This window comes from Rhipicephalus sanguineus, chromosome 2 (assembly GCF_013339695.2).
Source record: "Rhipicephalus sanguineus isolate Rsan-2018 chromosome 2, BIME_Rsan_1.4, whole genome shotgun sequence".
Lineage (NCBI taxonomy): Eukaryota > Metazoa > Arthropoda > Arachnida > Ixodida > Ixodidae > Rhipicephalus > Rhipicephalus sanguineus.
The window spans coordinates 104244322-104388500 of record NC_051177.1 but is presented as its reverse complement, the minus strand read 5'-3'; the positions used below and the strand labels follow the sequence as shown (position 1 = coordinate 104388500).

The following is a 144179-nucleotide window of genomic DNA, read 5'->3' as shown; positions in this document are numbered from 1 at the left end:
GGCAATATACGAGGAGGTATCGAAAAGCTTTAATTATCGTCCTGAAATAAAGGACATACGATAGGCAATCGCACTGGTCGAAGTTGTTTATTCTCCACGTAGTCCCCCTGCAGAATCACACGTTTTGCCAGCATTTCTTCGCCTCTTTCAAGCCCTCTTTGTAGAAGTCCTCCACTTTGCTCGAAAATCTCTGTTCCACTTCAAAAATGACATCCTCTCTGTCGTCAAATCTCCAACCATGAAGTGGCTTTTGCCTCCTCGGGAAGGAGGACGAAGAACCGTGTGACATGATGAGCTTTCACCACCATAGACAGATTTAATTTCGCCGTGGATTTGGTGTAGGTCGTTTCCCTTCAAATGGAGGAGGAACTTTATGACACTTCGAGCTTCAGTTTTGTTCATCATGCAGGTTGAAGAAAACTATTTTAGACAAAAATTTGATATTTCCACAACTATGCATGGCAATGACACTAATTACGCGGAAAAAGTTTCATTTATATATTTCCATGTCTTTTTTTTATTATAATTAAAACTTGGATACCCCATCGCATGTACCCTACACTCTAAACGTGGTAACCGATAAATGTGATTTTGTGCACCGATAGTAAGGGTTACCAAGCTTAGAATGCGTGCACTCAAAAGTAATGTAACATTTACTTTATAGGTGCACAAAATCACATTTATCCGTTACCACATTTATAGCGTACATTAGTATCCACTGCCCCATGTTTGCTGTGATGGGCGCTACGAATAACACCGGAACTGACGATAATTACCACGTTGTTATAGTCGTCAGTGCTATACGCGCAAAATTTGGCAATCATCGTTAAATTATTTCTTCCACTTTTGCGCATAAACGACGCGTTATCTTCTTTCGTTATTCAATTTTTCTGGTTTTGCTTTTGGTTGCAACTGCCATCTTCTAGCAGTGCAATAATTCATAAGATGTTTTACAAATCCACAGATCCTTGAACATTTTTTTTTCAGTACCCACGACGCTTCGTGAACATGAAATACCGCAATATTGTTTCTTACAAAATAAAATCTTTCAAATTTTAATTTATGTTTTATATTTTAGCGAGACATGCCGCTTAGTGTATGTAGCGCTGTAAATCGCGTTTTTTTCGCGCTGTGACTTTACATAAAGGGCTCAGAAATTACACACCGTAAGTACGGCGGCCTAATCGTTCCTGCAAACGTCCACTTTCTCCTTTCAGTTATCGGAGGTTCCGAAGTAACTTTGTAATAGCAATTTTGAGTACGTTGCTCGTTTTGCAGGCATTATAAAGACAGGAAAAAAAGAAATGTCTGAATGTAATCAGAAGTACAAGGACATATGTCCATAGATTTTACGTTTTTCCTCTCGGAAGGTACAAGTTCATTCTCATTTCCTCTGAGCGTTTTGCTCTCTTTAAGTTTCTCATCTTTTCTTCCTACTGTGCAAGGCAGTCAAGCTGAAGTTTCTGCGTTTATAACAACCTTGAATTTCCTCGTTTTTGTTTTCTCCATTCTAGACGGTTAAGTTTTACGATTTCCGCTGACCAAGGTAGTTTAAACTTACGGCGCCGTATTTTACATTAGCCCAATGTGAAAGTACATATACCAGAAGCGCAGCTTTCTTCGCCATCTACTTCGGGGGAACCACCAACGGCCCTGTTTTAGAAGCGGAGGCCTAATGTATATTAAAAAAATCGTAGACTTGCGGCACGCGAGCAGCCCCGTGTTTTGTAATTTGCCGCGACATTTGCGCGCGAAGCTGATTTTAGTAGCAAGAAACCACTCAGCCCAGCGGAAGAGAAGGTTCTGCCTTGTTCCTTTATTTTATTCTTAGCAGTTTCTTAGAACTAACGTTTAAACTCAGTGAATGTGTCGAACTAGCCAGGGAACCAACACTAGGGAATATAACCATTTACTCTGGTTTAGTTCGGTTTTGTTCAAACTGGCTTGCTGGGGAGAGGTTGAAGTTTATAGTCACCGCGGCTACTTCATTTTTATAAGTTCTGCAGCGCAACAAATATGCTTACCAAGAAACAAAAATATTGCCACGTGCGTGCTATGAGAAAGACGAAGACGACAGCGCAAAGGCTCATACGCGTTATACAGGAGCCAGAAAGAAAAAAGAAGAAGAACTCGCTGGCGCGCGGTAATAAAAAGACCGACCTGCTGTTCTTCTCTCGATCTTGGCGTTACGACCTCTCTCTTGACGTCGCGACACTGGTGGAGGGGCTGGATCCTGCAACCTGATGCAGGAAAGCCTTATTCGGACACGTACCCCCAGTCCGGAGACTCAGCCTCTCGTCACCACTCCAGTACACCGATTACGCCGGCGCCTCCTAGGCCTGGGTCCGGAGTTCTCGACTGTTCCTCCTCTTCCCAGCATGGCCACTCCTACAACATCAGCGGATCTCCTTCCTTCCCAGGTGACTCTTGAGCATCCTCACGTGCCTGAAATCTTCCGTGGGGAAGCGTATGAGGATGTCGAGGACTGGCTCGAACAGTTCGAATAGGTCGCTGTGGTGAATCGCTGGAGCGAACAACAGAAGCTTGGCGTTGCCTATTTCGCGATGAAAAATAGCGCTCGCACATGGTACGAGAACCGGGAGCCTCCTTTCCAAACTTGGGCCAATTTCCGCCACAAGCTCCTCGAAACATTCCAGAGCTCGGATCGGCGGGATCACGCGCAGCAGCTGATTGAAGCCCGCGTGCAAAAACCCATCAGAACCTTTGCCATGTTCGCAGAGGACATGACTCGTCTGTTTCGCCGAGCTGACCCCAACATGCCCGAGTCGAAGAAGGTGCGTCATCTGATGCGGGGTGTCAAGGAACCGCTGTTCGCGGGCCTCGTACGAAATCCACCGACAACAGTTGTGGAGATAGGTTTGCACTAGGCTTACCTACGAGCGCGACCGTGTAGGGACGCGACGTTCTCCACTGCGGCTGCGTGCGAAGACGCTGCGGCTGGGTTCGTCGTTTTCTCCGACACGGCGCAGAAACCACGCACGAGGCAGGTAACAACAACAACGGGTTTATTAACCCAAGATGCAGCACAGTGCGACACTCACGGGCTTGCAGGCCGTATAGGGAACTCCGCAAGACCGAGCAAGTACGCTTGCCTACGGCGCGACGACTCATGCACGAGGGCCGAAGTCGAACGCGCGAACGAGAAGCCGCCTGCTCAGCAGCGCGTCAGCCTCTCGTCAAGGCCTGAGAGCATCTCTCGAGGGCAAGCCCGCGCCAGACAGAAGCGAGCTCAAGGGGGAAGGGGGTTGTCACTGGCGGCCAATGAGGACAGGCGTTGCGCAGTGACGTAAGCTAGCTTGGTGGCGTGAGCATGTGAGCATGTCGAGGCATGCCCGGACGCGTGCCCGCGCGCCGGGAGGCCGACGCATGGCTCACACCAGACAAAGAGGCCTGGCGCTGCCGCCATGGTCGCCATACTGCCAATTAACGGCGGTCCCCGGCGCTCGAGCCGCGCGGGGCCCATACACGCGCTAGCTGGGGAATGAGGCGCCAAAAGGGAGGGCGCGCTCGATTCCCACACAGTCGACTAATTTATAAAGGAGGCGACTGTTATTGAGCGGGCACTGCAGCAACGATGCCGCCACTTTGAGCGCCTGCCCAACCACATGCCAATCAGTGCTGCGGCTCAGAACGCTGCCGTTGGCGACTCTTCCTTGCGACAAATAATCAGGGAGATACTGCGTGAGGAACTTCGGGCCCTCGGCGTGGCTTGTACCGAGCCGCCAGTTGCTTCTGTCGCTGAAATCGTGCGCCAGGAGTTGCGGCAAGCCTTTACGTCGCCCGCGCGATGTCCTGAGCCGCGTCCGTTCAGCTATGCTGATGTGGTCCGTCGTCCTCCACCTTCACCTGAGGCAGCGCCCTTCCAGCCACCGCCCGCTCTCGTGCCTTGGTGGCAACGGGATTCTGCGAGACGACCACCAGTTCGCAGAACCGACTTGTGGCGCACGGCTGACCGTCGACCCCTTTGCTTCCACTGCGGGGAACCAGGCCACATTTCCCGCTACTATGTCATCAAGATGCTGGGTTTGGCAACTTTTCACGTCCAGCTTCTTTTCGCTTTGAAGACCGTCGCGCCCACGATGGTGACCGCTTGTCGACCAGCCAAGTACCTTCACCAAGTCGTCGTTGGCAATCTCCGTCACCTGTACGTCACACTTCCCCGAACCGCCAGAGCTACGCTGACGTTACCAGAGGCCGTTCCCCGAGCCCGCGCCGGGTAAACTAACTGCTGCGACCTCCGGGGGCAAGGTTGCCAATCGCCGAGACGCCGAAAAGTCCCCCCCCTACCGCCGCAAGAAGACGATATGACGACGACGACGAATACTAATGCCGACGACGTCGTACGGGCCGATCTCAGTGTTCTCATAGACGGACACCACGTGACAGCACTGGTCGACACAGGCGCTCACTTCTCGATTATGCGGCAAGAGCTCGGCAACCGCCTTCAGAAGGTCAAGACGCCGTGGACAGTGCCGCACATAAGAAGTGCTGGTGGTCAGCTAATGACTCCAACGGGTAAATGCACCGCTCGGCTCGTAATCGGCGATTCCAGCTTCGTCGTCACTTTTGTCCTTCTACCAGAATGTTGTAAGGAGCTCATTTTGGGTATGGATTTTCTGCGAGAGTACGACGCTGTCACCAACATTCCGGACCGTATTGTGATGTTTTCCGTACATCCGTATGTCGACACCACCACGACCACCGCTGACGATCGACACGAGCGTTTGCGAGTAGCCGACGATGTGTCGCTCCCGCCGAGATCCTGCTGCCTTGTGTCTGTGTCATGTGAGCGGCTGCGTCATAAGGATGTGATAGCGGAGCAAATAGCTACGCTGTTGCTTACGCAAGGTGTTTCCGTCGCGAGAGGCGTTCTGGCACTAGCTGGTGGGAAGGCAGACGTGTGCCTCACCAACTTCAGCAACGAGCGCCGTCACATCCAAAAGGGTACCGCGATTGCCTACTACGACGACATTGACCAAACGAGGGATTGTTTTGCTTTGCAACCTCACGACGTGACCACGCCTGCCTCGACACCTTTGTCTGTCGACGTCAGCTCTACTCTGTCACCCTCTGATAGCCAGCGCCTACTGGAACTGATACACTAGTTCGAAGATTGTTTTTCGTGTACATCAAAGGTCAGGCAAACACCATTGACCAAGCACCGAATCGTTGTTGAAGATAACACGAGACTGATCCGACAAAATCCCTACCGTGTGGCTCCGAAAGAACGCGAGGAGATTCAAAAGCAAGTAGAGAAGATGCTCCATGATGACGTCATACAGCGTTCAAAAATTCCTTGGGCATCCCCCGTGGTATTGGTTAAAAAGAAAGAAGGCAGCTTGCGCTTCTGTATAGATTACCGCAAGTTAAACCAAGTCACTAAGAAAGACGTCTACCCACTGCCACGCATAGACGATTCTCTGGATAGACTGCGGCATGCACGCTATTTCTCATCAATGGACCTACGAAGGGGCTTTTGGCAGATAGAGGTCGACGAGCGCGATCGTGAGAAAACTGGCTTCGTGACGCCCGACGGTCTTTATGAATTTAAAGTCCTTCCATTCGGGTTATGCTCAGCGCCAGCCACTTTTCAGCGTTTGATGGACACCGTGCTATCAGGCCTGAAATGGCAAACATGCTTGGTATATCTAGACGACGTTATTGTCTTCTCAGCTACATTTGAAAAACATCTAGGCCGGTTATTCACAGTTCTCCAAGCTATACGTTCCGCTGGCCTGACGTTAAAACCAGAAAAATGTCATTTTGGCTTCAGTGAGCTTTCCTTCCTCGGCCACGTCGTAAGCCACGAGGGTGTTCGACCTGACCCAGCCAAAATAGACGCTGTTGCAAACTTTTCTGCACCACACGACAAAAAAGCAGTGAGGCGCTTCTTAGGACTGTGCCTATTACCGACGATTCATCGCGGACTTTTCGTCTATTGGGGCACCTTTGACACGACTCACACGAGAGGATGTTCCCTTTTTGGGGCGAAAAGGAACAAATGGCATTTACCGACTTACGTCAACGCCTCCAAACACCTCCAGTTCTTGCGCACTTTGACCAGGAAGCGCCAACAGCACTTCACACCGACGCCAGCAATGTAGGCCTGGGCGCCGTACTGGTACAGTGGCAAGACGGCACTGAAAAAGTGATAGCCTATGCCAGCAGAGCTCTCTCTCTCGCACCGAGGAGAACTACTCGACTGCCGAGAAGGAATGTCTCGCTGTGGTGTGGGCAGTTATCAAATTTCGTCCATATTTGTACGGCCGCTCATTCAAGGTCGTCAGCGATCACCACTCGCTCTACTGGCTCACTAACCTGAAAGACCCATCTGGCTGTTTGGCGCGCTGGAGCCTTCGGCTTCAAGAATTTGATATGAGCATTACTTATAAATCCGGAAAGAGGCATATTGACGCCGACTGCCTCTCGCGCTCACCCGTCGAGCCTGCCGCTATTGATGACGAATCCATGGACGCCGCATTCTTGGGAGTCGTCAACACGGCCACTATTAAATGCGAAGCATTTCTTAGCGAACCTCTGGCACTTTGAGCGTTTCTATCTACGTATCTATCTATCTCTCTATCTATCTATCTATCTGTCTAGCCGCCTACGTCTGGGTGCTCTCATATTCGCCTCCTTAACTTGGTGTAGGCCAAAATTTGCATGGGATGGTAAGAGAATTTGACGAATATGACTGTCTGGTCAATACATTGATAACGTGAAAATCCTGTCGCGTACGTCGTCAAACTCTTTCCACTGGACACGTGTGGCACATACCCGTTTACCACAGGCCGCGGTTTACGGGTATGCGCCACAGGTGATTGACAGTTTATATCTACCCAGGAACGGCGAGAACAGACATTGGCAGCTTAAATGCGAGAGCGTTAAGAAAAACCAACATCGGCAGCGTTGACCGGACGAATGGAAAGAATGAAAATTAGGATCCCAGCAGGAATCGAACCCAAGCATTCTGCGTGGCAGTCAGGTATTCTGCCACAGAGCCACGCCAGGTCTATAAGTTTGGAAAAACAGCCTACGCAGGCGTAATATCAATGCAACGCGTCAATTGTGGTAGTGGTGCTTGCTATCTAATTTTACAGAAAATCAATAAACAATACGTGATACTCCTACGATGTGTACTCCTACGATACAGGCATCATATCAAATTAAAGTCTGTGGTTCCAGTGTTGGCTCCGCTTTTGTAGCAGTCTAATATACATTACATTTGTATTCCTGTGATTCCGCAAGCTATATTGAAGCATTGCTCAACCCCGGACGAATACATGAATGAAAGTTACGTATGATATCCACATCACCACACCGTAAAGTGCACTTAGTCCGCCAGAACGACGCAGTGTTCTCTTCATTTCTTACGAGGCTGGGCGATGGCCTCATGCTAACCGAGGATGATGCCAGATTGATTGACAGCCGCTTTGTAGACTAGGCTACGTAGGCCACATACGCCCAGGTAGTGTACGAATACGACAAGCGCCATCCACTGATGTTGGTCTACGTAGCACTATCCTGGCCTACAAGCCTCGGCGGCCTATACCTAACCTACGCGAAGGGTGACTTCGGGTTCCGAGATGTCGCCGGCTCTATCTACAGACAATTTGTCGACAAAATGACCGACGCATCCATGAATTCCAACAGCTGTACTATACCTCATACTTCACTACACGTGGACCCCTCGTCACCGCGATTACGACCGGATCCTATAACAGGCCATGACCAGCTGCTGGCGCTCGCTGATCACGGAGATGATGACGTTGTTTAAGAACTGTCAAGAAATTGTTCCACACATGCATACGGGCTCGTGAAACGTGCGTGCGTTATCCATCATAAGGGACAAGTATAAGCACTACATATCAGCTTACCGCTTTTGGTGTTGGTAATACCCACTTTGCCGTTGGCAGTGTTACCGAATCGTAAACAGCTGGTTATATAACACATATGCAGCTGTTGAACATATATATGTACGTATGAAATTTATACAGATCTATAGCGTCATTTTGTAACTTGTCGCTCAGTAAAAAAAAAATACGCCACAGTCACCTTCCCGCCGTACGCTTCGCATAACACCGACTCCCACGGTACATGGGATCTGCCGAATTTTTTCACAAGAGCAGCGCGGCGACCTAGAGCTGCTTCCGCTCATCGATTTCTTGGAAGGACGACGTAAAGACGTACCGCGAATTTTTGCCAGAGGACTGCCATCTTTTTGTTTACGGAACGACGTTCTCTACAAGACGAACTTTTCTCCAACCGGCAGCGCGTACTTGCTTGTCGTGCCTTCATCACTGCGAAAAGAAATTTTAGAAGCCTGCCATGACGAGGCCACTTCCGGTCACCTAGGCTACACCCGAACGTTGTCCCGACTGCGACGAAAGTACTACTGGCCCAAACTACCTGCTGCTGTAAAACATCACGTCCAGACTTGTGCTGACTGCCAAAGACGCAAAGCGCCCCCCGGTAAACCAGCGGGCCTATTACATTCTGTAGAAGTACCAGCACGGCCATTCGCCCAAATTGGAATGGATTTCCTGGGCCCATTCCCAACTTCTACTGTAGGGAATCGATGGATCATTGTCGCCACTGATTACCTCTCTCGCTACGCGGAGACTAAAGCTATACAGAGGGGCACAGCAGCAGAAGCGGCTCACTTCTTCATCGAAAACGTCGTCCTGCGGCACGGCGCCCCAACAGTGGTCATCACAGACAGAGGAACTGCGTTCACGGCGGAACTTTTGGAGTGGGTTCTCAGGCTTAGTGGTACAGCTCATCGGAGAACAAACGCGTACCACCCCCAAACAGACGGACTAACGGAGCGCCTTAATAAGACCCTCGCAGACATGCTCTGCATGTACATCGACACGGAACATAAACCCTGGGACGAAATCTTGTCTTACGTGACCTTCGCCTATAATACCGCTCGACAGGAAACTACTGGAATGACACCGTTCAGTTTAATCCATGGTTGCGAAGTCACGACAACGTTGGACGCTATGCTGCCGCACGAGGGTGACGACATTGATATCGACGCCGAAGAATTTACTCAGCGCGCCGAGGAAGCCAGACAGCTTGGCCGCATACGCATTTGTCATCAGCAGCATAAAGATGCGAAACGGTACGACCTGCGACACAAATTCGTTACCTACACACCAGGCGACAAGGTATGGGTCTGGATCCCAATACGTCGACGCGGACTTTCTGAAAAACTGCTGAGACGATACTTAATTTGATCCATACAGAGTCATCCGACGCTTGAACGACGTCAACTACGAAGTCGTTCCCGACAGTGATTGCGGTTCCAGTCGCCGGAAGCATTCACCCGAAGTCGTGCACGTCATGCGGATGAAACCGTACCTGTCCAGCTAACTCTGATTGGGTTCCAGTGCATATGTGCGCGCTTTTCTAAGTAGAGCGCCTAGGCTGCGCATCGGGACGATGCCTCTTTCGGAGGGAGGCAAATGCCACGTGCGTGCTATGAGAAAGACGAAGACGACAGCGCAAAGGCTCATACGCGTTATACAGGAGCCAGAAAGAAGAAAGAAGCAGAACTCGCTGGCGCGCGATATTAAAAAGAACGACTTGCTGTTCTTCTCTCGATCTTGGCGTTACTCAACGACAACGCTTCGCGAAAAGTAGGTTGATTTGATCAAAGCAAGATACACGACGGGAGGTTAACGAGGCATATGAGCGAAAAAGTCTATTGCGAAACAAAAGCTTCGGTAGGCTTCTGTAAATCAATTCACATCAATTCAAGGGAGACATCTGTTGACAATGGTATAGTTGGTTATACCCTCTCTCGCTTACATAAAATAGGAAACGAAAGTGTATCCGAGTTCGACCTTTGCAGAAATAGAAACTGTTAAAAAAGTGGCCAAATGTGTCTTGTCGTCCTTTCGAAATCGAAGAATCCACCAGTAAGTAATTGCATTTACAGCACGAAAACCTAGAGGTTGACCGCAGAAGATGAAACGGTGAGATTGAGGAAACACTTTTAATGGCTACAATGCCATATTTCTATAAAATAATAAACGTTCGCGCTGTTACTTTCATGAACACTACTTTAAGCGCGATTTAACAGGTGGACAAGTGTTTTAAAGCGGAAAAAGATAATGAAGAAAGCAAAAGACGTAAGCTTGAAGCATGGGGCAATATAAAGCGTTCATAGTTACTGTGCTCTTTTCTGTGTTCGGCAGCTTTTCTGAGCTCGTAGCTGTCTTTTGCTAGCGATAACTTCCCGGTATATATGTTAGATGCTTTTATAAATAAATAAATAAATAAATAAATAAATAAATAAATAAATAAATAAATTAAAATTTCTGTGCTTTTTCACATAGGAATCGTAAAGATTTTAGGAAGTCCAGTGAAGTCAACGTTCCAGTTCTTACACCCTTCGCCTGAGTATAGGTTGAATACGTCAATAGGTGAGTGCTATAATAGGAAAGTTCAGCGAACTTTACAGCTCCAACTGAACCTTTGAAACTCTTGCGTTGTAGTTTCATTCTGCACAAAGTGCTCGGTGGTCTCGAATTTCGACGCCCACGCGGATGCAAGTCCTTGATACCAGAAGTTGTAAAATGCGCTTGGCATGGAACTGAAAGAGCGATAAAAAAAACTTCTCATTTTCTTTCATTTTCCACTTGCCGGGCTACCTTTTTCAAAGAACTTTATGATGGCTGGGGCTCGCCTGATTGCCCGACAACAGTGTAAACAACGCAAACTTTGACGCTCACCGGTCGCAACGAAGTGCGCAAGCAGAGAATGCCAGTTTCTACAAAAAAGGTGAGGTAGCCCCAACGGGAACGGTGATTTTTTACAGTCAGCGCTAACTCAATTTCGTGTTCTGCAGTTTTTCTTTTTTTCATTTCGCGTTTTTTTTCTCTCTCAGAGGTTCCGACTCAAACATTATTTGCTTGTTCGTTTTTCTTTTCTTCATCCATTCATCACATTTGTAGAAGCCCTCAAAGCAATGTTTATGATGGGCCACATAAGAGAAAACGTACACGATATGCGCAAGCCAAAAAGAAAATAAAAAGAAGGACCTGCTATGTGTATAGGAAACAGGTTCTGATGAACTTCGTACGGTCAGCTGCTGCTCTGTGACATTGGAAAAAAAAAAAAGAGTGCCTTCAAGAAATGCGTTTGTTGTTTGTTGGTTCCTAGCTGCTTGCCGATGCGTGCTGTACCGGCTATATATAAGGCATCAGCATCGATGTTGTGTGGAATGGTATTTGGTCGTCCGCTTAGCTATAGCGATATGAAACGTACATATATACTTTGACAAAGGCTGGTCCTCGAGCCGGAACGTTAGAAAATGTACTGTGCAGAACCGACGTACAGTGGGGATGTAAAGAAACGCAGACATGCGACGTCTACATCCTCTGCTATTTCGCATTCATTTCCAAGTGGTTGTGGCCTCGATGGTGATAAAGAAAACCACTAAAGTCATTCATTATACGATAAACAGCCGTCTAGCATCGTTTTCTTGCCCCCAAGGTCAGACGGTGATAAAAACAGCACGCTGCGCTGTTCTCCTTTATTCGTATCCTTCCTGTTCGTCGTGCTGTTATTTTTTCTTTCATTATACTGCCGGGGCCAGCGTGATTTCTCTTGCACGATCACACACACACACACATGCACGCACGCACACACATATATATAAATAAAATTGCATGGCATATCTCGTGTTTCTGCGTGTATACATATATATATATATATATATATATATATATATATATATATATATATATATATATATTACATATTTTACAATTTTTATTTTTGGTCCTACCCGTGCTGCGTCGGTGTTTGTTCTATTCTGTACCAACAGGCTTGCTTTGGAGACCTTGAGGTTTACATCACCTCGGCTACTCCCTTTCTATAACTTGTGCCTTTTTTCTCTCTAAGCCCAACCACAAAACTTGAAATTATGCACGTCCGTCAGGCTCCTTGCAAGCACTCGAAGCTATAGCTACAGAAACTACGAAGAGGAAAATATTGAAAGCCCTACTGGGTTACCTCAGTGGAAGAAAAAAAAGGACGAAAAAAAATTCACGATATTAACAACCGTGAAATTCTCTTTTTACTGCAATCGCAAAAAACTTCAGCTTCGCCTTCAGAAGTATAGAACGCGATAGCGTCATTGGTTCCCGTGCGCATCGCCTTCTCAACTGCTAGCCTGGCTTCGGCTCTCGGTGCATGCCGCAACCGTGTCGCAAGGAAACGAACGACCGTGCGCGTAACATTGGCCGTTTCAAAGTATCTTAGAATGCCTACTGCAAGTACAGTTGTTAAGCGCGCACTAAGCCATAATTCTTCCTTTTGCGCATCAGCAAAGGTGCCACTACGCGTCCGTAAGGCAACACGCGAACCTACGCAGCTGCTCACTGTGTTGAAGATTTTGCTGATCACGATCATTAAATATTTCTGAGCGCTGTGTAATGGTTCGGCCTGTAAAACACCCGCTCGTTGCGCAATTCAAATGTTTTGTGGCATGGCGCGATTCGACGCTTCTGCCAAGTCATATTACATGCGTTAAGGCGACTTCTCTCACTGCATGACATTCCTGCAGTGTTTTAGGGGCGAAACTCCTTAAGGCGGCACCCGTTCGTCCCTCGTAGTCGTAGTAGTGCGTAACCAGTCGTAACGCTAGTACCAGATCTTGACCTCCAAGGTGGTGCCGGTTGGAGATTTTTCCTGTGCGTTGTTGAACAATAAAAAATTCGCAGCGTGCGCGTTAACTAAAAGCCGAATTCTTCTGTCTCTCATTGCCCATTAGCACCCATTGGCATGTTCCAGTAGGAAACGTTAGTAGAAGTAGAAGTGTAAGTGTTAGCTAAAAGCCGAGTTCTTCTGTCCCTCATTCCTATTAGCAGCCATTGTTTACCTCCAAGGTAGTGCCTGGTGAGATTTCTCCTGTGCGTGACTAAACAATAAAAATTTTGTTCAAAACGCCGTTGATTGATGAAATAAACCAACGAAAGACGCCAGATGTTTTCTAAAAGCAAAACGAAAGAACGCCAGATGTTTCTAAAGCAAAACGAAAAGAAACCAGCTGCTTACCGAAAGACGCCAGATGTTTTCTAAAGCAATGGTTTTCTAAACAATGAAAATTCACAGCGTACATGTAAAATTAAAGTGAGCTGCAAGTCGTCATAACTCATCGCACCTTTAGTATAAACGCGCCCGATCTCACGTCGGTGATGATGTACTGGGCAGAATTCACGGAAGATTCACGGTTTACCGATGAACCTCCGCAGCTTCGCCCACTCATCATCATTCACTCCGTGGATATACTGTGATTTTTTTTTTTTTGAAGCAGTTTCAAGCGATGAAGTGGCTTTGTGGTGGAATACATCCTGGCCACACAGAAGGCCTGGGCACGATTCTCACTCGAACCGAACATTTTTTATAATTTATTTTACTTGCATCTTTCTCGATTTTTCGCTCACAGGCAACGCTGATTCTTCTCTCACAACCAACAACACCGGCACCGACGCCGACAATGGAACTTCTACGAAACGAGCTGTTTAATGCTGTCGAGTTAAAATAGTATTTGCTGTGTCCATACTTTCCTTGGCAGTGGCGTATAGTCATTATGTCATCAGTGTCATCGTCACTGTAAAGTAATGACGAACGTGTGGTCAAAGCGACACGCCCATATTCAGTTTCCTCCTTGTCATGTAGTAACAAACCTTTACAGAGCGCCATTACTGGGTGATCGAACACGCGCTACTCTGTGCACCGTTTACGTGAAAGGTACGCTCTCGAGCACCTACATCATCGTGCAGCCTCGGCACTGGGCCGTGTGTGCGGGGTTTCCTCTACAACACAGACTCTATCAGTGGCCGCCTCTGTGCACGTGTAGTTTAAATACAGCACTGTGCCATACCTTAACGGCTTCCTATGACCTTGAACTTTATAATGTTGCAGCGTGAAGACGTACACAGGAAAGCACATGAGGTCAGAGTTAAGATGTATTAATCACAGATAGTAAACAAGCAAACAAGTTATGCGGGGTTTAGTGTATTTTCTTGCAATCCGTGATGCAGCGTACTGCATTTACTACTTGTGTCGTGACAAGGAATCTGTTTTTCGATGGAGGTGAAAACGTTTGGGGCCCGTGTACTTATATTTAGGCGCACGTTAAAGAACCCCACGTGGTCGAAATTTCTGGAGCCCTCCGCTACGGCATCTCATAATAATATCGTGGTTTTGGGACGTTAAACACCAGATATTATTATTAAGGAACCTCTGTTAATCAAAGACGCATGTGTAAGAAGTACCGCCAGTGAGGAACATAATAATAATTGCTGGAGTTTTACGTGCCTAAACCACGGTAATATTCTGAGGCACGCCATGAGTGAAGGGTTTCGGAAATTTCGATCACCTGGGGCCATGTCCAGGAATTCGGGACATCGACAACTAGCGCCATCTGTTGTGTTGGCTGCTGAGTGGCAGCGTCACTCAACATTTATGCCACAGTGCGAGAAGTTTTGCATTATTCCCATTAATTTCCTGGGTTCTAGAGCCACTTTTATGTGCTATGTGAAACTCCATAGGAGATAATTTAAAAAATTATATAAAAACAATGCGCTCTCAACTGCTTAAATCACTCAAGTGACCCAATCTGGATGATTCAATATTCATACCTGTGAAGTTTGGCGGATGTCGGAGAAGTTTCTGAGGTTCGACGGGAACTTTTGTCTAAGGTGCATTGCAGCGAAACCACCTGACAGGGGTGCATACGCTTCATAGTGTTTACGGTTGCCCTAAAACAGGTGAAAATGTCAGTGTTTTTATATAAGCTTGCTTTTCTTGAAGCTGCTAAAGATATGGAGGGTATGAATACTGTGTAGGTCTTAAGTTGATAATTAGCAATGAGAAATCAAAGGTTAATTAGAGCAGATCGTCAAAAATGAGGATAGCACCTCGTAAATTAAAGTAAGTAAGAGTTGACAAGATATATTGATGCGGATACGAATTTTGCTCCACTGGGTGTAAGTAATCAAAGGTACTAATGAATTTAACAATGCACTTAAAACTTATTGGTGAAAGCGGTTTGTATAGAAGGACATGTATATTATATATATATATATTTAGATATAATATTGCAAAGCACGCCATTAATATTAGATGGCTGTCGCATGCAAGTAACTAGCAGTACATACTGTTGTAGTTAATTAGTAATCAAAGGTATAAGAGATATGGTAATTGTACTCTGTCATTATTAATACTTACACTTTGAGGGAAATAGAAAAGGGGTAAATAAGAATCAACTAATCGGAGGATTGCGTTGTAATGTATCACATGGAAGTGGAGACGAAGAGGATCAAAGGTATAAGAATCTTAGGTTGGTAATTAGTGATTAGGGGTCTTTTAGCTTAGTTACTATGGAACATAACAGAGTTGACAATGACCCCCAAGAATTCACACTGACTGAGATTTACTCAGCAACATTATGCATATTTGCACCCTGACCATATAAGTCATCACTTGTAATGAATTCACCAATTCTAAGGTTATAATAGAAATCTTTCAGTATCGAAGGATATGTACATGATATATATAGGGTATTCAATGTATGAAATTACCATCCGTGATAGATAGTAACATGCAATTATCATTAGTCATAGTTATCGATAATTAGTAATCGGGGATAATTTTGGGGAAAATCTATGGAACCTAGCAATTAAAGGTATCAAATAAAATATATGTCAGAGATGACGATTATAGTTTAATAGTTATCGTTGTAGGCAGTTGCCAAGTGTGGGTATATGGTCAATAAATTAATAGGACGATAACATTGTAATGCATCAAATGAAAGCATATAGGAAGAGGATGAATACATTTAGAATGTTTGCTAATTGGCATTTAGGGCTCTGCAGTGTAATTAATATAAATATTTTTTTTTACAGCAGAGTTATGCCCACGCTTTGTACTACTCGCGATGTAGACAAAACACAATCATCATTATGCCGGCGCACTCAGCATATCTGTGCCTAGTTAAGCCATGTTAATCATAGCCAATTGTAATTAAGCACGGTGAAAACTTGAAATTAAGCACGGTTGAGCACGGTGAAAACCAGCCAAGTGCCGACCAGCTCTGCTCTAGCCCAGGTTTGCGCGACTTAGTGCAAGCTGCGCAGATGTATTAAATTAGGTCAGCTAAGCAGAATTCACGGGAAGAATATCTTACTAATGTTGATCTACAAATAATGTTGATCTACAGTGCATTACTAATGAATGATGAAATGAATTCAGCATATGTTCAATTTAGGGGTGAAAGCTGTCAGTGTAGGACATCAGTAAAATAGATAGGTAGTATCTAATGTATGCAGGTATAGATCTCTGTCTATGCAGTTATAGTACAATGGGGGTAGTAGAATATCATTCATTATTAGCAGTAATAAATATCATTAATTCGTAATAAATTATAATTATTCGTTTAATATAGATACCATCTATCACCGACAAGTGTCAGGAAAAACGTTTACGAGAGATGACGATTTAAAGAAGTACTGCGTTGGAAAACGGCGCGAAAATTGGACGAAGGCTAAGGAAAAAACAACACAAGCGCTCGCACATTGATGAGTTATGCAAAACACTGGGGGAAAGAGAGCCTGATGTAAGAGAAACAAATTGCAGAAAGGTGTCTTCAAGGGCAGTTGCTACATGTTACTGCACTGAAAACCACGCCATATCAGCACGAAGGCTAACGAACAAAGTTACAGTGGTTCTATTGTTTGTTCCTTAGCCTTCGCCCCGTTTTTGCCCTGTATGCAACGCAGTAACATGTACCAACTGACCCTTCAAGACACCTTTCTGCAATTTAAAGAAGTAATTAAATCTACTGATAGTGCTCGATCGTTGACGCAACGACCAGTTTGTCCGATGTAAACCTTGCCACAAGTGAGTGAGATTTCGTACACGACGCGGAAAAAAGCACGTCCGGCCCTACGTCACATGCGCCGTAGGCTTCGTGAACGAAATCCCACTCACTTGTGGAAAGGTGTATATCGGACAAACTGGTCGTTGCGTCAACGATAGAGCACGGGAACACAAGCGCTCTGTTAAGAATAATTTGACTTTTCATCTGCCTATGCATTGTAGGACCTGTGCCTGTGAGCTAGTGCTGTCTAGCATTCGAATTCTGGGCAGAAGTGGGAATGCGCTGGCGAGAGAACTAATGGAGGCTTTCACATTAAAAAGAAAGACCGTGAATGTATCAGTGACACTTCTGTTGTTCTGCGCAGTAAGGAAAGACTGTTCTTAGACACTTGGTTATAATGCGAATATGTTTTGGTATTCCGGTCCTGATTAGCATGTCGACTGTCATGTGCATTGCGCCTGCGCGCGCCACTCGGCTGTGTATATATGTAGGAAGACGTTTCTGAATAAAGCTTAGTTGCGAGTAGCGCCTGTCCTGTACATCAGTGTTCCTTCTTAGTCCTTGTCAATTTTCGCGCTAGCCAATTTCGAAGATTAGTATCCACTCAGCTCCAGAACCCCGCGTCGTGGTTTCTGTAGAGCATGTTCCTTTGTCTTTCTTGGTTGATGCTGGTGCTTCAGCATCTTTACTTAGTACCGAAAATTTCTACAATAATTTTCCTGGGATTCACTTGGCGAAGTCCAACTTTGGTCTTCAGAATTATCCTCGGCAGGTCATTCCCAACTGCGGACAGATCGTTGCTAACATTTCTTACGATGACACCAACGCTCCGGTCTTGTTCAACGTCACTCCGCGTGGTCCATCCCTTCTTGGCCGTGATGCAATTCGTGCTGTGGGCATCAACATCTGCGGTGCCACGATGTCCTGCTTTCCCTCGGGAACCGTTGCGACTTTGCCCGCAACTGCAGCAGTGACTCTTTGTTCTCCTTCCGAGCCGGCTGCTACTTCCCCTGCAGTTCCTTCTCCTGTGTATGCTCCGGCTGCACCTTCTCTGTGTCTACAGCTTCCTACAGCGTCTGCGTCTCCTACGTGTGCTCCGCCCGCGCGTGTGCTTCCATCGACGCTGCCAGTTTCGCCCCTGTGTGGTGAATCTGTGTCTCCGACGGATGCCACTGCCGTGTGCCCGGCCAGTGCTTCCTTTGTGCGTCCGACTGTTCCGCCTCCGCGAGTGCCTCCCTGTACCAGCAAAACTTTTCTTCAAGGGGGGGGAGGCCTTCCCAGCTCGTCGAACTGGATCAAGGATGGAACATCGGCCTGCAGAACAGTCTACAAATTCGCCCGAGGAGGCAAAGCCATCACCGCCTCTCATCATTCTGAGCGTCTCGACACAGAGTCCACCTAGTTCTTCAAAAAAGCGCCGCCTCAGAAGCAAGCGAAAAAAGACGAGCCGTGCTGGGGACTCTGTTGCATAACATGTGCTGCATTCTATAAGGTGTGATTAGTGTGGAGTGTTTTGTGTAACATTCTGTGTAATATTCTGTGTACCGCATTCAAGGCCTATTGGCTAAGTATCGGCACTTAGCAAAATTGGCTAAGTGCCGATACTTACAAATATCTAGGTGTTCAGACAGATAACAATTTAACATGGAATAGTCATAGCAGTTATGTGATTAACAATGCTAACCGCACTCTCGGCTTCTTGCACCGTAACTTTTCATTAGCACCTGTTTCATTAAAACTTCTTTATAAAACACTAGTCAGATCTAAACTCGAGTACGCCTCATCAATCTGGGATCCTCATTCTTGTTTACTTCTTAATGCACTAGAAGCCATCCAAAATCGCTCAGCTCGTTTCATTGCCGCTAATTACTCTCGTACTGCTAGTATCTCATCAATTAAAACTTCTCTAGACCTTCCCACCCTTTCTAACAGGAGGAAGCAGGCCGCCTATGTCTCTTCCACAAAATTTTTTTCATGAATCCTGAAATAAAACGCACATTGTTCTGGCCACCTTCTTACGTTTCATCTCGCATCAACCATAACTTCAAAGTCCATGTGCCATTCTGCCATACCAACATGTACTTCTACCCCTACGTGCCGAAGACTTCATCCGAATGGAACCACCTTCCTGCCTCCATCGCCAGCAACCCTGATCATGCGTCATTCAAGACTGCCATCTATAACTTGTAACCACTCCTCTCTGTAACGCCGCAACTGGCATTGAGAGTATTTAAATAAATAAATAAATATTGGTATGTCTTCAATCTTTGAACTTATTAGTTAAACTTTCTTTCGAGGAGGGGATGATGTGGTGTTGTGTTCTGGCGGTTTCGGTTTCGAAATGCCATGTGGGATGCCAGGGGGCGCCGCTCTGGTAACTGGTTCTTTATTCTATGCTCTGGTATCCATTTCATATTCAACAGGCGTGACGTGTAAATAAAGTCAGTGTGTGTTGAGTACTCTTTGAGTGCGGACGTTTGTTTCTTCTCTTCGGTGCTTCGCGCCAACTCGCGTATTCGGGGCTGGTAGCGTCCCCGCCGGCCGCGTACTTCGCCAGGACCACCAGCCTACAACACAGCAGACACGCCGTAGTGGAGTGCTCCGGAAATCTTGACCATCCGGTGTTCTTTAACGTGCGCTAATATCGCACAGCACACGGCCCCGCCACGGTGGTCTAGTGGTTATGGCGCTCGACTGCTGACCCGAAGGTCGCGGGATCGAATCCCGGCTGCGGCGGCTGCATTTTTGTTGGGGTCGAAAATGTTTGAGGCCCGTGTACTTAGATTTAGGTGCACGTTAAAGAACCCCAGGTGGTCGAAATTTCCGGAGCCCTCCACTACGGCGTCTCTCATAATCATATCGTGGTTTTGGGACGTTAAACCCCAGATACACTACACACTCGCACAGCCACGAGCCCCTAGCATTTCGCATTCATCGAAATGCGACCGCCGCGGCCAGGATCGAACTCGCGACCTTCCGGTCTGCAGCCGAGCACCACAATTCCTGCTCCACCGAGGCGGACAAGGCCTGCGTTGACAGCAATGTTTACCTCCTGGCAGCACGGTAACAGGGCTGTTCAATGCCTTGCAACTGTTATAATAGTGGGTATACCCCACTATTGTGGGGTGTACCCGCTATTGTAAGAGTTGCACACAAACTAGCGATGTGTATGTGTGCTCTTTTCGTTTTCTTTTCCCTCTCGGCGCGCTTTTTCACGCTGAACAGTGAACTGAGTGAATTGACCAAAAAAAAAGAAAGATATTCGTGGAAGGTTGCTCAGCTTGCCTTTAACAACTTTCAGTGTAATCCACTATTTGAGAAACATCGCCTCGTGAGGTGCTACGTTGTCTATCGGTAAAGAAACGCACGACACGGAGAATAAAAATAAAACGGCTTTTAGGGAACCTTCCAGGTCCCTTGCTCACATAAGCAAAATATTTGAGCTCGTAATGAAAATATTAAATCGGTCCTGACGAGAGACTTTTTAACGAACATTACCATGTAAAAATAGAAACAAGCTATTTTGTCTAGAATAAAACTGGCCGCAAGAACCGGGTTTCAAGCCGCGACCTCCTGCAATTCTACAGACCAGCATAATATAATAATAATAATAACTGTTGGGGTTTAGCGTCCCAAAACCCCGATATGATTACGAGAGACGCCGTAGTGGAGGGCTCCGGAAATTTCGACCACCTGGGGTTCTTTAACATACACCTAAATCTAAGTACACGGGCCTCTAGCGTTTTCGTCTCCATCGAAAATATGGCCGCCGCGGCCGCTATTCGATCCCGCGACCTGCGGGTCAGCAGTCGAGCACTTTATTTACTATACCACCCTGAAGGGTTGCACATCATCATAGGCAGTCAAACAAGAAGGCGGGTTTCACGATACTCCATATCAGTCTAATCTGTTTCATCCCTCTTTCACCAACACTTAGCGGAGAGGAAAACGCGGCCTGGGTAGCATGTCATGAGCATAATGAAGGCGATGCTTTCCGACGTCTTCAGTTATGTTATTTAAAAACTAAAAAGCGCTTTTGAAACTAATGTGACTTTATTAAAATGATTCTTTTTTAAGAAGACCATGGAACAATATTGTGCTTGCAAAGGTATTGTTGCTTTACCTCTGCTGGTAATTGAGCTTTAAAGAAAAATGTCTGTGGGCAGCGAATATAACAGGGCAAGACGTCTTGTAAAAGCGCAATATATTGAATTCATAAATTGAGGCCAACTGAAATTAGGGACGGCAAGCCTCTGTGTACACATTTTGAAACCCGGGATCGTCATCACCGCCTCCCAAGCTTGTAATATTTTCTGGAAGTGAGCTTTTTTCACACTACAAAACCAGCAGCGCTAAAGGACGTTCTTGCTTTAGAACTTTTAAGAAACCCGTGGGAGCCAACAGCAACATAAACGGACGAAATATATTGAAGAGGCATGGGATGAGAAGAAGGGCAGTACGCTCTTTCGAGAGTTCATCGTTATCAGGCACAGCCAAGCGACTTGTATATGCCCCATATCATTGCAACAGAACTACTGAGTCACGGTCGAGCAGACCAAGCCGTTCGTTGCACGCGCTGCGGTTATCACTCGTCGGTTTGGGTTCGCGCTCGCTGGTTGTAGCGGATATTCGCGTCGTGCTTTTTTTATATATTATGGTTTTCTCGATTCGCGCTACTACGGCAAGCGTCATCGCGCGAATATTGAACCTTGAAAGTCCGTACGCCACGTGGTGCGAAAGAAGATGAACTGAAAGCGATGTCCCGAATTCCTGGGTTTGAGTCTTTAACGTACACCTAAGTACACGGGCCTCCAGAACTTCGCGTCCAACGAAATGCGACCGCTGCGGCCGGGATTGGTCCCGCAATAAGGAACACAAGGTGGTGGTAATTTATCCTTGAACCTTGCGCATGGTACGGGCGTTGCATATACCTCTAAGATACAGAAACATTGCAAGGGCGCATCTTTCAGCGACTATCAATGTATCTCGTTTCTTCGGCAAATGCGCCTGAGTACGCTGCGTGAAGAAGGCTCCAGTATCTGTACCAGTACGGCGGCTTTTTTCATGCCGTCGGTACCTCATCATGCCCAAGAACTCTGCATTCTTTTGCTGTACGCCCTGATATTCAATGATGCTCTCAGAACCACCGCACGTAAATGCCCACAAAAATATAATAATAACTAAATAAAGACCACTGTCCTCCAAAGCGCCTTATCGTATAAGTTTTCTTGGTGTGGTTTTGATGCTCCTGAAAGACCATGGCCAACTTCCGGCGCGGTTCTATTCTGCCGCTTCCGTTCATTTTGTTGCCGACGTGGACGGAAGCGTGCGCATGGTGGACTCTATGTTCTTTTCGCTTTTGTTTCCTGCCTTTAGCGGAAAACTTTGGTCGAACGCTTTAACAACCGCGTAACGCCTTATAAACAAAACCGCAACATCGCGCATTCACCGACCAATGATAAAGGTTTCGATCTATGAGCTCACCGGAAGAAAGGCACAGCGGAAAGTCGAAAAGCAACGTGTTGATTTTTATTTTGTGCATTGTCCCTTGAAGATACAGAAAAAGATTTCCGTGGTTGGGAATTACCAGGCTAACTCGACAAAGAGAGAGAGGAAGCAGCAAGGAAGGGTGGGGAGGTTAACCTGACGAGTGTCCGGTTTGCTACCCTGCACTGGGTAAGGGATAAAGGGGCGAAAAGAGAGCTAGAAGAGAGAGATTAGCAGAATCACATACACACTTGCGGTATAGTATATGAAGACTACAGGCGGTCGCAAAGACCTGCCGTCATTAAGTACTTCAGTAACGCCTTCATTCCATCGAGGCACATGTTATATGGTTCAAGAATCTTGGTTGTAGAAAATGGCCTCGAGTCCAGTTGGTTGAGAAACATCCGGAGTGGGTATTGCTCGGTGTCGTAGCGAGCGCAGCTGCACAGGAGTAGTTCATTTATCTCTTCGGTTCGTCAGGAGCCGCTTGTATAGAGGGCTGCGGAATTCCGATGCGAAACGAGTAGGCCTTCGTAAATGCAACACCCATCGAAAGGCGGCATGATAACGTCGCATCGGAGCGGGTAATTCGCGACGGTTGTTGCCGCTTCAAAGATGGATCAAGTTCATGTCGATGACACTTTTGGTCGCCAGGAGGTGACCGAAAATTGAGGGTAAGATTCCGCGCCAGCAAATAAAGTTGTCTTGCCACATCCGACCTTCATAAAGGGATTGGAACAGGACAAACTACAGCATAAATTTAGGTAACGATGTTCACACACACTCGCATAGAAATTATTGGTAGAACATAATGCTCGTGATGTATTTTTATGCTTTTGTAAGAATGAATGAAATCTCACGTAGGCAGATAAAAGTGCTGCCATGTTAAAAATCACAGCATATCCACGGGGTGAATGATGATGAGTGGGGCGAAGCTACGGAGGGAATCATCTGTAAACCGTGAAACTCTTCCGTGAAATGCGCCCAGTACATAATATAAAGAGTGTGAAACATCGTGTATATATTAAACATCAAACTTTTATTGTACTGTTGGTTTACGTGGTCCCTTCATTATCACTTGTCATCGGTGAAATGCAAGGAAGAAGTCCGCTCCCGAGCGAAAGAGCGCCAAGAGCGACCGCATTCCCCGCTCGCCCTGTGCGAATTAAAGGCAAGGCTAGAGGGAAGACAGGACGCGCGTTCCACGACGCGAGGTCGGTAGCATGCCCAACGAAAGCCAACGGAACGCGATCGTGCAAGTCCTCCGGCTTCGCATCGCCTCATGGTTCCATTTAGCGTCCCAAAACCAAATATATTGCTCAAGGTGTGCCTTGCGTTTTTCGTAGAAATAATTTCTTTATCATGTACATTAAGACGGAAAGTTGAAAGCTCACTAGAGTGTATCGCCCGCAAAGTATGTCTTTTAGTGTGATTTAACTCTCGTACGGCAGGGTCCTCGCGCCGTTGCCGGTCCACCTCGCCCGTTGACGATCGGGAGAGGTGGCTACATACAACTACTACTACTACTACACTTTAAGAAAAACATCTGGCGTTCTTTCGTTCTGCTTTTACAAAACATCTGACGTCTTTCGTTGGTTTATTTCATCAATCAACGGCGTTTTGAACAAAATTTTTATTGTTTAATCACGCACAGGAGAAATCTCACCAGGCACTACCTTGGAGGTAAACAATGGCTGCTAATGGGAATGAGAGACAGAAGAAGTCGGCTTTTAGCTAACACTTACACTTCTACTTCTACTAACGTTTCCTACTTGAACATGCCAATGGCTGCTAATGGGGAATGAGAGACAGAAGAATTCGGCTTTTAGTTAACGCGCACGCTGCGAATTTTTTATTGTTCAACAACGCACAGGAGAAATCTCCCACCGGCACCACCTTGGAGGTCAAAGCGTAAGACTTGTTACGCACTACTACGACGACTACGAGGGACGAACGGGTGCCGCCTTAAGGAGCTTCGCCCCTAAAAGAAACAAGAGGAAATGCTTTAATTAAAAAAAAAAAAAAAGAACTCACAGGGTCCTTTATGCATCCGCCTCAGTCGACACGGAGACGAAAGCCACCTTCTTCTTCTTTTTCTTCTAAGTCGATGTATTGAACCCCCCGCAGCCACCTCCGAAAGCTTTGTGCAACTAATGTGGTTTTGCAATACGTCCGGGATCGGAGGCATGGTAAGCTTTCTTCACCTCAAATTGTTTTTCATTGCCTCCAGGATCGGCCCACCTTTGACCAAGCAAAGATGTCGTGTGTTGACTTCAGCACGTTATGTAACGTCACAGTGACGTCATGATGACGTCACGAATTTTGGCACTTTGTGACGTCATGATGACCTCACACACTGACGTCGTCACGTGATGATGATTTTTTTATCACTCGTGTTGGCGCCACCGACGGGGGTCGCCGACGCGGGGCGCCTGTCAGTTCTCACGTTTAATGGGGCATCTAAGGCTTTCGCGTCAAAAATTATCAAATGGGGACCCTTTTAGTGGTAGCCTAAAAAACTACAGCAATGGGCAGTTTCAGTTTTATTTTTCGTTCAGGTATACTTTATTACCAGTATAAGCTTATGTTACCCTGTAAAACATTTACGCTGACATCGCGGAACATTACTTGCAGTGATAATAAAGCGCCATTGTCGTTAAGCCTAGCCTGAGCGGCATCGCCCCACGAGAAGAAGTGTGTGCCCTTGAGATCATAGGGGAGCTCAAGAACGTACACGCTTTTCATATTGGGGCTCGTACGTTCCTAGTATAAAGAGCTATTTTTGATTACTTATATATACGCCTAAAATTCTGAAGCCAGTGTTTGAAAGAAGTAATAAAATGTAAGCAACAGCTTTGATATCAGGTTTCTTTAATCATGCCTTTCTTGAACCTCGAATGCGTCGACTGTGCTGACGCAGCGTGGTACCGAAAAGCCGCCACGCCGACAGCGCTGCACGACAGAAAACATGGCTTCTCGGGGATGAGCTGTCGTCAGCGTTAACCTCGGTTATCCACGACAGAAGCTCGACTGCACATATATGTTTGGAGCGATGCATGCATCTCATAACGTTGATGTTCTATGAACGAAGCTCAAGAAAACACCACAGCAGTGTTGGGCACTAAGATGACATCAAGTTGATGCATGATGAGGTAAGATGTCAAGTGCGCTTGAGTGTATAACATTTGCTTCCACTTACGTTCTATCTTTCAATATTTTTTAGCATATATATATTTTCCGCCTCTAGTATTCTGCTTTGCCAATGACAGGCATAACTATGCGTTCGCTATTAGAACGCTTCCTTCCTTCTTTCGTCAGGCCGAAATATGGAACCATAAAAAAGTTGAACACATCTACCCTGGCGAACTTCTTAACATATCTAAGTATACCGACGCATCATCATTTATTCTTCGCTGCATAACATAGCAGAATTGAGCAGAGCCGAGTTACTCTTCAAATCTCCGCACTAACCAATGCATACCAGAGCAGAACCGACACTGTACGCTGAGAACACGATGTTGTTTTCTTTTTTCACACCGTTTGAAAAAAAAATATCAATATCTTACGCATTAATGTCCCCCTATTAGAAGCTGCCGTGTATTCGTATTTGTTTCTTTCACCTCTTCTGCGATAATTCATTATAGATTCACCGCTATCGGCTGCCGTAACGACGTCCGTTTGAAACGAGAAGTGGGCTATGGACGTATCAGTGTCTGTATAAAATATGATCGCTTTCCTATACATTTATTTATTATTGACGATTTTCCGCTTCCCGTCCTCAAAGCCATTTATTACGCTGGCGATCTCACTCTACTGGCTGGCTTGTTGCAGCCTAGTAACAGCCGGCTTGAAAATATTCAGCCGTATCAGTAGCTGGACACTTTCAGCTTGGAGTGTTTTCAATTTGCATATGCCCAAGGCACTCCGCTCAAAAATAGTTCTCTTCAAAGTCTGATTTTTAACGAACGCTGCTGCGAAGTCGCTAGCGGAAAAGAAAAAGGAAATGAAATCAATCTAAACTTGCTCTGTTATTTGGTCGTATCTGCGGAGGGGTTATTGCAGCGAAATGAACTTTTTTATTATTATTAATTGTGGACTGCATAGGCGCTAAAAGAAGCTTACAGATTATAAATGACAGAATTCAAAGTAATGATCTAACAGAATGCCTATACCCAAGAATTATTTTTGTTACCTCACTGTCAATCCGGCTCACCTAACTGCGTTTATTTCTCTGCTGCTTACATATGGGTAAAATCAGTTATCTGCAAATCAGTTCGAACGACTGAGCTTTGAGATACGTCTGTACTTCTGGTAATTTTTCATTCTATTGATCGCACAAAAGTGCACTTCTGTGCCAATCTATTAGAAGAACTGTCGAAATCTTTCAAGCGACAAATGCCACATTTTGAGCCTCACACGAATACCAAAAAAGATTCCGCGTCTGCTTCAGCTCTGTTCTGAAACAATGAACAGTATTATCCGTTTGGTGGAAGCAGCCGCCGCTGATGGGAATTCATTAAAACATTGATCTGTTATCCGTTTTATTTGCCTTTAATACGAACTCCTTCCCTGAACTCCATCTTCCGTAATGAGAAAGCACTAATCTACCTCTGCGAGGGCCCTTCGTGCGCGAAATTAAAGCCGTTCTACGCCGGTCAAAGCAGAGTCACATGCCTGAAAGAGCTTTGAGAAGTCGAAGTAACGACCACGATTTGTCGACAGCAGTTTCATCTGCCCTTCCAGTTAACTTCTCAGAGGCGCATGAACAAAAGTGACTGCATGGAACTTCGGCGCACCTCTTTGGCCGCACCATTGCCACTGAGATTAGGTGTGTCAGTGTGTCGTCGGCGAGCTACCCAATTTAAGCAGCTACGGCCTATAGCTCACTTGATCCTGATAGAACGGTAGCTTGGGCTAGTTGGTGATGCAGCATCGACACATTTGAACAGCGCAAAATGAACTAAGACACATAAGAAGACGCAATACAGGCGCTGCGTTTTCATTTGTTTCAAACGCGATTGTAAACGTTAGCTTCGGTCAAGTAAACGCGGTGCAGTACCCTTTGTCAAGAAGACTATATGGAAAGGGGAGACGACAGCGAGTTCAACCCTTTGAATAAAGAGCTGTGTAGTCGGAGGCTGACTGACTCGTCTAACTACTTTGCAAAGTATTCCTTAGCTCACAATGTAGTACACTCACGTGGGCCCACCTAAAGTGAGGAATATCAAGCAAGTCTCGCGCATGCGCCCTTTGCTTGAGAAGTTACGGCAAATTTCTCTCTTCTCCTTTCTTCTTCTTTTTTTTAAACACGGAAGTGTTTTATGCCGGGGTCCACCACGGCTTAACTGACGCATTTCCGTCGCGGATGTGAAAGCTCTAAAATATAAAGACTAACATATGGCAAATAAAAACTAGAAGAAAAAGTTCCGTTACCGGGAGTCGAACTTACGACCTCTCGATCTCCAGCGCCCAGCGCGAAGCGACTCCGCCACAGACGGCACATTATGCGACATACTAACGGCGTGCAATTTATATACACCATTTACCGGTGGCTGTACTCAGAGATCGCGGTACATCAGAGTGTTTTCGTTATCACTAGCGAGATGGCGCGAAGGGCTCGAACGGCGCGCGTCGCCTCAAGCTTTAAGATGAGCGTGCGCCTCTACAGGACGTGGTCGCCGCTGCGCGCGCGCTTATCTTGTACATCTTGCGCTGTCACAGCAAGTTTGCGCTGAAGTTACAGAGCACGAAGGTCACTTCGCTCACTGCAGCGGCCGCTTTTGCGAAAGGAGCGCACTGCTCACAAACAAATAAGTTACAACTGGGACAGTTCGCGCTCATCCTGTGTATACTTGTGCGTTCGTTTCGTGCGTCCTCTGTATTTGTCCAGCGCGCTTTAACTGTCGAGCTGTGACAGTTGTTAGTTCGCGCTCATCCTGTGTATGTTCGTTCCGTGCGTCCTTTCTGCTTGAGCAGCGTGTTGCAAGTTTTGAGCTGCTTGCCGTTCTTCACGTGACATTACAACTTGTTGCTATAGCATTCATTCCTTCGCCCTCGGGGCGAAAAAATCCACAACAAACGCTCAATTACGTCTGTGAAGGCACGTTTTACTTTCGTGTTACACCGATTCCTATGACAGAGGGATCAACCATGTTTTTTTTGTGATCCCATGGCAAGCTATGCTCCTCCTAGACGGTCAGGGCTTCCATATCGGCGTAGCTACGGCACAGGACTAAATGGCCCGTCACGTTGCCCAATAGTTCAGATTATGGTGTCAGCATAGTTGCAAGACTTCTTCGCCGCCATGTCTTTCCTCCGTTGAGACGTTCCTCCACTCGGAGGACTTTATTTTCCGTCAAGCGTGCATTGTTCACACTTGCAGAAATTGCAGTAGCGTGGATTTGTAGAGAACGCGTACGGTAAATGGTGGGCATAGACAGCAACCAGGCGAGAGCTTCCAGATTTTCATTCTTTACGCGACACGGCTGGGCTAAGATCTATTGGGGAAAGGATGTTTACAGAAAGACATAAATAATTATATAAAGAAAGCATGGAACACGAATTAAGTCTTAATTACACGCACGCAAATGATGTTGTGCGTCGCAAGAAGAGCAATTTTTGTTCCCTCGAGCTCCTGGCTTCCCTTCGTCTCCTGTCTGTTCGACGCTGTAGAATTCCTTCTTCCAACACAGGCCAGTTTTCTTACTGGTTGAGCAGGAAGAAAACTAACGGTATCTTTACTACATTGTACATCGAGCATCATAATGTGTGCACGTAGATATAGGGAGTGGCGAACGTCTCAGGGTGCTGAAGGAGGAGCTTTAGTACCGCACAGAGTAGTTTCATATCCCCCGTTTATATTGATTTGCAGCGCGAGGTACCATAATGTAATTAAATAATCTGGTGTGCTTGCTTTTGGCGTTTGATTTATCAAACATGAAACTTTTGCTGATTTCCAACAAAGGTTATTTAATGGTAAAAAAAACACCTAATTACAGCTGTACTTGGTCTTGCACAAGAACAAGGATAGCGCCAGTGTAGGCAAGCGACACATGGCAGAATTTTCGCAGCCGTCCGTTGTTCGTGTTCCCATATGCTTCATGTCAACTTTAAAATATCGTTGCCTTGAAGAGATTTGTTGTGTGTAATGGGGCCTCTGATCAAGAATAATTTTACAAGTTAGGCGCTACTGTTTATTCGCATAAGAACGGGAAAAAAAGACACGAGAACATTCGTTAAAACCAGCGCACACAAATTAGGTACTCTGCGAAACACATAAAAGTATAGGAAAAACAAACAGCTTACCTTTGGTAATGACTGTTGCAAAATTAGCCTTGCATGACAATGACAGAAGCAACAACAAAAATCGAGAAGCAAACAACTTTGAACCACGTATGAGGTGTTTATTCTTCCACATGATCAGTGTTGTTTCTTCCAGGCGAGCACAAAATCATGGCCGCGAGACAATAGTATGAGCGACAATAGTTGTCTTTTCCACACACGCTATGTATTACGCAAATGTTTGCTTCTTGCACTGTAATGGTAAACACTGTCACGATGACATCCCTTGTTAAGACATTGAACTTTTTCTTGCATTTTAACTCCTCTTCATGTTGGTAATGCAACAATTAAGTTGTCTTACCAGTTAATATTGTGGCCACAGAATTGCTATGCTCCTACATATTGTTGTTTGTGGACACGTAATACGTGCTCTTTTAAAGTAATGCAACGGATGATATCACGTTATCCCAGTCACAGCTAACTCGAAAGATAAATTTTACATGCATGATGGTTTAAATATGAAAATGCAGCCATCGTTTGTGAATACAGTGATTAAACGAGAGTCGAATGCAAGAGGAGTGTTTCGAGGTATCTTCTAAACGTTGCAAAACTCAAATGCATGAGCAAGACTAAACCGATGATTTTTACTCTTCACGTGCTTCACCGTTAGGTGCCATGAATGGCACTGACAAACTAAACAGATAAATGTGCTTTTCACTCAACAAAGTTACAACCGCATAACTTGCAGGCAAATGACTGCTGACGTGACACACATGCATTGGGTGTCAAGATTTCAATGCGTCATTCGGTCTTGCACCGGAGAGCAACGAGGGAGCCACTGTGATTGGACGACTTTACATTTAACAACTATGAACACACGTACGCACGTCAATACACTCAATCTCGCGTTCAACAGTTCACTCCCCAAAAAATATAAATCGCAGCTGAATAGCATGAATGAAACAGCGACCGCTGTGGCGTTAGGCGACGAATACGGAGCCTTTTTCACATCTTGAGCCTTGTGCTTCTCAAGTATATAGCTCAACTTGAGGGCCGAGAAACGTATTTATAAGCCCCGACATATTCGAACTTCTTCGGTGCATATCAATTCTGTACATTTTGTAGGCCCGTGTACTTCTAATGATTTACATGGTTTTGTCTACCATACCTGCAAATAACAGTTAAACAAACGTATGCACGTACATATACGAAGATATTAAAGCATATCTCATGCATCTGTCGTAGGGCCTCATGTAGGAAAAATGGTGAAACGTTCCAGGCAGCCGTGTGGTCGGCTATAACAGTTAGTTATCGAATGCGTTTCAGATGGACAGTTGTTAGCAAAATTTAAAATAATTAGCAGAGCAAAGTTCTTGCTATGGAACAATCAGAGTTCGATCCTGCTTAATGAACAAAAAAAAACATCGACAACAAACCTTTCGCACTTCAGTCGAAAAGTGACATCAACCACTTTCAAACACTCATTCGCTCCGAGCATTCTGGATGTGAACTTACATAGGGAGATTCACAAATATGTCACAAATATATTTTTCATTCCAATCGCGTTAGATAGACGAACAGCTGCCTTAAGATAGCATTGAGCATCCGACGAGTATGGTCGTTCTGATGCTTTCAACGAGCACTCCTGAACTACTGTACAATGTTTCCAGGATTACTGTCAAAGTTCCTACAGGCAACTTCGCACTACAACAGATAAACAGGGCATGCATGAAACGTCGAGTACAGTGAGCACCACGGTTATCTTGAAAACAGCTCGACTCTCATCTCACGGTCGAAATCGCGTCCGTTAGGTGTTGAAGGCACCTCATTGCTTAACAGGTGTGTCACTATAATAAAGCTGATCTTTGTCAGCTTGCACGATATGCAAGATACGTTTGGTGATGTCGAAAACATTCTCACCGTTAGATGTTTGGTTAAGCAATTAACCATAACGTAGGTTATGTAAATGCACAAGTCGTAATGTGTGTGTTTAACCTTGGTGTAACTGCAGTTGTTTCTTTACTAGAGACAACAAATCCTGTTATGAGGTGTAACGATGCCAAGGTCTGGAGAACTAATTAATTCAAGCTTCGAAACATACTTTTGAACCGGCTAATCTTTTACTCCTGTTACTAGGAACAGTTTTTAGCTCTCGGTTGCCTGAGCCATTTCAAAAGCTCCCGTTCCCAACGCGCCCGAGACAGCTTGGCGAGCTGACGCGGTTCAGTTAAAAAAAAAGGCAGCTTCCATTAGTCAATTTGCCGGTTTGACAAGATCAAGCTGCTCTTTCTGCCGCAGTCACGCCTTACAACTTGGAAGACACCGCGACGCTGCTCAACGCGGCAACAATGAGAACGCGCTGTTTAAGAACACCTGTTTCTTCCTTTGACCAACCTGCTCAGAAAGTGACCATCAGCAAAACGACTTGTCACGCAAATCACTAAATTGCTCTTCAGAGAGATACCTCGTCGTGCAAATACAGCGTGGCCTATGTGTCCTCAAGTCCACATGGTACGTACGCGTGCTGAACTAGAGCCTGCTAACCACACTGTAGACTTAGGGCGCTCATCTGCGACGGTGACACAGAATCTTGAGGAAGGCCTTGCGAAAGTCATTGTTGAACACGGTGTAGATCGCGGGGTTCAGAGCGGAGTTCACGTAACCGAGCCATGTGATGAAGTTGACCGTCTTTGGTGCGATGCTGCACTGCGGACAGAAGGGCAAAATGACGTACATGAGGAAGAAAGGAAGCCAGCACAGCACAAACACTCCCATCACGATGCCCAACACGCGGGCCGCCCGTCGCTCCTTGGAGAGCGAGATGCGCTGGCGCTCCTCCATGTACTGCTTCACATTAGGAGTGGCCCGGCACGAGCTGCTTATGTTGGCGGCGCCATTGCCGCCGTTTTGCTGAGTCTTGCCGCGGATGTCCGGAATGTCGTCCGTTCGGATCGCGGTCACGCTGTCCAGGTCCGGATCGATTGGGCTTTGTTCGGTCTGTGGCGAGTCCGCGGACGAGTTCTCGTGAGTTGCAGGTGGCAGTACGTTTAGCGCTGAAGGCTTCACCTGCGCGAGAGTGAAAAAAGTCAGTTTCGCCGCAAAGCCGAAGCAATAAATGCGATAGCAACACATTACAAAGTCGCAAGAAGAAGAGCAAGCAGCTCGATACTTGCAGCACGCCCATCAACCGCAAACGACTCACGAAACGAACACGCACAAGATGACCACAAACTAACAACGGCAACAGCTCGACACTTAACGACACTCAAACACAACGAACGACGGTCGAAGAGAACGCAAAGCTATACAGAGGACGAGTGCGAACTAACAACTGTCCCGGTAACTTATTCGTGTTTGAGCGGCGTGCTACAAGCCAACACTCTTACGAATTTTTATTGCGGTAGCAATTATATAGACAATCTCGAGAAGTTCTTGCCGTCTCCGTCGCTGTCATGTCCCTCCTGTATGAAGTCCAAATTGATAAGATCCCACCGCGCATCGTATGTTCTACCGCGAGTAAAAAGCACGCGAGTGGGGCCGACGAACGCGGCCGAAGCAGAGATCAAACGAGCCGGCCCATTTCCGTCGCTCGGAGGGTGCATGCGATGAGATCACCCCGCTTGGGAGGCCTGCCGTCCAAGCAGACCAGAAACGATCCGTCTGACGAGCATGAAAAGACGCGAAAGGGGGGGGGGGTGTTGTCACGCGAGGAGCAACTTTGAACTTTGAACCTAAGGGCGCGGTCGCGATCGCTGGCGCGCGCGCTATCCCGACAGCCATCACAGCGGGCGGCTCGTAGACCCTTCTACGTGCTGCGATCTCAACGCGAAGTGACTATGCGGAGAGCATCTCTCCCTGGAGCGGCCGTAGTCTCTTCCATCAGCGTTTTGTAGTTACGCGTGATCGGATACAAAACAGTTAGCTGGCAGCCATACGCGTGCGCAGCGTACTCCATCACGGAGGCGAAGGTTCATCGCAGCGCCCCCCCCCCTCCTATTAAGTCAATGTACGAGGCAGATTTTGCGCCAGCCCCCTCTTAGGTACAGGGCAGATTTTGCACATCCCCTCTTAGGTGATTAGGGAGGGGGCGGCGCCCCCCCCCCCCCTGCCACCCTCCCTGTGCGCACGCCTATGCTGCCAGCCTCACTTCGTATAACACTACAATTCGTTGCTATCGCATTCATTAGTTCACCCTTGCGGTGAAACTGTGACTTTTTGTTTTCTTCAAAACTGCGGCGCGTGGAGTGGCCCCTGCGCGTCTCCTGCCGCGCGGTGGCGTTCGACGCACTGTTTACCCGGTGTTCGACATCACGTGTGGGTATAGAAATGGACCACTTTTTTAGTGCGCGTCTCAAGCGTAATTTTCAAACACAAGCAAAATATATCATTGCATTAAAGTGCACCGTGCGGGCAATCTCGCGGGTGATACTTCACACGCGGAAACACCTCCAAAATCTGCATACCGCTAGCGGTAAATGGTGTATATAAATAGCTCACCATTATTATTCCGCACAACCGTTGGCGCGTGGCCGAGTTGTTTAAAGCGGATGTGCGCTGAGGAGCGTGGGGTCGCCGGTTCAAACCTGGGTGCCGCGCTGCAACAATTTTTTCGTCTGATTTATTTTTCTTTCTTGGTTTTATTTATATATACATACATATAGATATCCGGGGCATGACAGTGACGGCAAAAATAAGCCGAGAGTGTCCGTATAATTGCTATGGCAATAAAAAATAATAATTTATACATTTTGGGGGATTTCACTTACCCCAGAAGTAATAAAATTGTAGCGCAAGTCGTATTGGGGTCACCTGTTAAATATTGAGCGCATGGGGTTCTTTAACGTGCAACTAAATCAACGCTCACGGATGATCTTGCATTTCACCCCCCTTAATAGGTGGTCGCCGTGGCAGAGAACCTAACCCATAATCTTGAGAGCGGTGGAACATGCTGTCGCAGCTGTTGAAGGCAACGGAGTATACGCCTTTCGCTCCATCATTTGCGAGTACGTTTTATCACGCCCCCGACAAGCAGGCCTCCATGATATCATGATCCATTCTTTTCTCATAATTTACCACTTAATGGCACTCTTTATACCGTGCGATAACATAGGCGCAGTTCCATCCGCACCACTCACGAAGCGCGAGAGGGAACAGCGTTGGAATGAAGTTTTTTCGTTATTACAGCCCATGGAATTTACACTGCTACAGTATCTTTAATAAATACGATAGACATTGCAAATTCCAAACACATTGTTCAACCGATCAAAAGCATGCTCGCACAAAATACACTGCGAGACTGACCTGTAGCGTTGCCGCCACCGCCTTGGCACGCTTGCGAAGCCGTCGCCTGGTGGCTAGGTAGATCTTGAAGTACACGATGGTCATGATGAGCAGGGGCGCGAAGAAGGAACCAGTGGCCGAGTAGAGCACGTAACCTCGTTCCTCGGTCAGCTGGCAGGGTGACGTCTCGTCAAACTGCTCGGGCCAGTCGTTCCAACCAATGAGGGGCGGCACCGAGATGAGCCCGCTGATCCCCCACACCAGCACTATGGAGAGCAGCACTCTCCGGAGCGTGCGCTTCTGCGCGTAGTTGATGGGATCGTGGATGGCCCAGTAGCGGTCCAGCGCTATGGCGCACAGGTTCAAGATGGACGCCGTGCAGCAGAGAACGTCGCAGGTGAGCCAAAGCTCGCACATGTGCAAGCCGAACACCCAGCGACCCATGATGGAGTAGGCCACGTTGAAAGGCATCACCAGGAGCGCCACTGCAATGTCAGCGACGGCCAGAGACACGATGAACATGTTCTGAACGCTGCGAAGAGGTCTGTAGGTGAAGATGGCCAGCACGACGAGTACGTTGCCGAACACCGTTCCGGCCACAATTGCCGAGAGTACAAGGACGGTGGCCACGGCTTCGGGCAGCGGCACGGCGATTGATAAGACGGCGTCTTCGCCGCCTGCGACACCGCCGTCGACGACGGAGTTGCCCAGGGTCACCGTCACGTTGGAGTCGTTGGCGTCTCCCATGAAGGAAGCGAGACGCGATGAGGTCGTGTTTTGGCCCCCGTCATACATGACGCTGCCGTAGAGAAATCGAGACGCGACCGTGCTGCTGGCTGTGTCCATGAGGAGGCCCGCACTGGAGGTCATGGTTGAAGAGCTTCCGTGCCCTGACTGGCTTCCATGAGGTCAGCAAGCATGGCAGCCTAAAAAGAGAAAACAACAAAATGGGTCCCAAAATGTAGAAGAGCTTTGTTTTGGCTTCGTTTTCATCAGCATGTAGAATTATACCTTGTGAGCTTCATATTATTTCTTTCAATGTGAGTACGTTCGAACCATGGTTTGATTGCTTGTTTCGTAAATCTCACGCTATTTATTTTCGTTCGTTTTACGTGTGAATTTGTATTCTTGTAATATAGTCACCTTAGCTTACGTTGAGTGAAATGGAGTAGCAGGAAGAACGTGCTTGAAACCTTTTCACTTGATAAGCCACATAAATCTACTTATTATCAGCTTCGCTACATAGCGACACGTACTGTCGGTAGCAAAAGTTTGCGGGATCTGCAGCGCGTGGCGGAGCGACGGAGAACTGCACAGCTGCGCCACCTGCCGTCACACGACATGGTGTTTATGCTGTCGGCCGTGGCCTTCGCTATTAGCTCGTTGGCATCAACAGCACGCCGTGTGACGGTAGGTAACGCAGCAATGCAGTTTTGCGTCACTCCGCCACGCGCTGTAGATCCTGTAAACTTTCGCGGCAGAGAGTACGTTGTCACCATTCAAGGTTGCTTTTGTCACAAGTTAACTGGCCGATAACTTTGCTATTGCACAGGTTATCAGTGAATTGCATAAAAAAAATGATACTGTCACGTTGTTGTGACGGCGAAGAACGCAGTTGCCAAATCGGTAGAGATTTGCCTGTTTATTGGGTGAACCTGCGCCCAGCGAACCAATTTACTCACGCTGACGATCGTACGTCTACATACAAGGGGAAGTTTTATTGTATATGAAACTTCTACATAAACAAACAAAACCAGTAAAACAATATATGCTCTTCACAGATTAACACTAAAACTCTGATTTATCTCTGTATATCCGAATGCTCACAAATTAAAGAAACAATAAACTGGATCAAATTGTTCACATTTTGGAGGTTATCCCACATGCATGTATACTAGAGTGGGAGCTCTGTTAGCACGGGAAAACTGGAAACTCCAGCTGTACCTTCCTTACTTTAGAGAAACTTGTGTGCCATCATCGAAGGAAAGCCTCCTCGCCATGTTTTTCCAGCTGGTCATCGAGGTAATTCCACACAATGAGGCGCATTTTCTGGACTTTGGGGTACGCGCTTTTATGAGGCTTGAGGTGCGCTTCTGCTGAGCAGCGTTGCCGCCAGAGTACGTACAAGGTTACTGTAAAAGACCAGCCGTGCGAAAAGCCCCCGCTCAGTTCTCATTCGAGATATGCGAATGCCAAAGAGGCGTTGCAGCATGTGCCAGACGCCTTTCGCCCCAGAGCACTCGAACGTAGCATGCTGTGTCGTCTCCCATCAGCCGCAATTGGGACAATGGTCATTTTGAACGACTCCCCATTGTGCTAACCTCTCAAGCGTAGGAAGTCCCCCCCCCCCCCTTCTACTATGACACTCAATCTCGTGCACATTGTCAGGAACGCGATTGCAGCGCCATCGTTTCCATTTCTTTGCGCTAGATACTTTTTCTTCATCTTTGCTAAGTGCCCTACTCGTCACCATTTCACTGATCTCCTGTGAGGAAACTTCTTCCAGACTGCATGAGCCCAGCGCTTTTGATTATTTCTTTCTTTTCTTGTTTGTCTTTTCATTCTAACCAGTTTCATGGTATACGGACTGCCGCTTCATACGCAGCCCACCGTCCCGTGTGTTTACGTCTAAATAAAACAAAAACAGCACAGTTATATCAGCGATCGAGGTAGTGGAGAATGTGACCTGTGAGTGAAACGCGTAATTTTTATACATGGATCATCGCACATACCAACTTAGATCTCTGGTGCTCGTGTAGGCTCTGCAATGCGCACGGCCTTTCGCACTGCGCAAATAATCCGATCAGATTCGTCGACAATGTTCCAGAAGCTTCCCGAAGCATTGAGGCGCGGATTACGCCACGCAGTAACACGTTTAAAAGTTTTAGCCGTTGAAACGCGGTCACCGTACACGAAACAGGAAAAAAAAAAACCTACGCGTGTCAATATGCTGTTCTCGCTTTTATACTTCTATCAAATTCACCAGAACCGTGGTACAGAGCCGCTGTCTATTCTCCCTCCCCAGAATCAACCAACAGAATCAACCACCACACGGGGACGCGCAGGCTGCTCCCACTCGTAAACTGGCCGCTTGCTCCGTTTCATCATGTTAGTCCTCGCTGCGTCGGCCAATCATAGACGAGTGAACGCGGTATGCTCCGTGCACTGGTAATACACGACTGCAGTGCCATGATGCGAGGTTTCGCGCAGGCCAGCTTTACCGCCGGAAGACCGGTTCTTGCTGCCCGGAAATGAAGCTCGATGCCGGCCTCCAATATCCGATGCCACACTTTCGGACAGATCTCAAACTTCCGCACTGCTGATTCGCTTTACGCAGCTCATAAGCGAAAAATAAAACAGTCCTCGCTCTTTGAACACTGTTTGACCCGCGGTGCAGAATCAGGCCCCGTAGCTCCAAACAAAGTTATTTCGTTTACGTTGCCGTTTACAAAAAAATGGCGTTCCTAACTGTTAGAGATTTGTAAACAGGCCTTTTCGTGCACTTCCGACCCGTTGATTTCCTCGCCGTCATCGATAAGCGACAGCCGGCGCATAATTATCCTGTCGTTGTTGTCTCGGCATCATGCTGCTGTGCACCCGCTAATTCACTTTGAAAATGCAGCACTCGTCCTCGACACTACGTTTCTTTTTTTTTAATTTACTGAAAAGGGTTACGCTATGCAAATGAGAAAGCATGGTACCTCTTCCTAATTATGCTGCCGAAAACATTAGGCTTAACTGTATCGTCGTAACTTCCGCTATGGTGTATAGCTACTCGTCAGGGCGTAATGAGTTTCTCGGAGTGGCAGAATAATTTTGCTGTGCATTATAGTTTCGTTTAGGAAGGTACGCATTACATTTGATGTTCGTCTTTTAGGTTCGTATTAGTACGCAAATTACCCATGTCACCCTTGCATCGAATGTATCAGGAATGCTACGCAGCAACATTTCAAGGTGCAGATATTACAATCTCACAGATGACCGCTCAGGTTTATTTTACTGTATACAGTAAAATTAACACCATAGTCTGTCCACGCGTGCCTGTCTCCTGTGCGCAGTAGGTTAGCAACAATGTATGTGTTTTTATTTCTCGGTTGGTGGGTCAGCATTCGCGAGCATGTCGTCTATCCTCAACATCATTTCCTTCAGTGAAGAAAGCTGTTGCATCATATTTAGCTGTTGAGGCGTGTACACTTAACATAATTCACTTTCATTTTCTTACAATATTTCTTTTCTTCTCCTAGCATTTTTCAACTGCATAACGCTCCGTAACTGAACGCAAGGTCGTTGGTTCGATTCTCAAGCCACCGCGATCGTGTTTCGTTAGAGGCCAAACGCGAGAACGTCTTTTTGCATATATATATATATATATATATATATATATATATATATATATATATATATATATATATATATATATATATATATATATATATATATATATATATATATATATATAGATTCACGCGGAAAAATCTCGGCAGGTCAAAGGTAATACGAAACCTCCCGCTAAGGCACCTCCCATGAACAGGTGGCCGAGTTAGGGTATGAAATCCACCGAATCGATCAATCATCACTGCGTATTTTGCGTCGCATCTCCGGTTTCCAATTTTATCCAGTTCGGTCGCAATTCTGAAGGATTTCACACGTGTGCTACGTGGAATAAGCAAGTAAAACGATCAGGTGCAGGCGCTCTTCCGGAACGAAATGAGTTTGCGCTGGCAATGTGGCGATGGCCAGCGTCCTTCCACTTCACCAGCCGTCGTTCGCAGTGCCCGATCACTCACGGTGCACCATTGGCGGTCCTGCATCACCGGAGACAGCCAATCTACAAGCTGTCAGCCTCCAACGGCACTTTACCACGCCGTTCTTGCTTCTTGCTTGTTCACGTTGTGTTTTGACCATCTTTTTCCTTAGAATACTAGCCCGTGTGGTTATAACGCCAGTTTTCATTTTGTCTTGTTTGTTTGCTGTCTGCGGCCATCATTTGGTCGTTCAGTTCCCATTAAATACACCCCGCGATGGAAGCGCCTACTAATTCAAGAAAGGACAAAAAATGGGTAGCCAGTGTGGAACTGCCCCTCTCTCTTTTCTTTTTTTCGTTTCTAGCATGGCCGCTGGCCATTTACTGTCCTTCCTAGGCGCGTCCGGGCACTTCCGCCGCCACTAATTGAAGCTGAAGTGCACCGAAAGCGGTACGATGAGCTTCGAGAGAAAAAGAATGCAAAAAGGCAAAGCCGCGCGCTTTCACCCGCTCGAGTCTGTTTTTTATATATTTTAATTACATTTCTCTCATTGTAGTGCAGAAGCCCTATGGTGGCTCTTCCTTTTTTTCTTTTTCGCGAACTTCGCGTTGAATCTTTTGAATCACCCATGCGCAGCCTTATTCTTGCAATATGTTACGGTAACTTTTATGCACAATTAATTTCTGGATGTTTGAACATGTTCACGGACTACCTTTATAAGTGCACTAGAGAAATACATTGTTGTGGGCTGTGCTGCATCGGTAAGTTACCTTTCTTCAATGCCAAAATAGAGAGAAGTCGCTTCCACGCTAGGATAAAATGAATATAGGGATATAGGAAACGAGCAAGAACAATATACTTGTATGACGCCCCCTTCTAATGTTCCCGCATCATCTTCTCTTCAAGTCATAAAATGCGACTGAATGTGTTGGGGCATAGTTTCAACCAAACTATTCCTTAATCACAAAGGTACAAATACGAAAAGACACCATCGAATTCTGGACATCACTATCATGGGCTGGAACGGAGGTTTCAGTACAAAGAAAAAAGGTGCGGGTAGTTGGGCGGGCTTTGCTTTCACACTACTATGCTTGGTGAGACAAATAAACTCTATTATGCCACCGCAATATCAATGAGCTGCTGTAGTTTATCATGTGATCTTGTTCCTTAATAATCGGCTGAACTCTTCATCCAACTGAAACTTTCATCTCACAAAGGTGATCTTGCTTCTTTAGCTGTTAGCGGCAAATAAGCAAATTTGCATGAAAGAATGATTTTTTTTTAATCTTCTGTCAGCCTATATTACGCTGCCACATGTTTCACTCAAATGAAAGAAATTGCTTTTCGGCGAACGATTTAGATCGTGGCCGATATAGGTACTTGTTTAACGCGTTAATTATGAGATGTTAGGTCGAGGAAAACTTTTATACGTTACTAAAAGGCTAAAAACTGTACATTGTAAGCGCAGGGAATTCTGACACCTCACAAGAGCCTGCCACCATTTGATAAGATAAAATTTCCATTAAAAATTATAATAAACTTAACAGGTAGAGAAATCGTGGCAGGGGAACAGAGGCGCATGCCACTGAATTGAAGTGAAGGATGCATCAGTAATACGATAAAGTTGGAAATTTGGGATGGTGCCAGGAAGTGCCATCGTATGCTTTCAGGTGTCTATACTTATCTTCTCGCGAAAATTAAATTAACGTAACAAAATGAGGCGAAGAAACACTTATTACTTTAACAGCACATAAACGCACAAGAGTTGAGAAAATATTTGGAAAGAAGCTGGGGCCGAATTCACAAAACTTCTCTTTCCTAAGTGCGTTTGCCCATTGGTCAGCCGGCCTCGCTAATGACATGTCCTTCATCGTGATTGGTTGAAATATTCTCTTACGAAATTTTTTGGCGTAAGACGTTTTTGTAAATACGGGCCCTGCTCTGTAACGCGAACAAAGAAACAAGAAGTTGCTTCGTATTTGATTTTTTTTTGCTATAAAAATACTGTGCGATGATCCAGAGCTTTTCTTTTTTTGCATTAAAATAAGCTCTCTCCTATTCTTCTCTTCAATTGCCAGCTTATCTGAAGAACCACGTAGAATCAAAGCGTGTCACGAGATTAAGACCAACAAAGCGTAAAAAAAAAACGAAAACAAACAAAGCAGGATAGCGCGAACAAGAGGCGGACGAAGGGAAAATACCTGCGCGAGCGAAGATAGCATTAAGTTATTTTCTTTACGTATTACAACACTCAATTCTGGGCGCGCTATCTCAAGCTCACACGGTTTTGTAAATGCCTGAATAGCGTGCCAGTCCCTCAGGTCGCAACTGCGGCGGCCATCGCATGCCTCAGTTTAATCACGTTCACGCCGCTTGGGCAAAGTTCGTCGCACTGAATTGAAGAGAAGAGGCGAGCGTCAAGAAATATCTCCCTCGCCGGCATGGAGCCACTCATCTGCCTAAGGTGTACGGGGCCACGCATTTTCTTCGGGCAGCATTCAAAAGAGTTTCGAAAGGTAGCGCCTGATTATTTTACTCCCTGTTTTGTGTACGAAGGATTTTTTTCTTTCTTATTTCGGGGGTCGAGATTACTTCGCGTCATCGGGGACGGCTCTCGTGCGGCCGTTGCTTGATAGAGAGAAAGGAGGAAGCGAAATTTACTGGGCAAAACGAAGCGGAAGAAAAACGTTAAGAACAGGAACATATTGCCACGCCCGCTTCTTCTTTTATTTTGATGTGTTCGAGTTTGACCAGCAAGGACGGTTATCAACGCTCGACGCTGGCCGAGAAGCAGTGTTCGAGAAGCTTCGCGATTTTAGTAGATCGTTTTGTTAAGATTGCGCGCCGCACGCGAATGTTCCAGCTTTGTCGAGAGATAACGCCGCCACCAGCGATATTGCTGGAAAGTTCCATAGCGCCTGTATAAAAGCCGACGCGCTTGACCGCTTGTCAGTTGATCGACGGACGACGCCCTGTTCGCCGCTATCATTGTACAGCGTGTATTGCTGTATTGCTAGTTCTCATTTTCCGGCCACAAGTTCGGCCAAATAAACAGTTTCAACCTGCAAACGCCGACTGCTGTCTTCGTCGACGTCACGACCACGTGACATCTGGTGGAGGTGCTGCTTCATGATCCGGACGCCACCGCGGAGCGCTGACCCAAGCCCAAACCGCGACGAGGACGACGGCAAGGAAGTCCCGGATCGTCGAACAAGCCGAAGACAGAAGGGACTGCATCCAGAGCACGGGCTCCTTCCCGAAAAACCCAGGCAGCCGCAGATCTCAACATCGACCACAGCGACGATGACCGACCACGTACAGCCTTCGCCAATCCTTTTTCGCCAGCCCAAGGAGCCGCCAACCTTCCGCGGATCGTCGTTCGAAGACCCGGAAAGCTGGCTCGAAGCCTACGACCGAGTCGCCCTTTTCAATTCCTGGACCAGTGAAGACAAGCTACAGCATGTCTTCTTCGCCTTGGAGGACGCAGCTAGAACATGGTTCGAGAACCAAGAGCGAACCCTGACAACATGGGACGTTTTTCGCAGCAGGTTCCCGGCAACGACGCTCGACGCAATGCTACCAACCGCCACCGACGAAGACGACCTCGACGTTGCCGCCTATTTGCAAAGCGCCGAAGAAGCTCGACAGCTCGCCCGCCTGCGCATCAAGAACCAGCAGAGGGTCGACAGCCGTCACTATAATCTTCGACGACGCCACATGGAGTACCAACCCGGTGACCGTGTGTGGGTCTGGACGCCGATACGCCGACGTGGGCTCAGTGAAAAACTTCTTCGGCGATACTTCGGGCCATACAAGGTGCTTCGACGTCACGGCGCTCTTGACTACGAGGTCGTCCCGGATGGCATTACGAACTCCCAGCGACGCCGCGCACGACCTGAAGTCGTCCATGTCGTGCGCCTTAAGCCGTTTTTTGCGCGTTAGCGAACCTAGGGACTGTACTTTTTCCTTTGTTATTGTAATTTATTTGTGTATGCAGTTGTTTTTCCTTTCCATGTTCTGTTGCAAGCATCGGGACGATGCTTTTTCAGAGGGGGGCAATGCCACGCCCGCTTCTTCTTTTATTTTGATGTGTTCGAGTTTGACCAGCAAGGACGGTTATCAACGCTCGACGCTGGCCGAGAAGCAGTGTTCGAGAAGCTTCACGATTTTAGTAGATCGTTTTGTTAAGATTGCGCGCCGCACGCGAATGTTCCAGCTTTGTCGAGAGATAACGCCGCCACCAGCGATATTGCTGGAAAGTTCCATAGCGCCTGTATGAAAGCCGACGCGCTTGACCGCTTGTCAGTTGATCGACGGACGACGCCCTGTTCGCCGCTATCATTGTACAGCGTGTATTGCTGTATTGCTAGTTCTCATTTTCCGGCCACAAGTTCGGCCAAATAAACAGTTTCAACCGGCAAACGCCGACTGCTGTCTTCGTCGACGTCACGACCACGTGACAATATGCGAAAGCGTCGAAGCTTTAAAAAGGCTGAAACAATTTTTCCCATAACTATTGAGCCGATATAGCGCAGGCCCCTTCGATTATCGGCAAACCATCCCTCTCTTTTCTTCTGTCTCTCTTTCCTCCCATTTATCCCTCTTCCCCAGGGCAGGGTAGCGAACCCGACGTGCGTCTGGTTAACCTCCCCGGCTTTCCTCGCTTCTTTCCCTCCCTCTCTCTCTCGATTGCGAAACGCAGACATGAACTAATCGCAACTATAAAGGAGCCTGTGGTGCTGCCACAACGCAGATGGCCAAATTCATGACCTTTAGATCCTAAAAGCATGGCGGTCGGCTATAGATCGTATGTATTTTAGGAACTGCAGGGCTCTCGACTCGTAACACCAACTTCCTAGTATTCACACGACCAGTTCGAAGACGATAGTTGTGAAGACAGAGCCGTTATCGAAGACGACGATTACTTCACTGACATGACTGCACGCAGTAGTAGCGAAAGCACGCTCGAGTAGCTCGTTATGAAATTACGGTTATTATCGAAGAATGAAGGCCCGTTCCGGCCGGAAAAGCGATCGGTGACGTTGATTCTGTGCCTACTCCGATTATGTAAGTTGAACTTGTTCATACCGCCCGGGCTACTAAAAGTCACGAGCAGGAGCCCCCTCTGTCGGCGCTTTTATAGGAAGCCAGAAAAAAAAAGGTTTAAAACGAGGGGCACACGATTTCGTACGAGAGGCACCGTGACAAAGAGGGCTCTAATAACTAGGTTTTAGAAGAATGAAAACTACCTATTAATGTCAAATAGCCTGCGACGGAAAGGCGTCTAGGGGCGCGGAACGACGCTCGCTCAGCGGCACAAAGCGCTCGGTGATCCGATAATTGCCAGCGACAAGGTGCAATTTCCATTGTGCCTGTAGTAATGCGGGCTATTCGCAGTTGGCTATATTTGTCCTCGTCAAAGCGTCTATCGAACAATTCAGTTGATAGCCACCAATGCATGCTACACTGTATTTCTTTCCGATGCGCTTTAGCTAAGCATTAGGCGCGTCAGGAAGGGAGAAAGAAAAACGAAAGCGGGTCGTGTCAGCAGGAGGGTCTGAAATCTTTTTTGGAGAGTCGCCTCTCGCAATATCCTAGCCGAGATATCCACTATAATTCAACGATACAGGATGCGCTGCATTTCACTTTCTGGTGGAACACTGATAATAATAATAATAATATCTTGGGTTTAACGTCCCAAAACCACCATGATTATGTGAGACGCCGTAGTGGAGGGCTCCGGAAATTTCGACCACCTGGGGTTCTTTAACGTGCACCTAAATCTAAGTACACGGGCCTCAAACACTGGTGGAACACTGATACAGGACACAAAATGTTGCGTTAAATAAATAAATTTGTTGAGATGTGGGGCCAATTTCGCGATGCGTTTCGCTAGTAATATGAGCCATTTTCCATTCATTGTTCTGCATATTTGCACTTCTTCGTAACTGTAGCGTTTTAAAGCTGTTGCGAATTTTCAAGTTGTTGAAAAACCTTTCTTATTTATAACCGAAAAATGATGACCATGATAAATATGGCGAGGAACGTGGATAAAGAGGCCGATTTTATCGGGTGTGTTAGATATACGTGTTTTTTTTCTTTTTATTACTAAGGCGAAATCCTCGAATGCCTCAACAAACGAGAAAATTTACCGGCGTCCTGAGTCGGCACCCCGCGTCGGCGGCGTCAACAAGAGTGACGCAAAAAAAAGATCCATCATCACGCGATGACGTCATCAAGACGTCACAGATCGCCAGAATTTGTGACTTTATCATGTCGTCATAATGACGTCGCTGTGGTGTCACATAACAAGACGTCATATGGTGACGTCATCACATGACATCATTGCTTGGTCAAATGCTGGCCGATCCCGGAGGCAGTGCAAAACAAGGCGGGGTGCAGAAAGCTTACAATGCCTCCGATCCTGGAGGCATCGCAAAACCACGTTAGCTGCAGAAAGCTTTCGGAGAGTGGCGAGGGAGGTTCAATACATTAACTTTGAAGAAAAAGAAGAAGATGGCTTTCGTGTTCGACTCGGCTGAGGCGGATGCATATGGGACCCTGTGAGTGTTTTTTTTTTTTTTTTTAATTTCTTTTCGGTCGACTTCGGCATCCATCCAGACTCTCTCGACTCGAGGTAACGGTGCTTTGCCGACTGTGGCTTGGTGTTGCTTTCACTAAATCTTTTGCCTTCCGAATCGGCATGGCAGAGAGCGGTGCTTGCAGCCAGTGTGACAGTAAAGAAACGATAGACCACGTTCTTTGTCGCTGCCCTCGCTACATTTCGCACAGACTGTCGCTAGCTACTGTGTTGGCCCGCCTTGACGAAATACCCTTGTCGGAACAGTCAGTGCTAGAATGCCGACCCGAACTGTCTTTACACAGAACGCCAATTAAGGCATTACTGAACTTCTTGCGAGCCAGTGGCCTATTGAATAGGCTTTAGTACTCCCGCTCTACACCTTCCTTTTGTTTATATCTTTTTTGTTATCGCGCGCCTGCTCTTCTCTCTGCTTTCCTTTCCATCTTTCTTTCCCTCCCCTTAGTGTAGGGTAGCAAACCGGATGCCACAATTCTGGTTGACCTCCTTACCTTTCTCTCGTTTAATTCTCTCTCTCTTCTTTAATATACGTGGTTTCACCCGCAGATATAACCAGCTGAAGACGGCTAAGTATTGCGAGACATTTTGAAAACGCCATTCTGAGCACTCGTGGCTCTGCAAACTTCTCATGGCTCTGCGCAGTATAAGGCCCTTACACTGAGTGGCAAATCTGCGACAGTCGCGAAATGTTTTCTTCGAAAGACACCGCAGGGACCATTTCGTTCGGGCAGTGTAGTGCGCAATCAAGGCACACAATCCTGGCGCCGTCGTTCACGCGTGCGGCACGGACGCATTCGCGGGAAGAAGGAAACGACGCTCTTCAGCACTGTTGTCTTTCTCGTTTCACGTTTCCCCAGAAGCGAAGAAGAAGAAGAAGAAGAGGAAGAAGAAGAAGAAGAAGAAGAAGAAGAAGAAGAAGAAGCGCGCAGAGTGGGATATAACGCGGAAGAAAAACAAAACTGCTCCTACAATGCATCCCGCAGGGAACAACGCGACTCCTGAAAATGGCAGTCAGATGTCCTTCCCTCGGCAGGCGCTGTCTGCGCCCAGAGTAAGATCTCGTGTCCACAGGACGAAGAAGCGGTCCCCACCACTCGTTGAAGAAATGGCGACGGGCACTGCGAACTCCTCGAGCAGTCGTGCTACGCGTCGCAAGATAGGGAACCTGCTTCTCTGGCCGTCGCTGCTGCATAAAACATGAAGACCGGTGAATCGGCCCCCGACTACAACGTGCGCTGCCAACGCCGTATACGGCTACGTTTCCCGCCTCGCCTGTCGCCGGGCATACGTGGGCACTCGACAATCACCTACTGCTCCTTTTCTTTTTTCCTCGGCGATAGCCAGCAAAAGAAGGCGGCCTGGCCTTTAGAGTCGTCGTCACTTGAGTCGTTGCCGCAGCCCGATTCATCTGACTGTCCTTTTCATTTGTTTGTAGCATTTCCAAAAGACAACACAGAGGACAATATCTAGGTCCGTCTGGAAACAGCGCCACCCACTAATGTCTTCCTTTTTTTCGTACGACTCCCACGTTGGATCCTGTGAACCTGTATATGATGAAACGCTCCTCTCTTTCTCTCCTCACACTTTTCTGTCGCGAATGTCGTTTAACTCTCCTGGACGTATAGTTATCGAACCGCGTCGTGTTTCATCACTGGCAACCAGAAACAATTGTTTTTGATTCAGCCGAATAAGCAGAAACTTGTCCATCGTACGCGCTTGGAATCGACTTAGTGCTTGCTCGTTTACTTTTCTCAAACGTTCCAGTGGTAATGCGCAAAGAACACTATTCGGTACTGCTACCTTCAGGCTCAGTTCGCTGTGCTATCTCATCTCTAGAACAGCCGGTCTAAGAGCAGCTGTCTATGCCAGCAGTCTGTGGGGTTTGTGTCTGATTTGTTTCGTTATTTTTAACTACCGAGGTTTAATAAAAAAGCTTCACGCTAGGCGTCATCGCAGAGCATCGAACGGCAGAATTCGAATTCATAAAGTTTTCTTTCAACCTGATGCGAAAAATGAGTATAGTAGCGAAATATAGCGGACAGAATTTGCCTTGAGCCCTTTACGAGCCTTTACATCAAGAAAGTTATGGGTTAGATACATGTTGTCAAATGCACGACTTAGCAACGTCAAACCTGCTTAGAACGTGAGCTATTGGCTGTAGCAGTGAACTGGAAGCCAAATAAACATACATTACCCTTGATTAAGGTAAAATGTAAAAAAATTGAGCACCGGCATCGCTGACATTTTCTAAACCCATTTCACTAATTCGAAATAATTCCACCAACCACATTGGTAAGAAACATGAACAAGTGCTAGTAAGCAGCCTTGCTATAAGCCTGCCCCTCCACGGTGGTCTAGTGGGTATGGCGCTCGGCTGCTGAACCGAAGTTCGCGGGCTCGAATCCCGGCCGCGGCGGCTGCATTTTCGATGGAGGCGAAAATGTTTGACGCCCGTGTACTTAGATTTAGGTGCACGTTAAAGTTCCCCAGGTGGTCGAAATTTCCGGAGCCCTCCACTACGGCGTCTCTCTTAATCATATCGTGGTTTTGGGACGTTAAACCCCAGATATTATTATTATAAGGCTAGTTAAATTCATGTATGAACGACGACACACCTTTTAATTTTTACAAGTATTATATGGTTGTCCTTTCTTGATCAGAAGCCGATCTGATGAGTATCTGCCAATCTGAAGCAAAGAGTCAAAATGCGAAAGCATAGCTTCGGCGAAAAAAAAACTATGTTACTGTCAATGTCGCGATTTCTAAACAACTTAGTCGCAACAGAAAAAGACAGAAACTTGGATGACGCTTGAGTTTCGTCTTCTCATTTGCTAGCCTACTTCGGTTCTCGTCGCATGCCTCAACCGTGCTGTCAGGAAACGAACGGCAGTGCGCGCAACATTAGCCGTTTGAAACTATCCTAGAATGCCTAACTGCAAGTACAGTTCATAAGTGCCCACTACGCCATAATTCTTCCTTTTGCGTATCAACGAAGGGCCCACTACGCGTCCGTAAGGCCAACACGGCTTTGTAATGGGTGAGCCTTTAAAACACCCACTCATTGCGGAATTCACATGTTCTGACGCCTGGCGTTATTTTACGCTTCTGCCACGCAATATTACATGCGTTAAGGAGACTCCTTCCACTACATGACATTCATATATTGTTTTTTTCCGTAGCAGTTTCAAGCAGCAGCCTGGTTCTGTGGTAGAACACCTGCATGCCACGCTGACGGCCTGGGTTCGATTCTCGCTGAAGTTTCTTATTATTTAAGAGAGCGGAAATTTGGACAAGTTGGTTTGCATTCATTTTAAAAACAGCGCAGCAAAACGAAGAATGTATAGAAAGAAACAACGGGACGGGCGCTGACTCGCAACTGAGAAGTTTATTCGAAAAAACAGATAGTTAAGTACAAAAAGACACTTTGTTATTATTTGTTTCATTTTCATCTCTCTCGATTTTTCGTTCATGTACGAAATCATTTTGTTTTGCTCACAGCCAACGACGCCGACACCGGAATTTTTGCGAAACGAGCTCTTTGACGCTATCGCGTTAAAAATGCAAGTGACCACTCAAACGTTGCTTAGCTGTTACTTGCTAATTAGGTGAGCGCCGCTGTAACGTATAATCCCCAAAATTCTATTTTCAGCCATTTTGTCGATGTAATTTATCTTGCATAGATGTCTAGAATGAAAGGAGCAAGCAAGCGTACTGCCACTTCAGCTTAAAACAAATCATAACGTTCTTCAGAATTGCGTCAAATACTTTAATGCGGGTGGCAGACATTTTATCTCATCTACGGAGATTCTACTGCCGCTTTAAAAACTTTCGTGGTCTATTAATTAATTTAATGCGACGCGTTAGTTAAGAAGAAATAACATTAAATTTACCTGCCTGAGATTCTTTTGCCTGTTGTGTTTCGACAAAGGGCAACAATGCAGAACACTGATCGTGCTTTTTCATTATGTTGTATTGCAAGTTTTTCCGCGCGCAGCGATATTTAACAACGTGCCAACTTGAAGCTCACACTATTCACAGCAATCGCTTGATAAGCCAGGTTGTTTTCCATGGCATGTCATCAACACGAGGAACAGCCCAATAAAAAAAAAAAACCTCGCGTAGTATAGAGAAAACAGAAAGGCCGAAAGAAAGGAGGTTAGCCAGAAAAGCTTCTGGTGCTGTTCTACTCTGAAGAGCCAGGAAATGCGAATAGAAAGATGCATTGAGAGAAGGAGAGTGGGAGAAAATGTGCAGGGTATTCGCGCACGTTTGCGGGACTACGCCACTTAGTCGAAGGTGCGTTCGTTACGCTAATAAATCAAGTATGCTAATTCACACCATGACAGGCATTGCGCAGTTTGCGCTTGCAGTGTATTCTACGAAGTACTTCACTAGCGCTTGGTAACAAGTGAAGGCCAATTTATTGACAGAAATCTTAGGCGGTACAAGCGGCAGCTGTTATCGGCCATCCGTCAACATCGTGTAATCAAACGTGCCTGAGATACCGATCGATAAGCAAATATACTTGTGTACAATAGCTTGCATTCTCTTAGCCAAGTTCGGGGTGGTCGATAATATTCGACAGCCCCGTGTGTGCGTGTCTTTTTTTTTTCTTTGGCAAGTTAACGTGTACTAAAAAAATCAATGCGTAAGAAAAAGCTTCTATCAGGTATGCAACACCTTTTCCCTATATCAGCGCTTTTACAAACGTTCCCATGCACCAATAGTGAAGTTTTGTCTGTGAAACTTATAGGTATTGTATCCTTTCTTTATTTCTACTACACACAAAATACAAGCCAAAGAGGTTCTGTTCAGACAAGCTTCTCGCAAAATATGTGGGAAAAGCGGCCCCTCAAGCAGCTGTCGCTGTCGCGGTGGGTAGTTCAAAGTTGATCTATGAAATTGCGGAAAGCCATTGAAACGTTTTTTTTTAACGGCGCGTACCACGCCACAGCCTGGCGTATGGACATTCCTGTAAAGAGCTCGTGGCTTCACGAGTGGATGAAAAATTGCTCGCAGTCTTCTTTGCTACATTGTAAACGAAATCCCGACCTGAAAGAAATAAAATGGAAGAGTGTACGACTTGAACATAGTAAGTAAAACTGTGCATTAATGCAGCCAGCCTTTCGCAGCTGTTTTAATTTTCTTCCTTATTTTTTCAGGCATGGTATACTGCCATCAATTTCTGGTTTATAAATGTAAACTGCAGTCTCGCGGGGCACTGTTGCGAAAAATCGCATTCACTCGCTTTAATAACGGTGCCGGAGGAAAAAAGGCAGAACGGCCTCGCAAAGGCCCGGTGAATTTGCTGCGTGATTCAGCAAGCGTACGTCACTTCCAAATTTTTTGCGGTGAAATCATCCGGAATCCTGCAAGTCCCCGCGTTTATTTTTCTTATGAAATCAAAAACAAAAAAAAACGGGAAAGAGAAACCATATGGATAGTCGATTGTGTGTATGTTGCTGTCCTTTTAAAAAAAAAAAAAACATTGGGACATTTCTTTATGCTTTGCCTGAGGAGCGTATAGTCATCAATCTGACACGTGTAACCGGTGTAAGCGACACGTCAAAGCCGAGTTAGCGACAGAGCAAGCATGTCCGACGACTCGGCGTATGCGTGAACATGCATCGTATGCACAGAAGTAACTTTACGTCTTATGAGATCGTTTATGCGTTTCTTTCTTCTTTTCCATCGCGCTCCCGAATACTGCACACGTAAGTATTTCTGGTCGTTCATACATAAATTATGTTGTCCGCTGCTTAGACCAAACATTTTCACCTGTTTTTTTTTCTTTTTCTTTGCAAGGACACCAAACTCAAACACACTTTTTTCGGCCTATACACAGGAGCGTTTAGATTTTTAGTGTTGGATTTCTCTCTACGCACGTGTGAATTCAAGCACACGTTATCGTGCGTGTGTCCACTATTTCTCTGGAACACAAAGAGTTTGAAAAGAATAAAAAAAAAAGTAAGATAATAGGAAACCTAACTCGTGCCTTCGCGCAACTCGACTCCCTGCGCTGCGGAAAATCCTGATTTATGCTCGAAAGCCAGGCCTAAACCTATGAAATACGTCTAGAAAGTCGTAAAAGAAAAGGCTAAACGATGTACCTGAGTGCATTACTTCGGGGACCTCGGTAAAATATGCAGGTTTTTTTGCACTGATGTTCTCGAGCCAGAATTGAGTTTATGAGACCTGTCTATGCAAAAAAAAAAATGCACGACAAAATCATGGCGGTTTTAAACGTGAGAACGTCTATCAACAAATATGTAGGTCACGCATTCTTTTTTTCTTTTTTAACGTGCCAACGATTTAGATTTCAAGAGCTTTAATCGAAGCGTGATATGCGTCAAAACGTTTCGCTAGCCTTGTTTTATATGTTAAAAGGCTCGTTCACATGAAGCTTCGCACCTTTTTCAGTCGCCAGTAAATAATCACACGGCATTCCAGTAGTTTGGCGTAAAGCAGCTCTCACCATTTCTGAAGTTTTTCGACCCCCAACGATTTTTTAGGCGTCGATTCAGGGAAATTGATCGTACGCCTTTTCCCAGCTGCCTTGACAAACTGTAAAATCACGTATGTCATTTGATTTCCGCGGAAGGAAGGAAGGAAGGAAGGAAGGAAGGAAGGAAGGAAGGAAGGGAAACCGGTGAGCGGGTAATACATAGCATAGTGCCTTACATTATTCGACATCTTACATGACATGACAAACTAATTTCGCTACGTGTGTCATGTTCCCAAGGATGAAAAAATCCGTAAACAAGGGGTGGGTGGTCAAGCCGACGTTTCGACAAGTGGACTTGTCTTCAAGGCTGGAACTGATTTCAGTTCCAGCCTTGAAGAAGAGAAGTCCACTTGTCGAAACGTCGGCTCGAGCACCCACCCCTTGTTTACGGATTTTTTCATCGCAAGCGAGTTCCATCTTCCACTTCCTGCTGTTTTTTTTATGTTCTCAAGGAATACGTTCAAAGTCTCAACACTGGACACTTCGCTATGCAAAAGGACGATAGCAGGGGACGAAACCTCACTGCATCATTACGACGTACCGGCCAGCGCCCACAAGAGTGCTCGCGCATTTCATAACAAAAAAAATGCAATTGTGTATGAGAATAAAAAAGAATACAAACAGATTCAGAAGCAAAAAAATTGGCCGCGTATCTGCGTGCTTCGCGGCAAATGTAGTATAAAGACGATAGAAGAGGCGCTGCGTGAGATATGGACGCCATCTGGCAATACGTCGGCAAACAATTAGTGCTGTGCTGCGGGCTGGTAGTCCCGGCGCAGCAGCAGGCGAAGACCGGCGGTGACCAACGCGACCGGCGGGGACGCCAGCCAGCCCGAACATGCGGTTTGGCGCGATGCGCTGAAGCAGAAGAAACGTCTGCACTCAACGAGTACTCTCCACACACTCTTTTATTTACACGTCGCCTGGGTAAAACAGGAATGCCAGAGCGGCGCCCACAACCGGCAGCCTGAAAGCCGCCCACAACGCTGCTTTTTCATTTTTTAAATATATTTTTTTACCTTTTTGGCCTTCTCAAAAATAAACTTTTTCACCACCACCCCATGGCATTCGTACAGTGCAACACAGAACCGAAACCGAAACATAACAATGAGCTCGTGCAGAGGACACGGAGGAAGGCAAGTCTCAGCGCAGTCGCATTTTCAGTGCAGCTTAAGAAACTAGGGTCTTTAAAATTACGTATGTATGCATTTTCTATTAAAGGAACACACCGCCTAATACTTACCTAGTGATGTTGCGCCTCAGATATGCGTGATATTTACTTTTTACAGCGAAAGCTGTTTTGAGATCATTTCACCGGCCGTTTTTGGCGCCGTAGTTGTCCGCCGCCGCCGCCGCCGCTGCCGCCGCCGCCGCCGCCGCCGCCGCCGGTGTCCGTAACCAGTATCGCTCGAAATAAGAAAAAAAACTAAATAAGAAAAAAATTCCAGGATGGAACGAGGTTCGAACCTGGGCCCTCTGCGTGGGAGCCCAGTATTCAACCTCTGAGCCATGCCGGTGCTTGAAACTGCTTTGCAAAAAGGTCCTATACAGGCTTCATGTCGGGAAGGAACCACATTAGCATATGCAATATAGCGTGGTAGAAGATTAAAATAAGCACCAAGCGTCGCACAACGCGAATTCTGTAACCAGGCGTCAAACAATTGCGAATTGCGCAACGAGTAGGTTGTTGAATGCTTCCAACCCATTACAAAGGGCTCTGCCATAATTCTTCATCGTCATCAGGCGCAGAATCAACAAAGTGCGCATAATCCCTTACATGCGTTTAGCAGGTACCAACGCTCTCTGTAGAATGACGAAAAATGGCACAGTGCCTGCTGCCCTACTTCTAAAACATTACAATTATTTATAGCGTAGTGGGTTCCTTGCAAGTGCACTTGTATTGGTTGCCAAGGAAGCCCATAAGCGCATGATCCACTTCCTCGGGGTCTCAGTAAGATTACAATGATTTATAGCGTAGTGGGTTCCTCGCAAGTGCACTTGTATTGGTTGCCAAGGAAGCCCATAAGCGCATGATCCATTACCTCGGGGTCTCAATAAAGTTCTTCGCCCCCCCCCCCCCCCCGTCTCTCTTCCACGTCAACGTATACAGCATGACGGGAGAGGGAAATAGCGACCGGGCGTCACCCAATGCAAATTACATAACTGGTGGGCCGTTTAAAGATTCCAACCCATTACAAAGGGCTGAGCCATAATTCTTCATCGTCATCAGTCGTCACGTCAACAAAGTGCACATAATGCCTTACAGACGTGTAGCTGGTGCCTCGCTTCTCCATAGAATGACGAATAATGGCTTAGTGGGTGCTTCCCAACTTCACAAAAATTTTGATTTGTGGCGTAGTGGGTACCTTTCTAGTGTACTTGTATTGTAGCCCCAAGAGCTTAACGGGCTATAGAAACGCCGCTCTTCCAGCTTTCGCTGTGACTGTGCTGCGGTTTCAGCGCAGGCCTGGCGTTTTTTGATCGACAACGTTCACAAGTATGAACGGCCGTACCAGTTCAAGACGGCTGGCCCTTGGGCAAGTGGTTCAACTTTGGCCGAGCGGCTGAATCGAGGGACGTGCCGACAAACAGAAAGACAGAAAGACAGACCAAAATTTCTCCGTTTAAGTATCCCAAGAAAGACTATCGTCTTTAATGACATTATGTCACTGACATCGAGCGCATCATGGCCTGTGCAGCGCTAAGCACGCGTGAAGACCGACCCAGTGAAGCGCCAAAGCGCATAATACGTGCTCATACTTGTTCACGCACCCTAAGTCTGCGCTTTAATCTATAAAAATGACTTCCGAAGCGCCACAATGCACATGTTGACGACTCCAAAATTCTGTGGAATATTTACGGAGCTGAAGCTCGGAGACCATATTCTGTGGACTGAGACAGAATTCCTTACGACAACGCGTTGTTTCCTCATGGAGAGAGCAGAATGAAGGGATGTTTTTTTTTTTCTTCCCCGCGGTGATGTTACTTTAGTTGCTGAGGATGATGCTTGTACTGAGCGTACTGACAAAATATGGAATTGCTGATTGGACGTCTAATTTCACACGATGCAGGAGTGCGTTGGCTGTCGTGGTAAGCATTTTCGAAGAGAGAAAGACGTGAGAAGAAAATCCAGGCGTGCGTACGGTTTCCTACTGCATCGCGCGACTTTCCTAAAGTGACTTCTGAGCTTTGGCACTTTGGCCGAATGAAAGGCTGGTCGCAAGGACCTACAGTACAGGGTAACATAGATGCCATTGCCTAAAGGAGTTCATGTTTCACATGCATGCTACTGTAGATTATAAATTAGGGTGAATAATTTTCGAAGACGACCATAATCGGACAGTATCAATCAATAAAGACATGGAGCAGTGCAGATGGTGCATGCCAATCTTTGCTAAAAATGTATGCTTGTATGTGCGTCCATTCGAAATGACCTTGTGTCTGATTATTTCATAAATATGTTGCTTCTAGAACATTTAGCGAAACAAATATAGCCAAAACATTAAATTATTATTCACCAAGAACCCGCAAAAAATATCGCCAACTCATTTGTTCTGGACAAGAAAACAACAAAAAAAGCATTACTATAAGTAGCTACGTCGAAAGTGGATGCTTAGGCGAGTTCGTACGAAATATTTGAATGCTTGTTTGTGTCCTACTTTTATTGGTCCTCTGTCTTGTGCGCTGCTTTCACTTCAAGTATTATAACTACATGTTTATATAGTACCCCGCTTGTACGTGCTCTCATTCATTATGGTATTTATTCGCAATAACTTAGAAACAAATTAAACAAAGATACAATAATAAATTTCCTATAACAATACGTTCTCGACAGCTGTCTTACTTACTGAACATATTTCCCGGCATTCTTCGTCTCATTTGCTTCAGCCGTAAAAAAAAAAAAAAAATACGTCTTCGCTGAAGTGTTATTGTCATCACTAAGCTTTGTTTTTTGAACCAGACAAAAATATTTTTGTTGTAATCTTGCCCGTCCCGTTTGTTATTCCTTTCCCGGTCCTGACTTGTTAGCCAGTCGATATCCGGGTAAACGTAGATTATGTTCTGATGTTAGCAGAGCTTAGATACTGCCCAACTGGAACCAGTATACGAGGAAGGTTTTATACCCGCCTGGCTTTATCGCCGAAATATACTTCTTTTTTTTCTGTTCAGTGCTTTTTATGGGCCACCGAAATGATGCCTACTGCTGCTTCGTGCTTCCTAAAATCGAAATACGAAAGCCTGCAGCACTCAAACTAGGTTAAAGGAGCACGTGCAATTTCCTCGTCTCTAAAAAAAAAGAAAAAAAAAACTCGAAGCGTTCTTACGCCCCATATAACGATGCACTGGGCTTGTTGACCTCTCATTATCCGATTTTCGGCATCCGCTCTCCGGTTCACTGCATATAATCGGATCATATGACGTAAATCATCGCTCGTGAGGAGATATTTGTTTAGCGTGAGATGAACGCTGCCTAGGGAGCTAAATAAACAGGGCGAAGCGAAGGTCCGTACAGCTCAGCGGCGTTTGCACAAGCCGCAGTGTTTTTTTTTTTTCTTACTGATTAGAACAAAATCTATGATCAAGGTTTGTCCGTGGATCTTCTTCAAGAGCTACACATACTGACAAAAATAAAATAGGTACTGTGTTAGTTCTACCTTAGACGGCGTCACACACGAGGTTACAAGGCAATTCAACATGCGAGGCAAGGATGAAAAAGCAAAATAATGAAATATTGATCTCAAGATTAAAGGTGTGAATAGTAAAACGTCAAAGTAGAGGGCAAGATAAAGTTTCCTCGTCGCTCCTGCGACAGAAGTGACTACAGAGAGTTAGTTGAGAATACTTCTGTCCACACATTTTGTAACCGGTCTCCACGCCCTAGACTGTAGTCATCGGTGCCAAAATATTCTTTATTTTAATGCGGGCTTTTTTTCTTTATAGTTTACTGGAAACCTTCGGCTTTCGAAATTATTGCCTCGAAACACAAAACTCAAGTTTAACCCTTTGTGGGTTCATCATTATTTTCCACATTATAACAAAAAGTATGCCAGCTGAATATCTAAAGAACGCGCTTAGAAATAGAATGAATCAATTTTCATCAAAATACGATCAGTAGTTTACGAGAAAAAAGTGGGACTAGTTGTCCCATTGACCCATGACGTGTCTGAAAAAGTGGGACAACACCTCTCCCATTGCCTCACGAGGGCACTAAGCCGTAATCGTTTTGCCAAATTTCCCGCACAAAAATGCCCGAGGCAAGTAGTACAGAGGGGTACTTCAAAAACTGCGCTAAAACTATTTGTGGTGGACCTTATTTCCATATGTGGTGCACAATCTGCGCCTGCGCCGGTTCTGCTGTGCCCTGCGGCTCTGTCTGACCTCTTCGCATACGCCAACCCTTTTTGTCACCTTTTTTGTCTTTTCGGTGGGCGTGGACAAGGACGAACATCTCAATTATATCTGAATTCCCGCGCATATATAAAATTGTGGCCGTGCATCAAGGCAAGCCACATCAATGTGGTGTCACCGAATGCATTGAATACCGTAGGCGCATTTATAACTGTTTGCATCAGATTTATGAACACCATTCAAGTCTGCGGTATTGCTTTTTCTCCTTGAACTTGTATATTCGTGTTCTGTTTAGCTCCCTGACCGTCTGGAGCATAAATCTTGTCAATCTTTTCCCTCGGCCCTCAATTTCAGGAACAAGTGTTATCCACAGTTTTTCGCCTCATTACCACTGGTGTCGTAGTGGTAAAAAAAGACAAAAAGAATTCCAGGGCATGCTCCACAGCAAAGCGCTGTCCTGTCACACAGTAATGCCCATAAAACTTGTAAAAACATTTATGCGCGTCTGTTATGTAGTTAGGCTTAGCAAAGAAGTGCTTCATTTTACGTGCACGTTCACTTCGACACGATTTTTATCCGATTTACTGCTCCAATATCGAAATTTAATCCGCAGTTGCACGCTAGAATTGCTTCTCTCGAAATCCGGAGGAGAAAGATACCATAACTCTACAACTTTAGCTATCTTGCACGGAACGGAATATCAGTTTAAGAAAATTCATCAGAACAAAACGAATTTCAACTCAATGTATCACCGATACTATGTATTGAAAACGCGTGAAATATTTTTTCTGAATGTGCTAATTGTTTCTGATACACGGCAGCAGAAAAGCATGGCACTGATGACGACGCGCAATGGCGGAGGAAGCTTTTACTGAAGTAGAGGAAGAAGGACAATTTTGTCCTGTTATCCCTCAAAAAGTTAACTTTTTTCGTATCTGCTCAGATGACGTGCATTCGGCACCTGATAAAGGAGGAGGATGAAAGGAATGAAAGGCAGGGAGGTCATCCATACCCGCGTCCGGTTTTCTACCCCGCACTGGGATAAGGGATGAAGGGATAAAAGAAAGCAAGAATAGGAAAGAAGGTACTGTCAAGGTACGTGGGCGCCTGTCCATTACACGCCTACAAGCGATCGATTTTAAGAACAGTATGAATGCCCGCGTCGCTTTGCTGGCCTGCGACGCGTAGGGCCACGACCCGAGGATCTTCTCTTCCGAAAACTCGATCCATCTAGGAAGCTGCAAATACCATCGCACCTCTCCCGCAGTGACGCATTTTTTACTATGCCGCCTGTGATTAGGAGTGGCTTTCACGAAAGCATACTCTTTTCGCATAGGAATGGCACACACCTCCAGATGTGACTCGTGTAACAGTGACAAAACGACGCAACATCTACTGTGTGTTCGATCGCTTTTTGAGCGAACGCAACGTTCTTCGCACTGCGCTCAACAAACGAGACGACATACTGATAAAGGAAAATCGAGATGTTTGGTACATACATAATGCTTTCCATCACTGTTCTTTTCTAAAGTACAGTAACAAGCAAAGTGCTCAGGCGGCAGAAGTGTGGCGAAGTGGACCCGTTGGTACATTAGTAGAACGGAACTGTACAGCAAGAGACGCGACGACGGTCGGTCGAAGCGCAAATGTCATTCGGTGACGTCGCGTCATTCTCCGCATGTCGGATGTGCGTGGTCAGCTATCTACGTCAGCACCAGAGTGTCCGGCTGTCTGTGGGCAGGATAAGATGGGCAGCCGTAATATCCGTTGCAACAAGCCGCCCCCTCTGACCAGTTTCCGAATCCTTGGGGTTATGGCAGACAAGTTAACTACGTGTGCAGATTATAACACGAGAGACAAATAACTTACGCTTCATCATATTATACGCCACCTGAACAATTGTTTTTGAAACACACTGCTAACGCAGCAAGTAAACTTGAGTTCCGAGTTTACTATGGCCCTTGCTACTATTTCTTTTGCCTTTCATTTAGGAGCATTGTTTTTCTAGACATAAAATCTTTGCTTTTTTTGTTCACTGGGAAAGCAACCAGGAAATGTGATACGAAACGAAATAGTGCACTGTGCGGCAATAGAGCTCCAAAGCTTTCATTTCCAGGCCGGATGTTGTGGCTGGAGGAGAATTCAGTTTTCTCGCAGGCTTCCGTGTTTCGAAAACGATTGTGGCATTTAAGATGCTAGCAGCGCACTTAAAAGAAATTACGTCGGAAATGACGAAATTCGGCCGAGAGCCTGTTCTCGCGAAACACCGAGGACTGAAGGTTTCGTCATCTTTCATTTCGGTTCTTACCAGATCTTGTTGCATATGAAGCATACTAAAAAAAGATCGTTCCAGTGCAACGAACGAAATTGTTTTCAAAATGGGCGGTCTTCCACGCATTGCGAGAATCCTATACACCATCGCTCTAGTAAGAGCAAATACTTCATGCGATATACGAGGATAAATACTTGCTAGTGATGTGACAGTATCCTGGGGCTTAAGCGAGGACGCAATCCGAGTTACAACAGCCCTTCTGAAATCATTGCAGTATTCGAAACATCTTTTACTTTCATCATAATTTGTTTTTTTTTTCGTTTACATTGTGTTTATTGATTTTCTGTTCATTGTCAAAGCCCGGCACCTGATGTAGTTACCTTTGCGTTTAATAGGGCTGACGTATCAAATTTCCAATAAACTTTCTCTCTGCCCCTCTCTCTCTACCAAATAACGAAAGCGCTGTAGAAAATTACGGAAAATCTGCATCTACAATGCAAGCGATTTTAACTTGACTGATTCCAAAAGACGACCTTTATCACATCCATAAACACTGGGCTGAATATTGCGCTTCTTCCTTCAGGTATTTCGCTGCAAGCTATAAGGGAAAACGAACTCCGGTACACTTGCCCATGCCCGTGTGAATGTTCATGTTATGTTGCCCTCAATGCCGCTTTGAGTAGCCTTACAAGACCTCCCTCCAAAGCAGAAATGTTTTGCCATATTCGGAGGAGATGAAAACATTCAGAAATCGAGAAAACGCGAATGCATTTACCCTTTTTTTTTGTCTGCACTGCCAAAACGAAAGGGGGGTAAAACTAGCAAAGGAGGACGGAAGGAAGGCTAGTACAGAGAGAAAGAGAAGACGCTAACACCAACCAATGATGGTGCAGCCCTCCAAAGGCGTTGGCGGCTACCTTCAATAGAAGGCCCCACGTGGATGGGCCAACTCGAATCGCGCTTCTTTTGTAGGCGGGTTGCCGCCCAGCTGTACGTATAGAGAAAGACACGCGTTGTTTGGAGTGGCAGCTGCCCGGGATGCGTTTGGGCGCTGCTCCGAATCGAACCCGAAGAAACGGCAACGGAGCACGCGCGCACAGCTATGGCTTCAGCCAAAGCAGACCGCCACCGTTCCTAGCCAAATGCGGCCGCCCCGGCGTAAAACAAAACAAGAAAAGAGACGCGCTAATTTATTCGTGCCATTGAAGGCCCATTCAGGGGCGTCGAGAAGGCGATAATTTTAGCCGACAACGCTCTCGCGAACGGCCAGCGGTGCGGACCGAATGGTAAGAGCAAGAAGAACGGAAAGGATATGGTCTCGTATTTGTTCTTGGGTGTGAAATCTCTTCCGGGTTTCTCTCAAAGCCACGGGTTGCGCACGGCGCCGCATTCGGAAGACAGCGCCCCCTGTTGACGCAGAATCAACACGACGGGAGCGGCGCTCTGGCTTTGGTGTTAGCCAACTATTGCTTTTTAAGAATCCCGCACCGCGAAGCGGTTTCGTGAAAAGGCCGAGCGAGCTTTCTCTGTACTAACGGCACTGCAGCGGTTGTTGGTACGACGAGCACGCAGATTGTGTAAACAAACCATCGCCATGTGCTAAATGGGCGATACGGTTTTTTTTTTTATTCTCAGTGGACGTCCACTACTAGACTCCTCTCTTTGAGTAAGCAGAATTCTCCCGTTCTGCGACGGACACAAGGGGCAGCGGGACACAATTACGCGCGAGAGAGAAAGAGACGATGCCTGTGGAGCGAAATTGCCCTCTCAGCATTGAGTCCCACAAGTGAGTGGGAAAATAATGATCAAATTTGCCTTCTTGAATTTAATAGAAGGCCGGGCATTCCGGTATACCGGATGGCTAATACAGAACTGTTACCGATTGCATGAATTCCCACGAATGCTCTCAAATACGCCTGTTGTATTCATTTACATCGTTTCTTAGATAGACTACAAAATTAATCAATTATTTTGTCTCGGGATCCGGGCACTTCATTTTACAGGTAACTGGATGCTCTCGAAATGCGCAGGTGCGTTTCCTATGCAACGGACGTTGCTTCCTCTGAAAGCTTTATATAAAATAGACGCTGGAGGTCGCAGGAGGCTCAGAATGAGCATCATTACTGTGGAACTACGTCATTAAGAAAACTGCTAGCTAGATGTTTATCAATGCTCTGAAAGCAGTAAATATGCTTTTTAAAGTGCACGGAAATCTTACAAATTGATAGTTTATTTAAATTGCAGCAAATCTACCAGTTTTTCTTGTCGCCCACTTGATGTATAACTAGACATTGTCACGATATTAATGAGAACTAACAGACAATAACGCCAAGGAAAGTATAGGGGGTGTTATTTGTAGCAATTAGGATATAAATGTGAAGAAAGGAAAGTGGACGAAAAGAAAAAAAAGCCGCCGTAGCTCAGCGGTAGAGCATCGAATGCATTATTCGGAGGTCGCACGTTCGGTTCCTGCCGGCGGCAATTTATCTTTTCGTTCACTTTACTTTCTTCACATTTATATTCTAATTGCTACAAATAACACACCCTATTCACTCCTTGGCATTATTGCATGTTAGTTCTCATTATTATTGTGTCTAACAAAGAAAAACGCACCCTTAAAAGTCTTCTTTCCTTCACACATTGTCACGTTATATTGGACTAGAACTGCACAGAAACTCCATCTATCGGTACACCTGGACGGCAAGCTGAACCATTCGCTTGAACAAGAACTCCTACCGATCGCTGACAATACGGCTCCATCATCTTTATCGCTTCCTTGTCCTCTCCTCTGTTTCGCAGCGGCACATACAAATAGGCCAGCAGCGAAACCGCATAGAGCACAAGTTGATCCCATACTAATGGCAATGCACTGCTTCTCAAAACTGCAGTTAGCATTCAGTTGGCAGACTGACAACTTTATGGAGATGTCCTTGTCGAAAGGGCATACGGCGATTTTACTGTGCCAAGAAACCTTTTTTATCATAGCTGCAACAGTAGATTTAGCTCAACTACCCTACTCCTCTGGGTTAATATCTTTGCCGTGGCGACTATTTGCTACCTGTTCTCACAAAATATGTGAAGCAAGCTCAAGCAGTTGAGGAAGAAGACGACAGAATTCAGGCCAGGGGGACGGGGGAGAATAAAGAAGAAGTTAGAAATGGCGACATGAAGAGCATCGTTTGTTTATTATGTGTGATCTTGTTACATAATTTGGCGCAGTCGACGACAAGAGACATCATGTGGGTGACTTTCTTTGTGGACAACCGCAGCGACTGTGCGGTATTCAAGAAATATCAAGTCGAGGACGACGCGGCCGTGGAACTTCCCGAATATGTGACTACAGGTGAGCTTCTAAACCTCATTTTGACGGAAGCCTGCCTGTCTTCAGGGGAACTTTTGAAGCGAGGCTTCATGAAAGTCAACATTCCTCTAAGAAGGTTCAACGAGCTGGTGCGAACACCACTAGAGAGAAATTTCACGACCTGTCCAGCGCCGTCTGACGAGTTAACGACAGCACGGAGAGCCATTGCATGTCAACAGCAGAAAATTGTGCAGCAAAACGTTGTCATTGAGACTCTCGTCGCAGACTTGACGAAGCGGGCAAAGCTATCATCGCGACTAATCCAGCCAGACATATTCGACGACGCGTCCGACAATCCAGAAGCGTGGATAGCTTTCTATGAACAAGCTGCCAAGAGCAATGGATGGCTGTCTGATGAAGACTTGGTGATGAATACGCGACAGTTCCTTCACGGGATACCAAGAAAGTGGCACGAGTGGAGATTTTGCAAACAGGAGCCTGAACCTTGGTGTAAATGGAAAGAAGGTTTCCTTGCAACTTTCAACAGGAATCCCTTTGAGCGGTGGCATGAGGCAATATTCTGCCGCTTTGAGTCCGGAACGCCACTCGAGTATTTTCTTGAAAAACAGCGACTTCGCATAGCGGAACCTGGATTGTCGACCTCGTCACTTCTTGCTCTTATCATTCACGGCTTACCTATAGATTTGCAACGACAGGTTTTAATACACTGTCCGAAAACGCCCGAAGCGCTTCTCCAACTACTCAAGCTATTATCGCGTCCCTGGGCTGAAAGAGACTTCAAAAGCAAACAAAATATTTCAGAGACGACAAGCGTTAGCCACTTGGGTGAAAAGTACCCGTTGGATTTTAGAGGCGTCACCTCTGATTTTAGTGGAAGCGCAACTCTCGTATAGAAGAATAGGGCCTCGAAAGATGAATGCACCGTTGGAGAGCAAAATAATTCTAAACTCATACATACAGCGCATGAGACCGTCCAACCAACTTGTGTCATCGAGTTTACTGCACATACAACTTGAAGTGAACGGTCGAGCTATGCGAGCACTTGCAGACAGCGGAGCTTCAGTTTCAGTTATGAAAAGAAGCAAAGCAAAACCCGAGGACATATTCAGAGGCAAAACTGTTATTGTACGGGGCTATGACGGTCATGAAAAAGAACACTGTGAATGGGTAAGGATACGTCTGAAATACCACTCACAATCTGTAGAAATATTGGCACTGGTGATAGAAGGCATCGAGTATGACTTTCCACTCTCTCGTCCAGACATGAAATTGCTCAAGCTTAACATTCAGTGGGATGACACTGTGTCAGTGAGCGAAGATGTGCAACCAGTGAGAAAGAGAGACAAAATTCGCATTGTGACAAAATCCGATGACATCCCTACAATATATCCAGAATTATTCTGCAGAGGAGGCTATCCTCCAGGTACAACCAAGTTTCAAGTTCCATTCAAAGTGCATGACACAACGGCTGTACTGAGGAAACCATACAGCCTCACCAGGGAAAAGAAAGCATGGCTGAAGGAAGAGCTTGGGAAGATGCTGAATGCAGGCATTATCCGTCAGTCCGTATCACCATATGCATCGCCGATAACCATGGCACCCAAGGAGGATGGGAGCCATCGACTTTGCACGGACTACAGAGCCATTAACAGGCAGACGCATCTTATTCACTTTCCTATGCCCAGAATAGATGGAATTATAGACGAGACAGGAGGATGTTCCTGGTTTTCCAGGATAGACCTCTGTGAAGGCTTCTGGCAAGTACCTCTTCAAGAGGGTACAAAGCAGTACATCGCTTTTATAACGCCATTCGACATTTATGAGTACAACCGGCTGCCTTTCGGATGCAAAAACTCGCCTAGCTGGTTCCAGAAAATGATGAATACGGTTCTACGCCCTTTCATTGGAAGCTTTTGCAATGTCTACGTGGATGATATCATCGTTTAGTCTAAAAGCGAAGTTCTCCATCATCAGCATGTGGCACAGGTCCTCACAGCTTTGTCAGAAGCCGACCTCAAAGTCAACTTTAAGAAGAGCGAATTTTTAAAAGCAAGGTGACTTTTTTGGGTAGAGTGCTGGACGGCACTACGAAAAACACCAAGGAGGAATCAATCGCAAAACTGGCGAAGCCCTTTGATGTCCACTCATTGCGTGTGTTTTGGGGGCTAGCCGGCCATTTTAGGGCGTTTATCCAAGATTATGCTCTTAAAACGAGGTGTTTGTTTTGAAATACTTGCGCAGGCACACAAGGACAAAGAAGAGAGACACACACAGGCGCAACCAGCAGGGACATTTAAAGGTGTTTGACAAGACTGATGCAAAAAGATGTACCATTCTGTTGGACAGATGACTGCGAAAGGGCCTACAAAGAGCTGGTACGAGTTATATCGTTGATCCAGTCCTCACACTACCAGACTTTGATCTTCCGTTCGAGCTCAACACGGATGCATCACATTACGGAACGGGAGCAATACTTTACCAGCAAGATGAACGCCAGCCAAGTAATCGCCAACTCCGCGTGATTGGTTACCACAGCTACACTTTTAACAAAGCGGAAGTGAACTATACAAAAACAGAGAAAGAAGCACTGGCCATTCTAAAGGCTGTTCGGTACTTCCGCTCTTACCTGGAAAGTCGAAAATTCAAGTTATACACTGACCACGAGGCACTTACCCACCTTTTGAAAATGGCAGAGCTGAAAGGAAAAGTCGCACGGTGGGTAAGCGAACTACAACAGTTCGACTTTCAGGAGAACCATCGCCCGGGAGCTTCACTGAAAGACGCCGATGCAATGTCCAGGCTGGGGGTCATCAGGCTTGTTGATGTACAACGGCAAACAATAAGTGCAGCCAAACTTTGGGAAGGGACTGAAGCTTTACAACTCACACAAACCGGAAGAATCGCAGTGCCTCCTACACTAATTCCGAAAATGCGGGATCTTTATCCCACAAGTTGTCATTCAGGTGGTCACAATGGTTTCTGGCGGACCTACATGAAGCTGACCAAACGGTTCACATGGCCCGGCATGAAAGAAGACACAAAAAGATATGTGCAATCATGTCATGAATGCCAGATCAACAAAGTAAAGTTTAAACAGCCGACTCAACAGATGGTATTACCAAGGCACTCTACTACACCGTTTGAGGTGATTCACGTGGACTTCGCGGAACTTCAAAAAAAATCTGAGAGTGTGAAAAAAACTCGAGCCTTCCTGTTGTGCGTCGATGAGTGCACAAGGATGGTGGCAGCAAAAGCTGGAAAGCAGGACACCAACAGTGTGATCTCCTTCCTAAATCGCAAGATGTTTGAGAACGTGAAGGTATTGGTAACAGACAATGGACCGGCCTTCCTAAGTCACCAACTCAATGAACGGGCAAAGCGGCGAGGAGTTACGCTCAGGTTTACTGCGCCGTATCATCCAGGAGCTAATGGGCTAGCGGAGCGAGCTATTCGAGATATCAAACAGTATCTAAGTATGTATCCGGACTTCCCAGGTGGATGGAAATGCTGCCTTGAAGCTGCAGTAGTGCATCATAACCGGTCCTATACAACAGCTCTGGGATGCACACCGCTGTTTGCTGCCACGGGAAAACCAACATATTTGCCAGCTGACACGACCTTAGGAGTTGAAGTGATGATCCGCCTGACAGAAGAGAGAAGAACTGAAAAGAGCGAAGTGAAGTGCCGGGAGAGGATGAAAAGGAACTTCGACAAAAAACAGAATGCAACGGACCCAGGAATAGAGGTGGGAGACTTCGTGCTGGTGAGAAAAGGATTGCCGAACTCGGGTGCGAATCACACAGGGCCATTTTCTGTTGTCAAGACAGCAAGCCAGCAGGGACATTTAAAGACGATCTGGTATATAGGTCCCAATGGAACCGTCGAATCGGCGTCTATAGCTAATGTTTTCAAATATCATCCCAGGAGGGATGAAAACAAGGGTGGGGGGGAGTGAAGCAAGCTCAAGCAGTTGAGGAAGAAGACGACAGAATTCAGGCCAGGGAGACGGGGGAGAATAAAGAAGAAGTTAGAAATGGCGACATGAAGAGCATCGTCTGTTTATCATGTGCGGTCTTGTTACAATATGTGAGGATATAAACCACCTTTTGAATTTCTGTGCTAGTTCTTGCCGCCGCGCCATACTTAGTGTTAAAAATAGAAGAACCGTGAATATGAACTTAGAAAAATCTGTAGAGTGTTCGAAGTGGAAACGAAAGCGTGGAGCTCTTGTGGTGCGTGAAACGCATCACAATACCTCCACGGTTTCGTTCCCACTTCGTAAAAGCGTGATTTCGTCGGCGATTTTTTTTTCACCACTTCCCCGATGGGTTTCAAGCTCTGGGGAATACATGTAGGTTCTCGCGCCGTCGAAGCGTCGGGCGAAAATCAATGTTCTTTTTTTTTTATACCCGCACGAAATGAACTAAACGTACGATTACATGATTGCTTTCTGATGGCTTCACGCTTTCTGAGTTGAGGTAAGATGTCCTGGAGGAATGAGGAAGGAGAATAGTGCATTTGATTTGATACACGTTAACGGCCAAGCGAAAGCAAGCCTTAGGAACCACTACGCCATTAGAATTCCATCAGAGACCGCGCCGTCATCGTCACTTTCGTCTTCTTGTACTTATCTATAATTTACTGGAAAACGTGCAGTGATATTTTACTTCAGCAACTACCTTACCTGGGTTAGCCGATCATCGGAGCTCCAGGCAACCATCTAAACTGTACCGGAACTCACATTTCCTTTTATTGTTATTTTGAGAAGAACCTGACATTATAACGACAAAAAGTCTGACCCTTCAACCGCGATATTAGAAACGGGACGAGTTTGCTGAACCCGTAGAGACTTCATTTAGGCAGTGGTCCCCAAGTCCATAACGTTTGACCTCACCGTCCTCACGCTAGCTGGAACTCACGAACTCACCGGCGGAACCGGATTCGTGGGCATGTGCAACGTGGGAGGTACAATTTCATTCCGTCTCCAGCCTACAGCGGTCCTGCGGGCACCCGAAACCAATGTGCTTCTATTACTTAGGCAAATTTATGGCTGCGCCGATCGAGGAAAAGTGTCCGCAGGGTTACCTTCGCAGTAATGCGCCCGATCGATTCTTAGAGGCATGCAGGCCACTTTTCGTGTATATTTTTGTTTTTTCAACGGTGAAATGCACTTTCCCTTCATACTTCAAGCACTAGACAGGATTTTGAAGTAATAATAATGATAAAAAAAACTGACAATAATTCCATTTTTCATGCACACACCAGCGACAAAGTTGTGGAACGCGGACTGTTTTTTGATGATATCAACTACTCTGACTTTAAATTAACTTTGCGATCTCCCTCTCTTTCTCTCTCTCCTTATTTGGGATAAAAATATTCTGCATTCTCAATGAACCGTGCATTTGAAGAGAACGCGGAAATTTACATTTCGGTCGTAACGAAATGTCACCTTTTTATAAGAAACTGCTAGAGTAAACACGACGAATAAACACGGGGAAAGGTTTTGAGAACCCTCTCCCCCCCCATAGTTTTTAAATTTGTATGTACACACGGATAACGTGGCCTCTGCAAGCACGACCAGGTTGGTTGGCGACACATGGGAGAGGCCTTTGCCCTGCAGTGGGCGCAGTAAGGCTGATGATGACGACATATACACGCACAAAAATAAAGATTGGTTCATCACCACCCCTCCCGCCCGCAAAAAAAAAAAAAAAAAATTGTGGCTGCGGCCGTGGAAGACAGCTAACTTGTTATAACTCGTTACATTGTGTGCATAATCTAATCATGTTCAAAGCCATCGTCTCAGTAATTTTAACCATCATCTTAATAAAAAACGGCATTATTGACCATAATCGACTTTTCCCCGCCATTCTACACTAATCTTCTTGCGAAAACGTTTCTTCTAATCAACCGCACTTACTAGGTGGACTCGTGCTAGCTTGCTTTTCTAACTATTTCTTTTTTCCACGAAGTGGTGTATTTGGCAAATGGTGGGTTGGTGTTGCCACTCGACTGTCGCGACAGGCTCGCTCTCGCTCTGCGAAGGAGAGCGAGGCGTCACTGCTGTCCCACTTAATGAGCCTACGCATAAAAAAAAAAACAGCAACTTTCGCGCTCGCGCCTGCGTTATCTGCGAACAAAATTAGCGCACGTGGCGCTCGAACTTACAGCTGCGTCCCGGAAAGGGGGCTTACTTAAGGAATCTCATTAGGGTGACCCCCGTCGCCAAAGCACCCCCGAAAGAACCTCTTCGCTTGGCATCCACGCCCTGGGTAAACGTTAACTAGATGACGCTGCGTCTAACCGCGAAGCACGCGACCGAGCGAAATGCTCGATTTTTTTTTTTTTTTTTTTTTGTTGTCTCTCGTTAAAACGGCCGCGAGACGACGCAACTGGGAGGAAAAGAGAGAGCGTTGAAAATTTTAAGGTTTGCAGGGGCCCGTTCTTAAGTGAAGAGGTTGTTTGCCTGAAGAGAAAACGTTTGGTATTCAAGGAGGGCGAAAAGACCTCTTGAAGACACTCCTCGTCTATATTAGGTCGTGAAAAGCATCATCTGTGGAGGAACGCTACCGTATTTTTCCTCATATATAGCGCAGTGTCGCAAGTTGGAAAAAAATACGGTGATTTCCGGCACCGTTAGGCGAGGTCGCGTTGTCGCCATAGGGAATGTATTCTTCTTGTGTCATATGGCCACCGCATTCCCCGCATGCTTTCGCTTCGGCGCTCTCACTTAATGCCCATCTTAGGGCAAGACAAGAGATCGTAGGACTCGAGTTCAACCGTAGAAAAGGACCGAGTGAAAAAAATGTTGCAATGGCTCAGCTCGGCGATGGCAGGATATACGTAGCGTTAGCAAAGGTTCAGCTGATTATTCTTAGCTTTCCTGATTGTCTAGGATTAGCTTGATTATTATGCTTACTGCTGCTCCAATGACACACACACGGTATACGTATTAAGTGGCACATGTATATTTATTTTGCCAGGCAACTACTTCGGGATCCGATGAGTTAAGCTTCTCCGCTCTTCTGCGCCGTCGAGCAGCATTTGCGCTCTCCTTCTCCATGGCTATAGCACAGTGGCAAACGCCAGTCAGAAGCGCTATCAAATGGTTCTAGCGCAGTGTCAGACGGCGACTGCACAGCGAAGGCGAATAGCTGCGCGCGCGCCGGCACCAGTACGGCTGCCACGGCTACGACGTCACTCCTCTGGAATGCACAGACCGGCGGCGGCGGAGTGCGCGGGAGGTGCCGGCTCCGGTGAGCCAGCTGTGTGAAATTACTAATCCTCGCGCATGCGCAGCCCGGCTCTTGTGGAGGCGCGCAAAACTGGCTCGGCTAGGCCAGTGTAGATCACGCTACAAAATCTTATTCTGCTTGTGTTCACGCTGATGCGACGAGAGTCTGCATGTAAACCCGCAATATTAGGGGGTTTCACGTTTCGAAGCACGAATAATATTACGAAGCAAGCCATAGTGAAACACTCCAGATTAATATTTACCACTTACTGTTCTTTAACGTGCACCGAAATCAAATCAAGAAGGCATACCACCCCCATTGTTTTGCATCCGCCGCTGTTTTTGCAGCCAGTGAGTCTATAGTGAAGGGTCGCCGGTAACTAAGTCTTTGAGAACAGTAGTGTGTAGCCTACTATAAACTTTCACAGTTTCGTGACAGCCAACGAAAGGATAATTTATAAATGGGCGCTGTGGTCAACGCACTTAACTTGCAAAACAAAACTACGTCGCAGCTCGGTTTGAGGCGAACGATTTCCCCTGCACTCAAAGCCTTAGTGACGTAATCCGCGAAGGGTGTTCAAGGACTGAGAAGAAGAGTAAAGGTTACGCAAGAAGCAGTAGTGAAGTTTGAAACTGAAGTATGGCAACTACTTGGCGAGGGAGTTTGGAGACATCCAAACGACTACATCTGAAAACTCAGTGTTCTGAAATCTTCCTCGCCCGTCTATAGTGTCTGCTTTCCTTGAAGTGAATGGGGCAACCGCATTTACTTAAGAGCTGCCGTTGTTTTCTTCTTTTCTTTGCCATCTTCAAAGTGCCACCCTCCTCTTTCATGCAGTCTTCATTAAGGCGCCAACTCATGCAAACGACACGTCGCTATGGGAAATCAAGCGTGGCCGCTTTTTAGGCTCTCAGCCAGCCTATTCTCGAACACACGTCAACTTTTGGCTTAACTGTACAACTTCTCGCTTCTATTAAATTCCTTAATTTTTTACAATCTAGGTCGGAAAGTTATCAGGATGAGTTAGAGTTAATTACAAAAGAGGAAAGGATTGTATTAGAAAAGAAAATGCATTTATAATAAGGTTGGACGGGGAGTAACGAATTCACTCATTTTGGTTTACGATAGAGAAGTTTCATTCCATCGAAAATACAATCTTAAAAGACTGGGCGGGCAAACACGGACACAAAGAAGTCGAGACAACACAAACGGCTACTAACTCAAACAGGGATACTGCTATGCGTTCGTGTGGTCTTGACTTCTCTCTTTTGCCCGTGCTTCCACGCCCACTCTTTTAACACGAAATCCTAGCTCAGCTCAATGTTATTCTAAGAAAACATAAAATCACCACAGAGGTAGCTGCAGTGTGTGAAGCATTTCCTTTGGAATGTCGACAACATTACGTCGACATTCGTTAGCTTCCATTTTTTGCTCTTTATCTTTGTGCGACGCATATTTCGTACGGCATCCGGGTTTCTTTTATTGTTACTTGATGCGCGAAACGACGTGAATAAGCCGTGAAGGGATGCCGGAATGCGCATTCGCGGCATGCTATTGTGTAACGTTGGCAGACTTAATTCAGAATGTTCTTGCTGGCGCATCTTGTATCTAGTTCTCGTTGGCTTTACATTGCAACGAGCAAATAAATGTAAGTGCAGTTTCCCGTAACTAGTACTATATATGTTGGAACATATTCCGGCCTTTTGTGGGACGTGCCATGTAGCTGTTTGCGTTTTCAGAAAGTATTTTGCTGTACGCAACGGTCTGGAGACGCCCGTTTTCATTGTGCTCGTATAGAATGCAATGTCGGGAAAAGTGCATATCTTGAGCAGCATTTCGAAGTAGTATATAGATACAAATGGGTACTACTCCACGCGAGTGAACGCGAACTGGGTAAATTGAACGTCTCAATTTTCTGCGTGAAAGGCACCAAATTCGAAGAATAGATAACTGCTTTAAAAACTCTATGCAAAAACCGCTGTACGCTCCTCTCAAGGCTTATCTTAGGTAAGTCGGTCTGTGTTCTTTTTTTATTCAGATACCCTTAAGGCCTTCTGGGCCTTAATTACAATTAATTACAATGAACTGCAAGGCCTTATTTACAATGAATGGGGCAAATAATAGTTAAAACCCACATTAAACAAGAAAATAAGACTTAGAACAACAAGAATAAGGAAACATGAAATGGTGTCGGAACAACCACGTATACGAGAGTATTATACAATACCTAAAAATCACAAGGTAAAGATGATTCATAATAAACTTGAAGCACTTCACAATAATCACCAGCAGTATCACATGAAAAGGATAAAACATAGCAGTGAAATAAACAAGGCAAGAGAAACATTAATGAGCACACACCATTCAAACTTTTCTAAGAAAAGTTTGAACTGACAGCTGCATAACGACTGCCTTGCGTTAAAGTCGGCAAAGCGACACTGAGAAAATTTCTTGAAGCCGTGCATACGTTGTGTCTATATTAGAGACAATTTCCTATGTGCGCACGCCCAGATTTTTGTTTCTTTAATGACACAGCGCAATGGGCAAGTGTCTTACTGCATTAAATACGACGTGAGGAACTGCGAGCTATCAATCCTCACGAGCTGCGTGGCTGAGAACGACAGTTTCGGGCGATAAACGAAATTGCATAGTTTTAGTTTGTGCGTAACTCGCGAAATCACTAACTTGTTACAACGCCGAAACTGCGGTGTCGCCTACGTTTTTGTGCGAACGTTAACCAGTAAGCGCACGCCACCTCGTAAGTAATCCTAGAGTGCCCTGGAACAATACGCATCGAAGCCACGTCTATGGTCACCGCGAATGTCCAGCGGGTCGGGCCGGGTAGCCTGCATCAAATTACGCCACACGGAGCTCCATTTTCTATCGGGCTTCGGTTGTTTACGAAGCTCTAGAACTCCTAACGCTAACATAGCGTGAAGGCACGGCATTGTGCTCACAACGAGCTTCCCATTACGGCCGGCTGGATGAGTATGCTCGCAGAGACGCGTAACACGAGGAGGTCATGCTCCATTGTGCGTACACTGGTTGCCCGCTCTTACCGTTGTTCGGATAATGCACTCTGCTCGCCCCCTTGGAATTGGCTAGCAGTGCTTTGCCGCATGCAATGCGACTCCGCTAGAAAGCCCAGCGAAGCCGGAGAAAGCGCCTCTCGAGCGCAGCCGTACACAGTTAGCCAAATGAGTCTCACTCGTCAGAGCGACAGAGTTTTCCATTAGACTGTTTTCGGTCGGTACTTACATCGAGCTGCTGCCATATAGCTGGGGGTTGTCACAAGACAATGACTTTTTAAAAGGGAAGCTGCATATGGCTAGACGAAGGGAGAATTCATCCGTGCTATGTAGGCAGAAACTCCTAGCGTGTACGTAACACAGAAGTTGGGAAAGCCCCATTACTCACCACTGGCCCACTAAAGATGAAGAAGGGAACACACTGGAGGTAAACACCAATTAAGATTTCTTAGTGCCTTGGCGGGCTAGTTCGTCGACGATCGTAATAGCTTGAACGGCGGGACTGGACGAGGACACACGAATGTTTCTTAATTTATTGCTGGCGTTTTACGTCCCAAAACCACGATATGATTGTGAGCGACTGGGTGGTGGAGGGCTCCGGAAATTTCGAAAATCTGCGGTTCGTTAACGAGCACCTATATCTAACTAAGTACACGGGCCTCCAGAAATTCTCCTCCACCGAAATGCAGCCGCACAGCCGGGATTCGATCCCGCGACCTTCGGGTCAGCGATCGAGCACGATTACGGCTGTACCACCGCGGCGGTTTAATTAAGATTTCTGGACAGACCTAATCAATAATTGAGAAAGACTTTAATGAACCGTAGGGACTAGACCAGTGATAGACACCTAGGCGGCAAGTTTCAGCTTATCTGGTTTACCATCCCTACACGGTGCTTGGACGGTGAATTTTGGAAATGTCGAAGTACATCGGCATATGGGTATGCGTTGGCTCACTGCAAACTCTACGCTTTGCTAATCTGTATGACGGCGCAATGCAGAAACCATTAATTAACCCCTTGCGGGAGCTATGTTGCCAGCTTCTTGCCAGTTCAGCATACTGAACGACCTCCAGGATCTGTTCACTTGCTGTTACGCCAAGGGCGGAGGGAGCACGCCCAATTTTCCACGGGAAATTACCCTATAGAATACTTACGCATTAATAGGGAGTGTATTTCCGCACCGCCTATTTTGTTTCGGACTTGTAAACTACATGACTGCCTTGAGCTCGCGCTTGCACGAGTGCCTACTAAATCAGCGCTCCCACCTCCACGCACGTGTAATCTGCAATGAGTAATATTTCGGCTAGTTCTTTGCTGGCGATATTCATCAGAGTAAGAGTAATCAAGTTAATTAGGTCGATTACATAGCGACGACCTTTCTGTGATATATCCAATTACTTCTACCCTGCACAAAACCTACCCTCTTTGCACCCGCAATTACCTAATGTCCTCCGGCGAACGAATTCTCCTTCGTCCGAAAGTGCGCTTTTCCTCTGTCGGCACCCATCGTTTCACGTTATCATAGACCACTGCTCATATAAGTTCTTTTGTAGGTTCAGCTCTTTTTTTTCTATTCACTAATATATTAGGGACATCAGTTTAACCTAGTCATATTCTTTCTTATCATATTTTCCCAACAACGTACTTTCCCTTCGAGGTGTCCCACTGGTTATGTGTTTGCACAATTGAGATCGGTGTCGTGAGTTCGATTTCGGCATTTGTATTTATGTGTGTGTGCGTGCGCCGACATTTAATCATCTTCCTGACATTTGATACTGGTTACAGGTTTTCCCGGGGACACGTATGAGATTGCATTTCTCTTTGCTGACTCGTAGAGCTACAAAAGCTGACGCCAAGCTCCATGCGCAGACATCGCGCAGTGTATGTGGCTACTGAAACGTAAGAAAAGTGTTTCTTACAGTAATTATTCGATGAGCAAGTGACGTTAATGAAAGACAGAAACTGTTACGCCAGGAAGTTCTCCCGTCGCTAGAACTGCTGCCCTCGCGGCCCACCGAATTCTCTGAAACTGTCCCTTTCATATTTAACCAATCACTAATGCCACCGAAATTGCTACCTTCCTATTTCGTGCGGACAGTAGTGGTCTCGTCCACGTCACACACACTTTAACTTAGCTGCAATAAACAAACACATATACTGTATAATTATCGTCCTGCTCTATAGTCTGCGAAACATCGCCTGCTGATGAAAAAAGGTGTTTCCCTGTCAAGTTATATTTGCAGTGCATACTCCGAACATTTATTCTGGCGACGGTAGCCCACAAAGAGACAATTGTCATTGCTCCCGTGTTATTCGGCGTATAACCTCTATACACGGTGGCCGTTGTCCCTGCTTTCGCTGGTACACTCTTCGAAACCTCAAGGAGTAACCGCTATTGCAAGTGACAATATTTACAGAGAAGGCTTTGTGGGTCCCTTAGAGACTTTGCGTTTGATGACGAAATGTCATAAATACATTGCAATCTGCTTAAATGTGCCGAGAAGGACAGTTTCGAAAAACGGCTGGAAAGACATGCAAGACCAAAGGCGTACGTGTAGGCCAAGTGTTCGATGCCGCCGTCTGGTCTAGCTTGAATCCCCTCCCCTTCCCCCAGTTGAGTGTTCCCTATAAAATAAAACTGACGGGCTTTGCGCATATGTTGTTTACTGCTATTTCTAGCAGCCTCCCTCTTGACTATTACATTAGTTTGTCTGGTCGGAAAACTTTGTTATAGTTGTGAAATTAGTTGTTCAGAGAACTCAGTGGCCCTTAACATGAATAAAGCAGCAATAAGTGTCGATACTACTGTCGTTTCTTAATCAACGCTGCTGTCAACGTCGGTTCGGAGGGGATGCTAATGGTGCACTGCTTCGTAAACTAGAAATGGGGGTTGTGAAATTGTTAAATTATGTTTAAGACTAATCGCTGCAGTGGTTTTCAATATCCAGTGTGGATTCTAGTAAACTGAAGGACATAAATTGGGTACCGTATTTACGTGCCTTCCTGCCGCATAATTACGACGTTGCGTTTATATCCGTAAAAGAGCGCCCAATTTACAATTGTTACGTTTGCCAACTTTTCAGTTAATTTGGTACGTTTTACTAAAGAATAGTTACAGGCAAATGTAACTGTATTATTTACTTATTTGGTTTAGTGATATGACGATGTAACCAAATATAGTTTCCTTTGCAGCTCCCCACAAACCAGTTCCTCAAGTACGCACGAAAGGTATGCCATAAAGAGAACACGGTATTGACCGAACAAAGTACTTGTGAATTGCTTAAAGCGACAGGATATGTTTCCCGAGAAGAATTATTTGAAGCATATATCTACAAGCCCAACCCTGCTATTCAGACCCTTTCTTCATTGACAGAAGAAACAAAACATAAAAAAAAATCTTTCTTTCTTTCTTTCTTTCTTTCTTTCTTTCTTTCTTTCTTTCTTGGTAGCGGCCGTCCCCGAAACGCTATTTTCGGGCGGAATAGTAGTAACGTATTTCATGTTCTTTCCAGCCTTCGTCAGCCTGTAGAACGACCTAACGAAAGGACCATCACGCGATCATGGAAACGGAATTCAGGAATTCAGTTTTCTCGAAATGTGCAATTCCTGATATCGACCTGACGCGCTGTGCAGCAGACCGATTTTAGTCCGCCAACACGAAAGAGTTTAATGAAGCGCCCATAGCAAGTGTACTGCCACGGCCGGTCGATAAAGTTTTATCGAGTGGCCGTGGCACTGCTTCCCTGTTGTTTTTTGCACCATCGGTGGAACGCATTCGTATGCTTCACTTCAGCTCACACTGGGCAAGCATGGGAACTACAAGGAGCCGAAGTACGGTTACTGGCATGCGCCGATGATTGTTGTTAGACCGCAGCTCTTAGGCGCCTGCTCCTGCGTTGAGCGGCGTCGCTGTTGGCTGGCGTCGGCGGCTTAACCGATAGAGAGAATGAGGACGAAAGAGAGCGAACGCGGAGTCTCTCCATATCACGAGCCACTGAGCTCTAACCTCGTTTCGTCCTCGGTCGGTGCTTGTGCTCACGCCGGGCTGGCACGTGCACTGCGGCTAGCTTCGCTTGTCCGAACTGGTTGTCGGAGTTTCGCTCTATTCGCGACACCTCTAATGCAAAGAGTGGTGTTTAGCACTCCAGAGCTGGCAATTTCTGTGGCAATATGTAACGAACGTTACAATGCTACAACTGTGGATAGCCAAAACTTCAAACACAGTTGGCGTTGCCCCAATACGAAGCTGCGCTCAGAATTTGCAATAGGCAGTATCGTAATCGTCGGTGAATATTATTGAAGATTGCGAAAGCGTCACTGAAACCGCTAAAATCGTCAACCTTTATTGCAATACGAGTGGAAGTCTGGTCAACTGGAGCAAGTGCGTGGGTTACTGGCACGGCGAATGGCCTGTGACTCCAGACTTCTTGGCCGGTATTTCATGGTCTACTAATCCTGTGCGGTACTTAGGTGTTCCGCTGGAATGTTATTGTGACAGTGAACCGTACTAGCGGCGTCAGGCCGCTGAACTGCGAGAAAAAGCTCAGCCATTCAAAGGTTTCCATCTATCAGTTTTCGCCAGGGCAATCTTTGGTAACATATTTTGGTCACCAAGCTCTGGTACCTGCTTCAAGTACTGCATTGTTCGCGTGTCAATGTGCAAAAGCTTCATCGATTATTTGTTGTTTTATTGTGGGGTTCTTCTTGGAGCGAACAAGTAGAACTAACATTTGCAGACAGTTTCGATATGGTGGACTTGGTCTGTGACACTCGTATCTGCGTCAGAAGGGAGTGGGTTCTCGGCTCGAGCACCCACTCCCTGTTTACGGATTTTTTAAATCGCAAGCTACCATCTTCCACTTCCTGCTGTTTTACAGCGAAAGCTGTTATGAGATCATTTCACCGGCCGTTTTTGGCGCCGTAGTTGTCCGCCGCCGCCGCCGCCGCCGGTGTCCGTAACCACCATCGCTCGAAATAAGAAAAAAAAACGAAATAAGAAAAAATTTGCAGTGGCTTAGCTCGGCTATGCCAGGATATACGTAGCGTTAGCAAAGGTTCAGCTGATTATTCTGAGCTTTCCAGATTTCCGCAGCACGTTTAGCTATCCGCAGCACGTTTAGCGTTCCTCTGTTCATTCTTCTTACGCTGAAGCGCTAATTGCCAGGCAACTACTTCGGGATCCGATGACATAAGCTTCTCGGCTCTTCTGCGCCGTTGAGCAGCATTTGCGCTCTCCTTCTCCATGGCGTTACCCACCTGCAAACGCCAGTCAGAGGCGCTATCAAGCGGCACCAGCGCACTCTCAGACGGCGACTGCACAGCGAAGGCGAATACACCATCTCCCGCTAAAGGGGACCATGAGTAGATGCGAAGCCGGAGCACTTGCACGATCGCGTTCCGTTGGCGTTCGTTGGGCATGCTACCGAGCTCGCGTCGTGGAACGCGAAGAGCGACGCTACGCGCGTCGTATCTTCCATCTAGCCTGGCCGTTAATTCTCACAGGGCGAGCGGGGAACGCGGTCAACAGGCGGGCGAGAGGGGGCAGCGTAGGAGAGGAGAGAGAAGGGGAGGGGACGCGCATGCGCTCGAGCTCTTCGCGGCGTTGCGCAGGAGAGAATTTCGGCATGTCTAGCCCGCGTTTCAGAGGAAGAGTGGAAAGGGGGAGGGGAGAGGGAAAGTGGAGAGGGTAATGGGATAGGGGTGGGGAGAGGGTGAGTGGAGAGGGGAAGGGGAGAAGGTTAGTGGAGAGGGGAAATGGGAGAGGGTAGATGACAGGGGGAATGGTGAGGGGGAGTGGAGAGGAGGTGTGTGGAGAGAATATGCGCATGCGCAGTAAAGGTGGTCACGCCGCACACCACCACCGGATTGAGCTCCGCCTTAAGATACTTCGCATCTAATAGCTGCGCGCGCCATGGCTACGACGTCACGCCTCTCGAATGCGCAGAGCAGCAGCGGCGAGTCGCACGCGCATGCGCAGCACGGCTCATGATGACCCCCGCGAAACCTGCTCTGGCTAGGCAAGTGTAGCTAACGCTACAAAATATTCCAGGATGGAACGAGGTTCGAAACTGGGCCCTCTGCGTGGGAACCCAGTATTCAACCTCTGAGCCATGCCGGTGCATTTTTTTTTCTTTCTTTCATGGTATTTATTCAACATAGAATAGCACTTGAAAGCAATTGAATACAGACAAAGAACTAATATGTTGATTATACCCTTATCGCAACACAATGAAGAACAGAAGGCACTGCAGAATTCGCAATCACCTCTATAGCGAATACACCAAGTAACTGATTTTCCAATTGTATGCTAGAACAGCGGCAAGGTGCTTGAAACTGCTTTGCAAAAAGGTCCTATACAGGCTTCATGTCGGGAAGGAACCACATTAACATATGCAATGTAGCGTGGTAGAAGAGTAAAATAACAACCAGGCGTCACACAAACGCGAATTCTGTAACCGGGCGTCACACAATGCGAATTGCGCAACGAGAAGGTTGTTCAATGCTTCCAACCATTACAAAGGGCTCCGCCATAATTCTTCTTCGTCATCAGGCACAGCATCAAGAAAGTGCGCATAATGCCTTACATGCGTTTAGCAGGCACCACGGCTCTCCGTAGAATGACGAAAAATGGCATAATGCCTGCTTTCCTACTTCTCAAAAATTACAATGATTTATAGCATAGCAGGTTCCTCGCAAGTGCACTTGTATTAGTTGCCAAGGAAGCCCATAAGCGCATGATCCATTTCGTCGGGGTCTCAGTTAAGTTCTTCGCCCCCCCCCCCCACCTCTCTCTCCCACGTCAACGTATGTTATACAGCATGACGGGAGAGGGAAATAACGACGTAGCGTCACCCAATGCAAATCGCATAACTGCTGGGCCGTTTAAAGCTTCCAACCCATTACAAAGGGCTGAGCCATAATTCTTCATTGTGATCAGTCGTCGCGTCAACAAAGTGCACATAATGCCTTACAGACGTGTAGCTAGTGCCTCGCTTCTCCGCAGAATGACGAATAATGGCTTAGTAGGTGCTTCCCAACTTCACAAAAATTGTTATTTATGGCATAGTGGGTATCTTGCTAGTGTACTTGTATTAGTAGCCCGAAGAGAGCTTACAACGGGCTTTAGAAACGCCGCTCTTCCAGCTTTCGCTGTGACTGTGCTGCGGTTTCAGCGCAGGCCTGGCGTTTTTCTTAAAAACGAGTTTTTTTAAATATCTATGTACGGTTTCCTGTAAAAAGTTGTACAAAGATCTAATAGATACAATTCTTCCTGTTCCTCTTTATAGAGCAATGTACCGTGGAGGCCCAGGTCAGAATGCCTTAAGGTATGTAAAAAAATGCAGGTAACACCTGGAGCAAAATCCTTTTTCTTCAAGAGAGAGAGACAGAGAATAAGAATAAAAGAAAGGCGGGGAGGTTAACCAGGGCTGAGCCCGGTAGGCTACCCTGCACTGGGGAAGGAGGGAGGGATACCGGACTGATTCGCCGTTTGTGATGTCAAACGCGGAACTGTTACGTCGGCTGAAAGAGTGACTTGTTTTTCCTCCTCTCTAATTTTTTCTTCAAATTACGCACTGGAACATTACCTGTCAAAACATGAATGCGGGAAAATTAAGGGCTTATTCTTTCATCGGGGAGACCATTGTTTCCTTTGCGGGAAGCCGGAGACAATCGAACACGTTTTTCTCGACTCCTGGGATGTGGTCTTTTTTTTTGTATGTTCTTCAACGAACTTTTAAAAAGGATTTGCCCCTTGACGCCTGCGGCTTCAGATTTCGCCCGGTTGATAATAAGGAAGGGATACCGTTCGATGTGGTTATGCTACTGGGCCTGCAACGTATATGGCAGTCTAGAATGGCGGTGCGCCATGCACGTCCGGTTCGACAGTACTTTTTTGAATCTATATGTTCATTTGTGGAAACACAAGAGGTCCAACAAGATGTACCTGAATAGCTTCATCAAGTAGAAAGCATTCTACAGATGAAGCAATCTTAAGTGGCCTGTGAACTGTGATACTTTTGTAGCTTTCCTTTTCTTTTTGTGTTTTTTTTTGTATATTTTTGCTTGTCATTGTTGTATGTACATAGGCAATAAAGTAATGAAAAAGGGGCACGTGGCCTAGTCTTCAAGACATTTGCTTTCGGGCAGGGGGGACACGGGTTCAAAACCCAGCCCGGACAGAAAATTGATTTTGTTTTATTTATTATTTCTTTGTTGCGTGCGCCAGCTGTGGGTGAGGAGGGGTGTTGGGAATGCCACCAGCTACACAAATATAAGGTTCGCTTGAAAAATTACGCGGCCATCTCGAGACAACTGTGAGCTAGCAGTCAAAGGAGATGCGACTGAACGATGTATTTGCGCGTGTGTTTCACATTTTGCTCAAGTAAGCGCACTTCAGAAACGTAGCATCTCCTTCCTCATTCTTTCCCATTGGTGCCGCATATTGAAAGAGCGCGCCGCATAGCTTTTGTTGGCGTCTAAAACCATGGATATCTATTGTTGGCGCCGTCTGTCACACACAGTTCTTTGCGTTGGGACGGCATGTATATTCACCGGAGGCAGTCCTGTCAACGGGGAACCGCTGCCAGTGTCGATGTGTCTGAGAAATCATTGCTATTTCCTCTTTCTCAAAGGATCTCTGAATGTAGCTGTTGCGGAATCCGTGTAGTTCTCGTGTTTAATAACACAGTTTAATAACTTATGCCAAGTTTATGCTGTGTTTTTCAATCGTAGAGCCTGCTTGTATTTCTTGCCTATTTTACTACAACAACGACCGAAAGTGCTTTTTCTTTTACTAGCATGCACGTGACGCATGTGTTAGTGTTTTTAGAAGAAATGAGCTCCACGTGACAAAAAAGTGCGTTGACAGGGCATGCCGAAATGCACCATATGCAGCGAGTGCTACAGAAGCGCAATAGCGACTGTCTATTTCTGCCTCAGTTAATAACAAAAATATAACTTGTCCAAGAACACGCACGAATGTTCGTATAGGTGTACAAGCAAGTGGACTAACGCAAGCATATAAATAAATCAGTAATTATTTACCATTAAGCAACCTTCATCAGGCTTAGTCTTGCACGCCATATCATCTGTAGTACCGCATTTTGTAAAAATGATACTAAAGCTTATGGTAAACTTAACTTCTTTTTAATTCTTCATTAAAGCCATCGAATAAGCTACCGTCTATATCTGTAAGACTGCTTTTGGGCATGTCGCACATTTTTTTGTGTGTTCTTCTTCAGAGTGAAAGGGTGGAAAATATTATAGGCTTACGAGTTTCGCAGTGCAGCTTTGTGTCCTTCGTTCTAAAGGCACATTTGCGCTCGCGTTGCCGCAAGTGCGCCGTAGCCTGGAGGTGCGTTTCTTTCCGCACTAAACTATTTATGCATGTCTCATACTTCTAGGCGCAGACGGTACTGTGAAGTACTAACTGTTCTTTTATTCCTATGGTTTCACGAAATTAATCATACTTTCAGTAATTCTATGCGTTAGTGATGCCACCAATCAGAGGTGGTAACTAATATCCGCATGAATAGTTTAATGTTTGATAACGTTGCTCGGTGATTCAATAAGAGGCTGTGAATTGCTGCAAGAGGCACACTAGCCAGCGTTGTTGCCGGAGTCACCCGTGGTCAAGTGGACAGTGCTAATGTGCGTTACATGTTTTCTGGAGGTCTACACGATGCATGTTCTTTGAGTAAAGTTATGTTTACTGAAACATGTCGCAAAATATAATATTGACAAAACTGGGAGCGTTCTGGTTAAATTGAACCCTTTTCCTTAGATTTGAATGCTCTAGCTTTCAATGCTCAATAGCCGTTGGACGCAGACATGGGGGAACTATTCGCCCTCTTTCGAACACAGCACTGAACTAACTCGAATATTTAGCGATGTCACTCATATTAATTTTTGCGATATGATGCGTCTATATCCGTAGACTCCCTAAACATCTGCCAGTTTAATCCTCATATGCACTTTGGAAGGCCAAATAATATTACGGCTATTTTCTGCCACGATTGCTTTATCCAATGGTCTTGATTTGCTTCCACGTGGCTCACGAGGTATTTTGAGGCGTAGGCAATGCTATAATATTATATACGTAATCTAGCAGTGCAAAGAACTCACGTTTCATATCACGGCCTAGTGCGCGTTCGCTTTCCATCTAGTGAAAGAGGAGATACGACATACTGATACAATTATAACCATACGTTCATATACTCAAGTCAAAGGAAGCGGAGGGTTGCAAGCTCTTCGTAAATGCGGGGCTGTGGAGGTCCGGGCTGCGCAGCGAAGCTGCATGATGGGTGTGATCAAGGTTGGTTTCATTTGACGTACGAGAAATAAAGTACACAGCACTCTAATTTCTTGCCGGCAAGCGCACTCTCCTATTCCACGAAAGGTATAGAAACGCGCCGGAAAAGTTATTTCAAACTCGGGAGTACGTAATTGAATTAGACCGTCTTCTAGACGTGCTTGAAGATTGAGACGTCGTGTACACTCCAACGGTAGGCTCTCCGCCCAGATAGGCGCTTACATGGGTATATCCCATGCTGTAATCTCGTTCAACTCTCGCTTTCAACATTTTTTAAAGATAAACTTGGTGCTCTGCTGTTGTTGCCGAGTGTAGTTTATTAAAGCATAAAGAAATGCGCTGGCCACATAGTGCACGTGCCTTTCCTACACGCGTGGAGCTCTTAAGCTGAGCGGCTGGAAAAATGCAAGTCATGTTCCTGCAAGATACCTGCTTGAGGGCCAGCGGTCTGGCTTGATATAAATGTGGAAGCACATTTAAAATTTCCTCCTTGCACTACCAGAGGAAACGCTATAGCTGCCGCCATCTGCTTGAATATAAAAAAATACGAAACTACAGTATTGTGAGATACGCAGTAATTGGTTGGGGTTGTAGAACACGTGTTCTAATCTTGTTGACTTTGGCAAGACCTGCAGAGTAATCGCGCGCGTAGAATTAATAATTACTCCATGCTTACGCAACTTCGTCTTTCCACCCAGAGTTAGTGAAACAACTGTTACCAGTAGTCGTCAGATTCAAACCTTCTAAGTGGCTGGATATTCAGCCAAGCCGCTATGATAAACACGTACGGTTACAATATATAGAATACAAAAGAGGCCCGTAGCCAGGAATTTTTTTAGGGGGGGAACAAATTTCGGGGGGTGGGTGGCCTTTAGCCCTCCCTGAAACAAAACGGGGAAACAGTAACGCGACATACGTATGGGGATGCAATGTTTTCCTGTTTTTCCTATTATACTGCTTTTGTGGGATCAAGATTCGAGACAGTTCTGCAAATAACAGGGGTGGTTAGGCTTTCTGAGTTCTCTCACTAAACAAGCATTCAATTATATTCATAAGAAAGACGACCTCTGCATTGCACCACCCCGAGCTTTATTTTTTCAACGATTGTATCTAGTAGAACTCAATAACATACATTTGTAATTTTATATTAAGGAACGGCATGAGTGATTGGCTTTTATAAAAGCTTGTCAATCAGTGGGGCGTTGTTAGAAATTCGCCCTCGCCTCTTCTCGGCGTCCACATATTCGCTGCATTCTCCTAGTTTTTCCCTTATCTCGTTCTTGTCTCGCAAACAACTGCTCCTGAAAAATTATCGCGAAAAGTGAGCAAACGTTCGTTAATGACAACATATCACAAAAGAAGGCATTAAATTCTAGTTGGAGAGCAAGGTCGGTCCGGCCATGATCTCGCTATGTCACCCCACATTTTTTTTTTCAGGAGTGTAACTTCAGCCATTCTGCCTATTTCTGGGGCGTTAACCTTCTTTGAGACCACGGTCAAACATCTCGCGACGTCGCGTACTTCTTTGTCGCGCTCCATGAAATTCTTGAAAGCCGCTCGTTGTCACTCATGCTTGAGAAACAGGCCCTCCAAGTGAAGCTTCCAGGGCCATGAGCTGAAATGGCTCTGTAGCAAATAAGATGGAAACACGCAGGACAAAGAATACAGTGCCGAGACGATGTTTACTAGCTCACGTTATAGAGGCTCTCACCCGGTCGGTGTAGACGTGACTTCGAACACAGAGCCTTTGTTTGAAGAGAGGCGGCTTAGCATTGTTATGGAGACTATACGACGAGCGACATAGTTGTGTTTTGAGAAAAGTTAAATATTTGGTTCAGGCAGCCTGTGACGACACGAGCGACGACAAGAAAGCCCATGCGGATTTACGTATATTGTGAAACAACTTGTAATCTGTGGAGCCTACTTTTTTAACAGAGGCGAAGCATAACCATTCTCCGTCGACAGTTGGAGCAGACGCCTGGAGAGCACTTTCATCATAGGGCCTGCTCTGTTGCATTTAATAGCCACAGAGTTAGCATATTGTGAAACTGACGCTTGTGGGCAGTTTCTATGCAGATAAAGGACGAGGGCTTGTTGCTTAGTTTTAAACTACATGCAATGGCAATAACATCTGGGCTTAACGTACCAAAACCACGATATGATTACGAGGCACGCCGCAGTCGAGGGCTCTGGAAATTTCGACGATCCGGTGTTCTTTAACGTGCACTGACATCCCGCAGTACACGGGAATCTACCCTTTCGCCACCATCGAAATGCGACCGCCGCGGCCGGGATCGAATCCGCAACCTTCGGCTCAGCAAAACTCGATCCAGCGTAATCGGCAATCAAAAGACAGAGAGGCAAGAGATGAGAGATCGAGGAAAAAGTCTGGTTTCTGAGTGTGGAACTCGAGCACCTAATATAATATGCGCGATACGCAATAACTAGTTACTGTCGGTGCTTAGATGCGACTGAATATGGACTGAATAAAAATATGCATTGATATGCATGATATGCATTGATATGCATTGACATGCATTGATTTATCGTCGTAACGACGATAAATGCTCCTGTACAGTCTTTAGATACAAGCAGTGCGCTAAAAAGAAATTAGCAGAGAGACAAGGAGACTCGTCCTGTCTTCTTGCCTCTTTTCTCCTGTCTTTTTAGCGCAATGCTTTTAGCTTAAAACCATGAACCAACTCTCCCAGAAAAGCACTCATATATAGCTTTCGGAGAATAGTCACGAGTTTGCTCACGTGATTATTATTACTACAGAAACATCGTTAAATGGTGATTGATCGAAGCACGGGTTCTATTTCGGCCAGTTAGGATAATTTTTTACTCCTCCCAGTAGGGGAATAGCTTCAATTACACACGAATGAGAGTAGACACTTACAAAATAACTGTGTTAATTTTACAACTTCCCTGCGCGTCCTTTATTAGTGCATTAGTTGCCTTATATCGGGAAGCAAACCAGATATGTTTTCTGGTTAACCTCTCTGCCTTTCCGCATTACATTTCTCTCTCTCTCTCTCTCTAGTTGCCTTATGCACTCCCTGAAAAGCGCAGGAAAGCGGCGTGCGACATTTGTGAGCAGGAAATTCCGCGGTACATTTTAACGCAGAGTGTGAGAACTGTTAACGTTGGTTCTCATCCCACAACTTAGGGATGGCATTGCTATGCACAAATGAACTCCCTCGTTACTTAGGCACACGTTAGTTGTGAACTACAAACAATTACTAGAGCGCTCATGCTTTTCCTAACGAACTACCCTGCTTCAGAAAAAAAAAAATACGGCGCGTGCATTCATTCTGTTGTTCATTAAATTCTACGCTTCACTCTGAAATCTCTACGTGATGAAACAGCTAGCGTTTTCTTTCAGTATAAGGGCAGGTATTTGGGACCAGGACTGGCTTCGTATATCAGACCCGCTCTAAGGAGAGACAAAGAGGCTGAAGGTGACCTGAAACAGGAGCATTACGGCGACGCGTTCGCGTATACCTAAATCCGAGGTAATAAAATCAACGTTGAAAAGTAACTGCTCGATTCTTACGCCCAGGCACGAGAAGCCGAGCTTCTGCGTATAGCACGAACGTCTTTACGGCGACATTTGTCGGCGCACTATTTTCCAGTCATTGGGGGTTCTCAGTCGAGCCGGAAGAACGGAGCGACGTTTCCCTTTGGAGGCACGTCAGGTGCGCAAATGCCCTACTCACCTGCTGAACTTTGGGGCGACCAGCAATGCCATAACTTACACGCACCCGGCAGTTAAAAGCGAAAGCCCCGATAGTACTAACGTCGATGAACGAACGACGTCGAAAGATGGCGTTCTTCCATTTATTTGTGCGCCCAGCCCGTTCGCTGAGTGCTCCATCTGGCGCGGCAGAAGAGAAGGGGTCACGGTTTGGTTCCTCACTGAATGGGACTGAAAGGTCGGTACGTAACGAGAAAGAACAAAGAGAAAGACGGTGGGAAACGGGTGGCAGCGAAGGCCCTGCCTTCCGCTTGCCTTCGTCGAAGCTATGCGGCGGCGGCGTTGGCTGAGCAGTGACTGGAACGCAAGGAGGGAGCAAAATAGAAGGCATCCGCCAGACTTTCGGCAAGGAACAGTCGAAACCTCATTTCACGCCACGGGCTGGTAATGGACGAAGAGACGGCGATAACAGGAAGGTAAAGAAACTGCACGCGGCACCGATAGAAATGAGTGTCCACTCTGTCTTTCGAGAACCCCTCGGTCACTTTCGTTCCACGCGTACTTTCTTTTTCTCTTCTCTCCTATCTCATACAGCAGCTGGTGCGGGGAGAACGAGCTCCCAGCAGAGCCTGGCCGTACAGTAGCCATACTTGCTCCTCGGCAACAAGGCAGAACAGATTAAGCGTGTAGGTATGCGCCGACCAGGCCGTCTTGCACGTATCGTCTTGGCCACGCTCACCCCGTTGCTATACCACTCCGCAACTTGCTTCGATGATCGGCTTTCGGCATAGTGGGCAATGCATTTTCTTGACGAAGAGCTGCGCAGAGGCCCCCTTTACGCAAGTCCGATGCGAACTTTCCCGTTCCCGAGAGACGTGCAAGAGTTCCTTTCTTGCTGCTTCATTTTTCAAGGAACGACAAAAAAAAAAAAAGAAAAGAAGAAAAGGAATGCCAGTAACACAGAAACGAATGCAAGAATTTGAAGGTACTAGCTCTGAACACGGAGTCAAATATTTGTTTTCTAGATTACGGACGCACGTCGAGCTTAGTTTGCGAAGAGATTAAACAACTGAAACAACGTAGACGAGGTCGCGTCAGAGCATATACTCGCGAGCTTGTTTGGAGATTCTTGTAAAAAGTTGGTAATGTACTTATGTAGCTCTAATGCTAACTCCAGGGATATGGTATTTAATATGGCCTGCTAGATTTTTATTTGCACGTTGCATACACATGTCTTCCAAAGCACCCGATGGAACAATTTCGATGTTTAGTAGAGAAACTCTGACGTACCATGGGCGAAGGAAGCATGTTATCAACAGAAGCAAGCATTTATTGCACAGTTGCACAAAAACGCGAAAACGATACTGTAAACCCTGTATTTCGTATACCGTCAATTTGATAGCGTTGTTCCCTCAAGGAACCGGATGTATCATACATATCAATCGCGCTGAGGCTTCTGCGTATCTGTCAAAAATCATCCCGTCCTTAATGGTATGAAGCTGATTATGCTTCCTGTGCTGTCAGTGATAGGCTGTTATAAAAATGAACGGAAAATCGCTATTTTATAGTCCTAATTATCAACATTTGTACTCCTCTCAACGCCTACAGAATTACTTGTGCGACTGCTTGTGCGTTCCTTACCAATAGCACACGCCATCAATCGTCAAACCAACAAACCGCAGAAAATGTAAAGTCAATAATTAGCTCGATTTTTGTCAGTAGTCTCTGAGATTACCTCATTTACTAACATGTAAATGAAATCCTCAAGGGAAATGAAATGCTTCAGTCAGGTAATTACCTAAAGCCAAACTGTTCAAGCCCATTGCCTGAGTGCAAAACTAAAGCTAGAGATTTACTTTGTGGTTGTGCAGAACTTAATATGTCTTGTTTCCGAGTTATTTGTAGAATTCCGTGAAAGATTAGCTAGCAGCAGTAGCCTGTCCAAGCTTATGCAGGGAATGGATAATTATAGAACGTCGCATCGCCTTTATGGTTTGTCGCCGGGTGGATTTGATATATATATATATATATATATATATATATATATATATATATATATATATATATATATATATATATATATATATATAGCAGACAGCTCCAAGTGTAACGCGACGAAACATTCTCACGAAACCAATATGATCGCCTTCAAAAATCACTAAAGTTCGCTGGGTTTGATTAGCACTGCTGACGCCGCAGATCCTCCTTCTCCCTAAAACTCTGAAGCACAGCAATGTACTGACATGATAGTTCTACTTAGCGTGTCCCGCGTGCTCAGATTCTGCCACGAGTACAAAAGAAATTATGTCTACAGGTTTGCGGCCCCAACGTTAGCTGCGCTGTAGCCCTTGATCAACCAGCCTCTCCTGGGAAATTAGGGGTCGGGCGAGTTGCTATTGTTTAGTAAAGAAGGAACGTGGGTCATGCGCAGTAGAAGCTATCTTGTGGTACATTGTACTGCTATTGCAGAGATATTTGAAAATATTTCTTGTCTTATTTATCCGAGCTCTGCGTTGCGCCATTTCCTGTTGTCATACTGCGAACATCAATTTCGTTGTTAAGGCGAAAGGAAAGCCTTGTATGCCTGATGAGAAGGGTCACGTGACGGCCCGCTGAGTCATCTTTAGAAGCGTTCTTATGATATGTGAAGCGGTATGCTCATAAATATTATCTATACATCTTGCGCAGTTTACCCCAACAAAAACAAAAACAAGAAAACGCTCTCCGAAATGATAACTAAAATAGTTTAAATATCATAACGTCGACACGTCATCCTCGGGAAGAAATCTTCTCGAATTCTCTCAGTACGAAATCTGCGAAGATTATAACGTGTTTACACCGATCCGTAATAGCTCTTGGACTGTAGGCAACTTTTTCATGTCGCTATTTAGCAGACTTGATTGACCTTGTGGCATCATATGTTGTATTTCTGATTACATGAATCACTTAATTCGAGCACCTTACAGATTGTTATGGGGAAAAATTTTGTATGTCGTTCAAATTATGGCAAAGGGAGTGTACCGAGCCAACTTGCTTGAAATATTAATGCTATCCTCGCTAATATTATCCTATCATTTAACAATTTGACGCAACGTTGCATTGCATAATTCAATTTTCCACAGCACGTTTTTTTTAAAGCCGGGTGCGTCTGCATTGCTTATTTTTTCTTATTTGCCCTGCTCGTCATACTTCGTTACTAGGCATAGCCTGTAGAGATTCAGAATCACAAATGTTTTGTTTCTCATTTCTATTTCTCTCACGTTCTCCTATCATGACGTTTACAAAAAATCATAATTTTGGAGCGTTAATTCTCTAAAGCAAGAAAAGATTATGAGTCGTACTGAACCAGAGAACTCCCGATTAATATTTCTCCGGCTGGAGTGCCTTCATGTGCACAAAAATAAGTCTGACTACATTAGCGTTTTCGCGTTTGGTCCATCAAAACGCAGCAGGCTGTCCCGAGCGGCCTACGGAACCCACGACTTCGAGCTCAGCCATGCAGCAGGACAGGATTGACTACCACGGCGATCTTACGCATGAAAATTCATAATCTCATACAAACGCAGCTTTAAATACTTCACTGTCTCTAATTCCTTCTGACATGCTAAGCTTTTCTGTCGCTCTTACCCAATTGATCTTTTATAGATAATTGAAAATGCGCAAGGCCTGCCAGTGGCTAAGCTCGCACCGCAGCTGAATGGCTTGCTAGTTGAACGAAACATTTTTTTTGTTCCTCATGTTTGCTCTCTTACCTGAGTAAAATTATTCTCGATTGGCAAGAGAACCACTGGTGTAGGGGAATGCCAGTTATTCGCCAAATATCGTTCTTTTAGAGTGCACTTAGTGGAACCTCATTCTGTCATAACTCATAAACGTTTTGAGACGACGTCAAGCGGACAGTTTTGTTGAAAGACCTACACACAAAAAAAAAACCTCGCGCCATCGCGCGCTTTCGAACGTCGTGGTCGTTAAGCCTTACATTCGCGTAGCACCTGCAGCCCTCCCCATAATTTTAATCGCGCACGCAGATATAGTTTATAGCTATATTTATAATGAACGTACAGACGGGTCCACTGTTAAAGGGAACACTTGCGTGCAGGGCATGTTCGGATTTCGCTCTCTTGCAAAAGCATACTGGCTTAGATTTGCATAAGACTATGCATAAGACTATGGTGGTTGACGCTTGCGACTCCTTTTGACAGAACAGTGCCATGCACGACCGAAGTTTTTCCATCCACTTGCCGTTCGGGGGCCAGCAAGATGAAGGGTGCTCATTCGAGTGTTACCGTACTGCACATACCGTATTTACTCGAACCTAAGCCGATGTTTTGTTTTTTTTTTTCGAAAAAAAAAACGATGTACGAAAGTGGGGGGTCGGCTTATAATCGGGGCCGGCCTAGATTCGAGTAAATACGGTAGGTAATATTCTCAACTAAGGAAATGAACAACTTTCAAATAATGGCGTTTGCGACGATTCTTAAGTACCACGACGTCATGGTAGAGTTCAATAATAATAATATCTGGGGTTTAATGTCCCAAAACCCCGATATGATTATAAGAGACGCCGTAGTGGAGGGCTCCGGAAATTTCTGCCACCTGGTGTTCTTTAACGTGCACCTAAATCTAGATACGCGGGCCTCAAACATTTTCGCCTCCATCGAAAATGCAGCCGCCGCGGCCGGGATTTGATCCCGCGACCTTCGGATCAGCAGTCGAGCGCCATAACCACTTGACCACCGTGGCGGGGCCATGACCGAGTTCTATTTATATCAATTGCAAACGATGAAGCAACGTAGCCCTTATCAATGTTTACATATGAACTACTGGCACGCCAGAATTACGCTACAATAAAATGAACGTCTTTACAAGCGCATTTACAAGCTTGCCATTAGCAGATTGCTTTCTTCTCGATTCCTGCACCTCATATCTCACATTTGTCCCGGCATTCATTCTACCCAGTAGGGTGACCGGCTAGGTTCGGCGCGACATTTTGTTATCTCGTTTCTGACGCCAATGCTTCAATATCGAATAATTGCAGTATCTTTCTGAAATATTTATTTCGCCGCCTCTGACCAGAGAGAGGACAAGAAATGTCTTATTATTAGCTCCAAGTTGACTTTTCTCTGTTAAGCATTACTGCATAGAGGCAAAGCACCTCTCACCTGTGATGACTTCGGCTCGACGGCTGTCTGGGGATTCTCGTTTTGAAGTTCTCGAACAGCAAAGAGGCCTGAAAAAGACAAACAGACGTAACTATTAAATTAGGACAAAATATAACGGAGACAGCCAACTATAGTATCGCGAAAGTACTGTGGATCGCGCTTCGTACACTCCATTGGTCAGTGTGGCAGATAGCCACGCTCCGTACGGTGAATCAGAAATATAAAGTACTTTCTATATGCAACGCATTTTTTCTCTCGAAGGGTCAACGCCGACGAGGAATTAATGACCTTCAGTCCATCAGACAGCATCGATCTACGTGAAAATTTCCCGAAGGGGTCGTTTTGCGTGTATGATAGTGCGTGTCTACACCAGACAGTCGATATTTGGGAAGGTCATCGTTTCGACGATCCTTGTGGTAGTTTCTTTCATTTTTTTTTAATTTCTGCTTACCTTCATAAGGACAGTCTAATAGCGGTTCGTCGCTGCTTCAGCTCAATTGCTATATTCCTTTGGCTCTCCACCACTGACGAACAATTGTCAGTCGCCCCAAGTAGTCTCACACTCGCGAAACGATAGCCAGCCAGAACACTCCAATTTCCATACTGGATCGAGTATAGTTGAAGGGAACATAGCTGTCTGCGATCATTATTCTCTTCATTTTGTCTACTACGGCTGTTTGAATAAACACGCGTTAATAGCAGTGACGACAATCGCAGCTACCCTACAAATCCGCTCCTGTCGTTGACGGCCGCGCTAACCCAAATTCGGAGTGCAGAACATTTGCGTGGTCCCACTTCGCTTATGACACTCCACTAGAAGATTACAGAGACGGTTCCCACCGCACCAAGAGCCAGTTTTAATGGGATCTTGTCGGAGTGGATATTTCGAGATCTTATCTCATCAGTCCTGATTTTCACGCGTGCTATTTGCATTTACTTCGCCGCCTTTCTTTTCTCAACGACCAGATCGATAACAGCCACAGATATTGATCCATGCGTGCAGGCGCTGAATTTGTTGCGAAAGACGACTCGGTGTTTTTGGAGAAACATCGCTTCAGAACGGCTTTCGTCTTGCGCAATGCACGCTGCAGACCGTGGTCACTTTTTTGCGTTTCTGCTTGTGTTTCGTTGGACAGCAACACAGGAGATTGCATTGATTCTACGTACACAATACGCAATTGTCGCTTTTAATGCATTTTGTTCAAAGGCAATACACTTAAGAGGCTCTCTACCCACGCAGATTGCCGCAACAGGAGCTAGGAATCACAACGGCTTCTGCAAACTTACACTTTAGGAGTGGCGCAATAAGTTTCAATAAAGCTGACACTTGATTTGTTCACAGTTAAAATGTGTGTCGCTGGAGGTGGACTCTCGCTTTGCGCTGTATTTTAGAGTGGCGCAATCGGACAGTCCGGGTACATGCATCTTATAAATATAATTTACTTCTGTCGCATATACATGAGCTGCCTAAATTTTTCTGCTTTACCATTAGTTATTGCTGGATAAAACACGGAGAAAAGTTAACTCTTCGAATGTCCCTAAAACTTGCAACGCAACATTCAGCTTGGTGTACTCGTAGTGAGTCGGCTAGGCAATAGCTTGCATCGGCACTGTCGTGCGGGAAACGCAATGTCGTATTTTCTACTCTGACAGCAGTTAAAAACTCAAAATTTGGTTTGCCTTGCGTCCTTCCTAGTGGACAAACAGTTGATGACAACTCTCTCCTCGAAGCATACGCAACATCGATTCCTGTGGGTCGCTAAAACACCTAGTAAGACCCAACTTCGCCATTGCCAGAGCGCGCAGAAAAAAAAAAACCCACTAAGAATATTCTTTGGTAGTTGTCTAAGTGATGCGCAAGCTTTACGTTGTATTGTAGGTAGCGGCTGTCCCTGGAAAACCGTTTTGGGGCCGCATCGGCATAATGTTTGTCATATTTGTCAAATTACTTCCTAATCGCAAAATATCCTGCAAAAAAATGAACTTTTGTTGTCAAGCATTGTAGGAAGTGTATAGCATACTCGCTTTCCACGCACCAGACAGCAGCAGGCACATCGATACCAGTTAGCTGATGAGGTAAAGCTGAGGACTATCTATCTGGGACCAGTTATGCATGGCGTTCGGAAATGCTACTTCACCCAACCGGCAGCTGAGTTGGGGCAAATTACACGCACTTCGAAGTTGACCTGCTGATTATAAGTATACATAAACCTCTTCCTCAGCCACGCGCCAGATTTCGCTTCGCTTAAGTACCGACTCAAATTCGATGGCTACGTGCCAAAATCGCAATACGTGCCAAACGTTGCTCCCTCGAACTATCCTTTGTTTAGCAACATGTGTCGACGGAGTATAAGTATATAGGATTCTATGAACTGTTTTACGCGTTCGTATACATGTCGGTTTGCATCATATAAAATCGAAGCAGCGTTGGGACAAAATTGGTTCCGTGTTTATGGTAGGTCGTAAAAAGGGACCAGGACACGTCTTCGCGAAAAGGACACATCCCGACCCTACGCCCTTCAATGTGGGAATCGCGCACGAGACCAACGCTGCCACAGCTGTGGTTTTTCAACTACACGGCGGGCGGATATATCCACCGACAAGTGGCTGGCAGTAAAGAGTGGCCGAGATGAAGAAAGCATGTTTCGAGTGTATCTCCGCGGCGCCCCGTGATAGAAGCCTATAGGTCCTTTAGACATAGCGTGCCGCGGTAGTTATTGCGCATTTGACGAGATATTGCCTGAGCGCGAACGACGCTATATACGACGATTTTACGACGGGTAGGAACTGTGCCGTCAGTTTTTTTCGGTTACCGTTTATTGCAAAGGAAATTCGGGGACAGCCAACCGACCGAGTGATACATGATGACCCGAGAGAGAGAGAGAGAAGGGAAGAGGAAAGACAGGCAGGTTTACCAGGAATATACTCCGGTTGGCTACCCTGCACTGGGGAAGGGGAAAGGGGGTACGAAATAATGAAAGAGAAGGTGAGAGTCGGTAACGACACCACAGAGTCACTGTCTAAAAGCATTGTGTGAGACCAGTCATAACTTTTTGTTCAGAGAAAATACATGAAACTGAAAGGCACAACCAATCTGCGTTCGGCGAGGTATAATCTTCCACACAGGGAGCGTCTTCGGGGCCGTTACAATCGACGTGCTGCAACTTGTTGGCTGCTTGCGAAACCGCAATGCATAGCCGCTCTATGCGTTGTCGTCGACTCACATTTCTTTTTTTTTTCTTTTTTGTGACATAGGCTAGCCCTTAAGGCATATTATTTGTTGTGTACATTTGTATTAAATGTGCGCCGCTAGGCCGGCGTTGTGTATGAAGTGAGGAAGTGTCTTGTGGAATGTGTTGCCGTGTATCCATCGGTCAGAACTGTTTGTGTGACTGTAGCGAAGGCCAGCTTGCAGGAGATGACGGGAGCGTTCTGACTGTAACCCTTGGCATGACCATATAAGGTGGTATGCATCTGCTTGCATCACTGGAACATAACAGTACGGGCACGTAGCACCCACTGGTAAATGCGAGCAGTTCCATGTTGAGATAACAGCCGGGGTTGAGGGCCACCCCTGCCCCCCTAAGCACGACTTCCTCCGCCCTAGTAAGGTGAAGGGGGAGGGAGCAGACACACGGTGGGATAAGAGCGCGTGAATCCTTCCGAAGAACATTTTCACGGGCGCAGAGTGTATTTAGGGGATGTCACGTCTAAGCTGCCTACAATTAAGCAACTTCGCGTATTCACGGATTCTTTAGCGGCTATCCAGGAACTTAAGAATGTTCACAAGGCGATGGAACTCTGCGAGGCGATACATAAGATGAACCGTAATACAGCCACTTGCGTCAGGGTACACTGGATTCAAGGATATGCTGCGAACCCTCACAATATTGCTGCTGACCAACAGGCACACTGCCCTCCTAATACAGAGTGAGACTATCTCAGACCATTGTCTATCTCAGACCCCATCTATTCCCCTTCCACCTCGACTCACATTTGATTGTCGGAAAACAGCATGTTGAATCATAGAAAATGCAATTTCGCGTCGTCGCGTGGGAATGAGAGCCTGTAAATATAATACTATTGGAACCATTCGAACTTTGAGAAGAGATGCCGCTATAAACTGGTCGCCGTTGTGTTCTTTTATGCATTGCGGGCTTCCTTTCAGGCTTGTTAAAATATCCATGTGTCACGTAAAGAGCAACCGAAAACAAGATCGAAATTTTTTCACAATGGTCTGAGATAGTCTCAGTCGCACATTTGCTCTAAATATCATATGTTTGCAGCTGAAAATTCCTGTGATTTATTTATGCAAATAGACGTAAAAAAAAATGTCTGAATTGCTCCAAGCCACAGCAAGCAACATTACTTTCTCCTTTCCAGTTACGTAGGGTAGCGCGAGACATATTTTTGTCTTGTCAGAAGTTACGTGGAATAACTTGTAAAACAGTTTTCTACAGGCTTTTATTTTTTTTTTAATATTGCATTAATTAAATATAGCAGCTCTTTTGCGACAAGAGCTTCACACCCTTCATAATGGGAGCGTGCCGAAGACTGACGCCGACCGCCTGGCTTTTCACTTTTTCACTAGTCTTTCTTTACATCGGTGTCACACCATTGCAGCGCTTGTATGCCTCAAGCTTTTCCTTTTTCTTCCCAAAATTAGATGCGTCCTTTTTCTTGTCAGCTAAGCAGTGACTGTTCTTAATATAAAACATTTCGTGCTTTTCATCCTTGTGTAATTGAGAACGCCCACCTTCGGAAAGCTGATTTGCAGTTTTAACTTTCACAGTACAACCACCGGCACAACGCAGCTCGTGTCTCAGCCGGCGCATTTAATAACACGCCACATTGGAGCAACCGGCGACAGCGACAATAAATACAACAAAAGAACGAGAGAGAAAGAACGAAGGAAAAGAAAAATCAAAGCGCTTTGCGAGAGCGCGATAAACGCGAACGATGCGCTATCCCAGTGTGCTGAGGCAGCTGAAACGTCCCATCTCAGGTTGTCGGGGCTGTTCGACCTTTTGTTATTTGCACGCGGGCCCAGGATATTGAAGCAGCTATAGATAAAGAGCGACGATGCCGGAAGCGGACGCGTGGATTGTGCAGGGACACGGGCCGTCGGCACCCCTTATTGGCACGCACGGCTGTCCACGCACTTCCTCCGTACGTCGTTTCATATACACTGCAAGTCGATCGAGTTGCCTCCGTCTTTGCCAGATGCTGGAGATGGCGGCGAGGCAGGCGAGGACTTGTTCCTCGGGCGCCCACGACGTTGCCGAGGGAAATGTGCAGCCCCAATAACTGGCCCTTCCTTTATTGTTGCAGGCGTCTACGGTCTAGTGCTTTACGGAGGTGGCGAGTGACGGTTTTTCTCCGCGGCTATCAATGGAATTGTGATCACGTTACGTAGATGGGCAGAGGGACGTAAGGAATAGACGGGAAGGTTAACCAGGATGAACCCGGTAGGGTACCCTGTAATGGGGTAAGATAAGAGAGGAGAGTATATATCGTATTACTCGTGTAAACTCTTCATTGTGTTCGAGTGTTTCTGGGACGAATGTTGCGTGTATGTTTACTCTTCCCTCTTCGGGAACTCCGGTTATACATTACACGGATGTGTTGACAACATCGCTCAAATATTTCATGATGCATGTGAATCACTTGAAATATTTTTTGCATCTTGAAAATAGGTTGTTCCTGGTACTCGAAAAGCTATGTATTAAATACCGTATTATCTTAGGAAGACGAAACCACGGGAATATTACATAATATAACAATACACTGTCTAGATGATCGAGGTGAAGAGTACCATCAAGGTCCTCTGAGGTTTTATTTGCGCAGGCATACGAAGGAAGTACATGGTGTTAATGCAAGTCTTTACATATTGTTTAATTTAGCTTACATACATGCAAAGCACTGTGAAAGGCCATAGAAAAACGAATCGCATTTTTTGTTTCCCGATACTTCTTTCTTTTCGAATAGTAATTGTTTTGAGCAAAATCCAAAATGTCTCTATTTATTAAATGAGGAGTGTTCTTATTCTAAAAGAGCCGACGCACTTGAATATATTGGCGGTGTGTTCATGTCGAAATAGTACCTCAAGACTGCATTGCACTTAAAGAGCAGGTGACCTACCAAGACACCTATTCAGGAGTAAATGTTGGATTCGGCACTTATAGATATGTAACATTAGTATTTGACTCATTTTCATTCGAACATTTTCTTTCGGGGCTGACTTCACTGCTCAACAACAATTTAAACGGTCGTGCATGAACCATTTTGTAATGCTTTGCGACAAAATTATTCACAATTAGCGTTCTTTCTTGGGTACTCTCCTTTGTAGAATGAAAAGAGTTGCTGATCGTCCGTTGAGGGATGCTCGAGTTTCTGGCAGGCATTCGTAGTTTGGTATTGCCCGGTATACAAGCCATCAAAATGACAACGCCCGCGCCACTTTCGGGACTATTCCTTCTTGCTATGTGGCCCTTTTTTTTTCATTTTCCCTAACAAGAGAACATAATTGATGTTGTTGTTTGGGAAGTCGTACGTTCTTTGTAGGCCTCACACGGAATAGATTAGTATAACTTCTTCCTCTTCGTAAAGTAGCTTCAAGTCCCTGCCTTCTCCAATGTCATCCATTCGAAGTTCCCGCCTTGAAAAAACTGCGATAGCAAGGTAAGCGGTCCAACATGAAACGGACTGATTGCCACTATGTTGGATTTTTTGGTCACGAGGTTAAAGTGCATGTGGCTCACTTTTATTAAAAACGATACTGCATTTGAATCATTATTCAATCGAATGTAATAATTTTAATGGGTATTTTAATTGGTTAATTGACCTCTTTTGACTAGAAGCGTTTTTCCAAATGAAAGAGAGCTATAGATGTGCTTCGCGTTGCTGTCAAATTTAGCCCAGATATGGTTCCTGGATCTCGCTCGTCTTTAAAAGAACAACGAAAACTTCTTTCCTGCAAACGCAAACATACATACTCATAATTACTGAAATAAAAGTTACGTATTTGCTGATTTAGCGCAAGCGCTACTCCTGTCGCTGTCGACTGTCTTCCTTCGCGACTGTAGTTGTGAGTGTTTTGAAAGGAAAAAAAAACAAAAAAAACACAAGAATTTGTTGACTCTGTGGCTGCTGCGAAAGCCGCTCTCTGAAAAGCGTGCGGAAATACTTGTTTGCATAGAAAGACAAACGTGTCGCTGCTTTTGCATAAAGAAACCCGCTCAACGCCCGTTTTTAGTGTTTGAAAAAAAAGAGAAAGGAAAGGTTTCGTATGCTGTAGTGGCGGCAGTCGTTCATCATGATATCGGCTTTCTCGCCTTGCCTTCCGTAAGGAACACATATACAGCTTTGAATTCAGGAAACGAACACTGGCGTTTGCACGGCGCCGCATTCTTCGTTTGTGCAATGCGCATGCTCAAGCAATAAATAAATAAATAAATAAATAAATTAATAAATAAATAAATAAATAAATAAATATGAAGAAAACGTGCGCAAGACAAACGACGTTTATGTCCGAGCGAAGCGAGATGGTGCCCACGTAGAAAGATCGTTTATTACCTCGCGGACGCAAGGATTGCCGAAGCGATCTCGACGCTCTAGTACAGCAGTCCTCACCTTAAATACGGCCGTAGGTAACAACAGTGGGAGAGACAACAAAACAACGTAGCAGGTTATGTGGCGTTAGAGGAAAGCAACGCGGTAATGCACGTGTTTGAAATATTTATGACGACGCCAGAGCGGTAATTCTTCATTTGCCTACACACCTCCTCCTCATACCTCCATTCTCCGTAACGCTGCGCGCGAAGACTAGATTAGTCAGCATCGTAAATCAGCGTGAGCACTCAAGACTAAAGCAGCAACGGCAACGTATCGGCTTCTCTGCATATCGCATTACACCGGCGCTCAAAACACTCGCGAAACGCTTGCGAAATGCGGGCAACACCGTCTTCCCCCTCCGTGACAACATCCGCTAGGCTTCGAGAGGGCTTTCCGAAACCGTACGCAAAAAAAAAAAAGTGCGTCGCAAACGACGTCGTTTATCTCCGTAACTCGTGCGCTTAGAGAGTCACCGTGGTTACTGAAGAACAAAAGAAAACGAAAGTTCAAAGTCTGAAAGTGGGTAGTGTCAGTGCGATCTTCCCATTTGTGCATATTAACCGCAGCGTGCACGCGTATTTTCTTTCATAACACTTCTCCGCTTCCCATTCCATCTTTCTTTCCCTTTCCCCTTAGTGTAGGGTAGCAAACCGGATGCTACAATTCTGGTTAACCTCCCTGCCTTTCTCTCGTTTTATTATCTCTCTCTCTCTCTCTCTCCTGCGTTCACTTCCATATGAGCAGGTATAAGAACGAAATGGCTGTTGTTTCCTCCCGTTGCATATATACAATATGGTTTGTCCTGCTTTGGTAAAACAATTACCGCTGATGTCAACCACTTTAACGTTCGTGTTTGACTACACAATCGAGGTAATAAAAAAAAAAAACCTTCGCGCTGAAGTGGACTTTTGCTAACACTATCGCAAGCGAGCGAAGAATGTGTGGAAAAAGAAAGCAATAAAACAGTATCGTTGTTTTAATTGGTCGCTATCGTTTCGGGAAGCACACACACACACACAAAAGCAAGAAAAGCGAGCTTTTCGCGCTCTGTCCCGACGGTCGAAGCTAAATAAATGAGTTCTTTTCTCTCTAATGGCCAATAGCCACCGCCACCATGGCACTCCCGGTTAGTGCAGACAGTTAGCTTGCGCGCTTCAACGCACTTTCATTACGTCGATGCATTATGCATGTGGCTCGCTATTCCCAGGCCATGCTCGGCCGTGCAAGACTTCTAATAAAATTAGCTCGGCAATGCAAAGTGCGAGAGACAAACAAGCAAAAGGGCAAGCGAGGTTGGGAGAATTCAGATAAAATTCAGCAAGTTCGTGGTGGGAGGGCAATTAGCCCTGATGAGTTGTGCTGCTGTTTCCAGACTAAAGCCTCTTCAATTGTCTTCAATTAAAGAGTGGTTTAGGAATGGCCCTGGAAGCCTAATTTGGTAATCATGAAAATACAGTGGTCCCACAGGGATTGGAGGGAACCAGAAGAATTAACCTTTCGAAAATGAGAACAAGTGCTTCGTCACGACCCCATCGTGCAGGTGAAAACATGTTTTCGGTGTTTCTTCGTAAGGCGCGACCCAATTTATAATGATCTGTGTCATAGGTACGTAGTTCTCGCGGTGTTCACTTATTCATTAGATACACGTTCGACTATGGACGGTGTACTGTTAAGTGCGCTCTGCTTTCGATTAGGCGAGTTTAAACTTTTACAAGCGCTTTATGCCGAAGTTGGAAAGTACTTCAGCTCTGGAAATGAACATGCAGGCATAATACTGCACTTTATTAAAGAGATGGTGTCGTCGCGGCGAAGTTGTCAGTCTAAAGAATATATGCAGGTTAAGGTAAGAACCTGCTATACGTAGGACAAATTTATGTTTGCCTTGTGTTTCTTCTAACGTTGCGAGTATTACAAAGTACGCAGTAATTGATGCATGCTGAAAATTAGAGATGTCGAAAGAAAAAGAAAAGATGGTTCGCTATCTACAGCATTATAAACACTAAATACTTCTAAAACTGGTGAGGAAGAACGAATGGAGGACCGTTGAATGTATCTTGACACGCACAATGGCCGAAGACAGCTAGCCTTCTTCATTTCTATTTGATCTGTTCGTAGTGATAGTCGTTCTAGAACAATAATAAAATAATACAATATATAACTGCGCGATTGCAGTGTGACACTAACGTTAGTAAATAATGGTAGATCCCGCACAAAAGCCGCATAACTGACCTACCTGTAGCGTGTTCCCTGAAACACGAGGTGTCCCATGAATCCCCCCCCCCCCTCCATAGACAGGGGCTGCTCTAAAGCGTAGTATGGGCTCATCCCAGACAAGTATTTCTAAAAGAACGCGTGTATATAATAAATGCGATATGCTCGTTCCGGCTCTGACAGCTTTTTCTTGTGTAATTATAAGTACTTATTTAGTTGTCTATTTCTTTATAAACATCGTAATAGTGGCAACAGCGATACCGGTACATTGTTGCGCTAATACACATTTTCGCGTTACTGTCACCCGTTGGTTGGATGGATGGATAAGGTTATAGCCTATTGATCGGGAGATGGCTTGCGCCACCCATAGCATCAGGCGCGTCCAGCGTTCCCTGGTGGCGGCTTAGTAGTGTAATTATCTTCAATTGACCTCATAGCCCATAGCATAGACGATGGCAGTGCAAGTACATGCGTAAAATGCTCTTGAAACCCTGCTAACGAATTCTCAGACGAGACCCTAATTACAACAGGCCGCCTCCGTGAGTACGGGAGTCAGCAAAGCGCTTGTAAGTCGATCGCATAAAGCATTTAGCGTTGCCCTGTGCACCCAGTAAACTGTTCGCGCAACCTTTCGTCAACGCGAGAGCCGAGTGCTAAATCTCTTTCATTAAGGCTTATAAAATGTTCTTAGACTCTTCTTACGCGCTCAAAGTTGCGAGACCCCGCTTTTAATCTCTTCTTGATGAATGACCTCATTCAAGAAACTTCGAAGGCGTTACGCAGATACGGGCGCGCACGCAGCGCTAACCTGGCTCCAGGTCGTCCGCATAAGCGTTCAATGCGTTGGCACGGTTCATTAGGCGTCGCAGTAAGCCCCCGAAAGGCTTATGTGCTTACTCAAGCGTATACTCTACAGGAGACGTGGCGACGGCAGTCAGCTGTCTTTCCCCACAGTCATATCTCCACACGCAGATGCGGCCCCCACGGCGACCTTCACTTGTATGTCTTGCACCTATAGGCATACTTTAGAGGTATTCGTGTAACGTGTGCACTTAAAGGCACATTAAAAAAGAAAATGATTTTTTCGTATTACTAAATTACTATTTCATGATACCTAGAACACCACGCTTTCTGCGAGAAAACACTTTGTAAGCTAGAAAGCACACAAAAAGAAAGTGCGTGAGGCGACGCCATCTCGAAGTTTCCGCAACAGTCGCCGCGACGTCATAGATTTTGATGGCGCCTACCGGGGCCTACGTGATTCCTAACCGGTAAAAATGAAGTACATTGTCTTTTGGTGGAGCGGGAAACTTAATATACCAAGGTTCGGGAAATTTGATTGAGGCAAAGTTACCGAAATTCGAATAGAAAACGCTGAAATCCGAGGCGTCAGCAAAAGAGTTTCGGCGAGAAATTTAAAGATGACACTTTTGACCTTGATTTTCTAATCTATAATAAACCTATGGTGGTGAAATTGACAGCACTAGAATTTTCGAAGGAGAATTTATCAGCCTAAACTAATTTATTGTGTCACTTAGGCGTCCTTTTAAAGTACGCTGCACATATATATATATATAAAGGAGATGAGATCGAAGAACGCTCATCCAATTCCCGCATTCTTCGGGAACCGGAACGTGCGAAAAGACGAAGAACAAAACTTCATTTTGAAGGAAGGGGTAGAAAAGTGGGGTACTTGGAGCATGTTGCTGGGAAGTTGAATTGCTGGGAAGTTCAACGTTTTCTGAGTCCCAGTGGTCTCTAGACATTTGAAGCCGACTGTACGGAACGGACCTTCCAGTAGTATTGTGTTTGCTTGCCTTTTTTTTTTTTAATGCGAAACGAAATCGTCAACCGCTGAAAGCAGCTTTAAGGCATTAAACATAAATATTTAGCGGCATATCTCACATCGACGGCAAAAATCCTCGCCTTTTTGTGTAGAGTTAAGGATATTGGAGTAAGCGCGGGTGGAATAACAAATTTTGAATGACAGCACAATATAACATAGGATTTTGTTTCAACACCTCTCACAATGTCGACTGATGGAAAGCAGCGAAAGAAACGCAACACGAAGACTACTAAACCCTTGCTTTCGCTCTGTTTGCTATAATCATCGAACCATATCGGAGCGAAAGATAACGTGTTATATAGCCCGCAAGTAGCCATTGATTCTCTTACCACTCATGAGCGACGGAAACGTGGCCAAAGTGCGCACAAAAAAAAAGGGGGGGAGAGGAGGTTTGCCGTTACTGTTATTCCTAACCTTGCCTCTCAAGTCTGCGTGCGTATTTCTTCTTTATCTTTACTCGTTTCCTGGAGTATTATAGAACGCGAAGGACAAGAACACGCTGGCTGGGGGCACCAGGCGGTGAATGCGCCAGCGCGTAATTAGACGGAGGCCTTTGCCCACACGTCGCCTATAGTCACCTGGCGCGCTTCGTTATGTATACAGAAGAATGACAAATGACTTTACTTCCTTTCCTGCTTCCTATGGCCTTCATATCGTCGACATTGTTGGGCCCGTTCCCGAGAAGATGCATGTTTGCCCAACAGCCGTGGCTCTACAATGCGTGCATGCCTCGAAGCCAGCCTGGCGCGCGCGCGCATGTGCCGCGAGTAAGGTGAGAGTGAGTGATGGTTCTGGGTGCCTGTGCTTGACGCCCCGGAGAAAAGCACATTGTCCGCGAGCCTTTCCTCGGTCTCACTTTTCGGTCCGCGATGGGCTTCAATGAGCCTTTCGCGTTTTAAGCTGTTTGGCGAGAAACGAAGGGCGGCCGCGGAACGCCTGTGTTGACATAACGCATATTGGCATAGTGCACGGGCAGTACAACTTCGTTGAAGACATCGCTTGCAGCCACCGTTTGCTTTAGAACAATTTTTTTCCTAAGCACATATTCAGAGTCGAGTGGTTCAATGAGCTGCGTATTGCTTTATAAATTACGCAGTACCCTTGTTGTTAAGTCATATTAGCCATCAATGCGCTCCCAGAAGAACAGGAACGTTTGATGCTCGGGTTTCGTCAGTACTAAACGTATCCAAACACTTTCGATTGGTTGGTTTCTTAGAGAGAGAGAGAGAAGAAGAGATAAATGTAATTCGGAAAGGCAGGGAGGTTAACCAGAAAACAACTTTCTGGTTTGCTACCCCGCACTGGGGAAGGGGTAAGGGGAGACAGAAAAGTAAGGAAGAGAGGAATGGTATAGGGAGGCAGGGAAACACAAACACACAGTAGTGTCACAATCGTTCAACGAGGCGGGTCGCTCACAGAAACCGCTGTGAGGAGACGAATATAGAGTTGACAGTTGATAATAACACGTGGTTCTTTCTTTATAGCTCTTTTGTCCATCTCTTTTCTTCTGTCTCTTTTTTCGCCCCCTCTCCCAGTGCAGGGTGGCAAACCCGACGTGTGTCCGGTCAACCTCCCTGCCTTTGCTTGCTTCTCTTTCTCTCTCTCTCTCTACAACTGACGTACTAAAAGAACTCTAGCATTTAAATAGGTGTATATTGCATACGTCAAAGCATTGGCGTGCGCACAGGGGGGGCAGGGGGGGGGCGGCCACCCCCCCTATTGACCTAAGAGGAGGGGCGCAAAGTCAGGCCCATACATTGACATAATAAGGAGGGGGGCGCTGCGACACGGGGAGGGGGCGCAATGTCAGCGCCATACATTGAGATAATTGGGAGGAGGGGGCGCAACGACGAACCTTCTCCCCCCCTAAAGGGGAACCGGCCCTGCGCACGCCTATGCGTCAAAGCATCATGAACATCACATGTGTTGCAAGAGACGATTTGCGCCGCTGTGTGAATGACGATAAAGACGGTAACATTAAATACTGCGTATTAACAGTCGAGGACTATATACCGAAGTGCGAAGCTAAAAAGAGATTTTTAAAAAAAGTGAGGAACGCAGTCAAGGAAGAGTCCAGTGTCTGTTTCTTATTTGATCACGCTACGCCGTCCGTTTTTTTTCTCTGACCAATGCTCAAACTTTCTCCCTTCTCAACGGGTTCTCAAGCAGCGAGACAAACTTCTTGAAGGCCCTGATGATCTGGGAAAGAGCCCTTTGAACCTACTTCACGCGAGTACGAAAAGAGGATCAAGATTGGATAGCGACCGAAGAATCGCTGAGTGAACTGTCTGAGGAGGCGGGGAACGTCGACGGGGGCCATCTGCTTCAGTACTGGCGAGAGAAATAAATTTGCCCTCGGTGGCCACTGCCCGCGGAGGCGCGCACATCTTCTCGTTTAAACGGCTGCCTTCTTTTCACGATGCCTACCAGATCGCAATAGTGCCGCATAATCGAACGCTTTCCGCGAATAAAGGAAACTTTAGAACTTGACGCTCGCGAGCGTCTTTCGCTTTAAATGCGTATAATATTTCAATACAGAAGAAAAGCTTGCATCGAATGCATCCACGGTCCCCGGACTGCCCTGTTTTTTTTTATGCGCCCTTTCACCTTCTGAGTACATCTGTTCAGAGTTTCCCATTTATACCACTGTGTAAAGCATCCCTTGCGTACTTCTATAAAATAACGGAGTCCTATATGTTTGCGCTCTTGGGTGGAGTTCGCTAGGTGAAGATAACTGGTCGGAAAACGGTGCCTTATTTACAGGCAGCTGCCAGTCGTCCTGCCCCCTGCGCGGCAAAGATAGCCGCTTTACTTCGCGCCAATTCGATTACCCTCTCGGTAGTGTACTCCAATATAATATTATTCATCCTACTTGGTGCGTGACCTTCCCAGAGCCATTCCTTTGCGCCAGTCTCATCAGACAGCACGTTTATGAGCAGACTAGATAACTATAACCACTGGCCCGAGCTTTCTGCCGTTTCCTCGATGCAGTGCTTGCTGTGTTATTCATTTTGCTTGTGCTTAACCGGTCTTCCACGCTACCGCCTTCAGTTCCGTAATCCTGTAACAATCAGCTCTGTCGTCCTTGCTTTTCGCGCGTTCCTTATCCTTCACTCAGCCTTTTCTGTAAGCCTCCAGGCTTTAGATTCCAAGTTATTAGTTCACGAACGAAGCGATGGTACTGTTTCTTCTCGGGGGATATTGGTAAGCTCTCAATAATGGCTTGGGAGTATCCGCTAGACTGACTATTGGCAGGCTAACAGGTCCCATTTAGAAGGTACAGGCTGCTGAAATCTGAGTTCCTATTGGGAAAAACTTCTTGTGCCAGACTGTGTGCATAACAAGACCTCTTAAGAAACCAGTGCCAGCGAGTCCGACTACAAAAGAGCATTGAAGACAGCATTACTCAAAGGAATGCGCGATAATATATTTTTAAATAATTTGTTCTCAAATTAACAGCAGGATAAGCGAGTAATATCGCAGCGATAACGACTCCGACTGTGTACTGGCGGTTGCAAAAGGCTTTTCGCTTTTAAGCTTTTGCTCGCGGCAATCCGCAAAGAAGAACAAAAACCAAAGTTCGCGTTGTTCCCCGTTTCCAAAATAAAACTCGTGATTTCTTTCAGTCACAGAAACACGTGTTAGTTGGGGACATCTCAGCATTCAAGCTTCACGTCATTGCTTGTGACGTTAATGGCATTCTGGACTCGGCTTTGGCTCTCCATTTTACCCGCACTTAAACTTATCCTTCTGCCCCGTATGGTTCTCATTAAACTGTTCAGGAATCTGCAAGGTCTCTCCGGCGTATTTCGCGTGTCCTTTCGTGCTTTTTTTATTTTTGCTTTATTTTCACCCCCGTCTGAAGAGCGCATCTTATTAAAGGGGAGTGACAGTTCCTTTATTAGCGAGCAGCGGTGTCGCATCCACACTGCAGACGGATATTTCACGTGCAAAGCACGGTCTAAGCGTTCTTAGTGCGCGAGGAATGCTGAAAATAAGAAAATGTCTGTTGTGCTAGCCTGTCGCGTTCTTCTCACTTGCATTTTCAATTTCGCTACCTGTTTAGCAATCTTCGCTCTAAGTGGTCCCGGCCATTCCAAGGAGTTTATTACCTGTCCAATGCTTTCTTGCTATAAGAGAAATATATTCCAACTTCAAGAAACTCTTTATGAAAACGGACAGCCCTTGACTCGTATATTTGCCTATGCTTACAAGTGTCTTATTTTGGTTGTTTGTTTTTCAGTGAATACCTTAAAAGCAGCTCACGTTCCGCCACTTTAATTTCCAGTGAAATATCCTCTCCTATGTCCTTTTGAAACATAGCAAAAGATCCCCGTTTACCCTAGCATTTACTGACGTTCTACCTTCTATACGGTCCCAGACTTCTTATTTTTTCATCCGTTAGCATTCAACGACAAATGTATCGCACGGAAAGATTAATTTAAAGAAAGCCGCCGGAGCAGGCATTTAACAAGAAACACGAATACAAAGCTTCAGAATCTTCAGGACTTGATAGATGTAGCTGTAACGTGCGTTTTAATTATAATGCTAATCAGCACCATTCCCAACGCTCATTATCTGCTGCGATCTTACTTATTATGATAATTGCGCACGTGTGTTAAATGAAACAACTGTATGCGTCGTTAGTTGAACTGACGACAGCGCGTTAATTAAACAAAAAATGAGCAGACGCAGCGCACGCCTTCGAATCCATGCGAAGTCAAGCTTGAGGCCGAGCGTTAATTAAAAATTGCGATCGACTTCTTTTCCTCCTTTCTTGAAGCTCCTTTACGCAGCTGCGGAAGACAGCGAGGTCGAGCACAGACGTCCTTCGGCGCAGAGGTCGGCATAGAACGTATGACGTAACGCGGGTCGTGTACTTCTCGTTTGAAAAAGGAAAGCGAATTGTACGCGGAAAAAGTACGCGCACATAACAAATAGAGTGAGATGAACGTTATAAGATACCAAAGGTATAGCGGTCCTTCCGCGCGCATGCTATAAGCTTTTGTCCGGCTGATAAATACTTGAGTATGGCAGCCTGGCTGCCGCGGTTGTACGATGGTTGCGGTGCTCGGCTGCTGACACGAAGGTGGTGGGTTCGATCCCGTCCGCGGCGGTCGCAATTTCGATGGAAGTGAAAATCTTTGGGGTCCATGTGCTTATATTTTAGTGCACATTAAGGAACTCCAGGTGGTCGATATTTCCGAAGCCATCCGCTGCGGCGTGCCACATAATCATACGGTGGTTTCGGCGCCTAAAACCCTAGAAATTATTTGAAGGGGGAAGCGCATCTACTCTACGCTGAAAAAAAAAGATGTCACAGCGAAATTTTTAGCAAAATAGCGCTTTGGCTGAGTGGGTCGGTTGTTCCTTTTCATCTTTTTCGTCTTGGTGTGTCTGCGCTGTTTCATAATGAAGTTTTTCGCTGTGTCACTACGAAGACATTTTACAGAATGTGTTCCGTGTATAGACTACTGAAGTCTCTGCTAATTTGTTTGAATGGCTGTTCCACATTTCTCAAGTTGATTGGTTGTTTCTTGGCTCGACTTCCCGATGACACGTCGCTCTCTCTCGGCTGGGTCAGTAATTCTTGAACGTCGCCTTCAAACCCAGAGAAATTTCTTTTTTATTTAATTATTCCGTACTTCTTACCGCACCCTCATGTAGCAGTTATAGCCGATCGTGACTGTGGCAGGCGTGTATTACTGATGTCCTTGACGGTAACCAGGAGTTAGAAAGGCAGGCATGCCAACAAGCACTTTTCGTGGTTACATAAGGCCGCTCCTGTCAGTGACAGAGACTGCAACAGCAGCAACACAAGAGAAATGGTAGCAAGGCTCCGACATTTGGGGGCGGAGCCCTGCGATACACGGTGGATGCTGTCCGTCATGCTTACTTCGACATCTTATCCTGGCTGACAGTACACGTCAGGGTGTTCGGCGAAAGGAATGAGGGCCAACTCTTGGTTCACGTCAGAGCCCGTTGCAGGCACGAGATTATTGGGGATCTAGACGATGAGACCGAACCTAGGAGCTTTCGCGAGATAGGAAGAGAGAAGAGAAAGGGTGGAGGGAGGGAGAGAGAGAGAGAGCCTCCACTGACCAGTGGTTATAAGAAGACGTTAGAAGGGAGCACGTCTCACTACCCCGTTGGCCGCCTTGTCGCTTGTCGTGTCGAACTACATGGGCTTCCCGGCCGTGGCTCGTCACTCTTCATAAGGCAGCGAATTTTTCTCTGCCCGCTATCTGTTGGCACGGAATGCATTCGCTACTTGCAGTTTTCCTTGGCTACGGCGTGGTTGTTTTTCCTTGGCTAGCTCTTGTCGCGTCGTCAACGTTTACTCTCGTTAGACCGAACAGTTGTTAGATGTTCCCTCCCTTCGCAATATTTTTACTTGGCTACAGCGGGAAAAGTGATCGTTCCTGGCACACCGTTATGGATTCGTATTTTATATTTTGTCACTAAAAATGCGTGCTAGTCGAACTGGATACGCCTATGTTACGAGTGCTTTGGGAACAAATCTACACGCCGGTCAAGTAACTTCCATAAAGAGCTCAAACATCCAGGTTTCATTGTATGTAGAGCAATTAATAGAGAAGTCTCACTTGCGCATTTCATTTTTTTATATTCTTTCTTTTTATTATTATTTCCTTCCCTCTCTTCTTTAGTCTGTCAATCCCCTTCCCCATCCCTACACAGAGTAGCATGCCAGCGGTTATATACTGACGCCGGCAAAAATCTCTGTTTTTCCAATAAAGAGTCTCTCTCTCTCGCTGGTTCATGTTAACTTTGAGAACGTGCTGAAATAATTTCGAAGTATCAGATTTCCTCAAATAAGCTCGAATGTTTGTGAACTTCTAGGGTTTTATTTTTTTTTTTAATTTTCTCCCTCTTAAACAGTTTGTAAGAGTGAATGCTGCTGAATAATGATGCTTAGCATAGCACTAGCAAATGCAGTTGGGCATTAGCAAACTGTACATGCAAACGAAAAAATTGTTCACTTAGTGTTTTATGCTATGCCCTCTCTTGGCCACTGCTGTGACCACCATCTTACCATCACTGCCTCCGATATAATTTGTGTCAGGTGGCTGAAGGCCTTCTAATATTGAAACTCGTTTATTGAAAGGCTTGTGCATAGAAGTCCTTGGTCACCATTCACTGTAAATTAGTCCGTAAGTTACAGCGCTCTGCAAGAAAATACATTGGTCAGTGGAAATAGAACAAAAAACGTTACCTCTGGCGAACAACAAATTGTAAATAAATCTTGCGAATGAAAAGCTTTGTGAGTATGGCAACGGGCGCGTTGCAGAATCTTTCCATATAGTGTTTTCTCGCCTTATTTAAACGATAGATGCTTTATACGGCGTTTCATGATATCGCGAAATTGACACCGGCGCACGCATAAAAGGTACAACAGCATCAAAATAGATTGTACCTCATGCTCCAGCAAGTAGCTTGCACCCATTAAACCACCTCTTCAATCACCATCCGAGGCTTTTGTATCATCTCACAAGATGACCTCTGGTCTTTTTGGAGTTGCCAAGCCGATTTCAGTCTTTAGGATCAGCTTTTATTTATTCTGCCTGGCAACGATGGCAACAAATCAACCAACCAACAGAGACTGAGTCTGCCTCCCTGCTCAGGTCATCGCTCGAGCATGTAAATTTGTAAAATGACACTACTTGTGGCCTTCGTCTGCTGCACGGAACTTGGAAGGATAAGCGCAGCTGGCCGATAAGGAAGGCGGCAACGTCAGTCGAGCAATAGGTCACAAACATACTAATACCACAATGCACCAGCGTCACGTACAGTGCAAAGCACTGACCGCTAAGACTAACGCTTATAGGTGTTTTTTTTTTCTTGATTCTAACCAAATATATTCGTTTCCTCGACCTTCCTGCATGTTATCAAGGGGGACCAAACTTTTACTCAAAATCAATGAAGATGATTTCATCGATTGCGGGAGGCGACGACGGTTAGTCGGCCAGGATCAATCAATCAATCAATCAATCAATCAATCAATCAATCAATCAATCAATCAATCAATCAATCAATCAATCAATCAATCAATCAATCAATCAATCAATCAATAGAGTGTGGAGGACCTTGCCGCTTAGGTAAACGATTTGACGGCATCAAAAGATGACACTGATTCGTAACTGCCACCTCATGACTGCACTTGACAACAGGGGGGAGATTAAGTGGTTCCCATTGCTAGGTAATCATCATCTCGGTCACATTAGATCTATCTGTAAATGTATTATACAAATTGTCTTCTACGTGAGTCACGCGTAATGTTAATATAATATTCTAAAGAGTTTTGATATGCTGCACAAAACCAGGCAAGAGCTGCGTTGATGCATAACAGGGAAGTCGACTTTTAGAGCTGCCAAGCGCGCCGGTGACAAGGCGCCAGCGTCACGGAGCGAGAGCTGTCAAACACTCCGCCTGGAAGTTTTGTACGTCTATTTAACGCCTGAACCATACGTGCATGTTCAAGTGTTTTCGAGCTCCCTTGAGGCGGACAAGCGAAGACAGCGACGCATTGTGAAAAAAAAAAGAAAGTTTTATATGCGCCACCGAGCTTATCGGCTGCAGAAATGACGACGTAGGTGGAATGCGAGCGCACGCTTCGCCCAACGCTTGTCAACGAATTTCGACGGTTCGAACGTGCCACGGCCGATCTGTTCAGACTCTGAGCACGCCCTGCTCATATTTTATGCGGCCCCGCGAAATGTGTCACGGGGAGTTAGGTGGCCTAGTTCAGTCCTTTGTATGTCTTGTTCGAGTAGTTAGAGAACGCGCCGACTTTAATGAATAATATGAAAAATGATTCCGCGGAAGAAAAGCGGCTCGAGAGAAAGCACGTAATTTCATAATTGAGCTCCTGTCGTCGCCGTGCCAACTTGCTCCGTTCGTCGAAAGGCGTTTGAGAGTGTTCTGATTTTCAAGCTACGCGTCATTCATAGGGCTTACATACGTATCGAGTTAATATTGCTCTACATTTACGCAGCACATCCCGCTTCCATGGAGATCCATTCTTTACGGTTTTATTTTCTAAACATGAAGGTACTTGAAGAATAAGTTCTGCGGCGATGGCCTGGACTCCTGAGAGTTCGTAATCATCAGTGACACTTTGGACGCACGTGTTTTGTAGACCTGACATGGTTAGGCATTCCCCATAGGCGTGCATATAATACTTTTCTTAAGTAGTATTCAGCGCACTTAGAAATAAATGCTTTTGTAAGACAACATTTCAGTGTTCAATAAAAAAAAATTCTTTCATGAAATACGGCGGAACGTGTCGTTGTTTGCATCTTTGGTGCAAACAATTCACGAGTTATTATTGTTCTGTTGACTCGGTAGAAAGCCACTGTCGCGGTAAACATTTGCCCTGGCGGCAAGAAGGCGCATGCAGCAGACCCGTGCCTCAAATGTCCCATCTACTTGCGTTTTGGACGATACAGCATTCTCGTAACACCAATTGACGTTCCGATAGACATTTCTCGAGAAAGCACTCTTTGTTAACCACTTGGGGCCAATGCCTGGCCGCCTCGACAGTTCTATTAAGAAGAAGACACAACAGGTATCAAATACTGCGGTGTTGCCAGTCCCGTGTCTACAATATCCTCCATTGCAGTGGGCACTCTTTTTGCCTCAGGGTAGATTTTCCATTCTCGCTTTCGTCGCAATTAGATACCGCTTTTCGTAAACATCACCGCCCGCCGCAGCACACGTGCACGCTCATTACTCGCCGCTAATAATAGCGTTGACATGCATTTATTCGTTCTCTTACGATAGTCAAGCAATTTCAATACAGACTTCAGCGTCATACTATAAGATCTGAGGCAGATATTTACAACGCGAATATTTTTATAAAATAAAACGTAATTTATGACGTTTTTCATAATCGATGTTTTCTGCGGCCCAGGACGCGCCTTCTCCAGCATTAATCCAACTTGTACAGCCTGCACGACCTTGCTGCTGCTTACCCTTGTTAGGGTAAACAAAATCACTTATAAGGGAGAAATTAAGGCGAAATCTCTAATGAACGACTGGTTTCGACAGTTAATCGCCGGCTGCCTACAGCGCAGGAAGATCCGGTCTAATTTAGCCCCTGCTGAGCGCAGAAGTCCGCAAAAACCCTCCCGTGTCGTCTTCCGCGCAATTTACGGCGCGAGCCGAGGACTGGTCGACCGTCCAGGGCGTCCCGAAACGGAAGAAAATAAGTAGCCAGAGCTCTCGAATGCTTGTTTTTGTCTCGTTTTATTTGGGTCCCCGTGCTGTAGCGTTCCCATTCCTTTTTTACCCATCCCCACGGTTCTGTAATCTAATAGATGGCCCACAGCGGGCGTCCTCCTCTATAGAACACCACTTTTCCAACGACCGCGCACGCGTGCGTTGGACGCGATGCGCACCGTATCCAAGGCACGCCGGGCCACAGCGCGCCTGTTAGCGAACTGGCAGCGGCGTCTTCCCGAAAGCTGAAAAGCCCGCAGAAGATGCGCAGCCTAAGGGATGGTATACGACCGCCCCCATATAATGCAATTTTCTCGCGAGAAGGCTGCGTGTGTGTGTGTTGAGGACGGCGAGGGAAGGGATGAGTGTCGCGTACGCGCCCTGAGTGGCGATGTTAACGCTGCCCTCCCGTCCTGCCCCCGGTGCCCCTCGACGCGACCCTGCTGACGCTTTTACAGAGACCACGCGACAACGCAGCCTGGAACAAACTGTTTGCCGCCGGCATTTCCGAGACTTCTAAGAATCATCCACGAAAGACGCCTCAACGCTGTGAAGCCTGCTGAAAGAGCTTCCGTGAATATCTCGTTTAAGCAGCGAAGAAAGAGAGTCTCAGCCCAGCTGCAGTGCAGCATCGCAGTGTGACCTGGGGCCAAACTCACGGAATATCTCTTTCCTAAAGGTTTCTTTTTTCATTGGACGGCCGGCTTCGCTAATGATATGACCCGCATCGTGATTGGCCGAAATATTACCTCACGAAAATTTTTAGCGTAAGACATTTAAGTGAATACGAGGCCCTGAATATCAAGATTCGCGAGGTGAGTTAATCCCCGAGTTATCGAGAAAATGCGAAAATGCGCAAAACCATTCCTTTTTAGTCACCATGGCAGACAAGAACAGGGAGGTTACTTGCGCTGGAAAAAGTAAATGTTGAGTTCACTTGGCACCAATTAGTACGAAAGCCCGGCCCCTGTCCTGCTTTATACGATTACTAATCAAATTTTTCATGTCGGGAACGCTTGCTTATTGTTTTGTTTTCAACAAAACTGAGTTGCCTTAAAGAGAGCAGCATTAGTTCATAGTCCATTTCTAACACTTTGAAATACATTTCATGGAAAACGTCGTCGTAATAACTTGTACACTTTGCTTTACAGTCAGATGATTAAGAAGTCAAACAATTTAACAGCCCTCAAAGAACAAGAGCCGCAATTTTTTTGCGATAATGTCAATATATAGTGCTCTCTTTGTGATTTGCGTTGCCTCGCATGATATTATTTCGTTCATTACTTTGGCTTCATTTATACTCATGTACACGTTGCTAATTAAATGTTCAAACATAGGAGACGACTTTGTCAGGACTTCGTAAAAGATATTTAACTCCTGCGAAACGAAAACGAAACGAGAAAGGCTGCCATGAATAATGTTATTACTGGTCAACTATGGATTGTCCAAATCAACTCGTCTTGTAACGTGACTCCTCTTCGAAGAACTAACGCGCATGAAATCACGTTTACAAACTACGCATATTTAATATGCAAAACTCTAACCCAGCTGCTGAGGGAACCTCCTTAACGCGACAAAAGACGCGGTTACACCAGTGAGCATCGGGAGCACGGGCGGCAGAATGTGGAGATTTTGCAACTTGACTTTTGGAACGACTGAGGGCTGGAACGTTATTCATACTCTACACCCGTCCCCCTTGTTTTCTAACTTTTATTTATCTTTTTGTTCTCCTTTCTTACCCCACTTGACGCGTCAGCCTGTCACAATTTCCCCCTCCTATTCTTTCTTTCCCTTCCCCCTCCCTCTATGCGCACTTGCTCTCTCCTCCTCATTCACTGTTATGGTTATGGCTGGAGTTAATGTGAGCAAAGCGACGTCCTTGTCTTTCTTCTCTCTGTCCCTCGTTTTCCGTTCCACTGCTCGAACCAGTGTTGGCTGCGAAACAACTTGTTCCGTTGAATACCGTTTTGAGCAAAGCGTACGCGTACATGCAGCTAAGGAAGACAGTTGCTGCTTCGACGACGACAAGTCTACTTGTCCAAACGTTGGTACCAGCGACATTTCGTGTTCAACGATATCTCATCGCTTTAAGCTTTCATCTTCACCCTGAACTTCTGCGTTGTTTGGACTCACGTTGCTGTTAGAACATGAAACTGAGTAGGCTGTCTGTACCTTGCAGTTGTCACATGAACTCGAGATATGGAGCGAATACGCAGAAGATGTTGGCGCATGCAGATACTACCCCATTTCATAGGGCAACGTTCGCCTAGACAGTTTCATGCACATGCATACACGGCGGTTGTTCTATAACAGTTTTGTAGAACTTCGAGGAATTCCGAGCTGTTTTGTCGCTCCCACACTCAAGTCATTATTCTTCCGTTTCTACGGGTATGCTACTTGCCGCATCGAACAAGCTTACGACATGACAAAATGAGGTGCGCTACAACGAAGGTAGCAAGTCCAGTTACGGTATAGGAATGCATAGCTACCCCAAGCCAGCCTCTGCCCCAAGCTAGCGATTTCGAACAATACGAAATATTTAATGAAGGGCTTGATGACCTAGATAATTGGTCACTGAGGTACTTACTTCACCCTTTTCCGCAACAGTTTACATCACACTAGAGAAGATTCATTACACATGCCGGTGGCGTCACGGGGAAACCGTTTCACATCTGCAGCTGGAACTTTAATGGAGTCACATTAATGGAACCTTCCTTCTCTTCGAACGCTTAACCCGACGTGTTTGTTAATATATATGTCAAGGAAGAACGACATTCGTGACAAAAAGATAGTAATGAACACTGGTTCGACGTAGAACGGTGAGTCGATTCGTCTTGTATTCGTCTTGTAGAATTCGAGTCCGTGAGCCAGACAACCCTGAGCCCTGTGCTTCTGCAGGCAAAGTTGAAGCGTTGTTTTAGTAGCTTGTCAACGGCGAGTTATACAGGGGACAAATCAGTTACATTGGAATTATGCGCAATATATAGATACGTGCTTTATACTGAGCCGTAGCGGCAGCTGCATGGCTATAGCGTAGCACTAACGGGCTCGATGTCCCGAGTTCGATCCCAGAAGCGTGGGCCGCATTTTACTGGGAGGCAAATGTTACCAAGACCGTGTACTCACATTTCAGTGAGCGGTAAAGCAACACACGTGATGGAAATTATTCGGCAGTGCCCAACAATGTTGTGCTTCATAATCATTCGTGTTAATCTGGGACGTCAGAGCCATAAATGATGTTATTTGCTTGATGTTGATTGTAAGCAGGACAGCTGCGTCGTTGGTGATACTCGTTGCTTGATTCAATAATTAGGCCTGCAAGAAGGTCATCTCCAAGAGTTTGAGCAATTCACTAATATTCACGCTTGTTGTGCATGCAGGAGAAGTGAAAACAAGTCTTCTTGCTTCGCGCTCAACTGTTTGTTTTTTGCAAAAGTCAAAGTCAACAGATGCTCAATACCATGTAGGAGCAATTAACTATCTTTAACAAATGAAAGGTTTTAGCCCTTTCGTATAAGCACGACAGAGCTAGAAAAAAAGCAAAAATGGGGGAATAATTCACATAGAAGTTCAACGCGTCTTTTGTTAAACATCGCAAAATGTTAAAGATTGATTCGCAAAGCGCTCTTTTATACCATGTCTCAGACTACTGCTCTCGGAAGTTTTTCCACTACCATACAGTAGTTAATCGGATATTAAGCTTGGCGATACATTTTTTGAGAATAATGAGATCTCAGCAGTATAAAACAGCGAGAAGTGCTCGCAATTAAGGGCTCTAGTCTAAGGCCTCATTTTGGCTGTGATAAAATTATTCAAGTTCAAGAAATCGCACCCATTCTTTGGCGCAGGAACTCATTTCCTTTCTATGTGCGGCTTTAGTTAAGGTAATTAGACTTAATCCGTTAGTCGTAGTCTTCCTTTTAGCCCTAGTGTTAGTCTTTCTGATGCCTTGCGACTATTGGACGATCGGCCGCTCTCCGTGCAGATGCTGCTGGAGCATCGTCCCAATCGTTCGTCGGCTCACAAGGCAGTCAAAGCACCTTAGTGCTTTTTAAGGAATACGGGCCTTTGTGAACGCATTTGATTATTGTACAGTGCCAACACCACATACGCATCAGCGCACTTATCGATCATTTCCTTCTTTCCTTTCCCTCCTCTCTCTCTCTCTCATCTTTCCACTCCCCTTTCCCATTCTCCCAGCGTAGGGTAGCCAACCGGACATGGGTCTGGTTAACCGCCCTGCCTTCGCTCTTTTATTTTGTTCCTTCATAGTTTTAGTCTTAGCCTCTTATCCTATGAACGTCACTAAACAGATGTTGATGCTAAGACCGCGACCTACCCCTCACCCCTTCTCAAAACCAGATCCGAAAAAGACACCCTAAGCTTTTAAAAGCTGTCGCAGACATTACAAGCGTAGCGCAAGAACTCTTGTTTTCGTATTCAGAGAGAGTGTATTTCTGTAATCTAGGAAAATGGGATATGGAAGCGCGCATCGACACATTGACGGCACCGAAGAATAGATTTAAAAAATAAAATCTAGGCTCTATTGCTTCTATGAGCTCTGTGGCGAGTAGAAGTTTAGTCACAAGTTTGTGACCCTAAAGGACGTCTGATACGAAGCAGTTTTGTCGTCTGTATAACCAGGCTGAGTTCGTGTGAAGGGCAATAATAATTACGGCTATAAGAATGTTTCTGAAACACAGAACGCTTGAGATCAACGGATATGTGACACTACTTGCCGAATAGCTCGTAAAAGAAAACGCACATGTGATTTCAGCGTGCTAAAACGGGAAAGTTCTGTCGCGATAGACAGACCAACAAAAAAAAAAACATTCTCAGAAAGCGAACTTATATCTCATTGAGATCTTTCTGCTGAATGATGCGGCTTTCGGCGTTTGCATAACGAAACAAATCGAAACTTGGCGGCCCCTCGAGTCACGCCGAAGCCGAGTGCTCGTGCAACAAATCGAGGGCGCGGCTCCCCCTTCAGGAATCGCAGCGCCGACGCGAGAATTTCCATTCACATCTGGCACGAAAAGAGGTGATACGCTGAAAAATTCAAATCCCTTAAAATGGCCTCCCGCCGAGATTTTTGCCCCGTTTCCGGAATCCGCGACATAATAAACACTGAACACAAAAAGGAGAACGCTGGAACCTCGTCGGCTGTGATACGCGTATGCGTGAAATATTCACAAGAGACGAATGGCGAAGAAGGGGAGGGGGGGGGCGACGGCATAAAACTTTCACGGTGAAGCCACTGCATCGCAGTCTCCAAGGGATGAGAAACTTCTGTCTGCGCGAGCAGTCTTAGCGAAAGCAACCGACCGGCTTTTTCTGTGCATTTTCTCGCAGCGACAGAATGGTAGATACAGCTACCCCATTGCGTCATGGCCTTATTTTTTGTCGTTATTAAGCTTCCTTTTCATCTCGTATTGATGTTCTTTTCGCTGGGCACCCATTATTATGCAGATTTGAGACGTAGTTATTCAAGACTTCGTAAGCAGCCGACTGCTGCAGTGGAAATTTTTTTTTGTCTCAGTCGAGGATCCAATTCGAAGCAGCCGAATGTATGTGTTGGCACGTGAATGCATGAAGGCAGAACTGGTGTCAGCGGATGAGCATGTGAATCATACTTCGCAAACCCTTGCAAAAGATCCAGTCCCAGTAAAAAAAAAAACATTAACGAGCTGAGCGAGAGTCATGGTCGTAAAGCCGCTGAGTTAGGACGGCTTTCGAGCGAGCTTTTAGTATGTGCTGGCATAAATAGTATAAATTCGTCGAATCCTGCAAGTCTGTAACGACTTCCCCTTCTACTCTCCGGTGAAGATAAATCATATTGCCACAGTGCTTCGCAAAGAAAAGGATGTTTCTTTCCATCCAGGTGTGCGCAGATTAGTGCGATTAAACAGTGGAGTTCACGAATGACTATTCTGAGCACTTATCAAAGGATCTATATCTCTCGGATTGTGTCACGATGTAGTACCTTGTGGCCGAACCTACGCGTAAGATGTCTATAACATTTATCAATGCAGATCTTGCTTACGTCGTTGTTTTTTACTGAAAAAGCACAGATAATATTGTTTCCTCTAATTCCTAATTAGGTACTTAGGCGCAAATTAAGAGGCAGTGAACCGAAGCAGGAAATGTGAATGTAGTACCGTTCGTTACGCACATATCGTGTCCAGAAAGCATGAAGAGCACAGTGTACCTCGCGAGAAAGAGAGATAATATTCTGGCGATCTGAGAATAATTATTTTCGGCCCCTGTGGTGTTTCCTACGCAAAAGACTAGTCGTTAGTTCCGGCAATTAGGTAACAATCCTGTAAGTCAAGTAAAAAGCATGATTGTCGGAGAGGTGAATTTCTGAACTTTCTAGCGATGTTGTATTTCACACAAGTGTGGGTATTACAATTGGGACGCAGGCATCTATTCAACACTGGAGATTTTTAATTATCAGCATAGGCAATGATCCGTACTATGACGTGTAACATTATGATATGCCGTGGGCCCGTTTCAGCCCAAGAAAGTTAAACGATATGGAGGTGTATGTTGCAACCATGTCCTGTTGTTTTCTAAATGCCTGTACACGGGCCTGCGTGAACGCCTTTGACTATTGTACAGTGCCACCGCCACATTCGCGTCAGCGCATTTATTGATCATTTCTTTCTGTCCTTATCTCCACTCTCTCTCACTCTCATCTTTCTACTTCCCTTTCCCATTCCCCCAGCTTCGGTTACACTCTTATTAGGTGCTGGTAAAATGCCGGCTATATCCTGGAAACCAGACGAAAAATATAGGCTATATATGGCACTATATATAGCAATCTGGTTAACCTCCCTGACTTCTCCCTCTTCTTTTCTTCCTTGTCTCTGTATGGTAGCGTATTGCTCGGCAAGTTCATTGTTGCGGGGTTTATAGCATACACGCAGTGATTGGCTGGTACCAGGCCGAGATCGTGCTTCCGTTTCCGTGACAGGATCCCAGATATTGCATTCGCATATATTTTTTCGCCACGCTAGCATTTAAGCAGCGTGACATGTGCATTGTCTGGGATTACTCGAGGCTCGTGTGACAACGTAATTGAAGTCGCTCAGTTTTTTGTTTTTGTTTTTTTATGCTGACAACCTCACCCGTTGGCACACATTGACACTTGTCATTTTGCTTTGATTGTTTAACGCCTATATTAACGTATTACGCTGGCGGAACCTGCATCAGTGTCCACTACGTCATTGTCACTCACCAACATTTTCAATTATACACACGCGCCTTTTCTAATAATTTAAACCACTGTTCATAGGATCGCCTACGTTAGTTCACGGCGTAACTGAAACCTTGCGTAAAGCTTTCACAAGAGCCTTGAAGACAGGGCAGGTGCAGTGCGTATAAAGCGTTTTCATTGTGAAAAGACGGAGCAGCACTCTTCAGCGTAATTTCGACGCGCCAACGCGGTCATCTTCAGAAAGCCTAATTTGCGTCCACTTGCAGGGGTACAAACGATTTAATGACAGAAATATAGGCGTCTGATGCGCACGCTTTGTGCAATATGATTCACCAACATTCATTTGCATAATTTCAATGTCAAACGTCATATGCACGCACATATTTTAAATTGCACGCAGAGTTGCACTCTCAGTTATAACGTAATACTTTTGACATAACTTCAGTATGTTCATGTTATAAGCGTATGCGATGTGTTTGCACTTATTGCATTTATGTGTGCACGTAGCCAGTCGCATCTTTTATGAGTTTGTGTGAGGTACAGGTAGGGCAATTACACAGAGATCCATTACGATGCATTTTTGAATTACTTTCACGCTACCGCTCATTTAGGTATTTGCACTAATAACGCAACTCACCATTATTCTTGATTACCTATAGTACGGCTGAATCCTGTTGTTCAAGAGCAAGAGAACTCTGTTAAACAAACAAAGACACGTTCGATCTCCCTAACTGCTTTTCCTCCCTTCAGACGATCTGTCTATAGTCACATACGGTCTTATGGTCTTTCATTTACAAAAAGCAAAACATGGATGTACCGTTCCCCTACTTGCTCGCTCTTTTGCTTCACACTGTTATCTGTAGCAAACATCTATTAACCCAGCTTGAAAGGCTCGCCACGAATGCATGTGCGCGTGAAAGAGGTAATGATAGAAAAGACAACGTAGATATCGACTTACCTCGCTTCGAAGGCTGAAGTAGTTCAGGCTATCACGCGCTGTCCGTCAGGAACGTTTTCCGCTTGGCTGATCGCGAGGCACTCCGCTCACCCAAACTCGGACGCAGCGTGCGGCAAGCTTCGCTTTGCAACAACACGCACGATGCGGCTGGCGGAGCACGGGAGAAGAACCAGTGTCTTATGAACGGCGGAAGACTTAATACAACCTAACGCACCCGCAGGAATGTCTTACAACGACGAACACAGAAGAGAGTTTATCTCGGGGCGCCTCGTTTTCGGTCTTCTTTCTGGAGTTTAGCGCCAGTCTCACTGCGCTGTTCCGTATCACCCTGTTGCTGGTGGAGCGTAAATGGGAGTATTTCTTGGTGCTATTTCTTCTTTTTTTTCTTTCCACTCGGAAGGCGTCTCTTCGGGATTACGTTCCAGCTCTGTCCTTCCGCTTGAGCAGTTACGCGAGCAGTGCAACGTGAAAGTTGCCGGGGGGATTCACTTCGCTTCTTCTAGGGGTCGCTGTTTGTCGAGAGTAAGTTTCCCACCGACGTTACATGCGAAGTTACGGTTGGATTCGCAGTGTGTATGTACGTACTAGTTGAAGTCCGCAGATTTTTCTAATCATGCGAAATACACTGGCAAAAAAGACACGAAAAATTAGTGTTCGGAGTGGATAGAATATTCTAAATTTCCGGCACAACGATTGCTTTCCGTCTCAAAGTCTCAGTATTTCGTTACCCTTGTCTAAGTACTGCGCGACTGATGCATCAGTTCTGGTGAATTGAGTGCGAATTTTCATAATTTATTTGAACGATCGAGTCATGAAAACCACAAGTTGTACTCTGACTGGGTGGCTATAGAATGTGTAGGCTACGATGCTTGACTACTTGTTTTACCTAAAGAAGTTTGTGGGATCAATAAAGGTGATCGCCTTGCTTTAGGAGTGTTGGAATAAGCGCAATACTCGCATTCGAAGGGTTTTCAACTCGTATAATGTTCCGTGATTGGAGTTGCTACGCCCGTTTGAGACTGCTACGAAATAAAGAAGAAAGGACTGCGATTCCTTCAACGTATAAGGGTGCCCTAAGTTAATCTATAGGCATTTAATTACAATCACACTACAGACGACAAGTACGCGTTACCAAACGAACGATCTACGATTGAAGGTATTGAACTTTCTTTGAGTTCACCAAATTTTGAGCAGGTACAAAAGCGCTTGAGGAGTTCCTCCTTGACTCGAGAGTCTGACTGACTAGACTTAACAACGATTCTCGTGACGAGACAGCTTTGAAGATCAAAGTTAGTTGTAATCACCGGCGCTAGAAGTCTTTTTTTTTCTGTTCTTAACTTCTACGCTCCTCACACTTCATAAAAATACAGCCTCTCTATATACAGTGTGCCCTTCACGTATTTGTACAGGTCTGTCTGTGCTTGATTAACGTGTGCTCACATAGAGAAGACACGCTAGCTTCTGTTTATCTGCAAATACTATGCAAAGCTATCAGCACCTTCTTCTTACAAATCTCGCTAATGTAAATCACGCTCAGCTGAATCGAGGGACAGCACTGGAATTACGGAAAACTGCAGCTCGAAGAGCATTCGCCCATGCTCTAGCACGTTTAAAACTTCTGCTGACAGCGTGCGGTATTCACACTATTCAAATAGCACCAAACCTGTTGACCTACATTAACAAAAGCAATGGGCTGCGTTTAGCCGATATAATAATCACAACGGGGTCTTCAACATCTCGGAACAGCATATTGCCTTTTGTCTGACGTTTAAATCAGCGGGTTAACAACCATTCGTAACATGATGATAGTGCTGAAATACTCTGGACGCGTTAGGTAAGCCGCGACAAAGAGGTACGGGAGCAATGGAACTGGTATACCTCTATAGTGGTCGAGTGGGATTTAAATGTACGCGTGTGAAATGGCAAGCGTTGCAACTCATATCACAGCTATAGAACAGTATGAGCTCAGCAATCTGCCTAGAGAAGCAAGTAAGAAAACGTCTAATTCGTCTATTCCTCAGTCCTGCGTACAATAACTCTAAATTTGTTTTGCCGATTCTAAGCGAACAGTTACGTCTGGAAGCTGCAGTGCAGAGTACGTATTTTTCTGCTTGATTTTGGGCCGACCACTGCTTGAAACAGTGTTACCGGTACAATGTGTAACACCTTCAAAGCTACGCAAGTTTCGAACCACTATCGCACAGTTCACTCATTCGCGGGTTCTTGTGTTCACTACGACAGAATGCTGTACAGATTACTCGGTGTTGCCAGATGCCAGCGTAAGTAACCTCGAGTTAAAATATTCAAGCGTGTAACAAGTCGCAGGTTATTCCGGTGCAGCAAGGCTTTTTAGGCCATCGTATTGAGGCCCTGCGTATTCACGATATCTTAGCGGCTGCTATTACAGAAAGGTCAGCGTGGGAAGTAAGTACGAGGTGCGCGAGTGAATTTCAAGGTTTGAAATAAACGGGAGAAGTTCTCGGCGAAAGTGAAACTTTCGACTATTTCGACGGAATTGTTTCTTATTCCCGTATATCTAGTTCGATTGCTGCTTCAGTTGTCTAAATTGCGACGTTGAAAGTTCGCACAAACGTACGGCACCACCAGCACCTCTCTCATCAACACACCCCGAGTCACGAGTCACCAAGGGTCCACTTCGCCTCGGCGCCCCTTAGTGAAGCGGAGTAGGGAGCAACAGGTGGTTGACACAAGTTCGTCGTTCGCCACGCCGCGCTTCGGTTTCGCAGACTCCGAGAACTGTTGAGAGAAATCCTCAGCACAGAGTATATAAACAGCAGGCAGCACATATAGAGAGGCAGAGAAAGTTAAGGACTGACTGTTGCAGCCGTCGTCGGAGGCATGCTTCAACAACGTGCACCGCTTGGATAGGCCGCGGCTGGCGCGCGGTCCCGAGTCGTGGGGACGACTGCGAGCCGCGTGTCCCGCGCGCACCCACTTCCTTCTCGCCTGTGCTGCCGCCGCCGCCGCCACTGGCGGGGGCGCGAACACCGCGCCACCGCGAGAAAGCCGGCGCATCAAGCGATTGCGGCCCCACGAGATGGCTGCAGCGGTACCGTTCTGCTTTCTTGCAATCACTCACACGCCCGGTGGCCTCTCATCACGTCCTTTCTACTAAACGCCGTCGATAGGGCATGCCTCGGAATATCTGCGCCGTTGTCTTTATGTATCTCTTTTCTCCCATTGTTAGCATCTGAGCAGAAGATCAGAACGAAGGACCCACGCAACTTGTGGTTTGCGCCATTAGATGCGTCTATCGTTAAACGGAGGATCGCCTCGCACTTACGTGATGATAGTGTTTCTGTATGGGACCAAATTGGTATCGGCACATAATTGCGTTTACGCGCTTGCACGTCCTCGCATTGTTCTACGCAATAACTGTGTGTGTGTGTGTGTGTGTGTGTGTGTGTGTGTGTGTGTGTGTGTGTGTGTGTGTGTGTGTGTGTGTGTGTGTGTGTGTGTGTGTGTGTGTGTGTGTGTGTGTGTGTGTGCGTGCGTGCGTGTGTGTGTGTGTGTGTGTGTGTGCGTGCGTGCGTGCGTGCGTGCGTGTGTGTGTGTGTGTGTGTGTGTGTGTGTGTGTGTGTGTGTGTGTGTGTGTGTGTGTGTGTGTGTGTGTGTGTGTGTGTGTGTGTGTGTGTGTGTGTGTGTGTGTGCGTGCGCGCGCGCGAGGACAGGTAGCTCATGAAACGCTAACTCATTAAATGGCCCCTAAACCACCTCCGATAATTTTTAACATTTCAAGCAAACACGCGTATCGAGTTCAGCATGCCGTCACGATGAACAATGCCAAACGCGGCAGCGCTACGCGCCGCGGGCGCCGCACAAATTCCAGGAAATAATCTATTCTCCTCTCCTGGCCTTTCGGTAATCCTCATCGTTCTCTGTGACGTCTACATTTAGTCCGCTCATGTCATCCACAAATAGAACCGAACCTGTTCGTCAGCTCGAAGGTACGCGCGCTCGCCGCTCTTCCTCCTCGCTTGGCGAGAAGAAGCCCTCGGCCACGAGAAGAGACCAGCCGACGAACGGAGCATAGCGAACGAAAGAGCGAAACGCGCGAGAGCCTCTTTTGGATGATCAAACGCGTTTCTCCGCTACTACAGGCCCCCTGCCACACTTTTTCATCATAGTGAGAAAACGCCGCCCATTCGTGGTCGAGGTTCCCGAGAACACGCCACCCAAGCATTTTAGCACAGCACGCGGCCTGGAATTTACGAGTAATTCTCAACATCAGCTAGAAATAATTCCCTGTTCCCTCGACAAACGATGCCACAAACCGAAATTACCGCGCCATAAACCCAAAGTCCACGGCCATTGGCTGATTTGATGATCGCGAGCTGCATAGTTACAGTGGCCGCCGCGGAATGCCGCCACGTGCCCGCGCGCGCTCGCTATCACACTGAAAGTAAGCCGCGAAGAAAAAAGAGAAAAGGAAGGGCTCAAGGACATGAAGCGGGCTGACTAAGGCACGCATCTTGCTGCCCGCTGGTCATCCCCTCCCCTGCGTCACTTTCAGTGCACTCGCTGGTGCGAGAGGGGGAGAGAAAGCACTTGAGGCGTGCGACAAATCCTTGTAACCCCGCTCGTACTTCATGGATTCTAAAAATTTTTGCGGCAGTCGATTCGTGAGGCAATGAGCTCTTTTAATGAGGCCATTCGACGATTAGATTGAAAAGTGTTGCAGGGCCCCTTTAAGGCACCTTTTCGAAAAATATTCACGGCTACGTGTTCGTTGTAGACGCGTGCACAACTGCAACACCATAACTAAATTTGACCTCTGGGTGGTTAAGACGCCCTTTAACTCTTTCTTGTCCGCGCCTATAGAATGTGGGTCACCGGTGACCCGAACGCGCCGAACGAGAATTTAAAAGTACGGGCGCTCCTATCAACTATAGCTGCATCATCTAGCACACTCTGTAAGCACTAGTGTTTCGTTTCCTGCATAGCTAGTTTTTTTCTCAAGTGGTAGCGTCTTTTAAATAATAGCCACTCAAAGATAGTGGTTCGCTTAGTTTGTTCGCGAATATGGCAGATGAAACGGTAGCGAGACCCTCTCAGAAATGCTGTTCCTTGGACAATTCTGTTGCACCCGCAAGCGATATTTTCTGCTGTTCCTAGCGGAACTGACTCCGAAGATGATGCTAAATGATGGAAATATAGTTCGGATGATAAAAAACCGTAGAACGAGCCCGGATATTAGTCAGGTGTTGATCAGTACGTTACGCTATCTAGCACATTGATTTTTCACTCCGACTGAAATGTCATGAGGATGTTCGCATTATTATATCCTTTATTTGTAGTGTCTCAACAGTATATGGTAAAAATTTGGTGACATAACCTTCGACCAGTAGAGAGTAATGTTCAGCCCAAGAAGATTACCCGGCCGCGACCTCAGAGTAGTGTTGCGCAGTGATGTGATATGTGTCACAAGGAAGATCGGCGTTTTTGGCATCTTCTTCGCAGCGGAGGTAATAAACAGCACTTGTGTTAACAAAAATGAGTGTGCGTGGTTGAAAATCCTGTAGAAACAGCCCTATACCAAATATGATGATTCTTGGGAAATTGTCACGGCCGCAGAGATAATGAACTTCATTTGCCTGCTGATTTATATGGGCATCGTCGAGCTTCCACGACTACACCTCCCTAAAACAAGTACATTCAGAACAAGTCCCAACGATTGACGAAGCGGAGAAAATACAAAAAGTGCTAAGAGGACAAGAAACTTGATGACTGGATAAATGCCACTTGTAACGGCTGTTTTGCCCAGTGGCACACCAACCTTGAAAAAATAATTTTTTTTCATCTTAGACCTTTCAGACATGGCTTCACCAATTTTTATAATGTAAGATATTGAAATATGAAGACTTTCTTGCAGCTTACAAGTTTAGAATATTTTTATTGCGTGCGGTGAAGTCACGTTTTAGGATGTTTTGTTGCCGTGTTCAGTGCTACCTTTTCGTATCTGATTTTTTTTTGTGCTGCTATTCAGCATAATTTGCTAAATACCTAAGGCTCAATAGCAATTTTTTTCTTCTTTCAGTTATATTTATTCTATTGCTGTATTTGAAAATTTTCTAGAGGGAAAATACAACCGTGTAACCTGAAGGAATAATGCAGTTATCACTGGCCAGACAAAAAAAATTTGTAACTCATAAGCTTTTTGAGCTAGATCATTCAAAATTTCCTCTAACATAGAAAGCTGTTGAGCAAATATCTTCTATATCTCAGATTAGTTTTTTTTTCGTTTTCATGTTGCGAGCGTAATGTTAAAAATGTTGCACGCAATGTTCAATAAATCTAGTTTTTCATAAATATTCTTGTATATTATACCCTATTATAAATTTTTCGAAATAATAACATTAAAAATTACAATCACTTATCTTCATATTGATATATAATATTACACTGTATCTATCATATTAATATTTACAAAAATAATTACTAAAACATACAAAATCTGGCTAATTTTCCCACGGTCACGAAAGAATTAAGCACTCAGTAAGCTTCTAGATCTGTAGCTACTTCATAACCGGCAGCCTCTGCAGTGCTTCTTTAATTGGAAGCAGCCATCAGCTTACATATACGTTTGTTAAGAGAGATACAGTGCGTGAATATCCAGGAAATGCCGGAAAGTTAACCACACACACGTCTGATTTGCTACCCTGCGCTGGGGAAAACGGATAAAAGAATGAAAAGACAGACAGAATAAAACGAAGGCATTGCTAGAGAACGTTAAAGTAAATAGGTCTCTGCAACCGGCTGTAGCCTCATGTGGTCCTCCAAGTGTGCGCGCGATCAGTGTTGTGTTGTTAACATTCTCGATAGGCCTTACCGCACACTCTTTGTGCGAAGTAGACATTGCGAGCCATGACCTCGTTGTGACCGCGCAGACAATCACACCTCTTCGTTCGTCTTTCGTGCCTCTCCTAACAAACAGCTTCTTCGTAAACGGGATCCACGGGAAATCTCCGTATTACCAGTGTGGACAATTCCCACGAGTCGCCCAGGAAAAGCGAAACTTTGCGACGCCGACCATGGTACGGCTTGTTATTTCGGGGACACACAAACACACACACACACACACACACACACACACACACACACACACACACACACACACACACACACACACACACACATGCACACACACACACGAAAACAGATATAGGTCTAGTCCTCCCGCGTGGTAGTAAACACTATTCACCGCAGATGATGCCGTCTTTCCGACAGCCAGTCCAGAGTGAAAGAGACCGCAGCCGGCAAACGCTTAAGGCAATCCGCGCGCTCCGTATTCAACAGATACACTTAGCATGGGCTCGCACTTGAACCTATGCTAAGATGTTTATCAGTGCAATGTTTGCTGTGACAACATAAACTTCTTCTGCAAGCTGATTATGCATGAGAAATCAAATTTTTCAGCGTAGATGATTGTGTCGAGGTTGCTGTACGCGCAAAATATGTCGTTAGTTGGTAAAAAAGCGAAGGGAAATATACCACACGTCTAAACATACAAGACACATGTAATTCTAGGGGAAGAATTTGTGTACAAATTCCGCGAAATAGAAGCCAATTGGCTGTACGAATCAACAGAAGCAGCTGGCTGGCGCATGTCCTTACGAACTTGCTGTTGCAGTTCTTACGCACAGAATGCCTGCAGAAATGACAGCATGCCGTAAGAAATGTTTAATCGTACGCTGTTCGCAGGGTTGAACATTTCTAGTCCATTTTCCTAGCGGCACTGTAGGGTAGCAAACCGTATACTTGTTCTTGTTAATCTCCCTTCCTTTATTTCTTTATGTCTCTTGTGGCCTCACCCCGCCTAATACCGCCGGACATTTTCAAAAAAGTTTCACTCACTCACTCACTCACTCACTCACTCACTCACTCACTCACTCACTCACTCACTCACTCACTCACTCACTCACTCACTCACTCACTCACTCACTCACTCACTCACTCACTCACTCACTCACTCACTCACTCACTCACTCACTCACTCACTCACTCCTTTTTTTCTCTTTTGGTACCGTAGGATCAGCTTTAGTAAAACGTGCAAATTTCACTGGGTCGAACGATCTGTAGTCGCTAAAGGGACCGGCATCCACGCGCTTGATATATGTTCCTTGTCTAGCGCATATTATTACAGTGGAAAGAACTTTCCGGGTTACTATATACAGAATGTTATAGCGCAAGGACCGGTGGTGCCCAGAAATCCAAGACACATGAATCATTAATGTTATACGAACACCAGGAAGCAGAGATGACTGCAAGTATGGCCAGAATGAGTTGTCTCTAACATCGGTGTGAAAATACCTTACGTAACCATTTAGCTGGAACGCTGCTGCTTTTTTTTTTTCTCAGAGCTATAAGTTCTCACCTGATCAATAAGTCAAGTGATTTCTCTCAGACCCAGCTTTGTCTAGCTTAGCGTCAGAAGCAGAAGCAATTTGTCACGGCCCACACTGTACGTGTTTGCAAGGTCCAACGCAACACTACGCTGACGTCAATGCCCCAGGATATTGCCAACCTTGCACCACTTTTTTTTGCGCCTTGATTTATTATTCTTATTATTTTCCCGCTGATTCGTAGCAAATTCCTCGAACCTCTATCGGCTGCCGCTGGTGTCTGATAGTCTCAAGTCAAAGGCTGCGTGCTTTCTTGCTTTGCTTGATTCTATAGCATCGAGTGCGGTGCGATGAATGAGACGTGTCCTAGAAAACAGCAGAGCCGAGTGAGCACATTTTCATGTAGCCAGCACTTGTTCCTCGCGAATGGCCGATAATTTCTCCGAAAGCCGTACGTGCCACAAGCCCGCTTCACGTCACGATAAAAAAAGAAAATATCTGAGGGCCAACAAGCGGCATGGAGGTCAAGTGTTGCGCTTTGCTTGAATGTGTGGATTTGTTACATCGGCAGCAATATTGTTGCAGTTGTATCTATTACCCCACTTTTTTTTTTACTGATTTTCACTCCGATTGTATCGTGCTGCAGATATATTTATCTAACCTTGACGACCGAAGTGTTTGGTATATAAACAGAATAGAAACAGCTTTTGCGGCAAAACTGAATAGGAAGTTCGTGTATATTGCTTTCTGTGGAACGAAACCCGTGCCACAACCGATATATACAGACATAAACTGCCTCTTGTCGACAATATTTCCGAAGCACTGTTTTTTATCGAAAGAAACGGTGCCTTGTGCGTCTGTTTCTGTTCAAAGCGACTGTTTCAACGCCAACCAGGTCGCTGTACAAAAACACTTTGCAACGAACGAAAGCCTTGCACAAACGGACTCAAGGTCAATGAGTCCCTAAAACGTGCACTAGGACTGACTTGATTCCCTGCTATGAAAGTAACCGAATCTGGCAGCAGATATTATAGGTAACGGCAGGAAACGTTCGTGACAAAGTTACATCACTTCCCGATACTTATGATGAGAGATTGTGCATGGGAACGCGCGCAAGTTCGGGCTAGTTGGTACCGGTATAAACATCGGTAAAGGTCGGAAGTCAGTGCTGTTTGTACGAATCATCCAAAGTGACAGCCGCAATAAGAAATGCGTTACATGGCCGGAAGCGCGTTGTCTCGCGTTAGTCTGCACGTACTTTCGGTTTCTTTTTTTCTGCTCCCTTCGCACCCTCTATTCCTTTACCCTCTCCCTACCCTGGTTTATGTTAACTTAGTGTTGTGTTATAGGCCGGAAAGTTCGAAAAATCTAATAAACATGGAACGTACCTGCATTCTGGTGCCAATATCGAAAGAAATCCCCGAAAAAGGAACCGTTAAAGTGGCAAACATGCTCTTAGTAAAAGCCAACTCTTTATAGCGCAGTCGTCGCTCGTTTACATCAGCTCGGTCAGTTTCGCTCCGCAACATTGTGCATGAATCAATGCATTCAGACAAATAAGGTGCGACGCGCGGATTGGAATGCTGAAACGGCACAGTGAATTTCCGCCAAACTTCCATCTTTGATTTTTTTTGTTATAGAAATTGCTACGTAGAACATGGATACTAAAGCCCCGTCTTGCTTTCCGTTACAGCCAAAACACCGGCGCTAGCGGGGAAAGCGTAATAAAGCCGGGCATTACCAAAGGCGGAGTGTTCCGGCTCGCTTGTGTCACTTTACGACGTGCGCACCGTAAAAGAGCACGCGCTCCACATCGAACTCCCGACCGCCTGGCCCATGTGTTAACGGCGAGCTGCTACGGTTACGCATTCGCCGAAAGTAAAAGCTATAAGGAAAATCGAACGTGTGGAAGCCGATGAGCTGAACTGAAAATGGAACAGGTCCTGTATTCATATGGTACTATAGACGTTACTTAATTAATGCCCGTTTTATTGAACCTGCTAAAACAGCATGCCATCGGATCCTAAGCACGTCCCAGAAGTGTATTAAAAACGAAAGAAAAGCCATGGTAAATTTGGGCTGGAGTTCTGCATGTGTGTATATTATTATTATTATTATTATTATTATTATTATTATTATTATTATTATTATTATTATTATTATTATTATTATTATATTATTATTATTATTATTATTTACTTTTTTGCTTGGGCAGCCACCTAAGAGCAGGACGTCAGATACTACTAAAGCGATGATACCTTTGCTTAGTGAATCACGACATTTGTTCAAGGATCATTGTACGCATATATAACATATGCAAATAAAAGTAAACCAGAAAGGTGTAGAGCATTCTTTCTGCAACTCTACCGATAAAGCACCTGTATTAGTCTCGAGATCGAACAGAGTCGGCACCTAGCGGCGAGCGGACGAAACTCCGTAGTGTGGATGGCTCATTGCGTCGTATGCTAGCTACACTGTGTTTGCATGTGTACGAACGTCATGCACGTTCTCAGAGGGCAGCTTGTGTTAGCACAGTATCAAATTTCTTGTGCGAATGCCTGCACGATATACAGAAGCACTTCGCCTTCCGAGGCTTGTATGCGCTCTGTAGGTGTGCATGCGCGTGTCGGTGTGGCGCTAGGTGTCATCATCCTACCGTCCATTCACGAAAATTCCTTCAATGTGGGTGCCACCTTGTCGTTCAAGCACATCACATGGTGCACTTGGCGTCGTCCTAAACGAAAGAAGTACTAAATGTCCAGGTATGAATGCAGATTTTGTTTTCGCTTCTGCAGAATGCCGAAATAAGGTCTTTCTTTTTTGGTAGCTGCTCCAGGGAGAAGTAAATACTTAATTGGCTCAGTCGTGCAACACCATTTATGTTGTAGTATAGGCACAACACACGCTAAACACGTACAAGTGAAACACGAAAAAACATCGAGCACAGTGCAAAATGCGGCTGTCACCGAAGACCAGCACGGAATTTATTGGCAGATTGCGCTTGCCTCACACGTAATAGGAACGTTAGGCCGGCTACTTTCGTGAATGTGGCAATGGAGGAAGTAGTACATATCACCATTACGCTCAAATCAACCCGATTTATCGGCCGGCAATCGGCTCAAACCGAAGCGCCGCTGTGTACATTCAGATACGTGCCGCCGACCGCCTATCCACAATAACGCGGTGACGGCGCTGCCACCTGTATCCCGATCTCGCGGCGAACACCGACCGCATAAACTTCAGCCCACATATAATGTCTGCTGAAACGCGAAAACTAATTTAAACATGTGATAAACTCATGGCCATTGTTGAAGTTTTCCCATTATTTTTGTTGATATGTTGCGTGAAGAGTGACGAGTTTGTGGCGGTGGCCAGCAACGCATCAGCAACAGAGGGTGCTGTAATCATCGACTCTCGCCTTTTTTTTAACACCAAAGTGTTTTATGCCGGGGTCCACCACGACTCCACTGACGCATTTCCGTCACGGATATGACGTTGTGAAATATAAAGACTAACATATCGCAAAGAAAAAACTGTAAGAAAATGTTCCGTCACTGGGAGTCGAACTTACGACCTCTCGATCGCCAGCGCGCAGCGCGACACGACTCCGCCGCAGACGGCATGTTCTCTGCTATGCTAACGGCGAGCTATTTATGTACACCATTTGCCGGTGGCGGTACTCAGAGATCGGCGGTACAGTGTGTTTTCGTTATCACTAGCGAGATGGCGCGAAGGGCTCGAAGAGCGCGCTTTAAAAGTCGTCCCCCACGCGGATTAGTGCGTGCCTCGACAGGGCGTGGTCGCTCGTGGGGGCGCTTATCTCGTGATCTCGGTGGTTTGTACGTCTTGCGCTCTGCCTGCAAATTTCAGTTGAGAGCGCGAAGGTCACCTCGCTCGCTGCAGCGGCCGCTTTTGCGAAAGGAGCGCGCTGCTCACACAGAAATAAGCTACAACTGTGTCAGTTCGCGCTCATCCTGTGTATGTTCGTTTCGCGCGTCCTTCCTGCTTGAGCAGCGCATTGCAAGTTTCGAGCGGCTTGCAGTTCTTCGCGTAACATTACAATTTCATGCGGTAGCATTCATTCCTTCGCGCTTGGAGCGAAAGAATGCACAACATAGGCTCAACTACGTCTGTGAAGACACGTTTCACTTTCGTGTTATACCGATTCCTATGACACAGGGATCAGCTATATTTTTCTCCTCGTTCCTTCGCTCTGCGTGCAACATCAATCGTTCGTTGATAGCATGTTCAAGGGAGCTCAATTGGGCGCCGCAAACAACCGTCCCGATTCCTGCTTCCTTTATTTGGTGACGAGAAAAAAAAATATTGAAACGAGAGCGCCCATCCACACGGAAGAAAATTTAGTCATTTCTCAGTGCATATTTTAAACCGTTTACGTTGAAGAATTTATGATTGGAGGAATGCCTTAAAATGTCGTTACTGTAAGCTTTTAGGTCGAACTTCTAAGAAAAAAAGTCACAGTTTCACCGCAACGGCGAAGCAATGAATGCGATAGCGAAAAATTGGAATGTAACGCGAAGAACGGCAAGCAGCTCGAAACTTCCAGCTCGCTGCTCAAGCAACAGGACGTATGAAAATAACACACACAAGACGAGCGCGACGTAACAATTAACTGTCACATATCTACATTTAAAGCGCACTGCTTAAACACAAAGAAGGACGCACGAAACGAATGCACAGGTATACACTGGACGAGCGCGAACTAACAACTATCACAGTTGTTACTTCTTTGTGTTTGAGCAGCGCGCTCCTTTCGCAAACACCGCCGCTGCAGCGAGCAATGTGACCTTCGTGCGCTTTGGAACAACACCTTTGCAATGAGAGAGTACAAACAAGACGTACAAACTGCCCCCATCACGAGATAAGCGTGCGCGCACGGGCGACCACGCCCTTTAGGGCAAAGTACAACTGTATAGAGGTAACAGGCACACGCGCATCGCAACGAGCGGGGCGACTACCTGTAAAGCACGCCCGTTGCGCCATTCGCGCCATCTAGCTGGTGAACGAGTGAACACGCTCAACCGCTTGCGAGCTCGGCGTACAGCCAGCGGTAAATGGTGGATATAAATACCTCACCGTTACTACGCTGAAAGACGTACTCTCCGTGGTCTAGTCGTCTAACTCCGCGCGCTGCCAAGCGAATGCTCGCCCGTTCGAATCGGCGCCTGTGAAAAAAATTTTCTGAATTGAATAATTTTTTGTGCTTTTATCTATATCTATATATTGTTGCGACCGGGTATTTGGATCCGTTCCACCGCTGCAACCAGTTGTTGCGACCGGTATTTAGATCCGTCCCTCCTCGGCAACCAGGTTGTTGCTACGATAGGGCAGCGTCGTACCCGGACTCCGTTTGGTAGCGTAGTCGAGTCTCCGGGTTGAGGACGCGACGGGTGTGGCAGCAGCCGTAAAATCTTTTGGCCAGTCCCAGTGTGATCGCAATACTAAGCTCTACTAGCCCAACATAGCTAGACGGTTGAAAGAAAGTTTTCGCTTCGTGTCTTAACTTTAGTGTAACGAAAGGAACGGGGTAAATCGTCGATGAAAGCACGGGGATATTCACTCGGGTGTTTTTCCGCGCTGAGATTTAAAGTGCAAGAGGAACGTACTTTCTCGTTGAGCTGTACATATTTTTTGTCTCTTATCAACAAAATATGAAGTATATGCTTGAATTATATCTGCTGAGACGCATAAAAATTGCGTTTGTCACGCAGAGTTGAATTAGACACTGCTACTTGAACGTAGTTTGTTTCCCAACATACTTCCTAGTTTTTAAGTATATATGTTGTTTGGGAGATGTTAAGGCTTTTATGTAGCGCCAGCTACTCCTTTTCACATATGATCGAGTTCGCGAAAATCCCGGCATCTGCGTTGTGGTGTCTCCGTCAAACTGTGTGCTTATCTGTTGCTGGAATCGTTAAGAAGGAGGCACGCATGTCACCATTATAGTCCTGAAGCAGTTGTCTTCGCGCCTGTTGGACGAAACCTACTTTCACCTCATACATGTTTTCGCCAATGGCTCCACTAATTCCAACATCTCTACCGGAGTAGTGGTTGTTCGAACTGGCGACGTATCGTTGCACTTCTAGTTTTCTCACATTATATAGGACGTCGACAGCACCAGAGCTCGCAGATCTTATAGGTGCGGTCAAGTACACACTTCAGCAGCCACCTAATCAATGGGTCATCTTTTGTGACTCGAGGTCAGCCTTACAAACACTACGGTTTGTCTTACGAAATGGACTGCACGAACAATTAGTGTATGAAATAAGTCATGACTACCACTCGAGGAAGGACATATTATTTTTCAATGGCTGCCTAGTCATTGCCGAATCGTCGGCAATTACCGCGCGGATAAAGCTGCACAATCGGCTCATGACCAATACCTGCGGATGTCCATACCACTCTTGAGGAGGGACGCCGCGCGGCAACTGCAATCCCGTGCACACCGCATCACGCTTCTACAATGGAATACGCCGAGTTTTTCCAACGCGCGCTTGTATTCTAGTGACCCTAATTTGCAACTTCGTTTGCCATCCTGACTCTCTTGACACGATGCAACTTTGCTATGTCGCATGTGGTTGGGTGTGGCATTTGCGAACGCGTATACGTATCTCACTGGAATCACCAGCAGTGCGGCACGCAACTTATGCGCCAGTGAGGAGACGCTTGAGCACATTCTGAGCCACTGTCCTTACTACCAGACACAACGACATCATCTGGAAGCCAAGATCCGTCGTCCAGATGCAATACCACTCTCAGAAAAGAAGATTCTGGGACATTGACCCACGGTTTCGTACATGCGCAAGGCCGCGAAACCCCTTTTGTGCTACTTGAAAACGACCGGACTTCACGAACGCCTGTGAACCAACAGCGCGACGAGTTCGTGTTGCGTGTGTTCTTTCTTCTCTATCCTTTCTGTTATTCTCTCTTTCCCCCACCTCACGTGTAGGGTAGCCAACCGAGCCTAAGCTCGGTTATCCTCCCTTCCTGTCCTCTTCGTTTCTCTGTCTCCCCAGCACCCCATTTCTCTTTTCCACGTACACGGTAGTAAACCGCAGATTTCCCCTGCTTATCCTCTCCATCTTTCCTCTACCTTTCTCTCTCTCTCTCTCTCTTACACCAATAAAAAGTTACGTAAAAGAGCACCTGCGCAGTTCATGTAAGTCAGACAAGCCATCAGAAGTCACATAACCCCGCAGTCTGCAATACACTTGCAAGCACTTAGCTATACAAAGAACAACATAAAATACAGTCCAGTCACACAACATTATATTGCACATGAAATGTATTCACACGAGCCCCGAATATGTTTGGTGTTCGTGTGACAGTCACAGAGACACTGAATAAGTTTGCGCATGAACCGACAACACAACGCGACACGGTCAGGTCGAATTATATACATAACATCAGCCTAAAAGATTTTCTCACTTTCCCTGCTTATAAACGCAGTGAAATTGGTCCGCAGTTTGGGAGCAGCAAGCTTCAATGTCGTTAACACAACAAGATAGCTGTGACATTGGCAATTACGAAGCGTTCGCTCCTTTGAACGCTGAACTGCGTAGTACGCTCGGTAAGGATGTTGTTCGTCATCGATTGTTTTATGTCTCACAGGCCTGATCAACACCAAAACATCTATAAACATAAGTACTTTCCTGTTTTCCCACACTAATTTTGTACTGTGGCATAGACGTGAATAAAAAAAGCTGCTACAAAACAGCTGCTCCGTCTTCTAAAAAATGCCGGATTTTGCAACAAATTGCGACTGTATATTCTGTGTAGTTTTACGTGTAAGTCATACCTGTACATCGTATCTGCTAATACGACGCACTCACAGATTAGCGCCAACACGTAGATCGAAAGTTCTATAGTTTATTTTCACCTGCTTGCTTTCATATCTTTTGTATCCTTTCCTTGATGAAGCGTAGAAGACCGGATATGTCGTAGCAAAACAGCCATTTTGGGCTAGTTGGTAACGGTTCATATCTTAAAGCAAAAAAGGCGCACTACGGGAACAAGGACATAAGAAGGGAGGAACCGACGACACAAAGCCTGAATATGTCACCGTAGAGGACCGGATGTGTCACTTTTTTTTTTTTGCCTTCATCTCTATACCTCCCAAGTTTTTCATTAGTTGTGTATAATACAGTAAAACGAGCACCTCGGACAATTCCCCTAATAAGTATGTAGGTCGTAATTCAGACAGGAGCACAAATAATCACACGGACGGTGAAAGATCAAGACGGAGCACAGCGTGTGCGTGTGTGTGTGTTGCATGTGAGCATATATATATATATATATATATATATATATATATATATATATACAGCAGTATGCAAACAAAGGGGGAGGTGTGTGCATAATTTGGTAGACCCGGCAAAATCAACCAGGCGGCTGACGCGGCATGAATAGCATTTCCTTCTCTGATCAACAAAACAGACTGATGGGCAACGAACGGCATCTGTATATACTTTCGAACTTTTTTAGGGAATGTGTAGTATCCTGAAGCCGTCCCATATCTCGCTGCGCATTTGTGAGGCCGTATTTTCAATGTGGAAGTTCTGTAGGATGGGGGATGGGTACCCTCGAGATATCTCACAAAATCTCGTGGAATCTCGATATGCGAGAAAAATTATTCCCGCTTTGCTCGCCTGTACTCGCATTCTCTGCGACTTTCCTTTGCTCGCGCGCGGGATCCTAAATTATTGTGGAACTGTCGTCATTAGTCTTCCTTAAGGCGCTGCGGGCAGGATGCCACGTGATGGTATATGGCTGGCTCTCTCTCTCTCTCTCTCTCTATACATACATGTCGGCGCCAAAGGCACATGGGCCTTTCTCCTGTTTTCTTTGTTTTGCTTTTATTGCGTAACGTTGCGTATCTGATGTTTCCTTCTTCACGCAGTCTATCGACACCAGCTGCATAGATCACTAGCCTTTGGACTTTTCTGGGCACACTCGGTCTCTGGACGAGTGCTATCAAGGGAGCTGTCCTTGCCTCGCTAAAAGCAGAAGCTCCGAGTAAAGTGGCAACCATTATTTACGACTTTCATTTGCCGGTTCCTTCGTCCATCCCCGCGTGTAGTGATGCAGCAAGCATACGGAAAAGACTACAAGGCATTGCCGGAAGGGAAGAAAAAGAAAACAAAAGCGAAAAAAATCAGCAATATGCGAGAGGAAACGAAAATTGAAAGAACTCAACAAGGCTGAATATAGCCGGCGCATGATGATGCAGTGAGTATGTATGGCCGACTGAAGAGGCGCCTCAAAAGAAGCGAACTTGAGTTATTTATCATTCGATAGCTCGAGGTCTATGCGTCGCTGTGTGTTTTATGCTCGTATTGTTTGTTTCGCGCATAGACGCTTCTTTTTTTTGTATAAGCCCGCTGTCTTTTAACGGCTGCTGTTGCTTCAACTTTGAGATTTGCTTCTCGCTGTTTCAGCGTTTTCCGATAAGTAATTGTTGGAATGCATTTGCCCGTTAAAGTGTCCCGCAATGATTAGTAGCCCCGACCATCCTTTCTATTGCATCTTCCCTTGAGGCAGAAAGATGCACTCTTCATGAAGTGTATATGGTACAAGGCACGTGGTTCAACCAGAAACGCTTGGAGAAGGATTTTATATCGCGTCTGCAGCCTCTTAAAAGCTCAACAACCCCAGATATACAAGTTCCCTGACTCTATAATGCTATGCTGCTGTTCGAATAATGAGCATAGAAGTTAAAAGTTGTATAAGAAGACACTCATGAGTGTACTTGCGGCCGAATGGGTGCGCAGAATCTTTTTTGCTCGAGTGATAATCAATTTTGATCCTCATTCTTTTGAATCGATACAGGCGCGTTTATTGGTATTGGTAGGCAACAAAGAATAATTCCAGTCTGTTACGATGCGAGGGAAAAGAGAGATAATAATCATTATTGAAATTCCCGGAAGCCTGGCTTGTCCCCTGGCTAACCTGAATAAATCAATTCGTTTAAAACATGGTGTCATGGAATTAGGATGACAGTGGCGAGCATGCCTTGATGTTGAAGACGAAAGATAGGGTGAAGGGTTAATTGCTAGTTCCCGATCCCAAAGCAAGAGAAGAAATTGTAAACGTGAGGTTTTCCTTCTTTGCTAAAGGCATGGAATGCCGTTAGCCTGCATTAGTTGAGTTTGTGAGTCATACGGAGAAAATTTTGAATAAATAAACCTCGCAGCTTTTCGCTGTCTCTTTTCGAGACGGGTAATGTTGCTTTCAGTAAAGGAGTCCCTAACAACGCATGCATATTCAAGTTTTGGCCTAATTATTGTATTGTAAGCAAGTAATTTTACACCTGGAGGTGAATTTTTGAGCCTATGTCTTAAAAAGTATAATTTACGGAACCCACAAGAGCAAATGTTATCTATATGTAAATTCCACGATAAGGTATTAGAAATTGCGACACTATAGTACTTGAATTAAGTTCATCATACCATACCACACCTACGTACTTGTGTTGGGTCTCATCATGTTGTGGTAATGAACCTAGCCTGTGTGTAAAGGAAATGGGAGCTTCCCATCTGTCCGGAGCGTTAGGGGAGAGGGTCGTGCGTCAAGTCGAATTAACTGTGCATTATGTGCATTGCGCAGAAAATAAAATGAATCTGGCATTCTCGCGATCAAAATGCGGAAGTTTCCTTTGTGCGATGTTCATCTCAGCCTTATACAACATGTCTATAAAATAAAAAAGAAAAAGAAAACGCCAGGCCTGCGCGGAACACGCAGCACAGTCAGAGCGAAAGCTGCAATAGCTGCCTTGGTGTTGTTCACCTTTTAACTGTGGCTCACACCTACTGTGGGGGATTGGCCGAGAATTTAGTAGTTTTATAAAATGTTATGAAACCTTAACAAGGCAATTTATAAAATAGAAACGTTACAAACTTGTATAGGAAATTTTGGTGCCCGATAAAATGTATAAAAACGAATGTTTTTTCCCCTTATTGGTAATAAGTAATAAAATAAATAAGTAAATAGCCTGTCGCGCACACACACACACACACACACACACACACACATACATACACACACATATATATATATATATATATATATATATATTATATATATATATATATATATATATATATATATATATATATATATATATATATCTTGAAAAACTTTGTGCGACAATATACGAAACAAAACAAATATATATTTTATCCTGAGAGTTTCGGCTGGCGGTCCACCCTTCGTCGGGGCATTTAAATGAAACGACACGGCCGTGGTGGCATGGCCCAACCCGCAGCACAAAGGCCGCCCACCCAGTTTGGGGGACAAACGACACTTAGAGAAAAGCAAAAAAGAGAACAAAAAAAGAGAAGAAAGAAAGAAAGAAATAACGAAGGAAGCAACATCAACAATTGCTTTGGGCGTTCGTCAGCGGCTGCAAAACGAGGGAGGGAAAGAACAGCGAGAGGAAAGACTTAGAGCCGCCGGAGGCGGGTGAGGCGGGCGGGTTATCCCTGTCTTATCTTCGTAGGGCAGATAAAAAGGCGGCCTCAGCAAGCGACCAAGGAATTGTCGCTTCGACACATCACACACACGGAGTCCAAGTTCAGATGGTTCGGCGGTTAGCCCGCGGCGCCGGGCTGTACACACACGAGAAGAGATGTATAAGAACCGCTCCAGCTTTGGGAAAACTCTGGCCACGATACAAGGCTAAAAAGTACCCCCCTCCTCTCCTTTTCATGCAAAAAAAAGAAAACAAAGAAAGAGCACGAGCCGGTTGATGCATGTGGCACCGATTGGGCTTATTTTCACGCGCTTGATCGATTATTTAGCGTCCCGTGCGTCTGAACTCACGTGCGTATAAATACATTAATTAATTAATAATTAGTGCTCTTGAAGCATTCATCTTCAAAGCTTGAAGCATTCATCTTCCCCTCACCACGAGAAAACCGCGCGAGCAGACAGCGGAAGGGCAATGTTCTCCCTGCGCAAATATAAGAAGAAGCGAGCGAGCTCGCCGACGACTTTTAAATGCGCCCGTCTAGAGTACCCTACGCCCGTCGCGCTCCTAGCGCCATCTCACTGATAATGAAGAAACGCTTACAAGCGCCTGCCGTCTCTGAGTCCGTCCAGCGGTAAAGGGTGTGTACAGTGTCAATTTTTATGAAAGGGAACACGGGAGCGCATGGCCTGCGCGCTCCGGCGGCTGCCGTAAGCGCCGTCAACCGACAGCTAACGAAAGCTTGCCCGCTTTTGGCGTCATCTATTGGCTAACAAAATAACGAATCATGGCTGGTTGAGAAGCGCCTTTAGATAACGCTGCCTCTCGGCTCGCGTTAAGGGCAATTCCTGCAGCACGCGCAGTGCTGGCGCGCCACGCTCGATTTGTTGACAGGCAGACGACGCGCTGCCTGCATCGCCCGTTACGCGAGCCGAGATGCAGCGTTATCTAAAAGCGCTTCGCAACCGGCCATGACTTGTTATTTTGTTTGCCAATAGATGACGCCAAAGCGGGCGAGCTTTCGTTAGCTGTCGGTTGACGGA

General features: G+C 45.8%; 1 protein-coding gene across 2 annotated transcripts; it reads right to left on the bottom strand.

Annotated features, from left to right (window-relative positions):
- Positions 1-29564: 29564 nt before the first annotated feature.
- LOC119383501 (tyramine/octopamine receptor) lies at positions 29565-126241 on the bottom strand. Of its 2 annotated transcripts, XM_037651670.2 has the most exons (5): positions 123417-126241; positions 123286-123380; positions 93199-93266; positions 34991-35895; positions 29565-32755 (listed from the first exon to the last, which is right to left on the bottom strand). In XM_037651670.2, the coding sequence occupies exons 4-5, from the start codon at positions 35837-35839 to the stop codon at positions 32255-32257; spliced, it is 1350 nt and encodes a 449-aa protein (XP_037507598.1). In that variant the 5' UTR covers positions 35840-35895; positions 93199-93266; positions 123286-123380; positions 123417-126241; the 3' UTR covers positions 29565-32254. The 2 variants fall into 2 exon arrangements, with proteins under 2 accessions (XP_037507598.1, XP_037507597.1); XM_037651669.2 differs by having other exon boundaries at positions 123286-126241.
- Positions 126242-144179: the final 17938 nt, after the last annotated feature.

Bases quoted from the DNA above. Each gene is read 5' to 3' on its own strand.
- LOC119383501 (XM_037651669.2), bottom strand. From the start codon at position 35,839: ATGACCTCCAGTGCGGGCCTCCTCATGGACACAGCCAGCAGCACGGTC. The intron at 32,756-34,990 runs GTCAGTCTCGCA...ACTCTCGCGCAG, and splicing joins CGGTGGCGGCAACGCTACAG to GTGAAGCCTTCAGCGCTAAA.